This window comes from Myotis myotis, unplaced genomic scaffold, assembly GCF_014108235.1.
Source record: "Myotis myotis isolate mMyoMyo1 unplaced genomic scaffold, mMyoMyo1.p scaffold_m19_p_10, whole genome shotgun sequence".
Taxonomy (NCBI): Eukaryota; Metazoa; Chordata; class Mammalia; order Chiroptera; family Vespertilionidae; genus Myotis; species Myotis myotis.
In genome coordinates this window covers 36141345-36285523 of record NW_023416314.1, presented here as the reverse complement: position 1 = coordinate 36285523, position 144179 = coordinate 36141345, and the positions used below count along the sequence as shown (strand labels likewise).

Sequence of the window (144179 nt, the reverse complement as noted above, 5' to 3'; positions counted from 1 at the left end):
CAGCTAGAGCCATTGGTTGATTCTTATATGTGCCCTGACAGGGGATCAAACCCACAACCTTGGTGTATCAGGAAGACTTCTAAATAACTGAGCTACCCAGCCGAAAGGATTTTTGAAACATTTCATTTGATCCTGAAATTATTCCAATTTACTGAAGAAACTGAGGTTCACAGAAATTAAGTAATTTGTACTACAACCCACATATTACACAGTTCAACACTAAAACCCATATCTTTTAATTCTTTCTAATACACAACTCCTTCCAGAAAGACTCAATTCAAATCTTGTTGGTTGGACCAGTATTGTTTCATCAACTATTTCAAGTAGGTTAACCATCACCAAAGGCCTGAAAATGACAATCTTTGCCATGCACAGTAATGGCATTTCACCTGCAGAGACTTTTCATTTGCCAAGTATCCTGCATTGTGTAATATTAATAATTATTGTTAGGTCACCTTATGACAAGACATTATTATAGTTGGAAATACAGTGGCTGAGCCCACTGGTATAATCTTTCAGCCCATATTATTTCCCATTTTTTACTTAGCTGGTGTCTCATGGTTCAATTCTAAATAGAAAGATAACATGAAATATTAAACTGATTCTGATTTTTTTATCTTGTTATTAATATAAGCCAAATGTAGTTGCCAAGATACTTAAAAGGAATGGAGGGGCAAAATACAGTAACATCACAGAGGTCTATCCCTGCCTTTAAATTTGGTCAAAGTATATTCCAAAAACAATTTATCAGCAATCCCTTTCCCCAAATTCCCACATTTTCCCTCTGATAGATTACTATCATTTCCCAAGATATCCTAAAAGCAAATTACTAAGGCATTCTAACTCAAAATGACCAATTCCTTAGAAATTAAATGTAAATACAACCTAATTAAATTACTATATTGGAGGACTTAAGTTTTAAAGAAATTCTATAGGAAGCCTTTATATAAAGTCTTAATGTAACTAGTCACCCTCCTATTTTATATTATATAAAAAATTAGCCTTTTATGTGCCAGAGAGTAGAGATGATTTCGGTAAGAAAGAAGAAATATAAGCCTGCACCATAACTACTGTATTTATTTGGGTCCCTGGTAACATAACATCATTTTCTCTATAGGTAATATTTTAAAGAACTTCACACTTGGGCCCTTCCTAACAATGTAAATATATAGTTAACAGAAACTTCATTTCTATGGAGAATTGAAGATGAAAGAGAAACAGCTGTCTTGTACAATACCCAGTCCACTTTGGCCATCGAATACAGACCAAAAAAAAAAAAAAAAGATCTATATTTGGAAAACGTTTCTTCTCCAGCCAAGGTCCGTGCCCAGATAAAGGCAATGATCAGAGTACAACAAAAAAACCTTCTCTGAGGGAAGAAATGTGCCAGAAAGAAAAGGGAAAAAAAAAGGCACGGATCGGAAATAAATAGGGAGAGAGTGTGCGCGCTGTGTGCGGGCTAGAGGCAGCGGCGCAAACGCTGAGATGCTCCAGCGAAAAGACCCAGCAGCAGCAGCAGCAGCAGGAAGTTTCAATGGGGCCGGGCGGAGCATGCGCCCTGCGCCCGCGCGGTGGCCTTCGGTGGAAGCAGCACCACTTGCAAACACCAATAATAGACCAGCGGCACCGGAGAGAAACATGAGCAACAAGCACCTCTTCAACTGTTTCCCCTGCGTCGGAGCCCCTCCTCCAGCCTACATATTAACCACCCCACCCGGCAGATGGGAGGGCGACTTCTCCTTCCCCTAAGCCTGGCTGCCAAGATGAAGGGGGAAGGGACTGAAAAAGTGGGGAGATGCTTTTTCTATGGGGGGGGGGGGAGGGAGGGAGGGAGGGTGGTGTTGGGATGGAGAAGACGGAGAGAGAAAAACTATGGGGAGGAGAAATTAACCCTCTACCCTCCAAAGTGGAGGTGAGCCGACTTAGTCCCCCAAAGCGAGAATGGAGGAGGACCCCCCTCCCACGGGGGAGGAGCAAATCTGCCTACTGGCAGGAAGGAGTTTGGGGGGTTAAATGGGCCCTCGGGGGAGAAGCCAAGAGGGACGAGAGCCGACTCTCTCCGGGGAGTTCCCACTAGAGGGAGAGCTGAAGTGTCCGCCGGCCCCCGCCCACCCAGGTGGAGGGAAAGAAAGGGGGCGCCCCGAGAGGAGCCCAGCCTCTCCCGAGATGGTCAAGAGGAGGGTGGGAGGAGGGGAAGCGGAGCAAGGGAGAAGAGGAGGAGGAGAAAGCGCAAGGCTGGCCGGAACCTGCGCTCCCCTTCCCCCGCCACCGAGAGGGAGACGGGGTGGAGGGCCGGCCTCTGCCGCGGGGTAGCAGCCCCGGGGGCAGCCGCTCCGCACGGTGACCCCTCCCGCCCCACGCCCACACCTAGCCCGCGACTCCCCCGCCACCCGCTCGGCGCCCGGCCGAGTGGCTCCAGGGGGCCTCCGCCCCGCCTCCTCACAGCCCGAGACCCCCGGGGGCTGGGCCGAGAAGACCGGCCGGGCGGAGCTGCACCCCAGGGGGCAGATAGAGCCGCGGAGGCCCAGGGGTGGTGCGAAGAGCAGAAAGAAGAAGCGTGCCAGGGCCGCTTCCCGCCGGGCGTTCGGGCCCCTCGCTTACCTTCCCCGTTGCCGACGTCCCGCGGCGGCGCCTGCAGCACCCGCTCCAGCTCGGGGAACGGCAACTCGGGCAGATCGAGCAGCGGCCCGTAGCGCTCCAGGAAGGAGCACACCACGGCGAAGTTGGGGCACGAACCCGGGCAGCCCGGAGGAGCCAACGCCGCCGCCGCTGCCGCCGCCGCCGCCATTTTGAACTGGAGGATGGAGGAGGAGGGGATGGGGGGGTGGGGGGCGCTGGGGTGCTGAGGAATAGCAGGGTGGCTTCACAGACGACAGGAGGCGCTAGCTAGTGGACGCCCCGGCACAGCCGAGCGGCCCCGGCACGGCGCCGCGATCCCACAATACAGCAGCGGCCGGGAGCAGTCGAGAACCGCGTCCGACTGGGGAAAGAGAGACGCTCAGCGCCTTTCACTTTCCTCCCTCTTCCCGCCCCCGTCCCTCCATGTCCTTCGCTCCTCCCACTTAGAGCTCCACACAGCCTCGTGTGACAGGGGGAATGAAAACAAGGGAAGCCGGGCCGGTAGGCGGGCTGGAAGCTGAGGAGGCGGGACTTTCTGGGAACCGTAACCAATAGGCTTGAGGGGGCGGGGCTTCTGGTGGTGACGGGCGAAAGGCTCCTTCGGGGCGGGGCGGGGCGGGGCGGGGCTTGTGGAGGGAACACCTAGATCCGAGGGCCCGAAGTCAGTGAGGCGGGAGGAACTGCACGGAGCGGTTGGTGGTCGCAGCTCCCTGAAGAGCGGGCTTTGGGTGAGTGTGGCGGGGACTCCGAGAACTGGAAGAGGGCCACGAGATGGTGAGGGGAGTTCAGGAGAGTGAATGAGAGGAAAAAAAGAGAATAGGGGAGGAAGAAGCACGATTGTGGGAGAACGTGGGAAAGGGGTACGGTAGAGGGGTGCCCTTAACTAGGGTTGCGGTGGGACCTGTGTAAGGAGAAGTCTGCGGGAGTTTGCTGAGGGGGGTTGCTCTCCGCTGCGGTACAAGATTCGCGGCTTCGCTTTCGGAAAAACAGTGTCTGAGGGCCCGAGGAGACGAGGGCCTACGAAACAGGGCTCGGCGGACATCACCAGTCTGAAAAGTTGGGGTCCTGCCAGGAGATCAGGGTCTGAAAGGACCTACCTCTGCAGGAGGACCAAGGGGTGAGAGGACTGGGCTGTGCTGTGCTCGCCTGGGTGTGAAGAGGGGCTCTGAGGAGACTCTAGGGTCTGGCAGTGGTTCTCAACCTTCTGGCCCTTTAAATACAGTTCCTCATGTTGTGACCCAACCATAACATTATTTTCGTTGCTACTTCATAACTGTAATGTTGCTACTGTTATGAATCGTAATGTAAATATCTGATATGCAGGATGGTCTTAGGCGACCCCTGTGAAAGGGTCGTTCGACCGCCAAAGGGGTCGCGACCCACAGGTTGAGAACCGCTGGAGGGGACTGGTCCGTGGGGTGGGAGCAAAGGGTGGGCTAGGACTCCGTCGCTGAGCGGGCGGGCGTGGTAGGAGATTTGGTGGAAGAGCCAAAAGTTTGATAGAGGACAGGGTTCCACCTCGTTGGGGGCAGCAGTGAGCATTCTCCCACAAAGAATCTCAGAAAACCGTCAGTAATGCAAAATGGAATGTACAGCCTGAGATGCCCTGTGCATTGTGGTTTAGGAGCCTGAGCTTTGGATTCGGCCAGACTCGAATCCTAACAGAACCACTTGATACCATTGGGGACGATTCTTAATTTCTCTGAACCTCTGTAAAGTGGGGGTGATAACAGTGCCTACACCGTAGGGTCTACATAATTCACAGTAAATTGATTGGCACGATGCGCTGGCACATTGTAAGTACTTTTTTTAAAAAAAAGGAGTTCCTAAAATTTAGATTGAATCCAGCTATAATTTATACAGTTTACTACTTTGAGCCAAAATTTTCAATGTGCATTTAAAACTTACATAGTACCTACTTCCTAAAAAGAATTTGAAGCAAGATACAATATAACCATTAAAACAGGACAATTAATGATTAAGGATGATAAAGAAATTTATAGGCAGATAATTATGTTGAGAACAGAAAAATGCTTACCACAATTAAACGTTGCATTTTGTTCTGCATTTCTAGGTTTAAAAAAAGGGAAAACCGTAATGGTCGACATCATCCTCATTATCTAAAGAAAGAAAAAAAATTACTCATTTATCAAAAGAGAAAAAATTATAAGAGGAATTTATTACCTAGAATACTTATTTCTAATATTCAAACCCTTTCTAAAGGGAAAAAAATGTTCTTTTGAAACATATCAAATACTTTTGAAAATTCCAGTTTAAGAAATACTGATGTACATGGTTTCCTTTAGTTCTTTGAATATATTTATAATAGCTTCTTTGAAGTCTTTGCTAAATCAAACATTTGGGAACACGTTTCTTTTTTTAAAAAATATGTTTTTATTTTATTTCAGAAAGAGGAAGGGAGAGGGAGAGAGAGAGAGAAACATCAGTGATGAGAGAGAATCATCAATGGGCTGCCTCCTGCACAGTGGATCGATATCAAAACCCCAGCATGTGCCCTGACTGGGAATCGAACCAGAAACCTTTTGGTGCACGGGACGACGCCCAACCAATTGAGCCATACCGGGCGGAGCCACTGCATTTAAATAAATAAATAAACAAACAAACAAACAAGCAAATATATATATATATATATAATTATTGTTGACAGTATAACAGATGTCCTCTATCTCCCCTTTCCCCCCATGCTCACAGCCTTTTGTCCACTCTGGATATGTGGAGAGTTTATTCCCCTATGGCTGTGTCACCTCTGGGAAATTCCAATTAAATCCTTCCCTACTCTCCCAATCCATTGTTTGCCCCAAATATCAAGGAACCAGAGCCACCTGTTATCCATATTCACCTCCACTAAGATCGCTAGTTTAAATCATGGTGCTTAAAATCAAGTGAGCCTCCTCTGACTATAGCAGCAAATTTGTTGTTTTTCATGCTCTGCTCCAACCACATTGAACCTCTGTGCCAACAGAATCAATGTGGGGGCATGGGCGTGGTCCCAGGCAAGAACAACGAAATGCCTTAACTGTTCTTTACCTGAAATTCAGTGTTTGTCATAAGTAAACACTTCTCAGTTTATATATATGCATTTACTAGAGTACCAGGTGGTTATTTTTTATAGTTTTGTCCAGCTTTATATTTGCTTTTGGGGAAAGGATTGTCAATCTCCTTACTCCATCATGCTGAAGTAAATCTCCATCTTTTCATTTTATCTCCAAAAAAATACCCTGAGCATTCCTTCCTCAGTCTAAGAAGTAATTTTACTATCTAGTTTCCAAGGCTGGATGTTTCAGGATCCCGAGAATAACAATGTACTTATTAGACCTCTAAAGAAAATGTGACAACCACATAAATGAGAAAAATGCTTCCTAACTCATAGTGGGTTAGGGCTAGCTATATTTTGTATATATAATAAGGAAATTATTTGTCTTAAAAATCCAAATACTGGCATTGTTCAGAAAAATTTAAGTTTCTAATTATTATAAAGTTGGACTGCTGAAACTTGTTCACTGAAACATTTTGACTTGTATTATTAATGCTTTATGTCCCAACATTTATATTTTTAAAAATTCACACACAAATGAAAATGGAAAAACTGCCCATACCTTATTTCTGTCCCCTATTTTTCCACTTGCAATCATATACTTAGGTATCTTTTGACCCCATGGGGGGGGGGGGCGGGGGGGAAAAGCTAACATTCAGAACAACCAATAATAGGAAGAAGAGAAAAAAAAATTTTTAAAGAATGAAATGTTGCCAGGCTGGTGTGGCTCAACGGTTGAGCATTGACCCAGAAACCAAGAGGTCACTGGTTCAATTCCTGGTCCTGCCCGATTGTGGGCTTGATCCCCCAGTAGGGGGTGTGCAGGAGGCAGCTGATTGATGATGCTTCTCACTTATTCAAGTTTCTATCTCTTTATCCCTCTCCCTTCCTCTCTAAAAATATCAATGAAAACGTATTTTTTAAAAAGGGATAAAATGTTCCCCCATCATCGTGGATTCTTAAGCATGTTCTCCATGTATGCAACGTGCTAGCTGGATGTCTTTTGGCATAATTGTTACATGTTTGGACTAGATCGCACATAGGTTGTTGTCTTCAAAGAGGCTAACCACATAGGCCTCACTTGCCTCCTGCAAAGCACCAATAGCTGCATTCTGGAAACGCTGACCTGTTTTGAAGTCCTGAGCAATTTCTCGCAGCAGATGCTGGAAGGGAAGTTTGAGAATCAGAAGTTCAGTGGACTTCTGATAATTTCATGGAGTGCCACGGTACCAGGCATATAACGGTGAGGTTTCTTCACCCCTTCAGTAGAGGGCGCACTCTTTGTGAGCAACTTTGGTAGCCAAGTGCTTGACCACTCATCAATTTGTGAGCAGTCTGCTTTGTAGGAGCCATGGTGTAGAGCAGCGATTTTCAACCTTTTTCATCTCATGGCACACATAAACTAATTACTAGAGGTCTGCGGCACACTAAAAATATTATAATTTTTGGCGATGTGACAAAAAATATAAGTATAATGTTGGTTTAGTCACACCGGACGACTATTGTTGTGTTGGTTATTGTCATTTTTTTATTTGACAATCTAAGGGAAAAGAAGTCAGTGCCCCTAACTAAATAGTCAGGTATTGCATGTTTAAAAACTTCTTGTGACATACCAGTGTGCTGCGGCACACCAGTTGAAAATCGCTGGTATAGAGACCTCCTTACCTACCTCCCTTCTCCTTCTGCTAGAGCTCTATGAGCTAGAGGCAGTGTTAGCATTAGAGAGTGATAGTATTACTAGTATACTTAAATATATATTTTTATATAGTATACCTCCTGTATTTTGGAACGATTTCAACCTTCCTTTATAACTGATTTGGTACTTTCTTTTAAATTTCAGATTTCAGTTAATTTCCTTATGTCTTCCCCTGAAATTGCTTCCCTTTCATGGGGGCAAATGAAAGTACAAGGCTCTACTAAAATCTATAAGGACTGCAAAGTGTGGCCAGGGGGAAGTCGGGATTGGGATTGGAGAGAAACAGGAACTGAGGTAAGCTACTAGTATTTGGCTGACACTGCATAAGGCTAACACAGTGATTTCCACCGTCCTAAGCTACAATGACCAATTGAAGAGTAGCTCTCTCTCTTTCTCTATTCTCTCTCTCTCTCTCCTTGAGATATAATCAAAGTATGCAATTCAATGGAGTTTTTATTGTCATAAACTTATGCAGTAGTTAACCCCTACTAATTCTATCACCCCAAAAGGAACCCCCATAACCATTTGCAGTCACTGCCTATTCTTCCCCTCCCCCAACTCCTGGCAATTACTAACCTACTTTCTGTTGCTGTAGATGTGTCTATATTCATTCCAGATAAGCAGAATTATTCAATTCTCTTAGGACTGGAAATGCTGGGTCATATGGTAACTCTATGTTCAACCTTTTGAGGAACTGCCAGCCTGTTTTCCAAAGCAGCTGCACCACTTTACATTTTAGATTTCAGGAATATATGATGTTTTCAATTTTTCTAAATCTCTCTACACCAGCACTTACTATTGTTTGCTTTTTATTTTTTTATGCCCCTTCTAATGGGTGTGAAATGTTCTCTCTCTGTGGTTTGGATTTGCATTTCCCTTGTATTGCACTACCTCTGATATTCTCAGTGTGCAATGCCTAAGGTAGAATCTGTGTTCCATGAGTGGAGTCGGATGAAACAAGGGAGCCCTTACCTCTCAGGCACACTCACTTGGGACTCAGCCCCACAATAGACAGCTGGGGGCAGGACGTGAAACAATGGAGTCCTAGTCCTTCCTGGAAAAAACCTTTCCAGCTGGAAGATTAGAGGAGAAATATTCTTAGCTGCAGCAGTGGAGTGGAGTCCCTACCTCATTGATTTGGGAGTGGGGAGGCAGGCAGCAGTCCTTCTTTAAATACCATGATTTCTTACCTTTCCTATCAAATATTTATAGAAATCCTTTAATAGATGTTTCTTCGTTTGCTGTTTGCTCTCAGGATAATTTCCGAAGGCTTTGAAAGATTTTTGTTTCTGTTTTTGTTTTTTTGTTATTGTTGTTTGAATGATTTTTTTCTGAGTTGTTCCATGGGCAACTTAAACTCAACATATCCAAATGGACTTCATTTCCCTGTTCCTACCTTTCCACACAGGTATCTAGGTACTCTCTTGTGTTCCCTATCTCCATTAATGGTACTACTATCCACACAGTCAGTCAATTAAAAGGGAAACTGCAGAGACAATTTTTATTTCTCCATTTTTCTTCCCCACCACAGCTAACAAAGTACATTTGTTGATTCCACCTCAGCAAAGTCTCTCAAATTTACTTCCTCCTGCTGCCTCAGTTTTCTCTCCTGGACTATGGCATTGATCTCCCTAGCTGGTCATCCTGCCTCTTAGTCTGCCTTTTTCATGTCTCTCTTCTGTTATAATTTCTAAAAGATGAAGTTGCTGCCAGCACCTGTTTGGCTCAGTGGATAGAGCGTCGGCCTGCGGACTGAGGGGTCCCAGGTTCGATTCCGGCTAAGGGCATGTACCTGGGTTGCGGGCACATCCCCGGTAGGACATGTGCAGGAGGCAGCTGATCGATGTTTCTCTCTCATTGATGTTTCTAGCTCTCTACCCCTCTCCCTTCCTCTCTGTAAAAAAAAAAAATTAATAAAATGTATTTTTTTTAAAAAAAAGATGAAGTTGCTCATGTCTCTGCTCTGCTTAGAAAACTTCAACGGCTTTTCATAGACTTCAAAATTAAATAGGACAGTGTTCACTGCCATTTTTTTATGATACAGTTCCAAATTAGCCTTTTATTCCATCTCCTATATTTAATAACATGCATCTGAAGACCTAGCTATCCCACACCAAATACTTATTGCCTTCCAAACCTACCATTATCCTTCATTTTGTATCCTTTGTGCCTTTGCTAAAACCATTTCCCTTTCTTGGAATGACACACTCCCTTTTGAAATCTTAAAATCCTTCGATTCCTAGCATTCATATTATCTCCTCTAAGAAGCACTTTCTCATAACCCTGGTGAGAATGAGCAGCTTACTCCCTCCTCAGTATTTCTGTAATACTTGCTGCCTCTATTACAGCACTTAGCACAGATTGCCTGATTATGATGAGTGTATTTATGTGTTTCCTCACCAAGTCCCCAAGTTGCTAGTGTTCCTCACTAAGTGGAGAGCTTCCTAAGGGTAAGAACTATGCACTTAGCCCAGAGCCTATAAAATAGGAGCTCGATACATTTTTGCTGTTGAATTTTTCATTATAAATGTCATTAAACCAATTTTTAAAAAATCTTTTGTGACATTCCTTCTGAGGTAGGTTAATGTTGTATTTCTTTTCTTATTAGTTTAAAAGGGGAAGGGGTAGGTTTTATAGTGATTAAACCATGGAAATACCAAGAAAATGTATTGTCTTCAACCAGTGTCCTTGCAATGGTGATTACTATTACCTCCCAATTCTCTATCCATCATTTTTAAGCAGCTACTATACAACTGCTCAAATATAGCTTTTCTAGAGTCACACAAATAATATATTTTGGAATTAAGTTTTGAACTTAAACTCTAAAGCCCATACTTTTTAAGTGTAAAATTAAAAGAAAGCCAAACCAATTAGCACCCACTCCAGGAGAACTTTAAAGGACCTATGGAAACTTCATCCCAACTTTTAATTTTGAAAAATGTTAATCCTAAGACACAACTGTATGAATAATACAGTAAATACCCATATACCCTTTATTTAAGTCCTCAAGTTGTTAGCATTTTACCATATTTGTTTTTTCTCTCTAAACACATACACACACACACACACACTCACACACATTCACACCCTTCTCCCCCAATCATTTGAGAGTAAAGGGCAGATATCATATTTCAGCATTTCTCCCCTAAGGACATGACCATTCTCCTACATAGCTACAATACCATTATCATAAATAAGGATGTTATCATTGACACAATATTATCTAATACACAGTCTATCTTCAAATTTCCTCAAAGTTCCAAAAATATCCTTTATAGCTGTTGGTTTTGTGGTTTTATTTTTACACGTAATGCAGGTGCAGGCATAAAGTGACACACAATTCCCACAGAGTTGTACAGCCGACCAGACTAGAGGTTCTTGTGCTCGGACAGTGCTACCTACAGAGAGACAGATGAGTTGGTACTAACCCTCTCTGCTCTTGTGCTGGTTTGCTTTTTCTCTTGTGTGTGTGTGTGTGTGTGTGTGTGTGTGTGTGTGTGAGAGAGAGAGAGAGAGAGAGAGAGAGAGAGAGTGTTTTAATATATTTTATAGATTTTTTACAGAGAAGAAGAGATAGGGATAGAGAGCTAGAAACATTGATCAGCTGCCTCCTGCACACCTCCTCCTAGGGATGTGCCCACAACCAAGATACATGCCCCTGACCGGAATCGAACCCGGGACTGAAAAGTCCGCAGGCTGACACTCTACCCACTGAGCCAAACTGGTCAGGGCTTGCTTGCCGGGAGCCGGTCCATGCTTGCTGTTTCAAGGGACCCGGCATATATGGCATACTGTTCTTAATATGTTTGCTCACCTTCTTGGCACTATGTGTTTTAACCATAAAACCTCTTAACTAAGTGCCAGGTGGGTAATTAATCACTTTAACTAAGAACAATCATGCTTAAGCTACATAATCTTTACTCCCTGGAATGGAGATAAGAAACGCCCTAACCTTTGAAATAGAGATTGATAGGATTGGAATCAACTGGTATAAATACAGATGTAAGAAGACAGAACCGAGAGAGACAGAACCTAGGCACAGAACCTACACAGAACGTTCTCTAGAGACAGAAGAACTTCGCTGGAGAGAACATGGCAAAAGTTCCTGGACAGAAACTGGCCTCAGAACATGGCAAAAGTTCCTGGACTGACCCTGACTACAGAAATTGGCAAGAGAACCTGACTAGAACCTGGTGACTGAACCTGGCTGGAGAACCTGGACAGAACCTGGCTGGAGAATCTAGCGAGGGAACTTGGCTACAGAACCTGGCTGGAGAACCTGGCTGGCGAACCTAGCAAGACAACATGGACACAGAACCTGGCTGGAGATCCTAACCAGAACCTCTCTGGAGATCCAGACCAGAACTTGGCTGGAGATCCTGGCTGGAGATCCTGGCTAGGCTGCTAAACAACTGAACGCTGTCTCCGTGTCATTCCTTCCTCGCCGACTCCGTCCACACCTTTGGGGACCCCTGGACCTGCTGGGGTTGGACCCCGGCATCTGGCGCCCGAACAGGGACCCCTAGGTAAGCGCCCCGCACTCGGGACGGATAGGACTCCACCATAGGAAGAGGGTGGATAGTCTTTGTCGACTCCGTCCACACCTTTGGGAACCCCTGGAACAGGATTCCCCTAGGTAAGCCCTCCCCATTGAGAACCCCACACTCGGGACAGATAGGACTCCACCAGGGTACTGCAGACCCCCCTATAGAGGATAAGTAGGGTAAGAAGGTGGATAGTACAGAACTTAGATTGAGAAGATGTGCCATACTGAGTCCAAAGAAAGAAGACTCTGTATTGATCTTTAGATTAAGAAGATGTGCCATACTGAGTCTAAAGAAATAAGACTCTGTATTGATCTTTTAACACATATGCTTGCTAGCAGAGGAATTAAGGTTACTCCCAGTCAGACAGAACGTTTTATACAAGAAGTATGTCCATGCTTTTCTGAGGAAGGAAAGGTAAATGTAAAGGCATGGGAGGAGGTAGGCCCAAGGAGCCTTATCCTTAACCCCACTGCAGCCTTTCCACCCCGGGAAAGTGCAGGATTGGCAAGCTCTCCCTGGGGTGATAGATCAGGACTCAGGTAATAGCGGAAAGCGCCAATCCTACTTTTAAAATGGATACAAGAGAGCATTTCGGGGTTTTCTTTTTAATGCCCGCTTTTAAAAAATAAAAAAGGGGGAATTTGCCGGGAGCCGGTCCATGCTTGCTGTTTCAAGGGACCCGGCATATATGGCATACTGTTCTTAATATGTTTGCTCACCTTCTTGGCACTATGTGTCTGAGAAAGGTTGTTTCCCCAGGTAGGGATTTTCCCCTGAAGTTAGGGAGGGAATAAAACCTCTTAACTAAGTGCCAGGTGGGTAATTAATCACTTTAACTACGAACAATCATGCTTAAGCTACATAATCTTTACTCCCTGGAATGGAGATAAGAAACGCCCTAACCTTTGAAATAGAGATTGATAGGATTGGAATCAACTGGTATAAATACAGATGTAAGAAGACAGAACCGAGAGAGACAGAACCTAGGCACAGAACCTACACAGAACGTTCTCTAGAGACAGAAGAACTTCGCTGGAGAGAACATGGCAAAAGTTCCTGGACAGAAACTGGCCTCAGAACATGGCAAAAGTTCCTGGACTGACCCTGACTACAGAAATTGGCAAGAGAACCTGACTAGAACCTGGTGACTGAACCTGGCTGGAGAACCTGGACAGAACCTGGCTGGAGAACCTAGCAAGGGAACTTGGCTACAGAACCTGGCTGGAGAACCTGGAGAACCTGGCTGGAGAACCTAGCAAGACAACATGGACACAGAACCTGGCTGGAGATCCTAACCAGAACCTCTCTGGAGATCCAGACCAGAACTTGGCTGGAGATCCTGGCTAGGCTGCTGAACAACTGAACGCTGTCTCCGTGTCATTCCTTCCTCGCCGACTCCGTCCACACCTTTGGGGACCCCTGGACCTGCTGGGGTTGGACCCCGGCACTTGCTCTTGTTTTTATTCACCTTTCAACCTAGTTGATGTGGGCAGCCTATATTGAACTCTTCTGTGTTAAACCTCTCACTCTTTTTTCTTAATTTTGAAAAATATTGAACATATTTAACAAATTTTAAAAAAATAGGAAAGACACTTGTATACCATCAACCTATATTCACCAATTGTTAACATTCTGCTACATTTGCTTGTTTGTCTCTCTGTGGTACTTTCTCAATAATGACTTCTGTTGAATCATTTGAAAGTAAGTTGCATACATCGTGAAACTTGAACCCTAAATACTTTAGCATGTGTGTACTAAAACAAAGGTGTTCTGCTACACATAATCACAATATTACACTCAACATTGATATAACACTAAACAATGTAAGAAACTCAACATTGAAATATTATTAAATAACATCTACTCCTTGTCAAATTACAATTATTCCAATAAAATAAATGTCTTTTATAGCTGGCTTACTTTTCTAATCCAAGATATATTCATTTTGTTATGTTTCTTTAGTCTCTTCATTTAAAACCAGTTCGCCACATTTATTTCCTCTTTTATGGCACAGGTGGTTTTGAAGTGTCTGGAACAGTTGTTTTGTAGACTAGTTCACAATTTAGATTTATCTGATTTTTTTTCTATCACAATTAGATTCAAATTAATCTTTTTGGCAAGAATGTTCTTGTCATTGCCAAGACAGTCAATTATGTCTTCAGTGCATTATATCTGGAGGCACATAAAATCAGTTTGCTCAGTACCTGGTGAGGTTGTTTGATCACTTGGTTAAGTTGGTACCTACCAGATTTCTCTATTGTAAAGATACATTTTCCCATTTGTAATCAGTACATAATCTGTAGAGTAATATTTTGAAACTTTGTGATTATCTTATCCCCTAGCAATCTTTCATCTAATGATTTTAGCATCAACTATTGATCCTTGCCTGAATTTATTATTACATTAGTGATTGCAAAATGGTGATTTTTTTTAAAGGTTGGGGGTTTTTTGTTTTGTTTTGTTTTTTAAATATATATATTTTTTATTTCAGAGATAAAGGGAGAGGGAGAGAAAGATAAAAACATCAATGATGAGAGAGAATCATTGATCAACTGCCTCCTGCATGCCTCTGACTGGGGATCCAGCCCCCAACCCGGGTATGTACCCTTGACTAGAATTGAACCTGGGACCCTTTGGTTCACAGGCTGAGGCCATATCTATTGCGCTAAACTGGCTAGGGCGAAAATGGTGATTCAAAAAAAATATCTTTTTATTGATTTCAGAGAGGAAGAGAGAGGGAGAGATAGAAACATCAATAATGAGAGAGAATCATCAGTTGGCTGCCTCCTGCACACCCCATGCTGGGGATCAAACCCGCAACCCCGGCATGTGCCCTGACCAGGAATCAAACAGTGACCTCCTGGTTCACAGGTTGATGCTCAACCACTGATCCATGCTGGCCAAGCCAAAGTGGTGTTTTTTATAATTCTATCACTTCTACATTCATTAGCTGGATTCTTCTGTGAAGAAGAGGTTTTCTTCTACACTATCACCATTTTTATTGTCACTATGGGCTCATGTTTTCTTTTTTTAAATTTAGTATGTGCTATGTCTGAATGTTTGTGTCTCCCACCAAAATTCATATGTTAAAATCCTAATACTCAAAGATGATGGTATTAGGAGGTGGGACCTTTGGGAGGTGCTAGTCATGAAGGAGGAACCCTCATGAATGAAATTAGTGCATTAGAAAAGAGACTTCAGAAAGATCCCTTCCACCCTGTGAGAGCAGTGAGAGGGGGGTCAGCTATGAACCAGGAAAAGGGCCCTCACCAAACTCAGCTTGCTGGTACCTTGACCTTGGACTTCCAGCCTCTAGAGCAGCGATTCTCAACCTGTGGGTCGCGACCCCTTTGGTGGTCGAAAGACCCTTTCACAGGGGTTGCCTAAGACCATCCTGCATATCAGATATTTACATTACGATTCATAACAGTAGCAACATTACAGTTATGAAGCAACGAAAATAATTTTATGATTGGGTCACAACATGAGGAACTGTATTTAAAGGGCCAGAAGGTTGAGAACCACTGCTCTAGAGCATGAAAAATAAATGTCTGTTGTTTTATAAGCTACACAGTTTGTGGTATTTTGTTGTAGCAGCCCACAGAGAATAAGAACATGTTTTAATCTCTTACCATCTTCTATAATAATAAAAGCATAATATGCTAATTAGACTGGATGTCCTTCAGGATGAAGCCAGGGCTGCGAGGGAAGCCCGGGTCCCGGGTGCCAGAGGGAAGCCGGTGCCGGCAGCTGGGGAAAGGAAGGCCTACTCTTGCACGAATTTCGTGCATTAGGCCTTTAGTAATTAATATATTTTGAGGTTTAAGTTGTCCCAAATTTAACCAGTGTTCTTGTGACATGTTCCCATCAGTTTTTTTTTTTTACCACTGCGTTGCTTTCTGGCATAATAGATATCTTTTTCCTGGGTTCAGCCATTTCTTCAGGGATCCCTGGTTCCTTTTAGTGAGAAATGATATCTAGAAACCCAAGAGCTGGGTATTAGCTGGGCTCATTACTACTGAGATGTCACCACATCTAAGCCCATTCAGTATACAGAGCCAGAAAATGTGTGCTGTGTGTGTGTGTGTGTGTAATGAGTTCATAATTATACTTCTAGCTCAACCCAACAGCCCCAGATGTTTTCCTCTGTGTTGTTCCACCATCTTCTTGAGCATTTGAATGGTGGAACAAGTTGTAGCCAGGGCCAGAAGTCTAACTTAATGGAAGAAGAAAGAGAAGAAAAGCACTTGCTCAATGTTTCAAGGCTCAAACCTAGACATGGCATCATTTCTTCTGCTCATATGCCATTGAATTCTTATTGGTGATAGCATAGTCACATATTCCACACCTAGCTGCACGGGAGCACAGAAAATGAAAGCTAGCTGGGCAGTAGAAAGGGGGCAGATTGGATTTTGAAAGAACTAGCAGTCTGCCACTATGAGATGTGAGGGTAAGTCTGCTAATGGACTTTTGGAAATGATTTCCACTCTTCTAAACTAATAAAGAAACACATTACTAGACCACACATCTGTTTTTAATGTTTTATTGATTGATTGATTGATTGATGAGAGAGAGAGAGAGAGAGAGAAGCATTGATTTGTTGTTCTACTTATTTATATATTCATTGGTTGATTCTTTTGTATATGACCTGACTGGGGATCAAATGCACAACTTTGGTGTATCGTGATAACACTCTAACCACCTGAGCAACCTGGCCAGGCCTGTTTTTAATAATTGGATACTTTTAGTGTGTAAAATCTGTTTTCTTTGTAATCCTATACATTTTCTCTTAAGCTTTTAAAAACTTTGCTGAGAAGGGAGCCATAAGCTCCACCAGATTGATTGCCAGAGTGGCCTATGGCACAAGAACAGATGCCTGTGCAGAGGCAGGAAGATCAGTTTAGAGGCTGTAATTCCCCAAGCGATAAGGAGAATGTGACTTGGGCAGTGTCCACAGGGACAGATTCCAGAGATCCTTTAACCTTCACTCACAGAATCCGCTTTCATCAGCAACACAACCAGATGACAGCTTTGCTTCTAACATTTATGCTCACTTCATTTTGGCAGGAGGAACTGCTTCCTTGAAAGTGTGATTTAGGAATGTTTTCTTTTCAAATTTGATATAGAAGAGGGGGAAATGTCTAAGCCATATAGGATGCCACCTTATTGTTTAGCTGGCATGATGGGTATTAGCTGGACATTTCCCCACAATTAATAGCTTCCCCCCAAGAAAACACAATAAGCTTTTACAACCTTACAACACCCTCTGATGTAAAGCCTCTTTAAAAAGAGGAACAGAGTCAGAGCCTTAGTGGTTTGCCCCCAGGGACTGGAATTAGGAGAGCAGGAGCTGGAGGCAGGTTGAGGACTCCTCAGTAGCAGGCTTCTGCGCTAAGCTGTGAGTAATCGCCTGCCAACGCCTGGATCCACAGGCTGCTGCAGTGAGTGTTCATTGCTCTGCATGTGACACCCTGGGCCTGCAGTATAGCACACACAGCAGCCGAATTTGTCACTTGAGTTCCATTGATTGGCAGCTCTGATGGGCTGCTGCTGTCTCCAGTCTCTGAATCTCCGGATGATTATGGTTTTGAACTCTCTTGACCTTTCACCCCCTTCCCACTTACCATGTTTCCTTATACCAGAATGTGAGCTCTTAGAGTCAGGGCATCATGGTGCTTCTCAAAATATGTGCTGTCCTTTGTTAAATGAAGGAATCATTCAATCATAGAGGTGGATGCATTTACTTAAGGAAGGTGAAGCTTTCCAGTCCAAATTTGTAATTCTGTTAAGTATTTGCTTTGGTCATAGCTTCTGGAAAAAATGTTAGGCTCTCCATATCATCACTGTTTAGTGCACAGTGGTTCTAGGATTGATCAGAGAGCTGTGGGAAAAAGGCATTTAATCCAATCCTCTTACATTATTTAAGAACCGATTATTGTAATCAATAATATTATAATCGGAAACAATATCCCCTTTTTTGTTTTGCCTTTTAAAAATTTATGAACCTAAGTAACTTTAAAGAATAAGAATTCAATCTCTCCTAACTGGGAAAGCTGAAGGCAGAGATACTATTCAGAGACACCCGGGCACTAACTCTGCGGCCTCTCTCAAGGTGAGGGTGTGCCCTTGCTGCTGATCAGTTTGGTTCACTCTATGAAATGCAGGTGTTCTAACTTAGAACACTCTTTGATATTCCCTAAACATAAGCTCATACAGTCTGAGTGTAAATTCCGTAGGAAGGTGCTGAGGAGGTAAGTCAGAATAGGAGAGAGAGAGACTGGCTTTGCTATCAGCTCTGGAGCACTTGCTGACTGAGTGAAGAATGTCAGCACAGGTGCACACCCTCGGAGAATCAAGAGACATGGAGGGAGAAAGCCAGCAAAGACAGGCTGCCTCTGCTCCTGCTTTGGAGCCACCTGCCTTCTGTTAAGTTTGCTTCCTTGCCTAAATAAATCAGGAAGTATGTGGCTGAGGAGCTGTCTTCCTGCTTTATTTTCTATTTTATTTATTTACTTGTTAATTTCCTGTTTCTATTTTATTTATTTACTTGTTAATTTCCTGAATAATTTTAGACTTACAGAAAAGTTACAAGGATAGTACAAAGAATTCTCATTTTTACCCAGGTCCAAATGTTAACAGTTTTTCATATTTTCTTTTATCATCCTCTCCATTGATATATATTATTTTTTGAATGTTGCAGATATTATACTCCTTTACTCCTAAATGCCTGTATGTATTTCAACATTTACTATACAGATCTTATTAATATGTTGCCAATTAACCTAATACAGATGTCACATTTACTTGTCTTATTAATGGACTAATATAGGATTTTTTTCATTATTTAGAGACTATTAGTTTCTGTGGGATCATATAGTTTTTTCTTTACTTTTTAAAATCCTCACTCAAGGATATGTTATTATTGATTTTAGAGAGGGAGAGAAAGAGAGAAACATTGATGTGAGCGAGAAACATTGATTGGTTGCCTCCTGCATATGCCCTGATGCAACTTAGGTACGTCCCCTAAACTGGGAATCGAACCCGTCACCCTTTGGTTCATAGGCTGATGTTCTATCTTATTCTATCATAAGAATCTAGTGTGGGATTCTTATGAAATCCTTCCACAGTCCAAATTTTGGCATCATGTCCAAATGCTTTCTTCTCCCACCTCATCTCTTTCTATTCCTTCCCCTATCAGTTCCACTCCAGTCATACTCAACTATCTATAATTCACTAGGTTTTTCTTTCCTCTGAGCCTTTGTACATGCTATTACCTTAACTTGGAATGCCTTGTCCCCTGATTTCCTTTAACTTGGCTAATTCCTGGTTGTCTGTTAGGTCTCGGCTTAAATGTCACCTCCTCTGGGATGCCTTCCCTGACCACCTGCCCCAACTCCCCTATTAGTACATGCAGACCCCAGGAAAAGCTCCAAGACTGAAAATTTATCTCCATAAGTGGAGAGCAGACAGGGACTGGAGAAAAAGGCTGGCCACTCCAGTCTGGTAATTAATAGTTTATTAAGGGAAACTTACCTACAAGGCATGCAAAATGGATCCATGAGCCGCTTGGCAGGGCCAGAGAATTATATAGGATTTTGGGGAGAGCGGGGGCTGGGGGGTGAGTAGTCACAGGTGTGTGAATGCCACCAGGTATGTGAAATTACATGCTTGACCAGCTCAGGATAACAACCTGTTCCAGGAACCAGCACATAGCAGGAGGCAAGAAAGGGGTGCTGATTTATGTCAGAATGAGGATCAGTTACAATCATACAGTCTTTAAGGGGGTTGCAGAAAGCAGCTCCCATTCCGGCCTTGGTCCAGGTTTCAGGACAGACAGCGGTCCTGTCAGAGTCTCTCTCCCCACCCAGGGCTGATGGCAGTGCTCCTTCACCATGTTGTCACACCAGGAACTCACTTCCTGTCGCACTTGCAAAAAACTACTTTAATTTCTTCTTTGTCTGCTATATTTTGCACCAGACTTAGAGCTCCTTAAGGGCAGCAATTTATCATCTGTTATTCCCAGGGCCCAGAACAAAACATTTCTTCAATGAATGAATGGGTGAATGAATGAATCCCATAAGAATGCCAATTACAAAGAAAGATTAAAAGAGCAGGTAGCTGGCCCTAGCTGGTTTGGTTCAGTGGATAGAGCATCAGCCTATGGACTAAAGGGTTCCGGGTTTGATTTCGGTCAAGGGCACATGCTCAGGTTGTGGGCTAGGTCCCCAGTAGGGGGCGTGCAGGAGGCGGCCAGTCAATGATTCTCTCTCATCATTGATGTTTCGAACTCTCTCTCCTTCTCCCTTCCTCTCTGAAATCAATAACAATAGTTTTTAAAAAAGAAAAAAAAAAGAGCAGGTAACTGGTATACTTTTTCTTTTATCACCCAGCATTCTCCTGGTGTGCAGCCTGCAGATGTGGAGGAAGTTGTCAAGAAGGGTGTGCAGACCCTTGTGATTGGCCGAGGGATGAGTGAGGCCCTGAAGGTAGGTATTTGTGAATATAATGTCCTGAGGACAGCTGCTGATCTTTTGGACCTTTACATAGAGATATGTCCTTGTTAGGAGTTCATCTCTGTATAGCATGCACCCTCATATTGCTGATGAGCTAGTGGATGTCCCAGGATCAAATAATGGCTGTGTACTACTCATCAGGGGTGGACTCTCCTGTCTCTACCTAACCCTGGACTTGTATTGCTTCCAGTATTTCTCAGAAAGTCCTCAATCTTGGTATTTCTCAAGCTCTACAACTATTAACATTTGGTTCTTTCGATTTTTATAGAACTTTATATTTTACTAGAGGCCCGGTGCACAAAAATTTGTGCACTCGGGGGGGTCCCTCAGCCCGGCCTGTGCCCTCTCACAGTCTGGGACCCCTCGGGAGCTAACGACCTGCTGGCTTAGGCCTGCTCCCGGGTGGCAGAGGGCAGGTACAATCCCTAGGTGCAGCCCCTGGTCGGGCACAGAGCAGGGCCGATTGGGGAGTTGGGGCGCCACCCCCTGCCATGCACAGAGCAGGGCGGATAGGGAGGTTGCGATGCCACCCTCAGTCACGCTCAGGGTAGCACCGAGTGGGGGGTTGGGGCACCGCCCCCTGTCACACTCAAGGCAGGGTCGATGGGGAGGTTGCGGCGCCACCACCTGTCACGCAGAGAGCAGGGCCAATCGGGGTTGGGGCACTGTCCCCTGTCACGCACAGAGCAGGGCACATCAGGGGGGTTGGGGCTCCATACCCTGTCACGCACAGAGCAGGGCCCATCAGGGAGTTGGGGAGCTCCCCCCTGTCACGCACAGAGCAGGGCCCATCAGGGGGTTGAGGAGCTCCCCCCTGTCACTCACAGAGTAGGGCCGATGGGGGAGTTGGGGCACTGCCCCCTGTCACACACAGAGCAGGGTGGATCAGGGGGTTCGGGTGCCGCCCTCTATCACCCACGGAGCAGGGCCGATCAGGGGGTTGGGGCGCCGCCACTGTCACACTCAGGGCAGGGCAGATGGGGAGGTTATGACTCTACCCCATCACACACAGAGCAGGGCCCGTGGGGGGCGGGGGGGTTGGGGCTCCACCCCCTGTCACACACAGAGCTGCAGGGCGATCCGGGGGTTTGGGCGCTGCACCCGTCATGCTGATCCCGGTGCCTGGAGGCCTCGCGGCTCCGCTGATCCCGGTGCTGGGAGGCGTATTACCCTTTTACTATGTAGAATAGAGGCCTGGTGCATGGGTGGGGCTGGCTGGTTTGCCCTGAGGGTGTCCTGGATCAGGGTGGGGGTCCCCACTGGGGTGCCTGGCCAGGCTGGCTGAGGGGCTGAGGGATGTTTTCAGGCTGGGACTGAAGCTCCTAACCGCTCCGTTTTTTTGTTTTTTTTTGTTTTTATTCTGGGCCAGCTTTAGCTCTGAGGCCTCAGCTGCTGAAAACAGGTTTCTGGCCTTTGTTTACCGTCTGGTTTTTTTTTTGTTTTTTGGGGTTTTTTTTACCATCTGTATTTGATACAATGTTGCGGTCCGGCTGGCTGAAGCTCCGCTGAGTAAAGCAGGTTTCTGGGGGTTTTTTAGCTTCTTTATTCGCAACATAGTTGCTGAGAGTTGCAGCTGAGAGGCTGGCAAGTCAGGCGGGGAACGTTGGAATTCTCCGTCACTGAAGCAAGCAAGCCTCCCTGTTCACATCAGCTGCCTGGCTGCCGGCCGCCATCTTGGCTGGCAGTTAATTTGCATATCTCGGCCCTACTCTGTGAGTGACAGGGGGATTAGCCAATGGGAAGGGTAGCGGAGTGACACTAATTACCATGTTTCTCTTTTATTAGTGTAGATATGTATGTGTGTGTGTGTGTGTATATATATATAGAGAGAGAGAGAGAGAGAGAGAGAATTTTCAGTTTAACCTCGTTTTTTCCTTGTTAAAATAATTCCTATTTGTAAAGCTACTGTTATTATAAAATTGTTCATATAGAAAACATTCAGGACAAGCCAGAGTTGAGAATATCTAATAATAGCTTCCATTATTGAGAAACTTTTATATAAATTCATTTACAAATATTTATTTAGCACCTTCTATAGGTTAGAAACTATTCTATCTTGTCACACTGGGGACAAGATAAGACAAAACAAGGTTCATGACCCTCATGTGTCATAAAAGAGTATACAATTTCAGATCATAATAAATTCTATGAAGAAAATGTTGACTTCTGAGGGGCTCCTCTCAATGGGGTGGTCAAGAGGCTTTTTTGAGAAGACATTTTAATTGCAGTATGCATACACTAGTTAACCTCATCCTCACACCAACACTGTAATGTGTCATTACCCCATTTTACAGGGGAGGAAATTGGGGTTGAGAGGCTGTAAATAGCTGGCTTAAGATCTCTTGGTTGGTACATGGCAAAGTTAGAATTTAGGCTCAGGTTGGACTGACTAAAACATTTAACATTTACATGGTTTGGGGTCTGCACCATGCCAGACATTTACATACCTTCTCTAAATTAGTTCTCATACCAACCCTGGGAGCTAGGTATTATCATCCCTATTTCCATACAAAGAAACAAAGACTCAGAGAAGTTAATTCACTTACCCAGGGTCACACTGCTAGCAAGGACTTAAATCCAAGGCTAACTCCAAAATCAGTGCTTTTCCCATTTCATCTGAGATTTGTTTTCATCATCTGAGATTTATGCATACATATCATGATACTGCCGTCAACTTCTTAGAAAGCCTTTTTAACTCCCTGGGGCTCATGGCCAAATTTTTTGGACCAGTGACATTCTGGGTGATTGAGGAGTGACACTTGTCCCTGTCTAATTCTGTAGAGTATACTTGCTTCATGGCAGAAAGGAAACCCTGGGGACCTCCCCCCACCACTTACTTATTCATCTTTTTCCTTCCTCCCAGGTCCCCCCATCAACCCTGGAGTACCTTGAGAAACAAGGCATTGATGTACGAGTACTCCAGACAGAGAAGGCCGTAAAGGAGTACAATGCCTTGGCTGCCCAAGGTGTCAGGGTCGGAGGGGTCTTCCATTCCACCTGCTGATGAAGCCTTAAAACAAATCACTGTCCTGGCCAATATGGCTCAGTTGGTTGGAGCATCTGTGCACCAGAAGGTTGTGGGTTCGATCCCCAGTTGGGGTGAGTGTGGGAGGCAACTGATTTATTAATATCTCTCTCTCACATTGATGTTTCTCTCACACTCTCTCTTTCTCTCTTCCTTCTTCTCTAAAATAAAATTTAAAAATAAATAAAATAAATCACTAAGCAATAATGCCTGTGACTACCACTCTTACCCCTCTTTACACCAGCCTCCCCAAGCATTATTTTTAATCTTTTTTTATTGATTTCAGAGAGGGAGGGGAGGGAGTGGGAGAGGGAGAGAGAAACATCAGTGATGAGAGGGAATCATTGATTGGCTGTCTCCTGCATGCTTCACACTGGGGATTGAGCACGAAACCTGAGCATGTGTCCTTGACCGGAATCAAACCCAGGACCCTTCAATCCGTAGACCAATGTTCTATCCACTGAACTGGCCAGGGCTATTTTTATTTTTTATTTTTTTACATATATTTTTACCGATTTCAGAGAGGGAGAGGGAGAGAGAGATAGAAACATCAATGATGAGAGAGAATCATTGATCAGCTGCCTCCTGCACACCCCCTACTGGGGTTTGAGCCACAACCTGGGCACATGCTCTGACCGGGAATCAAACCATTACCTCCTGGTTCACAGATCAATGCTTAATCACTGAGCCAAGCCGGCTGGGCGTCAAGCATTTTTGAACAGCTGCTCATGCCAGGTCCTGAGGTAGGAAGGCTTTGGGATGCATGGTGACTACAGCAAGGTTCCTGTCCTTAGTGGGGGAGGGGGACACTGAAAGTCAGGAGAAGAGATGGACAGTTATCAAAGTTTAAAAAAATGGTATTAGGCCAGTTTGAGAAAATAAAGGCAAAAATAAAGAAAAAAACCTTTTCTTTGAAGGACAAGAAAAACTTCAGTGCATTAAAAATCACATTGCAATTGATGCCTTGGAATGTTTAGCCATCAGGCCAACCAGTATTTATCAAATATCTTTTTTTTTTCATTCATCAAAGGAAATATTTTATTCAAATTCCTAAAACAAATTTGAGGTGTTATGTTGGGTTTGAATTGAAGAAAAAGGCCCAGTTAAAAAATGGTTTTCATTTGACAGAAGCTGAAATAGGTGTATACATTCTAATCAAAGATCTGTCCCATGTGGCACTTTTCAGGTTTTTAAAAGTCTACCAGGCCAAACCCTTCGCCGCTTTTGCTTTGCTTTTCCCCTTTCCTTTTTCTCGTTTTGCCTTCAGCCTTTTTCTTTTTTTTTTTTTTTTTTTTTTTTTTTTTAATATATTTTATTGATTTTTTACAGAGAGGAAGGGAGAGAGATAGAGAGTCAGAAACATCGATGAGAGAGAAACATCCATCAGCTGCCTCCTGCACATCTCCCACTGGGGATGTGCCCGCAACCCAGGTACATGCCCTTGACCGGAATCGAACCTGGGACCCTTGAGTCCGCAGGCCGACGCTCTATCCACTGAGCCAAACCGGTTTCGGCTGCCTTCAGCCTTTTTCTTTGCCTCTGGTTCATCCATATGGGGTACTGTCCATGCTGGTCTAGACGACTCTTTTTGTTTCTCTTAATGCCAATCTCCATTTTCATGTCATCTTTGTCATCTTTGACCACACACTGGGTTTTCTCTTCAGAGTGTTTGGGGAACCACCACAGTTGCTACCTCATGGACATCTTTCATTAAAACATCAGCATCTACTTTAAGAATACGTTTAAGTCTGCTAAGCTCCTTGGGGGCATTCTTTTTTCTCTTTTCAGCGCGCATCTTCCTTTCCCACTTACTCCATAAGCTTTTAGCCATATTTTATCTCAGGTTCACCACTCACCTTTATCAAATATCTTATATGCCAGCACTGCTATAGACTCCTGAGAAGCATCATTAAAAGTCTTGTCTTCATGAAGCTTATATTCTAGAGGGGAAAATAAATAAATGAATAAATGCATAATGTAAGAAGACTCTGTTGAGAAGAAAATAAAGCAGGATAAGAAGATAAGGCATGATTGGGGCTAGTTCAGATATGTGGTCAAGGGAAGTCTCTTTGAGCCACTGGCAGAATCTTGAATTAATACAGAGAGCACTTCAGTAACAGTAAAAGGAGCTGTTCTGATGAAACCACACAACCAAGGGGTTCCTGCCTGTCAGTACTTGAGCCAATTAAGCAGAGACAGGGTTGAATCATATATGAGCATTTATTCCAATAATGCCAGCAGTATGGGAGAGAGGAGCAGGTCACTCACAAAAACCTACTCTGCACCCTTCTGCGCCCCCCTCTCCGCCCCATAAGCCAGCTGCTTATATTGGGTAGAACAAAGATTACATGGGGAAGAAGGCAAAAGGAATAAGAATGATTATAATGGTTACAGGTTACAGGCAATGCGGGAGGGACTCCATTGTTTAGGCAACAAGGTTGCTAATCTTTCCATGATAAAATGGGAATGGGCCAGATTCCAAATCCAAGGTTGACTCCTAGGTCCCTGGGGCGTACAACTCCCAGCCAGGTTAGAATGTGCTTCCTTGAGAATCAGAACTTTAAAGGCGGAGATTTTTAGGGGAGGTGCCAGGAAGACATCTTAATAGAATATTCAGGATTGTGGCCTCCACTGATGATAGGCCAGCACCAGGGCAGAGGTCATCATTCCATGCAGCTGATCCTGACGTGAGCTGTTGCTGGTTTTGTTGCTTATCTGGGCCTGGAGCTGAAATACAACTGAGGCCTAGATGTTATCTCTAGGGAAGGAAGGTCCGGGGGTCCAAACCTCAGGACCAGCAATATGCTAGGGGAGGAAAAGTTACCCTGGGGGTGAGGCTTTCCATCCTGGTGACCTGCACCTGGCTCATCATCCTTGCTCTGCTCACATCTGTCTAACTGCCCACCACTGTTCTAACTAAACCTAAAGCTCTTCAGACCGTTCTCCTTGGGTCTCCTTCTCCCTCAGTTTGAAATGATGGGGCTGGACTAGGTGACCTTTATAAAGCTTAGGATGGACTGATAGGACTAGAATGTTATGAGCATCACCTCATTTTTCATTTGTCCCCCCCAACCCCCCAAAGGGTTACAAGTGAGGGCTTTGGTGTCAAATAGATTTGACATTGAACTCTGGCTTTCTGCCATTCAGTGGTTGGGCACTTATTCAATCCTTAGAATTAGACTGTTTTCATCTGTTAGACGGGTAATATTAGTACCTGGAGTTAATGTCTTAAATGGATAATTCTTAGAAAGTCTTAGCACACTGCCTGGCATGCGGTAAGGACTCAATAAATTGAAGCCATTATTGTCATTATCTTTCTATTAATGGGGCTACTGTGTAAAGCCAGTTCATTTCATTTTATGGAGCCCAAAGGAACTATCAACTCTCTCTCATTTATTCAGTAATTCTCTTTCATGCCCATTTACTAAAGTCTCTTACTAATTTTCTTATGATCAGTTATTGCTGGGCCCTGGGGGTACTGGAATTAAGTTGGTTATAGTTCTTACCCTCAGGAGTTATGTGAAAGAGACAAACAGACAACAAAGATACAGTGTGTTAACATTATAATAGTTACAAGGGCCAGAGATGGCATACAGGATGGACTCACTTATCCTACCAGGATGGAAAGAAAATTAGGGAAGACTTCAAGCTGAGTCTTAAAGAGGGAGAAGATATTCTTTTATTTACCAAATAAATATTTGTCAAGTCTTCAACAAGACAATTACCAGACATGGCATTTTTCACAGCCATAACCAGAATTGCCCTACCACACTCCTGGTTAATTAGTTTCTCTCCATATGAACGAAATATGTGCTTACCTGAAAGTCCACCATTAAAGTTACCCTTTTCATTTAAGACACTGTGTCTGTAAGTCTATTGTAGTGCACATACCTGGGTAAGAGGAAACACTTAAGACACACTGCTGTGTCTTCACCTCTTCCTACCACACACCTCAGGAGGCTACAGGAGCGAAGTCCTCACACAACTAACACCCAGCCTGGAGGTCCGGGAGGTCCTACTCAGTCCCTTTTCTGCCCAAACCAGGCATCTGTCAGAGGACAGGCATTTTCTAGATCTCAGTTCCCTCAGCTCATAAAGCCAGGCACATAGACAGCTAGGATGTTTGATAAAATTCAGACTCATTTCCTACTGATGCAATCACATTTTTCTTTTCTTTTTTTGGTCAAATATAAGGTGAGAGCTCCAGTGCGTGCTGAATTAGGCGTGGGTGTAATCAGTGTCCTAAGTGAGTTGTCTCCACATTAAAGAGAACTTAATACAAATTCTTCTAAAGACACAGAAAATCTGGAAGTGAGGCTATTTAACCGTATATAAACCTGCTAATAGCTCCCACTGCTGAATCTGCTCTTCATGGTCAATGCTGGAAATGTGCCGAACCTGGAGAGGAGCTCTTTACTTAGTCCTTGTCTTCATTATTAAACACTTTCATTCAATCTGTAGGTTGCACAGCCCTCACTGCTCACATTTAATTTCTTCATGCTTGAGTGGTTTCTAAGAGGAATCTACCAAGTGCTAGGTGTGTATCTTTCTTCCCCATAATTCTGGTTTGCTGAAGTCAATCGTGTCAAAGCCAAATAGAAAATCCTTTCAGAAACTTGAATCTCAGGCCTGGCTTTTGCAGGTATGCCATCGTTAAGTTTGCTCTGGATTCTTACATTCATTCATTCTTTCCTTGCCTGGTATGTGCCAGGAGCTGTGCTGGGGATATAACATAGACATCCTTACTGTCCAGGTACTCACATACTAGTTGGAAGAAACAGACATATAAATACACAGCAATGATGCAGAAGTTGCAAACTGGCACAAATCTATCTGGAGAAGTGTTTTGTTTGTCGCAGAGTAATTTTAACATTTGCTTCAGTAACCAAGATTTTTTAAGTTAGGTTTTTACATGAAAATACAGACTTTGGCTTTTCTGGAAGATCTGATACCACCAGGCCCACACTTACAAACAACTGAGTGGTGCTGAATAGTAACTGCCCCTCAGATTCTTCAGTCTCTATTCCCTTCCGTTACACCTCTAGACTCATTTACCCCCACTTCCCTCCTTGGGGGCCTGTTATGAACATAAAATAAATATGACTGAAGAATGTACAGGTGGGAAAAATGAAGCAATCCACCAGGCCCACAGGAAACACAGAGGTTCTAGAATGAAGCTCAGCCCTGAAAAATGAGAGGAAAGGAGCCGCAGGAGACAGTCTGAAGAGCACAATCCAGGGCTCAGCAGGTCAAAGGTCTGAGAAGAGAGAAAGCATGGTGGGTGCTGGAAATAACTGCCAGTAATTACAGCTGGAGAAGTACGGAGAAATGTCGAGACCTAACCCTCACCCTCACCCTCACACTAACCCTAACCCTAACCACCCTAACCCTAACCACCCTAACCCTAACCCTAAAACCCTAACCCTAACCCTAAAACCCTAACACTAACCCTAACCCTAACCCTGCCCTGACCAGTATGGCTCAGTGGATAGAGCGTCGGCCTGCGGACTCAAGGGTCCCAGGTTCGATTCTGGTCAAGGGCATGTACCTTAGTTGCGGGCACATCTCCAGTAGGGGGTGTGCAGGAGGCAGCTGATCGATGTTTCTCTCTCATCAATGTTTCTAACTCTTTATCCACCCCACCCCCCGCCTCTCTGTAAAAAATCAATAAAATATATTAAAAAAAAACCCTAACCCGAACCCTAACCCTAAAACCCTAACCCTAACCCTAAAACCATAACCCTAACCCTAACCCTAACCCTAACCAGGTAACCCTAACCCTAACCCTAACCACAACTCTAACCACCCTAACCCTAACCACCCTAACCCTAACCCTAAAACCCTAACCCCAACCCTAAAACCCTAACCCTGAACCTAACTCCAACCCCAAAACCCTAACCCTAAACAACCCTACCCCTACCCCTACCCCTATCAACTCTACCCCTACCCCTACCAACCCTAACCCTAACCCTAAAACCCTAACCCCACCCCAACCCCAACCCTAACCCTAACCCTAACCCAGGGCTCAGCAGATCAAAGGTCTGAGGTGAGAGAAAGCATGGTGGGCGCTGGAAACAACTGCCGGTAATTACATCTAGAGAAGTACAGAGAAATGTCTGGACCTAACCCTGACCCTGACCCTAACCCTAACCCTAAAACCCTAACCCTAACCCTAAAACCCTAACCCTAAAACCCTAACCCTAACCCTAAAACCCTAACCCTAACCCTGGGAGGATGTGGCTGGAGAAGATAGAAGGGCCTGAAGATCCTTCAAAGATAGTTTAGACTTTATGCTGGGACCAGAAGTGATCCACTTAAAGGGTTTTAAGCAGAGGAATGGTGTGATGACGTCTGGGTTTTAGAAAGATTACTTTGACAGCTGTGTGAAGAATGGGCTGAAGGGGGTAAGATTTGTGACAAGATCATTAAAGCCAATGCTACCTTTTAGGAGAGATGCTGATGGCCTGCATCAGGATAGAAATAGTAAGTATAATGAGAAGGAGATTGAATCGATCTACATTTCCAGAATAGACTCTAAGGGACTTGACAACTATTTTTTCTAGGAGGGGTGAGGAAGGAGTCCAAAGGGACACACGGGTTTCTGGCTTTGACTGCCGGGTGCAGTGCAGACTGCTGGCAAAGACAGAATAGACTCCTGTGATGAAAACCAGAGTGGACCCAAATCAGGAGGCCTGGGTTTCGGCCTCGGCTTCAGCACTAACTCAGTCTCTCTGGGTTTGCACTTCATTGTAAAATGAAGGCACCACACCAGGGATCTTTATGCTCCCTTCCTGTCTTTGTGGTGTGCCATCTTTCACTTCAGTGAGAAAGTGTGAAACCAGATGCAGAAATATCAAGATTCTCATTTCATAGAACCTGAGAATTCAGGGTAAAAGGAATTTAAAAGGTTGAGCCCAACCTTTCATATATTTGAATTCCTTCGGAACAAACCTGTCAGGAGCTTGTTCAACCTCTGCTTGAACACATCAGCATGGAGAATTCCTTATCTCCTAGTGCAGCCCATTCAATATTTACAGTTTTAAAACATCCTGATACTAAGCCAAAATCTCCCCCTCAGAATAGCTCCATCTTTGGTGAAAAAAATACTATATTTTGGTTTTTTAAGACCTAAAATCAAGTCCTGGCTTTGCCGTTTAGGAGAAAGGCATTACCTCAAAGCCTCAGTTTCCCCACCTGTAAGAGGATTTTTATAAAAGGAGTACTATATCTGAAAAGAATCCAACATATTCTTTCCTTCAAAGGCTTTCTATAGCTATGGCATAAGGGGCTCCGTCAGCAGCCATGGGCCTTATGTTGCTGTCCATGCTCCAATCCACAATCCTCATTAGATGCCTGTGTCAGGGCCATGGTATTATTCAGCCTGGTGTCACGCTTCATTTTATCTCTAAGGCATGCACTCTCTTCAGGGCATCGATTGTTGTCACACAAGAGCCTGCTGATGGCACGTCCTTGAGATGTACAAAACAGGCGAGCACACTAGGAAGTCAGCTCCTTGGAGATGATCTTTCTCCCTCCAGACTGTCTATAATGATTATGACCTCCTGGAGCAAGACAGCCTGGGTTCAGAGTCCAGCTCTGTCCTTTACTAGCTGTGTAACCTCTGCAGTTATTTACTTCTCTGAACTTCAATTGCTTTAATCAAATGAAGAGAATAGTACCTGCTTCATAGGGTGGTTGTGAGGGTTAAATGAGTTAACTCATATACAGGCTTAAACCCTACCGGGCACACATTAAAGTGCATTAAACCAGCCCTGGCCGATGTGGCTCAGTTGATTGGAGCTTGTCCTGTGCACCGAAAGGTCATGGATTCCATTCCTGGTCAGGCCATATACCTAGATTGTGGGTTCGTTCCCCACTTGGGGTGCACACAGGAGGCAACTGATCGACGTTTTTCTCTCACATTGATGTTTCTCTTGTTCTCCCTTCCTCTCTCTAAAATCAATTAAAAAATTTTCAAATACATAAATAAAATAGTACATTAAACCAAAAGTCAATCATGCCTGAATTCAAATGCTAACTCTACTTCTGATCTTGCCATTATTTTAATTAGATTTCCAAGTACCAAATACGATCAAGACTGGTCACATATTCAGATTCTATCAAGCATTATTAACACACTGTTTGCGGGTAGTTTTTATTGCGCGGTAACAGGTGGTGCGGGCCATTTTTGCTAATTTTTTGCGCAAATGGCAACGTTCAGTAAAATTACGATAACTTTAGTTTTACATATTTTTTTCAATGAAACTTTTTGTGATTTACTATAAAATGTATACTGAATTATTTTTCTTAGAATCGCACTGAATGTGTGGTGAGGCAGAGAATTGTGTGAAGGGATGACTACGCAGTTGAATAGATTACCATTATACCTGGAAGTACATACATAATTCACCATTGTATGTGTTAGAGACCCAAATTTTGTCCTTTGGAATTCGTATATCTGCATGTTAGCATCCCTTTAGAGCAATAAAAAAGTATAAAAATAAACGTATTTATACGTTACCCGCATTCTACCGCTAGTCTATAAAAAACGTATTAACCCATGCTCTACTACCAGTCAACGTAAAACGTATAAAGAAGTTTCCCGCATACAATGTGTTAATTAATCCCATCTAGTAATCCTTAAGGTATCATTATCTGTATTTCACAGATTAGGAAACGGGAATCGAGGGCTGAGGATTTGAAGGCTCTTGTACTTCCCCTGTGGTGGTGCAGCTCAGGTCTTTGGAATCAAGTGGGATCTGAATGAATAAAGCTTTACTAGTTACTGTAGTTTTCCTACCAGTGACTTAACCTCTTAAGTGTCACCTGGCTGTTGTGAGGATTATATGACAGGTAAAGAACATGGTACAGGCCCTTACCCATTAACTTCTCTGGAGGACTTACTGTTCTTACACCCAACTGCACCTTTAACTCACATGCAATTCCAACACTGGAGTCATCAGAGATGTACTGGGAAGTGGCTTTATTTCTTACGCTGGATCCTGCTTTCCCATGATCCCATTTCTCTTCTAAAATACAGTCCTTTTATTTTATTTTGGGTCTAAGGATAATGGCAGACAAGATCAAGAATCCCCTTCAAGGATGGAAATGATTCATTGTTCAGCTGTTCATTCAGTCCTTGGCCCAGCTATTGCCTGAGTTATGGAAGGAGCCTCTCAGGCAGATAATGATGTTGAAGGCCATTCAGGAACTGTCTATGGTGAAAAAGTACAGCTGTGGAAGCTGCTCTGGAGTTGGCCCCGCAGACTATTGCTTTAAGAAAAAAGATTATGACTCATAACTGGTTCTTTGGAGGTGGCTAGAAAATTGGATCTTTGTTTCACACCCGAGGAATAGAAGCATATGGAGAAAATGTTGAACCTAAACCACACAAATTTCTTTAAGGTCCAGTTGGGTGGTTTCTCAACTTTATTATAGGGAGGGATGGGGGTGAGTAGGAAGGTTTTTGTTTTCTTAATGCAAAATAATTTATCTGTGTCTGATACCAGGTGAGACTCTAAGGGTCACTTGTTTCTCCTTATGCCAATACGCCATTTCCAGGTGAAGTCCTCCTGGCTCTGGCTCACTCTGATCCCGAAGAAGGGCCTTCAAGGCTATAAAGACTGCTTGTGACTCAGCGCCTTGTGGGCTTGGGCATTATGTAAACTTTTACAGGCTTGCTGAAGGGGATGGTGCCCTCAATGCTGGTTTCCGCCTGGGCCGATATCTCGCCCCCCTCCATCCAGGGGGATTTTGGAATGCGCGAATTGGAGTTGTAGGCCAACAGCAGCCTCACTTCCACCTGGCATGGTTCTGGAATAAAAGACACAAGAAATCTTCTATGACTGGGCATGGCTAGAACTAGGGTGAAATGTCATATAAAAGCAACATCAAAGATGGAAGCAGTAGGGTTTCAAGAACACTTCTTCATCTGTCCACATCCCTCCCTTCCCTCCACCAAACAAACACTTTCCCAGCCTACATCCTGTGAGGCTGACCCTCAGCCTGCTTCTTTGCCACCACCTTCTGCTCAGGCCTCTGTAGGCTCCCACCACAGCTGCTGAGGATCAGAGCAAGCTACAAAGCTTCCGTAGAGGGCTTCCAGCCTCCAGACAGAGGCCCACAAGGGCGCATGTGGCCGATTCTCATGCCCAGATAACCAAGCTCTTCCTGCGCAGCTGACCTCAGGCTGCAGGGCTGCGTGCACCCCACACTCCACTGTATCAGTAGAGAGGAGGCCTCTGTTAGGCAATGGTTCTGACAAAAACCATTCTCCCCATGAATAGGAACATGTTTTAGGGACCTAGAATCATTTCATTAAACCTTCTGTCCTTTATGATGTGACACTCCGATACTGAACTGGTGCATGCAGGTGGAAGGCCCCAGTGAAAGACCTCCCTCAAGTTGCTGACCATTTGGCTGAGGAGACAGAGACAGCTGCACAGAGCACAGTACATGCTCTAATAGGGTCTGTAAGAAGCGCTGGGCAGGGAGCCCAGGACTGCTCTGTGCTAAGCACATAACCTCAAGAATTCTCACCCTGCCACACCATGAAATAAACTGTCATAATCCCAAAAAAGTTCTAAGGCTCTGAGAGGTTCTAAGTGACTGCCCATACCCACACCTGGTCTGGGCAGTGACAGAATTTGGGCCCAGCTCAAACACTGAAGCAATTAATGTTTCTACTACCATGTGGCTTCAATAAAGAAGGGGGAGAGGATTTCACAAAAACGTAAGGGCAAGTTCAAAGGCTAGGAACAGCATGGGCTTGGGATGTCTTTCTTAATTTTGTATCTGGAGCAAAAAGTACAAGTGTTAGAGATGAGCCGAGGCTCAGAAGTTCATTTGGCAGGAATGACGGCTGGATGGATCTAAATGAACAGGGCAGAGGTCCCCGGACTTCTCAATGCCCCCCAAAACTCTTCCTAACTTCTCCCTGGAAATGAAAGCAGAGACTGAACTGCCATCTTCCAGGAAAGGCTTACAGGCAGCCAGAGCAACCTCGCCAAGCCCAGAGACTGAGCATCAGCACTGACCAGCGTTCATGTGGTGAGACACGCCCACATAATTATACCAGCCTTGAGTGTATCTGATGAAACCAGCATTACTCTCTGGTACCAGACCCAGTATCAGCTCCCCACTATGTTTTCCTCTTTTGTCCCCACTATGTTTTCCTCTGTTGCCAACCACTGACCAGAACCCAGCGTTGGCTCACAGCACTTTCAAGAGCCAAACCCTGATAAGGTCAGAGGACAAACTCCACCTGGTCATTATGCCTTCGCTTAAGACTAGGGTAAGAATGACAATTCAAGTCACTGCCATCAGAAGAGGGAAAGGAGAGAAAAGAAGAGGGAGGAGACTGGGAGAAAGAGACAAAAGATCATCTGTGACAAATCATGCCACCTACTTGTCATATTCTGGAAGAATCTCTCTCTTATGAGGTATCATTCTTACTCCCATCTTAGAGATAAGTAAGATAGAGAGGTAAAATAACTTGCTCAGGGTCACACAGCAAGGGAGAGGATTTGGAACCTGGTCTATGTGACTCAAAGCTTCTGACCTGGGAGCACCCTGCCTCCCAGAGGTCAGGCCACTTGTAGGGAGCTGTGAGGGACTGGGCGGAAGAGCTCCCTACCAACACCAGAGCCCATCTCCTGGATTAGAAGAAGGAGGCAGAGGTACATTCAGAATGTTTCACCTTAGTGTCCCAGGTCAGGAGCATGGAATAGTAGAAACAAATAAGGTATTTGGGAGTTAGGAAATCTGAGTGGGAGCTCAGTACCACCATGGACCAGCTAAGTGGGCCTCCATTTATACACCCATAAAATGAAGAATAGAATACTAATTACCCCCAGAAAGTTGTTCTAAGGACTCAATGAATTGTAAGTGCACATTTAAAATGCTATATTCAATTTTCATTATTTGTTGAGCACCTATTATGTTAGGTATTAGGGACATAGGATATAGAAGTATTGAGGATACAGATGTAAAAACAATTAAGTTCTCTGCTCTAGAGGAACCTACATTCTAATTGGAGAGAAAGGCAGTTAAAAAATGAGAAAACATCTAACATTAGTAAGTGCCACGAAGAGAATTATAAAAGATTTATAATAGTGATTGGGTAGCAAACTCTCAGAGAAAGTAAGTGATCCTAGATGAGTTATAATTCTTCAGGCTCAAGGTACCCGGATTGTAGTCCTGGTTCAGACAATGACTTGCTATATGACCAGGGGCAGGTAAGTAGGCCCCCCAGGACCTTTCAAGCTCCTTTGAGCTCGAGCATGTTGTGATATGCACCTCAAGCCATGGGCTTTCCATGACAAGGCTGTCCCACAGCCTTTTCCCCACATCTAGAATCTGTTCATCAGAAGGGATTAGAATAAGCAATTCTACTTTCCTGTGGGGCTAGAGGTTTGGCAACTAGTACAGAAACATTCCAGGCAGCAAGGTTATATGGAATGAGGGATGCTTAGGGAGGCAGGTCCTGGGTGAAAGCATTGCTGGATGCTCCCTCAGGACTAGTGCCAGGCCCAGGGTCACCAGTCCCCCAAGGGGGCTGCCCTGACATTCAACAGCATTTCTTCTTTGTTGAAAACTTTATAAAGTCACCTATAACTAACACTTATAACCTAATACCCCTGATAGAGGGAAACCATTAATAATGGCATTCAATAGTTACTGATGTATTTTATTTATTTATTTATTTATTTATTTATTTATTTATTTATTTATTTATTTATTTTACTGATGTATTTTAAAATACAGTGAAAGAAAATCCCAGAAAGCATCTAATTTCTAAAATAAACCAAACTTGGTGGCATTAAACACTTTCTCCAGTAATGGCCATGCTTCTGAACCATCTTGAATGATTTAGGAAATACCAGTGAAGTCAATTCTCCCCCCCCATTTTAGGTTCTGTTGACCAAGTCTCCTTTTCAAGTTTCCAAAGCAATGCTTGAAATGTAATGTCTTTGCACTTGTGTTCTCCCATTTTATTCTTACGAATTAAAAAACAAACAAACTATGCAAACTCCCTGTCTTTTCACAAGTTATTGAGGCTCTCTTCAGCTGTTGTAAGGGAGGGTAAAGCATGCCTACATCACATCATCTTATTTTGTGTTACCCCACAAACCAGCCGATGTAGGAGGGGAGGACAGGAACTGCTGTCATTTTACTTGTTTTGGGGGAATGAACTGAATTGTTCAGATATAAAAAGAGAATGAATTTAAATGTCTGGTAAGAAATACAAAACTGTTTAATTTCCAGACAAAGCAATCTCAGAACTAACTAGTAGACTGGGAATTACCATCTTCATTGGAAAGGTGAGGAAATATTCAGAAGGGAGAGTGGCTCGTCCAAGGTTATGCAGTAAGTTAGTGGTAGAGTTAGGACAGGAATATAAGTCTCCTGGCATCCAGCCCAGGGCTCTTTCCATGAGACACCATTCTACTGTAACCTGTATATCATCTGACAAAATCCTGTGCCTCTTGCAATCAAAGCAATGCAGCAAGTTAGTCTAGATGTACCCGGTTCAAGATGTTAAGCTCCCTAAGAAATCAAGTACAACTCTCAGCAGGCCTGATTCGACCATGTGAAAACTCAGATGCCTAAGGGTGGGTGTGATCCCCAGGAGCATATTTTCCTGCCCACGCTGGCCCACCGACTCCTCACCTGTCCAGGCAGTGTGGGAGAGATACACCTGAGTGATGAGCCGGTGCCGCCCTGGGCCAGGATTCCGGAAGTCTGCAGGCTTGGGGTGGATCATCTGAGCCTGGCCATCTGGATATAAGACCTACGAGGTAACAGAAATGAGAAAAAGAGGCAGAAAGAGCCATGAGCTTTTAAGAAAATTGCTGGTGACATCTGCTGTGAACCCCATAACAAGAGGAAAAGAGAGATGACAAGAGCCCTTACAAAAGACTGCTCCTTGAACAGAGGGCCACACTGCTGACATCTTTAGAGCCCCAGCCCCAGCACAAAGCAGTGTTTGGTAATGTGTCCTGAATCCATGGTGAACAAGTAAGAGGAATAAAGTGTCTCTCATAAGGTGTCTTAGATAGGGAAAATATTAATCCTAGTGATAGGAAAAGCCTTCCCAGGAGCCCACCAGGATGACTCTCTCCCTCCTGCCTCTGAGTCATTTTGTGGCCCAGCAGCCGTGACCATCCACCAAGCATTAAGAGTAATTTTGTAGCTGTATTCTCTTCACGAGATTACAAGTAGTTTGTCCCTTTCTACAGAGACAGTGCTAATGAAGGGACGGCTCTAATCACTGGCCAGTTTTTCAAATCTTACAAACTGCCAGCGTTCTTTCCTCAGCATCTGAGGGGGCCCCACAGCTGTCTGTGGAAAGGGCCTATTACACTGCACAGCGTACACAGGAACTAAATGAACAAATGAAGCTTATCCTGGAACCACATAGGACTGACACTACGTAAATATACTGACAGGCAAAGTAGGGAACTGCATGGGTCTTTCAGTTTGAAACTAGGAGGTGTGTCTCAGCTCCTGCCCCATAACCTCATTTCATATCTTCATAGATCTTAGCTCCCCTTTGTACCCTTCTTCTTAAAGCTTCTACTTACTACTATATCTCCCAGCCCCAAATCTATTACAGAAAAGAAATGCAGGTATCCCAGCTTCCTGATTCTTTGTATCTTTAAGGACAATACATGTGCTTAATTTTTTTTTGGAATTTTTGTAAGATTTTTATTTGCACCAAACTGAAAATTGTTGGGAAGCAATATCTCAAATGCTCCCTGGGTTTCATTTTTAAGGAGGGACAGGGAGGGCTGAAACAGTAATGAGCATGGAAAGAGAATGATAAAGGTAGCAGAATTTCACAGAGTTCTCAGCAAATCTGCCCGGGGTGAAAGGCCCTGACCATTCTGTGAAATGGCCACTGGAAGCCTTCATTCATTGCTCCCAAGGGCAGCTTATAAATCTGTGGCCCAAGTAGGTCAAGGGAAGAAAATGGCCACAATGAATTATATGCTGAATTTCAGAAAACCTAAAAAAATAAAAAAAATCACACCTCCTCTATCATAAGGTGTAATCTAGTAGGCCTGAACTGGGCTCACCGAAGTGTGATTGAATGACGTTCCTGCACATTCTGCTTTAAAGAGCTGATATACATGATTTTAAATGAGAATATAATCGTGACATAATCTCAGTGGTGTTCACTGCTACATCCCCAGCACCTAAGCTCTGTCCAGAACAGGAGCACTGTTCAGGCCCGATGGCTGGACCGGACAGCACTCTGCAATCAGCAGAGCCGCCTCATGACCAGGCAGTGTTTCCCATCTCCCCGACTGCAGAGTTTGGCCATGCGTGTAATGGAGCTGCTCTGGAAGGGGTTTTCCAGTGCAGATGACCCTTAATTGTCTTTCTACAATCTCATTCATGCTGAGTTGGTCAGTGAACATTTTTTCAGGAACAATGTGAAACCGTGTACGTTAGAATCACCTATGAGCTCAAAAACAAACAAAATCTGGTACCCATGGGACCTACTCTTATTATTCTGATTTAACCGGTGTAGACTGAGGCCTGTACACCAGCACTTCTTAATGGTTTCTGAATAACTCTAACGTGCAGCTAGGGGGCCCTGGTTGTGTAGCTCAGCGTCGCCCCGATACACCAAGGTTGAGGGTTCGACTGCCAGTCAGGGCACACACAAGAATCAACCAACAAATGCATTAATAAGGGGAACAACAAATCGATGTTTCGCTCTCTTCTTTCCAGTCTCTCTCTCAAATCAATAAATAAATGAAAAATAAAAATAATTTTAAAGTACAGCTAGGGTGAAAACCACTAGTGTGTGTGTGTGTTAGGGGATTCAAGGGGGGTATCCATAAAATAAAAAACCAACTGCAACATGACTTCACAGCCAGCTCAGAATTAGTTCTCTGAAGTTCTCATGATTTATAATAATTCCTGTGGGGACGCTAGAAGTTTTTTTCCTCTACTGACACCAGAAGCAAATATCATCTCCTGATTCATCCTTAGCTCTTCCCTGCCTGCTCCAGGCTGTTTTTCTGTCCTGATTACAGCTGCTGTGCTTGTATCCCTATTTTTCTTCATATCCCTCCTGTCCAGGATTCCTCCTTTTGCCCTTATCCTTTGCTCTTATTCATCCTTTCAGACCTTACATCTCCACAAAGCCTTTTTTCCTCAGCCTCCACCACACTCTCCAAATTAAGAGCCTCTCCAGAATATTTTCCAAAAAAATTTTTAAGTATATTGCAAATTTTTATACGTCAAAAATTGAATAACCCTGTAGGGGAGGAAAAGTAATTTTCTCTCTATACTTCTAGGTTCTTGGCTAGAACCATTTGTCTGTCTATCCTTGAAACTGAGCATCCTGAAGGCAGGAATACTGACATGATTACCTTTGCAACACTAACACTTAGCATGTACAATAGAGTAAACATTATGCATGGAAAGAAGGAAGAATGGATGGATGGATAAATGGGTACTGCTTTTATGGGGCTTAATTGCAGACTGTCTAAACTGATTAGTACCTATAATACATCTCTCATGTCTCTAATATATCTATCTCTAACTTGGAGAATACTCCCTACGACTGCTTTTTTCCCACCTACAAGTTTTGTTCGCCAAGCTGACCCACCCGACAGCTGAAAAGAACTTTGTTGTAGCTTGCCTGAAGCCCTGAAAAGATCAAGTCTTATCCTCACCTAGTAAGAATAGAAAAGGCCCTGTCATTTAGTGAATCCTTAGTGGGCACCAGGGGCTTTGTATGCATCATCTCATTTCAATGTCAGCTATTCCTGTCTGTTAGCTGTGGAAGCACTTAAGGTAACTTGCACCAGACCACACTCAAAAGTAAGTTGGGATTCAAGCCCAGGTCCTTTTCCAAAAAGACCGCTCTCTTCTTTCTCCCCAGTTTCCATCCTCAGGTAGAGATGAAAGTGGTGCTAAAGTTATTTTTTTTTTAATATATTTTTAGCCCTAGCTGGTTTGGCTCAGTCGATAGAGCATCTGAAGGGTCCCGAGCTCAATTCAGGTCAAGGGCACATGCCCGGGTTGCGGGTTTGATCCCGAATAGGGGGTGTGCAGGAGGTAGCCGATTGATGATTCTCTCTCATGGTTGATGTTTCTATCGCTCTCTCCCTATTGTGCTCAGAGGGGAAGGGAGAGGGAGAGAGAGATAGAAACATCAATGATGAGAGAGAATCATTGATTGGCTGCTTCCTGCAGGCCCCTCAGTGGGGATCAAGCCTAAAACTCAGACATGTGCCCTGACTGGGAATCAAACCTGTGACCTCCTGGCTCACAAGTCAACATTCAACCACTGAGCCACACAGGCCAGGCAAGGGGGCTGCTAAAGTTTAATTCTTTGTCACAAACTCAGTATAGAAGCTCTATGGGAACCAAACATTGACAGACCTGGACCTTCACAGTGCTCTGAGGATCCTGCACATGTTCCAGAGTTGCATCAACATCCAGGGCCACCACTAACCCAGATGTAAACCGCAAAGGGTTGTCTGACTCGCCTGCTGGCTCAATAATGGTGGCTGAGGCTTTGTGAATCTGTAAACAAGAAGAAAATATGATTCTAAAGTCAGGTCATCCCTGGTAACAAAAAAGATCCTTGCTTTTCTGTCTCCTTATCTAATGGGTGGGCATGTGGGAGCCAATCAGAAGAAAGGCCCTAGCCCCGTGGCTCCAAACATGAAAGCTCATCAAGGTGAGCACCTCTGACTGTCTGGCCAGACTGTGCCTGAAGGGCTATGACACAGACCCTGACCTGCTCTGGAAGCGGGAGGTGCAGGAAGGTACTCTGCCGCAGCATGGTCTGTAGAATTTTGACCACTTCTGCAGGTTTGGATGTTATGAGTCGGGGCATAAGGTCAAGAAGTTTATCCACAAAGCTGTCTTGCAAGTGGGGCAAATCAGCGATGAAACACCTGGAGGAACAAACAGAAGCAAATGACTATGCATTCATTTTGCCACAGGCTGAGCCCCAAATATCTGCCAAGCCCCAAAAGTAACGAACTGGAGGAGCTCATGGTTCCTGACTGAGACAGCCAGCTAATTATGCCCTCCTGACATGGTCCTCATAACAGCGTCATTTATGAATAACCCATTATATGCCAGGTATACTCCTAAGTATTTTATATTATCTTACTTAATTTTCCCAGCAATCCTGTGCACTGTTAGAATTATTTTTTGATGTTATAGATTTATTAATTAATTTAATAAATATGTCTTTAGGATTTATCAAATGCCAAGTACTATTCTAGACACTGGGGACATAACAGTGAGTGAAAGGGAAAAAAAGGACTATCTTAATGAGTTTATATTCAAGCGGTAGGAACACTCAGACTCAGAGGATATTTCACTGAGGCTTAAAAAAGGTAATTAACTTATTCCAAGCTTTGACCAATTCTACAGTACTTATGCCTTTTGGAAGGATTAGTAAAAAAAATAAAAAAAATAAAAATCACTGAGGAGTTGACATCAGTATAGGGACTCACAGACTAAATTAAGAAAAATTTACAGCTCTAAACAGATGAGGAACTTTAGCAATTTAGAAGTTGTCACCTTTCCAAAAAGCTCTTCAACCCAACTGTGCAAGAACAGACTACCTTAGACAACCTAAAACCAAGAGGCATGAACTTAGTTCAGATTTGAAGGTAGAATCTTGGAGAGCTGAGTTTGACTTCATTTGCTAGACAACAGCACCTATGGGTGAAGGGTGGTATTGCAACCCAGCCCTATAGGAAGCTATCATCACCCAAATGAAAAAGAATTGGAAAGTTCAATCATATAAACCTCAGGTTTGGTAAAGTTCATGGTGGTAGGGATAAGGGATGGCAGAATGAACCATCAGATTTAATGGAGTGCTTTCAAATCCTATAAATGCCTCCCTCCTGGTATTATATTGCCAGCACACCACAGGTTTGGTCACTAACTGGACTCCCAACTCATCTACTGCATCTGTTTTAACTGATTAGTATCATACAGAACTGAGAAAACTATTCTCCAAAATAAAAGTTATTTTTATTTTGGAATAAGTTTTTGTAGATTATAGAGAAATATGTAAGTGTAAACACTGATTTAAGAACAGACAAGTTGTGACTTTTCAACAAGAGTTTGTGAATTTTCCCACATAAACTTGTCTTTTTATGGTCCAGCTGAGTGCTGAATTCAAATGATTCTGGATGTTTTTATTATTCTAATATCGTATGTTTAGGTTTGAAGCTATGGTTAAAGAGGTTTATATACCACTAAAGAAAATACACTAATGAGAGTACACTGGCACAGATAATAGGTTGACTACATGGGCTAAACCAAGAATTCTGGCTTGTGATCACTCTTGTCATTCTATAAATGATATTCTCTGCATAACTAAGATTTAATTAACTAGAAGAGAGGGAATATACTTACCTCTGAAAAAAATCCACTTCCTGTAAAAACTTTTCACACATCCCAAATAGGAGGTCAACTCTGGATAAAAGAAAAAAAAAGTTATTTGCTTGTGAAATGTATGAACCGAGGAGTGGGGACCAAAGTCCAAGAATCCTGAGCCTACATGAAAGGAGAATGAGCATATTACACTATAAAAATTTACCTCTAGGAGAATACAGGACTGCTAATGGACCTAGGAGGAAATATATGCCAGGATCCCAAGACCCGACTAACACACTGCAGTGTCCATTAGGCTCAATGACGTTCAAAATCAAAGACTCTCAGAGGCCACCCTTGGCACCAGAATCACTAAGAATATAGCAAAGGAGTACAGCTTGCAGGCAGTGTAGTGTCATGGTCCTCCTCTGTGGGAGTCCTTGCAGCAGTACACTCAGCAGCCCACAGAGCTGTCAGGGAGCTGTGACTCTGAAGCTGCCAGGTTGAGTGCAAAATGAGATCTATATCAGGCAAGTGTGGAGACCATCCTGGCTTAGAAGCATCATGTTCCACAGGTGCTAACAACCCATACACTATGGAACCCATAGGCATTCCTTCCAGGGTCCCCACAAGGGATATGCTCCATTACAAGAATCGCTGTACTAAATGGAACCCAAAGCTATGGGATCTGCATCATTAGAGTTCCTTCTAGTCTACATGCAATTTTCTGAGAGATCATTTTTACCATAACATTGTTACCTAGGAATATAGTTGACACTACCAGGTTTCCAGGGAACAGACCTAGAAAGTTAACCAAAGGTCAAATTCTCGTGCAGTAGGAGAAAAGGTTTTGTTAGTCTTTCTACTAAATGTAAGTTCCATGATGTTTCCTGACATAAGCAGTTATTCAATAAATATTTGTTGAATGAATGAATGAATGAATGAGAAATGGCAAATGGAAACTTACTCTACAAGCAACATTTATTTAAATTGTTTCCTAAACAGGTAGCACTTGAAACCTTCTTAAATCTGATGAACTACCAGAGTGGAACTGAAATTGAAAGGTTAACCCACCAAAGACCTCCAGGTGTGAGGGCTAGATGGCAGAATTCTAGCTAAGCAGGGGCTTGAAAAGAAAACAATTTGGCCAAGCAGTGCCATTTTCTGGCTTAGTTCTAGAAAACCAGCTGGAAGAGCTTCCAAGCAATAAAATACAAAAAGGTTTGGAAATTTTCCCCAAAACAGACAGGTAGCTTCACCTACATGCTACATAAGGTAAGCATCACCCTAGCTGGTTTGGTTCAGTGAATAGACTTTTGGCCGGAGGACTGAAAGGTCCTGGGTTTGATTCAGGTCAAGGGCACATACCTCAGTTGCAGACTCAATCCCCAGCCCTGGTCAGGGTAGGTGCAGGAAGCAACCAATCGATGTGCCTCTTTCTCTGTCCCTATCTCTCCCTTCCACTCTCTCTAAAAAGTCAATGGAAAAATATCCTTGAGTGAGAATTAACAAAAATAAAACATTTATTTAAATTGTTTCCTAAACAGGTAGCACTTGAAACCTTCTTAAATCTGATGAACTACCAGAGTGGAACTGAAATTCACTTAGTGGTCTACCACTAAGAATATTGAAAAGAAACACATACCAAGACATATCCTGGTGAAAAATTCTGAACTCCTACTTTTTCCTTGATGTGAGAAAGGAAAGCAGTGGAAGAGTGAGGCCCATTCAGGGAAATCGAGCATTGATCTACAACTGTTGGGAAAGCCTACACCAATTATCAACTTAGACTAGTCTAGACTTTCATGTATAAGTATGCAAAGACAATGGAAAATTATTATATGTTATGAGGATGATTAGGAGCTGTAAAGGAGATCAAGCAGACCTCAACGAGATGAAAACACAGAAAGCTTTAAAAAAATTGACTAAGTAACCATCGTGAGATTTAAGAGATCTGAAGGTGTACTGCATTAATAAAGAGAAATTGCTACAAAAAAGGCAGAGAGAATAAAGCACACTTGCAAATAACCAGTACAGCAGTTCTCCTTATCCACATTTTTATTTTCTACAGTTTCAATTACCTGTGGTCAACAGTGGTCTGAAAATATTAAATGGAAAATTCCAAAAATAAATGATTCATAAATGTCAAAATGCACACCAGTCTGGGCAGCATGAAGAAGCCTCACACCATCTCACCAGGGGCATGAGTCATCCCTTTGTCAAGCAAACTCACACTGTATATGCTATGCACCCATTTGCCACTTAGTGGCCATCTCAGTTATCAGAGCAACTGCTAAGCATCGTATAGTGCTTGTGTTCAAGTAATTTTTATTTTGTTTAAGTGAACCCAAAGCATAAGAGCAGTGATGTTGCAATTCAAATATGTCAAAAAGAAGCTGTAGAGTGTTTCTTTTAAGCGAAAAGGAATGTATGTATAGAAGAAAACATAATGTATATAAGGTTCAATACTATCTACAGTTTCAGGCATCCACTGGGGGTCCTAGATCTTATCCCCTGCAGATAAGGGAGGACTACTGCAATAATGAAACCAACAATAAGAGAATACTAGAAGGAAAAATGATGAAAACTGAAATGGTAAATTAAAGAAGTATAGTGAGGAATTTACTCAGAATATAAAGTAGAAAAGCAAACAAAAAATATGGAAGAAAGATAAAATATAAGAAAATAGATCCAGAAGATACAACATCCAGTATGAGGCTGGATTGGATGGAAGAAGCAGTAATTAAAGAAATAATGGAGGGGGGTGGGGGGAAACCTGAGCTAAAAACAGAGTTGAGACTTCAAAGTCCCAATAAAGGTCAGTACGAATATTGAAAAGAAACACATACCGAGACATATCCTGGTGAAATTTCTGAATTCTAAAGAGAAAAAGAAAAGTTTACAGCTTAGAGACAGGAAAATTAAGCTGCCTACAAAGGAAAGAGAGCCAGACTCACATTAGACATCCTGGCTGGCACATTAAATACTAAAAGGCAACAAGCAATATTTAGAGTTCTGAAAGAATTCCATCCTATATAATAAAAGGGTAACATGCAAATTGACCCTAAAGGTAGAATGACTGGGAATGACCGGTCACTATGAAGTGCACTGACCACCAGGGGGCAGACGCTCAATGCAGGAACTGTCCCCTGGTGGTCAGTGTGCTCCCATAGGGGGAGCTCCGCTCAGCCACAAGCCAGGCTGACGGCTGCGAACACAGCGGCGGTGGCAGGAGCCTCTCCCGCCTCTTCCACAGTGCTAAGAATGTCTGACTGCAGCTTAGGCTCGTTCCCCGTGGGGAGCAGGCCTAAGCCATCAGTCAGACATCCCCTGAGGGCTCCTGGACTGAGAGAGGGTGCAGGCTGGGTTGAGGGACCCCCCGAATTTTCATGCACCAGGCCTCTAATTTATACTAGTATATAAGAGCAAAGAAAGGCAGTTTCAGACATGCAACATCTCACTGAGTATACTACTTACATACTTAATCTGAAAAACACTACTAGAAAATGTGTTCCAGTCAAATAAATAATGAATGAGAACAAGAAATTTAAAAAGTCAAATGTGGTACAAAAAGAACCGCGGAGGGAAAACTGGGGCAAATAATTTGGATAATGTATGTATAAAAATTAATGCATATTTTAAAAAAGGGTTCTTAAAAAAAAAGGGTTCTTAAAATAAGAGCTGTATTACTTTATCTACATAATAAAAGCCTAAGTGACCGACAGCGGAATGAGCAATCGCTATGATGTGCATTGACCACCAGGGGGCAGATGCTCAATGCAGGAGCTGCCCCCTGGTGGTCAGTGTGCTCCCACAGGGGGAGTGCCGCTCAGCCAGAACCCAGGCTCTTGACTGAAAAGTGCAGTAGCGGTGGTGGGAGCCTCTCCCACCTCCGCGGCAGTGCTAAGGGGCAGCAAGCAGGCAGGTGGAAGGAGTGCGGGGTCCTGGACTGTGAGAGGGATGTCCAACTGCCGGATTAGGCCCACTGCCCCGGGGTAGTAGGCCTAAGCCAGCAGGAAAACATCCCCCCAAAGGGTCCCAAACTGCAAGAGGGTGCAGGCTGGGCAGAGGGACCCCCCCACCATGCATGAATTTTGTGCAACAGGCCTCTAGTCCTATCTAATAAAGAAAGAATATGCTAATTGACCCTCACACCATCACAAAGATGGCGGCACCCACAGCCAATAAGGAGGGAATATGCTAATTGACTGCCCCGCCCTCAAAGATGGCGGCATCCACAGCCACAAGATGGCAGTGCCCAGTCCCCTCAGTACCCCAGCTACCCAGGGCAAGCCCGAGGTGCAGGCACACCTTGGATGGTGGCTGCCCAACTGACCAGGGCCGCCTGAGGCTCAGGTAACCAGGGCCAGCCAAGGCTTGCGCTGCCGGCAGTGGCAGCAGCAGAGGTGTGATGGGAGCATCGCCTTCCCCAATCGACGAGTCGCCTCCTGCCCCTGAAGGCTCCCAGACTGTGAGAGGGGGCAGGCCGGGGAAGGGACCCCACCCTCCATCCAGTGCATGAATTTTCATGCACTGGGCCTCTAGTCCTATCTAATAATAGACAAACATGGTAATTAACCGTACCTCCAACACACTTCCCATTGGCTAATCAGGGTGATATGCAAATTAACTGCCAACCAAGATGGCGGCCAGCAGCCAGGCAGCTGAAGCGAACAGGAGGCTTACTTGCTCCAGTGATGGAGGAAGCCAAGGTTCCCCGCCTGCTGCTGCTGGGCTCTGAGCTGCAACTCTAAGAAACAATGTTGCAATTATAGAAGCTAAACAATCCCCATGCTTTCAGCCAGCCGGCCGAGCTGGAGATGCAACAGTGTTTCAATTATAGAACCCAAACAAACAAGATACCTGCTTTCAGCAGCCAAGGTCTCAGAGCTGGAGCCGAACCTCAAAGCTAAAGTCGGCTCTCAGTTCCAGTGACAGTCATAGAAGGTAAATAAAACCCAGAATAAAAAAAAAAAAAGAAAAAAAGGAGAGGCTGGGAGCTTCAGTCACCCGCCAGCCTGAAAACGGCCCTCAGCCCCTCACCCAGACTGGCCAGGCACCCCAGTGGGGAACCCCACCCTGAAGGGGGGGGACCAGCTGCAAACAGCCATCATCCCCTCATCCAGGCTGGCCAGGCACTCCAGTGGGGACCCCCACCCTGAAGGGGCTGTGGCCAGGCTGCAAACAGCCATCATCCCCTCATCTAGGCTGGCCAGGCACCCAAGCGGAACCCCCATCCTGATCCAGGACACCCTTCAGGGCAAACCAGCTGGCCCCCACCCATGCACCAGGCCTCTATCCTATATAGTAAAAGGGTAATATGCCTCCCAGCACCGGGATCAGCGGAGCCGTAAGGCCTCCCGGCACTGGGATCAGTGGAGCCTCGAGGCCTCCTGGCACCGGGATCAGTGGAGCCTCCCAGCACCAGGTTCAGCGGAGTAGCGAGGCCTCACTACCCCTGTGTCAAGCAGAGCCGCGAGGCCTCCCAACATTGGGATCAGCGGAGCCGCAAGGCCTCCTGGCCCCTGGAGCAGCGTGACAGGGGGCAGCACCCAAACCCCCTGATCGCCCTGTGGCTCTGTGTGTGACAGGGGGCGGGGCCACAACTTCCCTATCAGCCCTGCTCTGTGCCTGATAGGGGGGAGCTCCCCAAACCCCTGATCGCCCTGCGGCTCTGTGTGTGACAGGGTGTGGCGCCCCAACCCCCTGATCGGCCCTGCTCCGTGGGTGATAGAGGGCGGCGCCCCAACCCCCTGATCCGCCCTGCGGCTCTGTGTGTGACAGGGTGCGGCGCCCCAACCCCCTGATCGGCCCTGCTCCGTGGGTGATAGAGGGCGGCGCCCCAACCCCATGATCCGCCCTGCTCTGTGTGTGACGGGGCAGTGCCCCAACTCCCCTATCGGCCCTGCTCTGTGTGTGACAGGGTACGAAGCCCCACCCCCCCTGATGGGCCCTGCTCTGTGCGTGACAGGGGGCAGCTCCCCAACCCCCTGACCCGCCATGCTCTGTGAGAGATGGGGTGGCGCCCCAACCTCCCCGTCGACCCTGCCTTGAGTGTGACAGGGGGCGGCGCCCCAACCTCCCAATTGGCTCTGTCCTGAGCGTGACTGGGGGTGGCATCGCAACCTCCCGATCCGCCCTGTTTTGTGCATGACAGGGGGCGGTACCCCAACTCCCCAATCGGCCCTGCTCTGAGCCTGACCAGGGGCTGCACCTAGGGATTGGGCCTGCCCTCTGCCACCTGGGAGCGGGCCTAAGACAGCAGGTCGTTATCTCCCGAGGGGTCCCAGACTGCGAGAGGGCACAGGTCGGGCTGAGGTACCTCCCCTCCCCCCAGAGTGCACAAATTTCTGTGCACTGGGCCTCTAGTCCTATATAATAAAAGAGAAACATGCAAATTAACCATCCCTCCGCTATGCTTAAGTCACGCCCACCAGCCACACCCACCATCCAATCAGGAGCAAGTATGCAAATTAACCCAACTAAGATGGCAGCGGCCACAGAATTGGAATGAGCAGGAGGCTTGGGTTGCCCCAAGTGATGGAGGAAGCCAAGCTTCCCGCCTGCCCTGGCCAGCCCTGGGCTACGCTCAAGGCTACAAAGTTTCGATTATAGAACATAAATAAATCCCAGAAAAAAAAATGGAGAAGCTGGGAGCTTGGGTTGCTGGGGCACGTGGCCAGCCTAAAAACGGCAATCAGCCCCTCACCCAGGCTGGCCAGGCACCCCAGCGGGACCCCCTGACCCTGAAGGGGCTATGGGCAGCCTGAAAACATCCCTCAGCCCCTCACCAAGGCTGGCCACACCCCCATGGGGTGAAGGTCCCTGCCTGGGGGCTTGGCCAGCCTGCAAACAGCCATCAGCCCCTCACCCAGGCTGGCCAGGCACCCCAGTGGGACCCCCACCCTGATCCGGGACACCCTTCAGGGCCAACCAGCCGGCCCCCACCCATGCACCAGGACTCTATCCTATATAATAAAAGGGTAATATGCAAATTGACCCTAACAACAGAACGACTGAGAATGACTGATCACTATGACACACACTGACCACCAGGGGGCAGACGCTCAATGCAGGAGCTGCCCCCTGGTGGTCAGTGCACTCCCACTGACCACTGAGGAACAGATGCTCAACTCAGGAGCTGCCAAGCTGCAGTGACTTGGCAGTGGCAGTTTTTGGGTGACACACCCTGAAACCAGAGAGGTGGGAACCCTATTCCTCGCAGGGCCACGTGATTCTACCTCTGGCTGTGGGCTATGCTATTGCCGGGGCACTGTCAGCCTGAATCTGGTTTACTGCACACTTGCATTTGCGTTCCACACCCTGTATGACAGCAACTTTGCAGAGTGCTCTCTCACACCCCGAAACCCCTCAGGGGATGTCAGAGAGCCGATTTTGGCCTGATTTTTGCAGGCCAGGCCGAGGGACCCCACCTTCCGGAGGGATCCCACTCACTCTGCAGACGCCCTTCGAGCCATGGCACCACCATAGGTGCGGCCAGCCAGGGAGGGACCATGGGAGGATGGCTCCAAGGTGTGTCCGGGCCATTTCTCCCAGTCCCACCCTGCCAGCCACCTTCTAATTAATTTCCTTTCAACATGCACGAATATGTGCACATGGTCACTAGTAAAAACATAATAAGCTGAAACCAAATTCCAAATTAAATAGTATGAGACAATTAAATAAAATCACATTAAAACTTTCATTCTGATCTAAGGTGATCTTGATAGAGATGATCATAAGTTCTATTTGTTTTATGCCAATAAGTATAAGTTCAATAGATTTATTAAAAATATAATAGTGAAAATAATATTTATACAACTAATATGAGCTTTTATCAAGTGTTTACTCTGAATGTGTAAGGAAATATTTATATATAAAATTCAATAATCCTTATAATAACCCTCTGAGAGAGGGGCAGATACTATTATTATCCCAGTCTAATTTACTAGAGGAACAAATTGAAGGACAGAAGGTTTATGTAATTTATCCAAGCTCACTACATTTGTAAGTGGTGGAGTCAATATCTGAACCCATTCAATAAGGTACCACAGCCCTCTTAACTACTATGTCCTGCCTTTCACTTGAATAGGTTATAGTTAGGGCACAGAATTTTTAAACCCCTGGGAGAAGAAAATAATTGATCCACCAAAAATTAAGAAAGAAAAATAGAAGCTGGAATGCATACAAATAAAAAATGTAAATACAGCATGAGTAAAGACCAAATATATTATAATCTTTATATAATGACACGGAAAGATGAAATATATTGTTGGATGAAAAGAAAAGGAGGCAGAACAGCAAAGTATCTTATAATTTGACTTATGTTAATACACATGCATTTATAGTCTACACATGTATCTGGCTAGAAAAAAGTCTGTTTACAGTTGTTCAAGAATAGGTGAATTAACACACAACTTTCACTTTATCTGCAATATTTCAATTTTTACAATAATCATATATCAACTGAAAAAATACATCTACTTTCTTTAAATAAGAAGTATAGATGGCATATAAGCACCTATCTTTTCTCAGATGTGACTGAGGAGTAGAGATTAAACATTTGTTAAATGACTATATAGATATCTCTAAGATTACATTACTACCTGGCACCATCACGATAAGTGAAGAAAGAAAATAATATTTGGGATGTTCTTTCTGACCTAGTATTTTTCAGTGCTTACTTAAACACCCATGTTTATTTCTCTGTACCACATGTAGGCTGAAACAAATGCTGTCCTGAGCATCAGATGTGTTTTCAATCTGGCAACAAGTTACAGAAATACCATACTGTATCAAATCTATGATGCCATCATTCTTAAGATGCATTTTTATTTTATGAAAAAACAAGAAACAAAAAACCTACTTTCAAACTATGGCAGAGCATCAAAATATTTGGTTTCAAAGAAGTTAAAACTTGTGCATTTTTTAATTGATGAAATATGGCAATTTCTCATTATCAGAAAGTCTAATAGCTACCATTAAATTGAGTTCTTACTACGTACCAAGTACCATACTAAGTGCTTTTCCATGTATTGTCCAATTCATTCATTTTTAAAAAATATATTTTTATTGATTTCAGAGATGAAGTGAGAGAAACAGAAACATCAATGATGAAAGAGAATCATTGGCTGCCTCTTGCACACCCGACACTGGGGATCGAACCAGCAACTCAGGCATGTGCCCTGACCTGGAATTAAACTGTGACCTCCTGGTTCATAGGTCAACGCTCAACCACTGAGCTATGCTGGCTGGGCTCCAATTCATTCTTCATAGAAACCCCATGAGACAGATGCTGTCATCATTTTCATTTTACAGACAAAGAAATGAGGCAATAGAGAGGTTTAAAAATCTGACTGTAATCAAACAACTAATAAGTGGAGAGGTCAGGAATTGAACAAGGTAATCTTTACTGCCTTGGAGAGAGTTTACTAGTCCCTTTAGAAGAGGAAAAAATGGTTCTTGGTACTAAATTTTAAAAGAAATCTATGAAGCCCAGGCCAGTTTGGCGCAGTGGGTAGAGTGTCAGCTTGCGGACTGAAGGGTCCTGGGTTCAATTCCTGTCAAGAGCATAAACTGAAGTTGCAGGCTTAATCCCCAGCCCCAGACGGTACATGCAGGAAGCAACCAATCGATTTGTCTGTGTCTCTCTCACATCGATGTTTCTCTCTCTCTGTCTCTCCCCATCCCTTTCACTCTCTCTAAAAATCAATGGAAAAATATCCTTGGGTGAAGATTAACAAAACAAACAAACAAAAAGAAATCTATCAAGGACAATACAAATGTTTCCAGATGAAGTTCTATATTGTGCTGTAGGCAATAAAGAGCCACTGGAAGGTTTTTCCAGGGACCTAATCTAATCCGAGAACAGATCTTGGGATATCTGAAAAAGAGTATATTAACATCCCTTAGCTAATCTTTCCTAAATATCATTTTACTTATTAACTTTGGTGAGATCTCTGAATGTCTTTGAAAGGATCGTACTACCCCTTTGGGCTAGCTGCACATCTTACCCTCGAGTAGTTCGTGCCGTTACTATAAGTTGCAAGGCTTTGGCCTGCAGCCTCATATGATGTATAATCACCACCTGCTTATTCTCCACACCACTGTACATGAACTCCATTTTGTAGGTCTCTTCCATGATCTATAAAGAAAAGGTAATTAATGATCAGTGAAAATATCAAGTCTTGCACTAGCTGGTTTGGCTCCGTGGACAGAGCATCAGCCTGCAGACTGAAGGGTTCCAGTTCGATTCAGATCAAGGGCATGTACCTTGTTTGCAAGCTCCTCCTTGGCTCAGGCCCTGGTAGGAGCTTGTGCAGGAGGCAACCAATCGATGTGTTTCTCTCACATGGATGTTTCTCTCTGTCTTTCCCTCTCTCTTCTACTCTCTCTAAAAATCAATGGAAAATTATCCTTGAGTGAGGATTAACACACACACACACACACACACACACTAATCAAGTCTTCCTTGAGAACAGCATCTCTGTCTTTCCCTCTCTCTTCTACTCTCTCTAAAAATCAATGGAAAATTATCCTTGAGTGAGGATTAACACACACACACACACACACACACACAAATCAAGTCTTCCTTGAGAACAGCATCTCTGTCTTTCCCTCTCTCTTCTACTCTCTCTAAAAATCAATGGAAAATTATCCTTGAGTGAGGATTAACACACACACACACACACACACACACACACACACACAAATCAAGTCTTCCTTGAGAACAGCATAGAATTGTAGGTGAAACTCTAAACTGAGGGTTTTTTTTAATGCCTATATTTTAATTCTGAACTAACATTTTTAAGTGCCTATGTTGAGATAAATTAACATAATTGGAGAGAAATTAATGTGTTGAGAGAACTGGATAGCATGTCTTGAAAAAGAGAAAATAAATTATTTTGTCAATTGAAAAACAAAAGGCTCTGTTCTGGTAATAAAATCATCTTAATTGATGATGTGATAATATGAAAGTTTAATCACAGATAAAATTATAAAGCACTACTTGTTACCCTAAACCCAAACTCACTGTGCTGTGGGGAAAAATGAATATATGCTGTATATAAAAACCAAATTCCCAAGAAAAGCCCTCAAGAATTTAGCATCAAGAACCATGAACCACCTGTCAGTCATCCAGACAAACTGTCCTACAGGCATGGAGTTTGGGATAAGTGCAGAAAACAACCTCTACGACCTCAGCTCAGGCCCAGTGCATCTTAAACTCTTGCTCCATTCTAGCCAAATCAGCTACTGCCACCCAAATGATGCTTCTTTCCCCTTTGAAGGCTTTGGGGTCAGAGAAATAACTCCAGGCTCGCCTATGACTAAAAGGAAGACAAGATGTTTAATTATATGGTACCTTAGTTACTCTATCTGTACATAGGGAAGAAATAGGACCAACATTAGAAAATGTAAAGGATTAAATGGGGCCTGGAAAGACCTTAACACAGTATCTGGTACACAGATTTGTAATTCCTTTCCCCTCTTTCTTCCAGACTCCTGCTCCCTGGTCCCCTCGTTCCCAATATGGTCCATTCTGGCACTCCTGTCATTAAGTTCTACTCCCCTACAATAAGTTTGAGAGGGAGCCCTAACCGGTTTGGCTCAGTGGATAGAGCGTCGGCCTGCGGACTGAAGGGTCCCAGGTTCGATTCCGGTCAAGGGCATGTACCTTGGTTGCGGGCACATCCCCAGTGGGTGGTGTGCAGGAGGCAGCTGATCGATGTTTCTCTCTCATCGATGTTTCTAACTCTCTATCCTTCTCCCTTCCTCTCTGTAAAAAAATCAATAAAATATATTTAAAAAAAAAAAAAAAAAAAAAAAAAAAAAAAAGTTTGAGAGGGAGTCTAGATCAGATGGGAAATTAAACAGAGTAGTGGAAAGAAAACAGACTCTGGGTGTCAGAGGGTCTGGGCTCAAGTCCCAGGCTATATTACCTATAGTTCTATGAATTTAACCTTGCTATAAAATGAGCTTAATACTTATTCCTGCCTAATGGAATTACCGTGAGGTTTAATTAAAATAAACTTGAAATTGTTTAGTGAATTGTAATGTAGCTTTCTAATTGGTCACAATCACTCAGTTATGTACAGTTCACTATCCAGAAGAGTTCACTAAATCCCAATACCTAATAATAAAGGGAAATTGCTCAAAGCTAGAAAGAAATAAACTCAAAGCAAATAAAATGAAATGCTACTTAATGAACTGAGGAAAAACATAAGAACCTTTTAACATTCAAGAGATGGTACAGGCTAAAAATATAAATAACCTGAAAATGAGTTCATCTTCATTTTTAGATAGAAGACTCATGATAGTTTTTATTGGATTTTAGTATATCTGAAATACTAACTTATGATATTTTAGAACACAAAAGAATCTTAGAAATATCTCACAGAATGGCCATATTTTACAGAGGAGAAAAAAACCAGGGGGGTTAAGTAACCTGGTCAATATCACCCAGAAAATCAGAGGCATACCTGGGTCTAGAACCCAGGTCCCTTGACTCTAAAACCAGTGCTGTGACCCCTAATTATGCTGCTTCTCCTATCACTAACTTCTGTCATTACAGGCTGAGACTGCAGAGACCACATCAGATCTGTGGAGCCAAGATGAAGTGTGAAAGCCTCTGGCTCTAACTTGAATGAGATAATTCCTGGACAGAGATCTATGGAGTAGAAGGTCTTAATTGCTTACCTGTTTTGCTGCTGCTGAGGCCAAATCGCTCTGCTTCAAATACAAAGGGGCGGCCACATTCCACAGCTTTTCCTGTAAGGCCTACACACAAACCAGGAGAGGAGAGAAGACAGAACACAGAGATCACAAAGACTGGCATATCATTTGAGACTGCCATGTTTATTTTGCTTTGAAAATCTATCATAATCAGGACTTCCTCTCAGTCTTGTTTTTCTTTTTTGTATTGATTTCTAGGGGGAAGGGAGAAGGGGAGAGAGAGATAGAAACATCAATGATGAAAGAGAATCATTGATCAGCTGCCTCTTGCCCCCTACTGGGGATCGACCCTGCAACCTGGGCATGTGCCCTGACTGGGAATCGAATCCTGACCTCCTGGTTCCTAGGTCGACATTCAACCACTGAGCAACACTGGCCAGGCATTCCTCTCAGTCTTATTCCTTTAAGCCAATCACAGCCCCACTTATGGACAGAGAGGAAACCAAAGGTTTGAGCTAACTGAATTCCTCCCTATTCAATCCAATTCCTAGCCCAAAGGCCATATGTCCTGGCCCAGTGCTTGCAAGCAGAGTATAGGAGCCATGAAGGTCTCACCAGAATGTCTAGGCAAGCCAGCTTCCAAGGCTCTGGGCCCTTCTTGTTCCCAGAGCCAATGTTCCCTGACTGCCTAAACCCTTCTTGTTCGACTGTGGTTCTTTTTTCTTTGCCCCACGCTCACTATTCTTTGAACAGCCCCATCACCTTACCGGCACAGCTTTCCTAGTTTACACCCTCTCTCAAGATTTCTATTCAAAACTAACATGTAAAGCCACAGATTTCACCTTCTATCTCTCTCCTCTTCTACCCAACCATATGGCCCACCTCTCACCTCTTGTCTAACCTCTGCTATAGTCTCTAATTTCCACAGTCCTTCTTAATTACAGACACAATCCAATGACATTACAAAAAACTTAGACTAACACTGTCTAATGGAAACACATAACAAACCATGTAGGTAATTTTACATTTTTTAGTAGTCACATTTTTAAAAGTAAAAAGAAATAGGTAAAATTAATTTTAAAAATATAGTTTAGTTAATGCAGTATATCCAAGATAACACCATTTCACTATGCCATCAATCTTTTAAAAATTACTGAGATAGCTTACATGCTTTTTTCACACAAAGTCTAAGAAATCCAGAGTGAATTTTGCACTTATAGCATGTCTCAATTTGAACAAGCAACATTTCAAGTGCTCGACAGTCACATGTACCTGGTGACCATCATATTAGATAGGTCTAGACCAGCCGTGGGCAAACTACGGCCTGCGGGCCGGATCCGGCCTGTTTGAAATGAATAAAACTAAAAACAAAAAAGACCGTACCCTTTTATGTAATGATGTTCACTTTGAATTTATATTAGTTCACACAAACACTCCATCCATGCGTTTGTTCCGGCCCTCCGGTCCAGTTTAAGAACCCATTGTGGCCCTCGAGTCAAAAAGTTTGCCCACCCCTGCACTAGACCCTAGGCCAAGAGCACTCACACTTATTGCTGGTTACCAGTCCTTACCTGGGTCGAGTTATTATTAGCCCTGTTTCACAGAAGCTTAGAAAAGCTATCAATTTTGCAAAGGGGCATAAGGAACATTTTTGGACAATGGAAATGTGCTATATATTGACTGTGGTAGTGGTTATGCAAGCATATATGATTGAAAGAATCTATCTTGCTCAACAAGGGCTGTTTAAATCCCAACCCACTCCAGTGTACACAACCACATTCATATATATATATATATATATATATATATACACACACACACACACACACACACAAACTTGCAAAACCCTAAGCTCACACATCTTACAATGGGAAATAAGAAACTTTCCATTTGTTCTGACTTTAAATAAATATCATTAATCTCTTTAAAGACTAACATTTGGAACTGAAGCCAAGATAAAGGCTTATCAGTAAGAAGGGCTCTCCTAAATCCTAAGTTTAAATTTACAGTAGAATTCTGCATTCTGCTGCAGAAGCTGAAAGCTACTGAACTCATTTAATTGGTTTCCAATTCTGCCAACTGAAACAGTTTCTTGAGTACAAATTTTGTGTGAATATATATAGTATATATACACGGATATATCATCTACCTTATATGAAATGCCAGCAAGTTGGCCTTTTTAAGAGCAATGAAATCAACCTCTGACTAATTTTACTTTGATGAAGTGAAATTATGAAAATAAAAGTTCATATAAGTTCTTTGCTAATCAAAGTATTAAAAAAAACAATGAAAATCCTTGGGATTCTAAAGAAAATGATTATGCACCTGATCTGCTCTAATTACATAATGATGAAAGAATGCTACCAAATTTTAAAAATTCAAATTTCTATTAGAGTTAACAATTATTTAATTAGAGCCAAATACAATTACACCACAGAATACATAATTCTCCATTACTGTGGCTGCAGAAGGCCATATATTTTTCCAATTATGGCCTCAAACTCTGCCAGATCTGTTAAAGTGTATTCTTAGCATCACACTCAAAAGTACAATGAGTCCAAACCAGCGGTTCTCAACCTGTGGTTCTTAACCTCTTTGGCGGTTGAATGACCCTTTCACAGGGGTCGCCTAAGACCATCCTGCATATCAGATATTTACATTACGATTCATAACAGTAGCAACATTACAGTTATGAAGTAGCAACGAAAATACTTTTATGGTTGGGTCACAACATGAGGAACTGTATTTAAAGGGCCAGAAGGTTGAGAACCACTGGTCCAAACCAACCTTGATGAGAAGAAGTTGACACCGAAGATAGGCAGCCGAGAAGTCAGCTACTCCTGCCAATTCAGACTGAAGTTCTCCAAGTCTTTGCAGATCCCTAGAGTAAACAAAACAAGCCAAACATAGGACAAGGATAGTAACAGCAACATAAAAGTCACGTCAAAGCATTTTACCATTTTACACCTAGTAAACTGGTCATAAATTTTAAAACAGCATCCAATGCTGGAGTGGTTATAATGAAGTAGTTCGCTCACACTGGATAGTAGATTAAGCTGATATAATTCTTTGGAAAGTGAAATTGTACTCTGTTATAAAAGTCACACATATAGTCAAATATTTTGATCGGTAGCTTTATGCTAAGAAGTAATTCTAAGAAAAGTCTTCAATAGAAATGAAATGCTCCATGCCTCATAATACTCATTGTGTGATTATAGTAAAAATCCAGTAACTAGTTAAATATTCAATGGTAGAGGAATTTTAAACATTACTATATTTCCAGTCAATGAAATAAATACTCTATAACCATTAAAATATAAAATGGTAATAAAATATATGATCTCAACCATGTAAAAGCTGGCGAAAAATAGAGCAAAGTGGTTTTCTGGATAGAGGTATTCAGGGGCTTTTTAGTGCCTACTCCCAACTAGGCTTTATTTTCCAAGTGTTTTATACGATGGACAAGTATTTTTTGTACCACCGGGGAAAAAAAATCTGCCTGTAGACAAGAAAAGAGAAAGTGACACACAGATAAAATAGTTGTATTGGGGGCTGAGATTACTAATTTAAAACTTTTAATTTTTAGAATAGATAATACATATATAGCTATAGAAGAATTATACTGGTAGAATATAGAATTCAAAAGATATTAAAGGAGATACACAATTAAATTAGCCACCTTCCTATACCTGTGCACTGCTAACAAGTACACCCTTTCAGAGGAACCACTGTTACCAATTTCTTTTGAGTTCTTCTAGTAATATCCTATACATTTACAAAAAGTATTGTTTTTCTTTTCTTCCTTCTTCTCTTTTGGGGAGGGGTATGTGCGTTGTGAGAAACAGGCCCCTTACAATCCATCTCAGCAAGAATTCAAAAAATGCTACTTTATTTTTTAATGGCATTATCAAAATTTCACACAGAAATAATAACTGTTAGAAATGAAGATTTGGGTCATGAAGGAAGTTAACTGTTTGAGGGCTGGCATAATATATTACGATTCATAGTAGCCTGTACATCGGACTAAGCCCCTCCCTATAATCTCAGGCAATTTTCTGATAGCTAATGCTGCCTCCTAAGACCTTAAGACCAGGGATAAGATGCTCTGGAAAGGGGTACCAAGTAAATTCTTCCAAAAGTAACTGAGGAAATTGGGATCTGTAGCTTATATATCATCGCTTGTGAGTTCTGGTGGCTTGAGCTGATCCTGGAGAGCCTGCTCATTGTGGGAATCCAGCACAATAAAAGTCAAGACACTGTACCAACTAATCATACTTGAAAAGTGCTATTTTAAAAGTGACCAACTGGTCTCTCCTTTTCCCATCTCTAATGTCTCTCTTACCAAAGACAGCCCTGAATCATTCTACTTTGGAACCATTTCTTCTCCATGAAGATTCTGCTTCCTGTTACAATTACAGAGAACACTGGCCAGCTGACTATGCATTAGCCAACTGCCGCCATTGTTAAGTTCTTCTACAACCCTTGTACTGTAGCAGCTGTTCTGAATTGCACAGAACAAGATGCAACCCAACTAGCTATGGGAAATCTGACCTACTGAACAAAGCAAAATGCTCTATGTCCCAGTGCTTCCTCTCTGGACCTCTTTATGCCCACAATCCTCAAGAACAAGTTTAGATATTGATCGAGAGACTAAGAACTCTATTGAAAATAGTTACAAAGAGCACCTCCTCTGTGCACTGTACTAGGAGTTTACTTATTTGAGCTCATGTAATCCTTACAATGTGAACTGCAATTTACCTCATTTCACTGAGAAGAAAAATGAAGGCCAGAGTTAAGTGGTTTGCCTGAGGTTGCAGAATTAGTAAGTGTCAAAAAACAGGCCATGAACTTGGGTCTAACTCTAAAAGTCTTTTTTTCAACCATATCATATTGCATTTCATTTATTTCTTGCCTATTAAAATATTTTAATATATTTATGAACTATATAAAATACAAATGAGACCATAACTGATTTAAAATCAGATAAATATTAAACCACATTTCCTGAGGTGTGATGTGGCAGGACAAAAGAGCCCCTTCAAGAAACACACACTTTAGTAATCCTTAGTCCACATGATGGCAATAAGTATCATTTAAAAATATTAGAAGAACACAAGTTAACAGATTGTGAAGAAAAAATTTTTTTTAAGTTTATACAGAGGGATAGGGTGGGGTCCAAGATGGCAGTCGAGAAGGTAGAAGCTATACTCACTTTCTCCCAGGACCAAACTGAAAGCACAAATAAAATATACAACACTCAACCTTAATAACCAATTGAAGACGAGCTGTAGAGAAGTCTTATAACCATGGTTTTAGAGAAGAAGCCACAATGAAACTGGCAGAAACGACAGACGTGAAAAGGGCAGGTCCCACTCCCATGGGCTGCAGCTGTGGTTCCAGAGGGATATCTCAGCTGCAAGGGGGTTTCTCTTGATAAGTGTGGGATCTTAAGCCCAAATAAGGCTCCCCAGCCCAGAGGCCAGAGCCTGGGAGAGGCACCATATAACATCTGGCTGTGAAAAGCAGTGGGTTTCTGTCTGCCAAGGAGAGAGGGGAGTCCACTAGAAACTCAAGCAACTTCTTAAAGGGCCAACGCACAGTATCTCCTTTGTAGCCACACTCCCTGGATTCCAGCAGAGGGATGGCGGGAGCAGACTAGAGTCATGAGAGACTGGGTTTTATTCAACATTGTTCTGGAAGTCCTAGCCACGGCAATCAGACAAGAAGAAGAAATGAAAGGCAAACAAATTTAAAAAGAAGTAAAATTATTTTCAGATGACATGATACTGTATATACAGAACCTAGAGTCCACCAAACACACACACACACACACACACACACACACACACACACACACAAACTACTAGAATAAATGAATTCAGTAAAGTAGCAGGATACAAAATAAACACCCAGAAATCAGTATCACTTCTATATACTAATAATGAACTATCAGAAAGGGAAGCTAAGAAAATAATCCCATTTACAATTACATAAAAACAAACAAACCTTGGAATAAACTTAACCAAGGATGTAAAAGACCTATACTTGGAAAATTATAAGACACTGAAGAAAGAAACTAGAGAAGAGACAAATATGTGGAACCATATACCATGTTCATGAATTAACATCATTAAAATGATCATATTACCCAAAGCAATCTAGAGATTCAACACAATTCCTATCCAAATAGAAACAAATATTCCAAAAATTTACATGGAACCATAAAAGACCCCAAACAGTCACAGCAATCTTGAGAAAGAAGACAATATTTGACAACGGAGGCATGAAAATACAATGGGGTAAAGACAGTTTATTCAATAATTAGTGTTGGGAAAACTGTACAGATATGTGAAAAAAATGAAACTAGATTACCTTTTTACACCATATACAAGAACAAACTCAATATGAATTAAATAATTAAATGTTAGACTCAAAACCACAAAAATCCTAGAAGAAAAGATAGGCAGTAAAATCTCTAACATTTCGTGTAGCACCATTTTTTCTGATATGTCTCCTTGGGGAAGAAAAAATAAACAAACGGACTACATCAAACTAAAAAAGTTTTGCACAGCATAGGAAGCCATCAACAAAATGAAAAGACCACCCACTGAATGGAAGAACATATTTGCCAATAATAGAAAACTTATACAACTCTTGTTTTTGTGTGTGTGTGTGGGGGGGGGGGGGGCGGAGTTTTTTGTGTGTGTATGTGTTTTTGTTTGTTTTGTTTTTGAGAAGAGGAAGGAAGAGAGTGAGAGAGAGAGAAACATCAATGAGAGAGAAACACAGACTGGCCACCTCCCACATGTCCCTCACCAGGGATTGAGCCCACAACCCGGGCATAAAAACAAACAATCCAATGAAAAAACAGGCAAAGGATCTGAATAAACACTTTTCCAAAGAGGACACACAGATGGCCAATAGACATATGAAAAGTGCTCATTGTCACTAATCATCAGAAAAATGCAAATTAAAAGCACAATGAGATACTACCTCATACCTGTCAGAATGGCTTTCATCAATAAATCCACAAACAACAAGTGTTAGTAAGAATGTAGAGAAAGGAAAACCCTCATGTACTATTGGTGGGAATGCAGTTTGGTGCAGCCACTGTGGAAAGCAGTATGGAGGGTCCTCAAAAAATTAAAAATAGAACTACCTTATGATCCAGTAATTCCATTTCTGGGGATTTATCTGAAGAAACCCAAAACAGTGATTCAAAAGAATATATGCACCTCTATGTTCATTGCATTATTTACAATACCCAAGATATGAAAGCAGCCCAAATGCCCATCAATAGGTAAGTGGATAAAAAAGCTGTGGTACATCTACACAATGGAATACTACTCAGCCATAAAAAGAAGGAAATCTTGCCTTTGCAACAGCATGGATGGACTCGGAGAGTATTACACTAAGTGAAATAAGCCAGTCAGAGAAAGTCAAGTACCATATGATTTCACTTATATGTGGCATCTAATGAACAAAATAATCAAACAACCAAAAACCCCGAAATAGAAACTGGTTCACAGCTGTCAGAAGCAGGGGGTGGAGGGAATGAGCTGGGTAATAAAGGTAAAGAAATTAAGAAAAAAACCCAACAACACACACCCTCATAGACGGACATCAACATGGTCATTACCAGAGGGAAAAGGGAGTGGGAGGCAGGAGAGGGTAAAGGGGGCGGGGGGGGGGGTAAATGGAATGGAAAGAGACACGACTTGGGATGGTGAACATAATACAATATACAGTTAGGTATTATAGAACTGTACACCTTAAACCTATATAGTTTTATTAATCAATGGAACCCCAATAAATTCAATAGAAAGGAAAAAACTTAAAAATGTTCACACAAACAGCAGAATTCATTCATTTTGAAATCACTGCTAAAAGATAGCAAAAAAGACTGGATGTGTAAATCAAATGTTTATGACTAAACATTCCTTTCAATCTCTAAATACCAAATTTACAATTAATGTCTCTTAGTAGTTTGGTGGAATAACAATGAATGTTAGAAAATACAAAATGAGTACAAAATGCTGATAATTTTTCAAAAGCTATCTTCATTCTTGCACTCAGATTACAAACTACAAACATTTCATTTTCACCTCTTTAATTACTGGACTAGTTTCCAGGCTACAAAACAGGCACTGTTTCTTGGAGACATGAAACAATGCACAGCAAAAGGAGGATTTTAAAAATTTCATCAAGAAATCCCATGGGCCCTAACCAGTTTGGCTCAGTGGATAGAGCGTCGGCCTGCAGACTCAAGGGTCCCAGGTTAGATTCCGGTCAAGGGCATGTACCTTGGTTGCGGGCACATCCCCAGTGGGGAGTGTGCAGGAAGTAGCTGATTGATATTTCTCTCATCGATGTTTCTAACTCTCTATCCCTCTCCCTTCCTCTCTGTAAAAAATCAATAATATATATATATTTTTAAAAATCCCATGGTTTTTGGGGTTGGTATTTCTTAAAAGTCTCCTAAGGAAAGAATGTATTTCTTTTCTTTTTATAAAAAATATTATTTTTGCCCTAGCCGGTTTGGCTCAGTGGATAGAGCGTTGGCCTGCAGACTCAAGGGTCCCAGGTTCGATTCCGGTCAAGGGCATGTACCTTGGTTGAGGGCACATCCCCAGTAGGGAGTGTGCAGGAGGCAGCTGATAGATGTTTCTCTCTCATCGATGTTTCTAGCTCTCTATCCCTCTCCCTTCCTCTCTTTAAAAAATCAATAGAATATATATTTTTAAAATAGAGTTAAAAAAAATATTATTTTTCATCCTAGCCAGATTGGCTGAGTGGATAGAGCATCGATCCGCAGACTGAAGGGTCCTGGGGTTCGATTCTGGTCAAGGGTAAGTACCTCTTTTGCAGGCCCTATTCCCGGTTGGGGTGTGTAGGAGACAACCAATAGATGTGTCTCACATTGGTGTTTCTCTCTCTCTGTCTCTCCCCTACCCTTCCACTCTAAAAATCAATGGAAAAATATCCTAGGGTGAAGATTAACAACAACAAAAAATTTGTTTATTATAGTTAACATACAATACGATATTAGTTTCAGTTGTACAACCCAGTGATCAGACATCATAGTGACCATCCTGATAAATCCCATACCCACCTGACACCATACATAGTTACCACAAAATTACTGACTATATTCCCCACACTGTACTTTACATCCCCATGACTATTCTGTAACAACCAACTTGTACTGCTAATCCCTTCACCATCTTCACTCATCCCCCAAACCTTTTCCCATCTGGCAACCATCAAAATGTTCTTTGTATCTATGAATCTGTTTCTGTTCTGCTTATTCATTTATTTTGTTTTTTAGATTCGATTATTGATAGATATGTATTTATTACCATTTCATTATTCATATTTTTATCTTTTTTTATTTACTCCTTAAAAAAGACCCTTTAACATTTATGTAATACTGGTTTGGTGGTCATGAACTCTTTTAGCTTTTTCTTGTCTTGGAAGCTCTTTATATGGCCTTTGATTCTAAATGATAGCTTTGTTGGGTAGAGTAATATTGGTTGTAGGTCATTGCTTTTCATCACTTTGAATATTTCTTGCCAATCCCTTCTGGCCTACAAAGTTTCTATTGAGAAATCAGCTGACAGTCTTATGGGAGCTCTCTTGTAGGTAACTAACTGATTTGAAAGAAGTACACAGGGAATAAGTAGGGTTACAGTTGTGAGTATGCAAAACACAGAGCTTATTCTTGTATTATTTTATATTGTATTATTTACTTGTATTACAACTGTAAACCTACTTTTGCCCATCCCTGTAAGTTCTTAAAAACTCTAGGGGTCATCTGAGTTATTCTCCACTTCATACAAGAATCTCCTTCACTGCTGCCTATCAGAGAAAATCAATTTTAGAGTCAAACAAATATAGATTTAAATCCTGGTTCTGCTACTTCCTAGCAAATTGCTTCACTTCCCCAAATTTCCATTTTTTCTCTGTGACCTGGGAACAACATCTACCTGCAATGTTTGTAAAACATTATAGGTCATCAATAAGTATGGCACCGCTTGCTTTCCTTTCTGAATCTGTCACCATCTGGCCATCCTCTCAGAATACACTCAGGTTAGAAACATAGTTCCCAGGACTGACCACAGCACTAGAACAGTGGTCTGACCAGCCAGACACCCAGCAGGACTACCACCTCATAAGACCCAGATCATGAGGATCACTCAAATCAAAGGGTGTTTACTGAGCACCTACTTATAGCCAACTGATATTAGCTTACTTTTGTGCATTTTGTACTTGCTTTAGTGCTAACAGGACTTAAAAAACCTATGTTTATTTAGATAGGGTTGAGTCAAGAAGTAGAGCTTATTTTCCTGAGCTCAGGGCCAACAACTTCAGATAGTGGCTCTAAATGTGACTAAAATATCATTTCAGAGTCGGCAGACTTTTTCTATAAAGAGTCAGAGAGTAAATATTCTAGGCTTTGCAGGCCATGCAATCTCTGCAGCAACTACTCAAATCTGACATTATAGCATGAAAGCAGCGTAGACAGTACCTAAAAGTGTGGTTGTGTTTCAATCAAACTTTATTTACAAAAGCAGATGGATATTGTTTTTGCTAAAGACTAATGGGTTTCAATTATTTTCAAACATTCAGGACATTCCAGTAAGATTAGCAGAGCCTGCTGGTTATTCCCCATATCCTCCCTTCCTCCTGCGTAACAGAGTCACTGAATGTTAACTAAGCACTGGGCACCCAGAATAAAGGCTGCACTTCCTAGCTCCTTGCAGCTAGATATGGCCATGTAAATCAAAATCCAGTCAATGGGATGCAAATAAAATTAAAACATGCAATTTTGGGGAAGTGGCTTTAAAAGGGATAAGGGTAGAAATAATGCTGTTCTCCTGTTTTTTCCTTTTTCCTGCAGGAATACAGAGGAGATAGAGTTGAAGCTTTAGGCCTAGGCCCCTGATGACCATCTCAACTCTGTCCTGTCTATGAGAAAGAATTAGCCTTTTCTCCTGTTTAAACCATTGTTATTTCGCATTTTCCACCACTTATCCATACTAATAATAGAGGAATATGCAAATTGTCCAGGACGCCATCACAGTAACGACAGATCAGCAGGCTGCACGCACAGCAGGCGCGGGTGGGTGGGGACTTGCAGTGTCGGGGGCGGGGCCACAGCAAGGGGGGGGGTCTTCTCGTGCCTGCGCCGGGGGAGGGGTTGATCAGGAGCCGCCGTGGCTGCTTCGAGGGCCGGAGAGAGAGGCAGGGCCTGATCAGGAGCCAGCACTGCAGCAAGGGCCAGAGAGAGAGGCAGGACCTGATCAGCAGCCCCCGCGGCTGCTGCGCTGTGGGCCCAGGTCAAGGCTCATGCAGGAGGCAACCAATCGATGTGTCCCTCTCATGTTATATTTTTCTTTGTCTTTCCCTCTCTCTTCCATGCTCTCTGAAAATTAATGGGAAAATATCCTCAGGGAGGATAAAAAAAAGAAAGAAAGAAATGTCATAGCCTATGAAAGATACATCTTGAAAATGCCTAAGGAAAGTTGTCATTTTTTTGTGGTGAAGGCACTGGAATCCATGTTGATGAAAACACCTTGGTGGCTGTGAGGGCCGAGGGCGGCAGCTGCGGTGGCTGGCAGTGGCAGTGGCAGCAGCAGTGGGATGATGGGGGTGGCGCCTTCCCCTGATCAGCCCAGTGGCCTCCGGCAGAGGGCGCCAGACTGCGGGTTAGACCTGCCCCACCCCCGCCCTGGGGAGCGGGCCCAAGCCGTCGGTAGGACATCACTTGAGGGCTCTCGGACTATGAAAGGGGGCAGGCTGGGCTGAGGGAAACCCCCCCACAGTGCACGAATTTTCGTGCATTGGGCCTCTAGTCCTAAATAATATACAAGGAACGGAACAGATAAAAACAGCTTCTTTGTAACTCTTTCTAGTCTTGTACTAATCATCAATCTGGTCATGTACAGAAAGAGTTTTTCTTTGTATATAACATGCTCAAACCCCAACCTAATCCAAATATAAACAGATCCTAAAATAATGTGTGAGCATTGGCCCATAGCAGCGGTTCTCAACCTGTGGGTCGCGACCCCTCTGGGGGTCAAACGACCCTTTCACATAGGTCGCCTAAGACCATTGGAAAACACATATATAATTCCATATTGTTTTTGTGATTAATCACTATGATTTAATTATGTTCAATTTGTAACAATGAAATTGGGGGTCACCACAACTGTATTAAAGGGTCGCAGCATTAGAAGGTTGAGAACCACTGGCCTATAGAGTCAGAAAAACTAGCCTGTAACCAACAATGAAAATCAAAACAGTCAAGCAGAGCAGAACAACAATGCTAACTGTCAAAGGAAAGGGACGATTACCTCACCTGATGGTGAACTCTAGCAGCTCCTGGGTTCCCTGAGGGTCCAGGTGCTGAAGACTGTACACCCTTTCAAGGCTCTGCTGCAGGAACTGATGGGAAGGATCCTCATGAGGCGTGATATTGGGGGAAACAGCTGATGACACAAGTTTTCTACCTGATAACTAAGCAAACATAGTCAGGTCATAAACTTTTTGAAACAAAATAACCAGAAAAAAAGTGAGCCAAATAAAGTAAAAGGAACAAAAAGCTAGGGGATTCTATAAAAAACCTTTCTCCCCTTCCCCAGCTTCAATGGGAGAAAGGGAAAGAGGAGAGGAAATGAAATAGCCACAAGCTGCAAGGAGAAAAAGAGAATGGTATATTATTATTTTCCATTACTAACTGAAATAAATGGGCTAACCATAGAAATAGGACTAAAAATTAATGTTCCCACATTTACTTACTTACTTATTTATTTATTTATTATTTATAATCACTCTCATTTTTATCAGAGCCAAATCAAGACCAAACTATTTTATTGCATTAAGTCCAACTTTAATTTGGCCTAATTAAAAATTTTTCTCTCTCATTTATTTATTGACTAGAGGTCCGATGCACGAAATTCATACAAGAGTAGGCCTTCCTTCTCCCAGCTGCCGGCACTGGCTTCCTCCAGCACCCAGGATCCAGGCTTCCCACGCAGCCCCGGCTTCATCTGGAAGGTCGTCCAGAAGGACGTCCGGTCTAATTAGCATATTACATTTTTATTACTATAGATTTCAGAGAGAAACATCGGTTTGTTGTTCCACTTATTTATGCTTCATTGGTTGATTCTTGTATGTGCCCTGACCATGACCTGCGACCTTGGTGTATCGGTCTGATGCTCTAACCAACTGAGCCTGATATAACATAATCAATAACCTAAGAACATTTAAAAAATGAATCGTTTTTAAAAGGTGAGAAGCAAAAGTACAAAACAATGGGATAGAGCTCATGAGAGAAAGAGCATGAATGAATCCTTTTTCAGAGAATATAGTCTGTTTTCTACTATTTAATAACCACAAAGGACCAAAAACAAGGACAAAAGATGTTTTTTTCAACATACCCTCAAGGCAGGAACAAGATGAGAAAGACTGTCCCGGAGGTAGGCATAGTGCCTGAAGGTATGATCCGAGAACAATGCTGGCATTGTTGGACAGCTTTTAGCAGCATTGAAGATAAGAACCAAAACTGCAATGTCTGATGGATGAGTGAGTTAAGTAAGCCTGGAGGTACAAAAGGTTGAGTTTGGCCAGAATCTAGTGTCCCCACTTCCTGCCCCCAAAATTCCCACTAAGTGACTACAATTTTCTAATACAGAAATGCAAATTCAAACAGAGACAGATTATCCTACTCCATATTATCCCAATTACCAAAAGTTTTAAAAAATAATGCCTGTGGGGAGGGCCTGGGGGGCAGAAGGGGCAAGAGAGGGCTGGAAGAGGTTAGTGGGGTAAAAAGAAGGACCTATGTAATACTTTCAACAATAAAGATTAAAAAAATAAACAAGCAAACAATAAAAAATAAGAAATTGACAAAAGAAGAGAAAAACTTCAAGATAGCAACCAAATAACCGAACGATCAGTCAACTGGTTATGACGCGCACTGACCACTAGGGGGGCAGATGCTCAATACAGGAGCTGCCCCCTGGTGGTCAGTGCGCTCCCACAACCGACTTTCCATGGCTGGCCAACCTCCCGCGGTCCCTCCCCCTGGCCGGCCAGCCCCGATCACAACCAAGCTGAGGGATCCCACCCATGCACAAATTCGTGCACCAGGTCAATAATAATAATAATAATAATAACAACAACAATAATAATAATGCCTGCTGCTGTTGAGAATACTAATAAGTGGAAACTTTTGGTACATTGGCTACTAAAGTATATAATGGCACAATACCTTTGGATAATAATTTGGTACTAGATAGTAAGTGTCTTACGAATGTTGAATAATTCCACATCTTAAATCTATTCTAAGTAAATAATAAGATAGCACAGAAACCTTTATAATAGCAAATAATCAGAAATAACTTAAATATCCCAAACCAGGAGAATAACTATACAACTTATACTTCATTTACTTGATGGAGTATTATACAATCATTAAAAATTATGCTTATAGAGAATTTATAATATTGTATCATAAGCATTTTGTCACACATGAAAAGGCAGACTCTAAAATGTAGAAGATATGACAGCTACCTATTATCAAATATTTGTTAATGAAATATATATGTATTAAAAAAAAAAAAACTAAAAGAAAAATCCCAACCCCAAGATTTTAAAAAAGGAAGAAAATACACCAAAATATTAACAGTTGATTACTTTGGATAGTAGAACTTTAGATGTTAACTACAAAGTTTCTTCTTTCTATTTTGGGGGATTTTCTTTCTATGCATATTAATTTTATAACAGAGAAAATTACAAATTTAAAATAAAAGATAAATATAACTTCCCATCTTCTGTATGTACCCTTATGGCAGATCCTGCTATCTGCCTATACAATATACACTCATCTCTTTTTCCTTACTAATAGAATATTGATTTTATTCCAAATATCCTATAACTTCCTACCTAGAACCTGAACCTGATGATTGGAACTCTAGTAATAATCACAGGCAACTGAAAATGGCACAACAGAAAGAAACAAGACCCTGGATCACCAGGAATAATGTGCAGCCACTATACCAACACCAGACTGCTTACCTCCAACTTCTTTTACATTAGAAACAAATAAAAATCATAATTTGTTTTAAGTTCCATTTGGGGGCGATCTCTGTTACAGCCAAACACATTTCCTAAATAACACAATCCTCCAACTACCCCCTAAGAAAAGTACTTTAACAGCTTTTAAAAATGTGTGTCGTGCCCTAACCGGTTTGGCTCAGTGGATGGAGCGTCGGCCTGTGGACTGAGAGGTCCCAGGTTTGATTCCGGTCAAGGGCATGTATCCTGATTGCCGGCACATCCCCAGTAGGGGTTGTGCAGGAGGCAGCTGATTGATGTTTCTCTCTCATCGATGTTTCTGGCTCTCTATCCCTCTCCCTTCCTCTCTGTAAAAAAAAAAAAAAAAAGTGTGCTGTTTTTTTAATATTTTTAAAATATATTTTTACTAGAGGCCTGGTGCACAGATTCATGCACTAGTCCCTCGGCCTAGCCTGCGGGGATCAGGCTGAAACCGGCTCTCCGACATCCCCTCAGGGGTCCCGGATTGCAAGAGGGCTCAAATCAAATCCCTAAACTTCACCAATGGTCTTGCATAGAGTGAAAAGAACCATGGGAGAGCATGAATGCACTAATGTAAATGTATTCCCATGACTGGAAAATAATCCAATTGCACAGCATGCTGTCCATGGCAATCATAAACCTATTGAACTTGTATCAGAGGCATAGTAGCTCAGCTGCATCCATTCATTCAGGCTGCATATCAAATTAAACACGCAATAAGACATAGGGCAGTGATGGCGAACCTATGACACGCATGTCAGAGGTGACAAGCGAACTCATTTTTTTGGTTGATCTTTCTTTGTTAAATGGCATTTAAATATATAAAATCAATATCAAAAATATAAGTCTTTGTTTTACTATGGTTGCAAATATCAAAAAATTTCTATATGTGAAATGGCACCAGAGTTAAGTTAGGGTTTTTCAAAATGCTGACATGCCAAGCTCAAAAGGTTCACCATCACTGACATAGGGGAAAGTCCATAGGCTTTAAACCAAAGGTAGCTGACTGCGAATCCCGGATTTAATGCTTGGAGAGTTACTTAGCCTCTCTGAGCTTCAGTTTTCTCATCTGTAAGCTGGGAATAATACCTCCTTCCTCGGTTGTTTGGAAGATCATTGATAAAATGTATAAAGCATTTACATGGTATGTGGAATATAGCAGGTGTTCGATAAATGGTGTAAAAAGTATTTGTATTAAATGGCAAAGGGCAATTACTGTGAAAACAAGAAAGCTGAGAATAACCTCCAGGCTAGGCTACCTCAGGATATACTCTTACCTAAAAGAAATGAAAAAATAAAAAATAAAACTCAGACCACCTAAGCTACACCACAGGAAAAGATGCTAGAATTCCCTGCCAAGTCAGTAGGGTCTGTCCTAAGCACAGAGGATACATGCTGGATCATCCATGTCTGGTTCAGCTGTGTCAAAAAATGGGTGGGTGCTCAGGAGCTCTGGAACCAAGGGAAGCACCAGGGTTGGATGTCGACTTCCCAGAAACTTCAGGCATCTGAAATAAACAAAATGAGAGCCCGCATTAGTAAGTTAATAAATGCTTTTCAAAGTACTAGGATTTCAAATCAGAAAGCCTGATTTAGAATTACAAGTTCTCAACCACCTAGTTTTGCTCCTTCTATGACTTCAGACAAGTCATTCAATTATTCTAAAACTCAGTTAATTTGTCTAAAAATTTGGTTATTATGAAGACAAAAGAGCTGATATAGCTGCTATTACCACTGGTTACTTAACAACCATTTCCCCCATCTTCCTGGCCAAGAGAACCCTGATTTTACTCAGGTATAAGGTAGATAGCAAAGTGCTCAGAGACGACAGGCCCAGCCCAAGGGCTCAACCACAATTGGTCTAATAAACCCATCATAGCAACCCCATCCATATTTTCCAGTGACTGATTTGCAAGTAACCAACTAATCCAGTACTAGTGAATGGAAGTCTGCTGGAGAGCTTCTTAGGTATCCTATATAATAAAAGCACAATATGCTGCGTCCAACCCTTCGTTCAACCGCTCGACCAGTTGCTATGACATGCACTGACCACCAGGGGCAGACGCTCCAACCGGCAGATTAGCTTGCTGCTGGGGTCCAGCTGATTGGGACTGGGCGAGACCAGCTAGACACACCCTGGAGCCTTCCCGGGGTCCCTCCCCGGCCCCAATCATGCACGAGTGGGGTCCCTCAGCCTGGCCTGTGCCCTCTCACAATCTGGGACCCCTCAGAGGAGGTCAGAGAGCCAGTTTCAGCCTGATCCCCAGAGTACAGCCCCAGGCACCCCACTGGTACACAAATCCAGGCACCAGGCCTCTGGTCTGTCATAAAGTAAGAAATCAATTGGCTATTAATTGGCTATCAGTTAACTATTATAACTACATTAAGGTCCTTAATAAACTATCATGAACTACAAGTGTGGACTAGTGGTTGAGTGTCAACTCATGAACCAAGAGGTCGCCGGTTCGATTCCCAGTCAGGGCACATGCCTGGGTTGCTGGCTCCCTCCCCAATGTGGGGCATGCAGGAGGCAGCTGATTGATGTTTCTATCTTTCTATCCCTCTCCCTTCTTCTCTAAAAATCAGTAAGAACATATTAAAAAAAAAGAACTACATGTGTGCTAGGAATTATGCATTTTTATTATTTTTTATTTGTTAAGTTCTGGTTTAAAAGGTGTGATGAATTGAAAATAAATATAAATCTTAATTTCTGTTCTCAATGAGTTTATGATCCAGCTGCGGCAAACATGACTAACACAAGGTAATGAACTATCAAATGAATGATAGTCTGCTTTCTACCTGTCAAAGGTAGAAGAAATTACTATGATAAGAGAAAGTATCACAAAGAAGATGGATTTCACCAGGGACTGGAGAATAGGCAGACTGGCAAAAGAAAGAAAACAAACACCATTAACAAATTTGTGGATATATGGGATATGGAAGGTATTGCATTTAAAACACTTGACATTGTTAGTAAACTTTTCCCTAGTCCTGTTTTTCCTTCTATGTGGAAACAACTCACTTCACTAATTTTCTGACCTCTCTCAGGGCTTTTACTCGCTATGCTAAGGGGACTTTGTAAAGGTTGTAGTTTGGCTTCCAGGTGCCACTCTTTTATTTTATCTCTTTCTATTCAGATCTCAGGTGGAGAATACAGGAGTTATTAATTGGGTCCCCTCAGAGACCCTTAAGTATCTGGGCCTCTAGAGAGTCTGACTTGTAATATGTTTTAAGATCTCATCCACCTCCCTATCTACACATGTCTTTCTTCTCTCCCTACCTGCTATTTTGAAGGCTAGGTTTCTGAGATGAATCCAATTTTGTTTTGTTTTTTGTTGTTGTTAATCTTCACCCGAGGATATTTTTCCATTGATTTTTAGGGAGAGTGGGAGAGAGAGGGAAAGACAGAAACATCGATGTGAGAGAAACACATCAACTGGTTGCCTCCTGCACAAGCCCGACCAGGAACCAGGCTAGGGAGGAGCCTGCAACCAAGGTACATGCCTTTGACCGGAATCGAACCCAGGAACCTTCAGTCCCCAGGCTGACACTCTATCCCCTGAGCCAAACTGGCTAGGGCTGAGATGAATCCGTTTTTAAATCCCCACAGCACCTAACACAGTGACTGGGTTATAACATGTGTTCAATAAGCATTTGTTATGAATACACTAAGGGTATATAAACACAACAAACATGTCCTTCAAAACTTTCATTTATGTACCCATCTTTAGCAGTGTCTTAAAAACATGCCACTGTGACTATTCCTTCACTCTTTTATCACATTCTTTTTTGATATTTTAAATAAACCACTGTAACCTTGACTTAACATTTCAGTTAAGAAATAAAGGCTGTGTGTTTTACCTTTTCTCAAGGCTGCAGCCACCCCTCTGTTTTCTTGAAGTGTGTAAATAAAGCCCTGTGTTTTCATTCTTTATCTACCCTTTTTTTAAAAAAATATATTTCTTTATTGATTTCAGAGAGGAAGGGAGGAGAGAGAGATGGAAACATCAATGATGAGAGAGAATCATTGATCGGCTGCCTCCTGCATGTCATGTCCCCCACTGGGGATCAAGCCCGCAACCAAGGCATGTGCCCTTGGCCGGAATCGAACCTGGGACCCCTCAGTCCGCAGGCTGACGCTCTATCCACTGAGCCAAGTCAGCTAGGGCTATCTACCCTATTTTATAGCTTAAAGAAGTTCCGGGGAGAAAGGGCTGCTTGGCACCAGCCATGAAGATCCACAGGTGTCCACAGTAAATCTACAAATTCTTGTTTGAAGAAAGTTCCAAAATGAGGAGAGGAAGCTTGAGAAGTGACATATTCCCAGTCCCTCAGCCCTTCTCCCTTTCCAATGATCCCCCTTCTCAGAGCTGCGCTCCCCATTCCCCTCCCCAATCTCTTTGTTACACTTTCCATCTCCATCTTTACAAAAGCCTCTGCCTGCATTGAGATTATTAAGATGGCTTTTTGAGGACTGGAAAAGTCCCCCATCTTCTCAAGATGCCGGCATTCAAATAAACATCTTTCCTTTTTCACCAGCACCTGTCTCAAGAGTTTGTCTTTCTTTGTGGCAGACAGAGGAACCTGGGTTTGCTTGCATCACCATTCATGAGGAAAGATGAAAAAAAAATCAAGTGATAATTAGGTCACTCCAAAATCTTTTGGAGCACTTTAAGGTGAAGGAGTTTTCTGTCTACAAATATCAATAAAGACAGTCTTGCCATAAATATTCTGGGTGAACCAAATAGCCACAAATCTTATTTTAAAGCAAGAAGAATAAACTGCTAAACACTATATAACAATCCCTTCCATCAAGCAGAATGAATTCCTTCTGTGTCCCCAAAAAAGTACAGATACTGACATAGGTATTTCTCCCTACCCCAACCCCACACACCAAATGATTGAGTGCTCCTTGAAGACAATCAATATATGTATATCAAACTGAGCTGAACTGGACTGAACAAACATGAAGAAACAGCAAAACAAATAACCAGATATCAAAAATATTACCTAGCTCTCACTGGTTTGGCTCAGTGGATAGAGTGTCAACCTTGCAGACTAAAGGGTTCCTGGGTTCAATTATGGTCAAGGGCATGTATCTCGGTTGCAGGTTCAATCCCTGGCCCTGATCAGGGCACGTGCGGGAGACAACCAGTCGATGTGTCTCACATCAATGTTTGTCTATCTCTCTCCTACTGCTTTCCATTTTCTCTAAAAAATCAATGGAAAAATATCCTTGGGTGAGGATTAAAAAAAAAGTGTTACCTAGAACAAGAACTCTCTGCTATTTTTTTTTAATATATATTTTTTATTGATTTCATAGAGGAAAGGAGAAGGGGAGAGAGAGATAGAAACATTAATGATGAAAGAGAATCATTGATCAGCTGCCTCCTGCACCCCCCCTACTGGGGACCGAGCCCCTACCCAGGCATGTGTCCTGACCAGGAATCAAACTGTGACCTCGTGGTTCATAGGTTGACACTCAACCACTGAGCCACACTCGCCAGGCTGGTTTTCCTTTTTTTTAAAAAAAATATATTTTTACTGATTTCAGAGAGGAAGGAAGAGGGAGAGATAGAAACATCCATGATGAGAGAGAATCATGGATCAGCTGCCTCCTGCAAGTCCCCCACTGGGGAAGAAGCCCACAACCCGGACATGTGCCCTTGACTGGAATCGAACCTGGGACCTTTCAGTTCACAGGCTGACACTCTATCCACAGAGCCAAACTGGCTAGGGCAGTATTTTCAATTTTTAATGTATCTTTTATTCTTGGAAGAATGAAAACATTCTCCCAAGTACCTGATTCGACCATTTTCGACTCTGAGTAATAAATTTTTCTGGAAATCAAGAAACTACACAGTTGGCATGATCTCATCACATAAGCTCATTTAAATATGTGGAGCACACACTTTTTGTTGTTGTTGGTAATCCTCACCCAAGGATATTTTTTCCATTGATTTTTAGAGAGCGTGGAAGGGAAGCACACTCATTTAATTTTTATATTAAATGTAAGCAAGTAGTTCTTCAAACAGCAATTCATGAACAGTGTTAACAGTTTGATTCTAGTCAATAAAGCTAGAGGTAATCAAGGGGAGAAATGACTAAGACTTTGAATCTGCAGACCAAGTGCTGGCCCTGCCTCTAATCTTTACAATGATAGTTGTGATCCTGTACAAAATCCAAACTGGACAAAGCAGTGATTAACACTACACAGGAGAAAAAGGAAATCTAATTAGCTCTGTACTTCGAACACTTATCACAGAGTTTGGCACATAGGAAGCACATAGCAGGCATATATTTGCTAGGTGGATGGATGGACAAATGAATAAATAATCTAAAATAAAATATTCCATTTAGGAATCAGACTCCCGAGAGTTTAGTTAAGTTGAATCAGGTTTGTAAATTTAAGGCAAAATGGATAGCCGTATCCTCAATCTATGATGATCCAATCTTATATAATAAAAGCCTAATATGCAAATTGTCCCCTCAACCAGGAGTTCAACCAGGAGTTCGACCAGGGGGCGAGGCTGGCTGGCCAACCACAGGAAGGGAGGCCCTGGCTGGCGGCGGCAGGCACTTAGGAGAAGGGAGGCCCAGGCAGCCAGGGGAAGTGAGGTCCTGGCCGACAGCCAATAGGGACTCTACCCGTGCACGCATTCACGGGGCCTCTAGTGAATAATATCAAGACTGTATATTTACGATGTTATTTGACTCAGTGAGCAAATGCACAAAAAATTCCTTACTTCCATATGGAATCCCTATCAGTAGGGTACTTGGTTAAATTTTTCAGCAGCTCCACCAGTGCAAGATGAATCCCTTCTTTGGTTGAAACATTAGCACAGCATAAGAGTTCATGAAGAGCCTCCCTAATATCTCTGGATGAATCCTTTGAAAAAAAAAGATAGTATTACTATTAGCAGTCACTATGAATTAGGTGTTATGGAGAAGTGTATAAGTTACAATGACAGTACAGGACAAAAAAGTCTCAATTTTCTGGGAGAGGCTGGTAGTTGAGAAGACAGAAGTGACATATGAACTGAGATTTGAAAAATTCATTCATTTGTTCATTCATTTGTTTATACATTCTACATTTACTGGGCACTTAGTAAACAGCCAAACATTTACCAAGCTCCTACTAAGTACCAAAAGCTGGAGATACAGCAGTAATTATAATCAAATCCCTGCTCTCAGAAGCTTCATCCTAATGCAAAGGCAATATACATAGGTCAGATAGTGTTAAGTATTACGAAGAAACTATAAAGCACGTTAAGGGAAAGAGTGCTGGGTTAGGTGGGGCATTTAACACCAGATAATCAAAGGGAACAGCACACATAAAGGCCATGAGGTGGAAATATGCTGAAAAATAGCAAGGAAACCAGTGTAGCTAGTGCAGAGTAAACAGAGAGAGCAGTACAAGATGACATCAGGGAAGCGGCCTCCTTCCTCCCCATTTCCTGCTCAACCTCACTAAAATGATTAAAAAAGGTCACCAACAGCTTGGTTGGTGTGACACAGTGGTTGAGCATTGACCTATGAATCCGGAGGTCACAGTTCGATACCTGGTCAGGGTACATGCCTGGGTTGTGGGCTTGACCCCCCAGTGTGGGGCGTGCAGGAGGCAGCCAATCGATGATTCTCTCTCATCACTGATGTTTCTATTTCTCATTCCCTCTCCCTTTCTCTCTGAAATCAGTATTTATGTAAGAAAAAAGAATTTAAAAGCTGGAAACATACTGATAAATATCACAGGGTGTTATAAAAATACAGAGAAGTGCTATTTAGCCCATGTCGGAGGCGGGGGGTTAGTCAGAGAAGGCTTTCCAGATATGCTGCCTAACGTAGATCCTGGGAATAAGCTCGTCTGCCAGGTGAAAAGTGGCTGTTTGTAGGCAGTGGGGGAAAATTTACAGTGAAGGCAAAATAGTGAAGAGAAGCATGATGATTAAATTTAAGGCAAAATGGATAGCCGTATCCTCAATCTATGATGATCCAATCTTATATAATAAAAGCCCGGAGTGACTACTGCATAAAGTTCAAGGTGAGAAATGATGGGGGAAAAAGCTGAAAGAAAAGGAGGAGCACATTATAGAGACTATCCATGGAGAACAATCTACATAATATAAATTTATCTTCTTAGGAAAAAAAACATGAAAAATTATAAATAAAGATAACTCGGGGAAAATTTTAATAGAAGTACTAAAAAATTGAGAGAATAATAGAGAATAGAGAACTTCAAAATCAAAGCATCCAGTCAGTCTGTTTATGTAGCAGAAATCTGTAACAAGTGCTAATGACTAAATATCAAATTATTATCCCTTTCACAATATCCGAAAAAAAAAAAAAAAAAAGAAAGCCAGAGGCCAAATTAAATTTACTAGTATCTTGAAAAACTTCAGTACTTACAAATAAAATCCAGACACTTTACAAAAATAATCCAAGAACCATGCCTGGGAGGCAAATCTGTGTTTATATCCTGGCATAGCCAAGCACTAGCTATGTGACATCAAACAAATTACCTTTTTTTTTCTGTAAAACTCCAGGGCTCAATAAACTGACCCCTAAGATCCCTTCCTGCTGTAATATCCTATGACTCACTAGAAGAATTAAATCAAAAGCTGAGAATAATTCTTCATTATTTAGTCCCTGCTTTATCTATAGCCGCTTCCTTCCTTTCCTCCATCTCTTCAACTCAATGCTGCAATTACAATGAATTCATTGACTATATCATACCCACTCCTACCTCTGGAGCTTTAGACATTACTCCTTCTGTTTGGTACTCTTGTACTCTTCCACCAGTGCTACTTCTTCCTTAGAAAATGCCTCATTAAGTTCTATTCCTCCTTCAAGTGTCCACTATATTCCTTCTTTCTTCCCTAGCTCCCCAACCTTACCTTAGACAATTCAGATTAGATACTCTCTGTATTCCCAGGGAGTCCTGTCCTTTCCTGATCACAGCAACACTAAGCTTTGTTCGAATTTCCTGTTTAACATCAGTCTCCTCCATCTTGGTGGAGTTGTGTGATGAGAAGGCAGAACTGTGCTACCTGTACTTTATCGTATCACCAAAACCCAGCAGAATGCCTGGTTAAAAATTAACAAGAAGTGGAGCCCCATAAGTACTGATGAAGAAATGAGTAACAAACTGTGACTGCTCACCTCTAATACACCCAGGATAGTGTCTAGCTGATCCTCTCGGAGGGTGATATTGTTGGAGATTTTTCTCATGGTATGTATGGACTGTAGACGTACTTCCTCAATTTCATCATTAAACATGTCAACCAGGAAATCAAGGCACTTCTCAGCAAAAGAGGACGAAGACTGGGCCAGCATGCAGAGAGCCTCCACCGCGGCAATGCGGACCTCTAGACAAAAGGAGACAAATACAACTGCGTATCAAACTAAAAGCCATGGGAAAAATCCAAGGATTCCTTCTCATCCAGTTCTGCCTTTTGCTTTCTACTCCTCTTTCCCTAAAAACACTGGGAGATCTCCATGCTCACAGGTTCAGCTTCCACCTTCACTTCAACCTAAAAGCATGAACGTTGGTGTCACAGGGACTAAGGTTTAGATCTCGACTGTCCAGACTTGTGATCGAGTCACACATCTGTCTCCATTAACTGAACTTCTTGAAAACTAAGTTTTTATTTATCTCAGTATTTCAACTACAGTAAAGTTTTGTGTGTTTTTTTAAAAAAAGGTAGCCAAAATAATATTTTATTAAAACATGTTAGATACCATTATTCTCATTTTAGAGATAAGATTCAACAAAGTGCATTAACTTGCCTCAAAGTCAGAGGAGAGATAAGACCAGTGTCCAGGTCTGTTGTTATATAGACTAGCATTGTATAGTGGTTAAAGGTAAATGCTCTGGAATGATAGGGATCACACAGTGAACTGTGAAGAATAATCCCTCCACAAACTTGGAGGTGAACTTTAGCACCTCAATTTTTTCACCTGTTCAATGGAGATAATACTCATTTCCTTACAGAGTAGTTAGGATGACTGAATGACATGATGTAAGTAAAGCAGATAACACACCTCCTGGCATATGTTAAAAGCTCAACATTAGCTATCGCAAGGTCTTGTAAGCACCTTGAAAATAGAGCCATGTCTTCTACTCTTGGAATGCTCAGAATATGTAACAGTGAGGTTACTGAATCTAGGAAGCCCTTCGTTCATTCACTAACAGTGTTTCCTGAACGTGAAGGACATGCCAGGCTCTGTGCTAAGTGCCGGGATACAGAGATGAGGAAGCTACAGACAATGCTCACTAGACTTTTATAGATGCTCATTTTGTTGCAGTGGTTCCCCCATGGCTCTGCAACACAATGTACAGTTTCAAAAATGAAAAGAAAACCACTCAAATTGTGGTTAAAACTCACAAATATAAGTTGTTTTTGTATAAGAAATGTTTCTAGACACTTTAAAAGCAGAGTTAATACACTGAAGGGAGATGACTCAGACTTTTCTTGGTAGTTATGAATTCCTACTTCTAATGAGAAGAAAAGAATTTGCTCCACTTCACAAAAAATGTAATTTAAATGTGAAATTGCTAATTACAAAGCAAGCCAGAAATGGACCTAAGTATGTTAATTGCTGGCTTTTCTTCCCAGGGCTTTATCTATTATACCACATTGATTCATGTGTAACTCTTGCAACTCTATCAGAGCAATCACACAGAAACTCCTATCAGCATGAGACCAGAGATGATAAAATTCCAAGCAAAAACTTGGAAACATAAAGTAAAAACTTGGTTTCTTACTTTGCATGTACTGCCTGGCTACAGGCAGGTAAATAACAATTTCTACTGAACTTTTTGGAGTGCTGAAAGTATATTACAGTCTCCTTAAGGATCCAGGGCAGAGAAAAGGAATTTGCTATGTTGGGGCATGGGGGGGAACTGTTTCACCCAGTCAGAGTGGCTCAGATGGTTAAGCATCCTCCCATGCACCAAAAGGTTGCTGGTTCGATACCATTGGGAATGTACCAAAGGCAACCGATCAATGTTTCTCTCTCACATCTCTCTCTCTCTCTCTCTCTCTCCCTCCCTCCCTCCTTCCGGGTATGTCCTCTGATGAGGATCTATATATAAAAAAAAAGGTATACTTTGTGAAGACTAAATGAGACATTGTGTGCATATCAATCAATACGATGACTTACACATAGCAGTCACTCAGTAAATGAGCACTGTTATTATGTAGTCACTAGAGGCTCGATGTATGAAATTTATGCACTGGGAGGGGGTGTCCCTCAGCCCAGCTTGCACCCTCTCGTAGTCTGGTACCCCTTGGGGAATGTCCGCCTGCTGGCTTAGGCCCGGTCCCCCCGGGGATTGGGCCTAAGCTGGCACTCAGACATCCCTCTCACAGTCAGGGGCTCTCACAGTCCAGAACCACTCGCTCCCTACAGCCCGCCTGCCGCAGAAGCAGGAGAGGCTCCAGCCACCGCCACTGCACTTGCCAGCCATGAGCCCAGCTTCTGGCTAAGCGGGGGGGGGGGGGGGGGGGTGCGCAACTCAACCAGATGCTGGGCTCGCTGCTCATTAGCACTGGTCCCACCCCCCACCCACTGGTGTGGGGAGGCAGAGGGGCCATGGGAGGTTGAAGTACCTCAGTGGCGCCACATCCCGCCTCTCCGGAGGCACTGGGACTATGCCGCCCCCCTCTCCCACTGCCTCTGTAAAAGGTGTGGTACTGGAACCGGGACCGAGCAGCCCCCTCTCCTGCTGCCTGCGGAAGAGGGGGTGCCTGGGATCACCATGGCTGGCCTGGCAACGCAGGCTCCCTGGCCCTGCCCCCGCCCCACCCCCTGGTCGTTCCGGAAGGTCGTTCCACAGTCCAGTCTAATTAGAACATTAGTTCTTTATTATACAGGATACTTACCATACATTTCATCTTCCAATCCATGAACAAAAGCTCCACAAGCTCCTGATTGGATCAAGTTCACAGCCCCCGTATCTACTTCTTCCTTGGGAGCATCATCTCCCCACTTTCTGCCGCTGGAAAACTCCCCTGAGCTATAAAGTTCCTTGGCACGCTCGTGTGCAGTGCGTTTCCTCTGTAGAGGACAACAACAATTACCACTTGCAGGAGGTTCAAGAAGGAACAATAAGATGCACCCTGAAAACACAGTAGGCAGGAAGTAAGACTGCTCTCTCAGAGTTACACTTGCAAAAAATAAAAATACTCAATAGACCAGAGCAGAGAAATGCAAATTCAACTTAAAGATCAAAGGCTCACAGGTCTATCACTGCTGATAGTAACCTTATTAAAGACAGTGAAAAAGTGTGTTGATCAGACAGGTGTTCATGTTTGCGATGACAACATAGGAAAGAGAGAACCAGAGAGCTAAACAATGGCAGTGTCCCTCCAAGCACCATGTCAGGTAGATAATACACTGGCCCTAGGAAAAAAACTTTTTCAGTCCCAGTAGAAGTCTCCATTTGACAACACTGTGTTCTATTTGAGCAATATTGTGGTCCCAAGCAACCTTCTAGTAAATTCATTTTCTGCACAGAATGCTTAATGGGGAATATACTGGTTACAAAAGTAAATATTCAGTCCACTTGAGGGTTATGACTCTTATAAATACTTTATAATTTGCCTCTTTTGAACATTCTTGGTGTGACTCCACATCCTCATGGCTGATCATCTTAAAGGCACTGATGAAATATAGCACTTGAGCCTACAGGGATGTGGGTCAGACCCAGTAGGAAAGTTTGTACCTTGTGATGTGTCTTAGAAACCTTTGGATCACCCATCCCTCACCATGCACCATGAGCATATCCTTCTTTATACTTCTCCCCCAGAATACAAAAAAACAATCACTTACCTCAAATGAAGGCAATGCCATTAAGGAAAGCCAAATGGCAATATTTCATGTCAACTCTTCAACCATTCCTTAGAATTTATCTTATGTTACCAAATAACTCAAAAGAAGAAAGGAGCTAATATGCAGAAGATAATATTCTGTATGTGGTTTATTAGGATGGAAAAACTAGAAGGATCTAAATGTATTATGATGAGCTTAAAAATGATGATACATTTACTTAAAAGAATATTATGCAATCAATAAAAATGCTAAGTATAAAGTTAGCAATATGAAAAAAAAATCATATGATACTGTGGCAAATGTAAAAAGTAGACTTATAAAACCACAAAACTATCTGCATACAATGTTTAAAACATGCATAAGAAAAAAGAGCTGGGGAGAACTACACCAAAGGGTTGCAGGCTCAAATCCTGGTCAAGGGCATGTTACTGGGCTGTAGGTTCAATCCCCATCCCTGGTTGGGGCACATGTGGAGCACAACTAATTGATGTGTCTCTCTCACATCCATGTCCTCCCTCCTCCCCAGCTTCAACTCTCTTTAAAAATCAATGGAAAAAATATCCTCGGGTAGAGTTAACAAAAAAATAAATAAATAAAGATATTGACAATAAATGAACATATCATATTCTCAGACTCATATTGGGTTCTGGCAAATATATCAAAGAACGGTCACAGTAAAAGCTTAAAGGCATTCCATAAGAGGCATTTTGTTACAGTTCAGAGAAAAAATTGATTCACTCTTCCATGGGAACTGCTACTGAAAAGCAGCCCTCAGATGTCACGATCTTAAAATATAAGACCAGACCTTTGCAATTTCTAAGAAAAGGAAAATTCATACTGGTTCTTCTCTGTAGAACACAACTTGTGCAAAGTATTTCATAATAATAATTTAACATTTAATGAAGTAACTTTTAATTTGGTTCAAGTTACTAAGATTTTAAAGTAAATGTAATCTAATCATCCTACTTTAATTTAACAAATGCATGGGCTGCAAAATTAAACCAATATCAGCTTGGCATATACTGTTACATTGATGTTAATTTCAGAAGCCCAGTTTAAACAACAGAGAATTCAAGTTACCCTTAGATCTGACATCAGTTTCTTGTCAAGTGTCTGCTCCAAGAAATGAGAACTGACTTGCTCCATAGAGCCCTGTAAAAAAAAAGAATCCAAAACAAACTGAACATCTTTTAAGATCTGAACATTATCTCAATAGTCAAAGTTTGCAGTCAATGTGTAAAGATAACATTATTCTTAACATTAAAGATGCCTATGGATTCTGAATCAGCAGGAAAATAACAAAAACATTAGCAGCAGCAGCTAGTTCCTAAATAGAGTTCATTGTGTCATGCACTAAGTGCTTTATACATACATTAATTAATTTAGTCCCCCTCCAAAATAAATACTATTATCAGTCCCATTTTTGTTTGTTTTAAAATTTTTTAATTGATTTTTAGAGAGAGAGGAAGGGAGAGGGAGACAGGGAGAGAAACATTGATGCAAGAATGAAACATTGATCGGCTGCCTCCTGCACACCCCACAATGGGGATCGAGCCAGCAAGCCTTTGGTGCACAAGACAATGCCCAAGCAACTGAGCCACACCAGCTAGAACCAAAACAAAGTTTTAAAATGTGAATTAAAAAGTAAAATCAGCTGAAACCGGTTTGGCTCAGTGGATAGAGCGTCGGCCTGCAGACTGAAAGGTCCCAGGTTCGATTCCGGTCAAGGGCATGTGCCTTCGTTGCGGGCACATTCCCAGAGGGAGATGTGCAGGAGACATCTCTCTCATCGATGTTTCTAACTCTCTATCTCTCTCCCTTCCTCTCTGTAAAAAATCAATAAAATGTATTTAAAAAAAAAAAAGTAAAATCAATAACAACTGGTTTAACCCTGTATTTTATTATGAACAAGCAATCTATACATATAAAAGCCAAGCAACCAGAACAACGGAACGACTGGAACAACCAGAATGACCGGTCACTATGACACACACTGCAGTGGCCAACTGGCCTGATCGGGGCCCCGATCAGCCCCTGCCCCTGCTGGCCTGTCCCCTATCGGTACCCCCACCCCAATCGGGGGTGGGGCTGGTTGGCCAACCTCCCGCCTCCCCTTCCCCCTACTAGCCCGGCCCTGATCGGCCCCCATTGGGGCGGGCCGGCCTGACCCCATCCGTGCACAAATTTGTGTACCAGGCCTCTAGTATAATTCATAAGCAATACTGAAGTCATCCAAATTCCTTATTATTCCATAAAAATGCTTCACACAGTTTTTAGCAATTACCTCATAAATACTGGTCATAAAAATAGGGCTACCACTGTATCTGAGTCTAGTATAGTCATGTCCAAAGTATTTAGCCAACAATTTTACCAAGACTGGCAGTGTTGGAGGCCCTCAAAAAGAAAGTGTCCAAAAAGAATCTCAGATTTTCTTGCTGTGATAGTCACAAAATTTTATAGATACGTGTGTGTGTGTGTGTGTGTGTGTGTGTATGTATATACTATAACAACCCCCACTATCACACATAGAATATGTTACAATTTTTAGTATCTCGTTTGAGCATCATGACAACTCAGTGAGGTAAATATGAGAGATATCAAACCCTCTTAACAGATGAGGAAACCAAAACTAAGGTCAAGTGACATCTCAAAGATAACACAGATATAAAATAAGGCTATTATTAGGTCAACACTCCTTTTATAAAACAGTTCCATCTCTGAAAAATTAACTTTTTTTTTTTAATAAATGTACTCTGAATCCCCAAAGGCAAAACAGAAGAGTACCAGGCTAAAAGTCAGGAGATAAATATCTGACTCCCATTCCACAACTTTCTATTTGGATTAGCTGAATTCATTTCTCAGAGCCTCAATTTTCTCACCTGGAAAATGGGAATAACAATATCTACCTTGCTGGGTTACTGTGAAGAATAAGTGAGATCATGTAAATGGCCTCACAGTATCTAGGTTATAAAAGGTGCTTAGTAAACAGAAGCAACTATTTTTATTATTACTTACTTTAATCCCTAGGCCTTGGCTATCTCATAAGCTAACAAATGTAAATAGAATTGTCTTTAAAATTCTTTCAAGCTCTAAAAGACTATACTTCTCCATTGGAAAGTGAGCTTTTTCTTTCTATTTTAAGAAACACTATAATTTCTAATAGTGGGTTACAACTATCCCTACCTGTAGTTTCTCAAAATGTTTGTATAAGTGTAACAGGCAACATGTTCACAAAGAAAGTGTAACTTGTAGCGCTGACGTGGCTCAGTGGTTAAGCGTCAACCTATGAACCAGAAGGATATGGCTTGATTCCCGATCAGGACACATGCCTGGGTTGTGGGCTCAATCCCCAATGTGGGGAGTGCTGGAGGCAGCCAATCAATGATTCTCTCACATCAGTGATGTTTCTATCGTTCTCTCCCTCTCCCTTTATCTTTGAAATCAATAAAAATATATTTAATAAATAAATAAATAGTGCAACTTACCAATAGCTTTGCAGCTTGAACTCGAACCACCCAGGATCCATCACTGACCATGTGACAAATTTTCCCAAAAGCATCATCAACTAAGCGAATTTCTTCATTAGAAGATGGGATTGGGACAATGCTAAATTAAAAGAAAGAAAAAACATAAAACATAAGTTCAAAGCTTCAGGTTCAATAAACTGGGAATGATAAACAGCACAAATCGAAATGATAATTGAATAATTAAAATCCTGGAATGATGAAATACATTTCATAGTAAACAAATGACTCTGAGAGTATAAGTCAACCCTTTTAGTTGTGCTGCAAATTTTCACTGTCTTGAATAAAAATGTTTAACTCATCAGAGGTACAAAGATTTATGAAGATACCAAAAACTAGCTACCACAGAGTACTTTAAATCTCTGTTTATTCCATATTTGCATTGCTGTGAATATAGTAAATCTCAGAATAAATAAGTATAAAACATACTTGTATATCTGGTCCTAAAAGGAGAGGCAAATTCCAATCAGTCTTTTTTTTTTTTTTTTTTTTACTATATCTGTCTCTCCACCTCCCAGAATCACTGTGAGAATGATTTGATTACTGCAAAAATGTTTTCAACCAGGAAAACACTACATAAGGGATCATTATCCTCAAACTACCTAGTATCTTTATCTGGTATTTGTATTTACTAAAATGGGCCCCAAACAATTTTAAAGATTTAAAAAGGGTAGGGTAGAGGTAGGGAGGAAGCTGCAAAGCACTCAAGAAAGACAGTCCCATCCCTTCATTTAACTTTCATTTACAAAAGAGGAGGTTGGGACCCAGAGAGTTGGAGTATCTTTCCAAAGATACACTGAAAGGATGGCAGAGCTAAAGAATCAGGACCAGATATCCTGATTTCCCCTATTTCACACTGCCTTCAAAAAATCTAACCAACGTTTTTTTTTTTCTTCTGGAGGTGGGCTTTTTACACAGTGGGAGGAGAGAAAAATGGCTTAGCAATGAATGAAAGCTGGCTGACACCCACACTGACCTTTCAGGATAGAGCTGACTGACAACCCAGATAAGCTGGACTGCAGCACTGCGCACTTGTTCATAGTCATCAGACAGCAATTTACAGGCCTGCAAACAAGGATTCCAAAAGTCTATTAGTTTTGTATCCCCCCAAGGTGATGTTTAAACTATTTTCACAATGAAGACAGGGTGGCTGGATAAGGATGCTAATCATAAAACCTATGGGTGGTTTTAGCTATTTGAGCCTTTGCCCACAAAGAATTCTTGGCTTCTGTCAGCTGCTCTGTGTTCTGATTGAGCCCTCCCATCTCAAGTCTCGAAGCAGAACCACAGCCTGATAGCACAAACGCCATCTAAAAGAGCACAATTCCAGTAAAGCCTTCTGGGAGCCCCCACTGCTGCTCTCACAGGCTCAAACACCAGAGATGGTTTTTTGCCTATCTGTGAAATCAAGGCACAAATTTCTGATAGACAATCATTCTGAAATAATTGCACAATTTTAATGCTAAGCCGCCAAAAGAGGCCAGATTTTTCTGTTTTAACTTTGGTCTGAAATGGCATATCTCTGCTCCACCCACAGTCATAGCAACACCCTTGACTTCAACAACATCCAGAACTACTCCATGTCTGAGTTTTAAAATCCTAAATTCCATGCTCTGACCAGAACTTGCTACTCCATCAGCTCTTCCATTTCCATGCCTTAACCCATTACACCTACTCTTCAATCCCACTTAACCTACTAAGAGGGTTAACTTGAAACGCAGGCAGATAGGGTAGGGGTCCAGGGGAAAACAAAGGCAGGAGGAACATAGGCAGGCAGACACAGCAGTTTGAGCAGTCTAATCACAGAAACCAACCAAGCAGAAATAATAAAATGTTTCTGGACTCAAAGCGGGAGGCAGGGGAAAACAAGGGAGGGCCTGCAGCAACAAGGTGTAGAAACGCATAGAAACAGAGAAAGTTCAGCATTAGAACAGAGAAAGAACATATAGAAACAGGGAAAGTTCAGATCCATTGCTGGGCAAGAACAATTGAGGGAATCAAACAGATGACAACATGGATAGATATAGAAGCAAGCTTGCAGCAAATATACACCCCTGGACTACAAAGCTTTACCGGGCAGCCCATCCCCTCCCCATGGGGGGATTCTGAATCTACTTGCAATAAATTTTCCACACTTTTGCTTAAATCTCCTGGTCCACACAGCTCACTCTTCAGCATCGTGAGACACAACCCTGGGAAAAACCCTTGGCTCACCGTTCCGGTCATCACTACCTATCCATTTAACCAGGGTTTCTCAATCTCGCACTATTGACATTTTAGACTGGATAATTCTTTGTGAGGGGTTGTCCTGTGCATTGTAAGATGTTTAGCAGCATCCCTGGGTTCTACTCACTAGATGGTTGTAGCACCACCCCTTCTCCAATCCCCAGGAGTTGCAATAGTCAAAAATACCTCTTGCCCTAGTTGGTTTCGCTCTGTGGATAGAGCAACGGCCTGCAGACTAAAGGGTCACAGGTTCAATTCCAGCCAAGGGCGCATGCCTAGGTTGTGGGCTCAATTCCCCGCCCCCCCCAAGTAGGGGGTGTGCAGGAAGCAGCCAATCAGTGATTCTCTCTCATCATTGACGTTTCTCTCTCTCTCTCCCTCCCTTCCTTTCTGAAATCAATAAAAATAAAAAAATAAAAACCTCTTACCCTAGCTGACCCTTCACCAAAATTTGACACTGTTGACTGTGAGAACCCCCCTCCTGCCTTTTCTGGAATATGTTTCTCCTCTTCTTCCATAAGGCTGCTTCTGAGCTCCATTCTAGGGCTGCTTTCTTCTGTCTACCTCTTAAATGTTGGACTTTGCTCATAGCTCCATCCTTGATCTCTTTCAGTCTTCTTACTCACCGAGTATCCTCATGCCCCCTAGATACTGATGGCTCCACATACCCACCTCCAGCTCTGATCTCTCCTGAACTCCAGACCTTCACAACTATTTATGGCCTGAAATTCTCCTCATGGTTGTAACATCAAACCTTCAAACTCAATATAACCAAAACAATTCATTAGATACCTAATTCAATCTTATATCTCAAATACTCCACCATTACTCCATCCTCACGCCATTGTGGCCCTCCCTCATCATTGCTTGCTTAGTATTAAAAAGAAACAACAGGCCCAAACTGGAGTCACTTGTGCTAAGCCCACCAAGACTTAATACCTACCAGTGATGGCGAACCTATGACATGGGTGTCAGAGGTGACACGTGAACTCATTTTTTTGGTTGATTTTTCTTTGTTAAATGGCATTTAAATATATAAAATAAATATCAAAAATATAAGTCTTTGTTTTACTATGGTTGCAAATATCAAAAAATTTCTATATGTGACACGGCACCAGAGTTAAGTTAGGGTTTTTCAAAATGCTGACACGCCGAGCTCAAAAAGTTCGCCATCACTGACCTAACCTAACTACAGTTTCAGCTTCTCCCAAGAATGGAATTTTAAACCAATTAGTCTGGAGTTTCCTGGTCAGCACTAATGAGGTAATCTGCCTGATAAGACCCCCCTAAAGCAGTGGTTCTCAACCTTCTGGCCCTTTAAATACAGTTCCTATGTTGTGACCCAACCATAAAATTATTTTCGTTGCTACTTCATAACTGTAATGTTGCTACTGTTATGAATCGTAATGTAAATATCTGATATGCAGGATGGTCTTAGGCGACCCCTGTGAAAGGAAGCTGCAAAGCACTCAAGAAAGACAGTCCCATCCCTTCATTTAACTTTCATTTACAAAAGAGGAGGTTGGGACCCAGAGAGTTGGAGTATCTTTCCAAAGATACACAGAAAGGATGGCAGAGCTAAAGAATCAGGACCAGATATCCTGATTTCCAAAGGTGTTGCGACCCACAGGTTGAGAACCGCTGCCCTAAGGGAAAGTAACCTTCCCCTAAGGCAGCGGTTCTCAACCTTCCTAATGCCGCAACCCTTTAATACAGTTCCTCATGTTGTGGTGACCCCCAATTTCATTGTTACAAATTGAACATAATTAAAGCATAGTGATTAATCACAAAAACAATATGTAATTATATATGTGTTTTCTGATGGTCTTAGGCAACCCCTGTGAAAGGGTCGTTCGACCCCCAAAGGGGCCTCGACCCACAGGTTGAGGACGGCTGCCCTAAGGGAAAGTAACCTTGCCCAAAATAATCCACTTTTTAAATTTCCTTGACCCATCTTTCTGCCTACGAAAACCTCCCACTTTGTACAACTCCTCAAAACATCCTTCTATTTACTATATGGGATGTTGCCCAATTCATGAATTACTAGTATTCAATGGCTCCAATTAGATCTTTAAATATACCTGGCTGAATTTGTTTTTTAACACTACTTAACTGATACAGTCTCATGCCACTAAATAGATCAATCATCTAGTTGACCTTTTTTTCCTCTGAGTCCTTACTCGCCAAGTTTCCTTTAATTATTTGGCTTCCCAATATTTTTCTAATAGGGAGAGAAGGGGCCAGTCGGGTCAAAACAACCATTCTGAACTCATTCTACTTCATTTTTTTCAAAGAATAAACTTGGTATGCTCATCAGTCATAGGGGCTTGGCTATAATCATCTTCCTCTGAAAGACAAACCCACTTTGATAGAGTAACAAAATCTGGTCTCTGAGCATGGATTTAGATTGCCTGTCTCTAGATTCCTGCAATTATTCTACAAGAGAAATACCACTTTGTAAGGCCTTTTGGCGAGGCAATCAGCTTCTCCTAGAGATACTATAAATTCACTGTGCCTCTCCTTACCAGTACTACAATAAGCATTTGATAACTTTTCATATGATCCTGGGTCTTGGTCATCCTCCAGTTTGTCAAGTGTGGTTCCCAGAACTGACTTCAGGTTTAGCCCTAGCAACCAGAGATCAGCAAGAATAGCACTGTCCTTACTCTGAATACTACACTCCTCTTTGTATACTCTGATATTTATTAATGTGCTACCTAAATCCTCCTAAAAGTGCTTTTCATATACACTAGAGCTATTCAATTACATATCCCCATTTTCTTCGTAGAATCTATGTTTTGAATACAACCTCACATTCACCCCAATTAACATTACTTCTATTAGCTAGCTGAAGCTCTGTTTTCAAATCCTGACAACCAATATGCCACCCTCCCAGTTTCATACTTCCCCTTCCTTGCAGATAGTCATTTAAAGTACCTGATTATAAATTGTTTGGTGTAATTTCAGTCCTCTTTCATGAAGCTGCAACTATAAAATAAAGATATAGTTTAAGTATTTGGGGGAAAAAAATCCCTTTTTCCAATGTCTCCCCACAATCTCAAATACATTCCTGCATTATATCAGATTAACATGGTTTCCATTAGCCAAAATCAGTGCTATCTATATAAATAAGAAACCTGGTCAAAGACTTTTTAGTAGACATAATCAAACACTTAATAAATCTAACCCATGGACTCTTCCAAAGGGATATTAGAAAAACATGAAACAATTATAAGAAGGCTGAGGAAGACATAATTAGCACCATTTCCTCCTAAAAAGCAATCCCCTCACACTGGTAAATTTCTCCTATATTTCTGAAACATGGAAGGTACAACCTAAGCCTACTGGAAGACAATATGCAGAGGGGGTGGTGCTGCCATGTTTCAGAAATACAAGTGAACGCTACCAGAAAAGCCCAAAGAAAAGCACACCTGTTATATAGAAATGTGTGCCTTTGAGCCCTGCGATGCCACCAACACCTTCCTGAAAAGTATGGATAAGGAGTATCCTGGGGGGATTCCAAATGTATCCAAGGCAGCATTGCCCATGTACAAATGAAAACAGACAAACAAACAAATAAAACTGTCCCAATTTAGTTCCCGTGATCATGTTTACCATAGCTTTTATAGCTGCTGTTCTGACACGCGGGTCTTGGTCACTAAAGTAATCCCCTATAATCTTCTGAACATCTCTGATAGCTAGGCCTTCTGCATCCTTTGTGCCACTTTTCTCCAAAGAGCCGAGATTGCCAAGTAATTGCAGGCACTTATTTCTTACACCATGGGAAGTATCTGTCAGGTGCTATAAAAACAAAAGAGAGGGAAAAAAAGGACATGATTAAGTTATCTTTAAAACAAACCAAACAAACAAAAAACAGAAACAAAAGCATTCTATCAGCTTTAGGAATGACTTGGAACACTATACTCTCACCATAACCTGTATATTATCATGTTACTTGAGTATGGTCCTCCAACAAGAATCATAAGTCCTTAGAAAATAAAAAATAAGACTCCCTTTTGTTCATTACAGTAGTCCAATCATACTGCCTTGTAAAGGTAGGAGTGAGTACTTTAAAAATGTCCTCTAGCCCTGACCAGTTTGGCTCAGTGGCTAGAGCGTCGGCCTGTGGACTGAAGAGTCCCAGGTTCAATTCCGGTCAAGGGCATGTACCTTGGTTGCGGGCACATCCCCAGTGGGGGGTGTGCAGGAGGCAGCTGATGGATGTATCTCTCTCATGGATGTTTCTGGCTCTCTGTCCCTCTCCCTTCCTCTCTGTGAAAAATCAATAAAATATATTTTTTTAAAAATAAAAATGTCCGCTAGCCCACCAGTGTGGCTCAGTGGTTGAGCATTGACCTTTGAACCAGGTCAAAGTTCGATTCCTGGTGGGAGTACATGCCCGGATTGCAGGCTCAGTCCCTAGTAGGGGACAGGCAGGAGGCAGCCAATAATCCTCTCTCATCATTGATATTTCTATCCCTCTTTCCCTCTCCCTTCTGTCTCTGAAATCAATAAAAACATATTTTAAAAAAGATTATCAGTAAGAGGTACATACAGAAGTATTTATAATTGAAATAACATGAATGACAAGGATTTACTTTTTTGTTGTTGTTAATACTTACCCCAGGATATTTTTCCATTAATTTTTTTTTTTTTTTTTTAAGAGAGAGTGAAAGGGAGGGGGAGAGACAGAGAGAGAAACATTGATGTGAGAGAAACACATTAATTGGCTGCCTCCCGCACACGCCCCAACCAGGGCTGGGAATTGAGCCAGCAATCGAGGTACATGTCCTTTACCTAAATCAAAACTGGGACTCTTCAGTCCAAAAGCTGATGCTCTATCCATTGAGCAAACTGCTTAGGGCTTTTTATTTATTTACTGCACATTGAAAGGAAATTAGAAAAAATATTTTAATATCGCTATCACCCTTTCTCTATAATAGAAGTGTCAACCAAATTCATGACTGACAATGACAGATTGAAACACAGGTGTGTGATTGGTGCCAGCGAGAGCTTTATTAGTATACTAGAGGCCCGGTGCACAAAAATTTGTGCACTTGGGTGGGGGGACATTCCCTCAGCCCGGCCTGTGCCCTCTCGCAGTCTGGGACCCCTCGGGGGATGACCACCTGCTGGCTTAGGCCTGCTCCCCGGGGGATTGGGCCTAAGATGGCAATCAGACATCCCTCTGGCAGCCCGGCAGCCCTCGGGGGATGTCCACTTGCCAGCAGGGAGCAGACCTAAGCTGCAGTCAGACATCCTTAGCGCTGCTGAGGAGGCACGAGAGGCTCCCACCACCACCGCTGTACTGGCAGCCTCAGTCTGGCTTGTGGCTGAGCAGAACTCCCCCATGTGGGAGCGCACTGACCACCAGAGGGCAGCGCCTGCATTGAGCATCTGCCCCCTGGTGGTCAGTGTGTGTCATAGTGACCAGTCATGCCCAGTCTCTCTGCTATTAGAGTCAGTTTGCATATTACCCTTTTACTATACAGGATAAAGGCCTAGTGCATGGGTGGGAGCCGGCTGGTTTGCCCTGAAGGGTGTCCCGGATCAGGGTGGGGGTCCCACTTAGGTGCCTGGCCAGCCTGGGTAAGGGGCTGATGGCTGTTTACAGCTGGTCACACCCCCTTTAGGGTGGGGGTCCCCACTGGGGTGCCTAGCCGTGTGGGTGAGGGGCTGAGGGCCGTTTTCAGGCTGGCCAGCGACTGAAGCTCCCAGCCTCTCCTTTTTTTCTTTATTCTGGGATTTATTTACCTTCTATAATTAAAACTTTGTTGCCATCCTGCTCAGTCCAGCTCTGAGGCCACGGCCTGCTGAAAGCAGGTATCTGGGGTTTGTTTAGCTTCTATAATTGAAACTTTCTTGCTTTTGGAGCTCAGAGCCGGGCTGCGGCAGGCGGGGAACCTTGGCTTCCTCCATCACTGGAGCAAGCAAGCCTCCTGCTCGCTTCAGCTGCGTGACTGCCGGCCGCCATCTTGGTTGGTGGTTAATATGCATATCACCCTGATTAGCCCATGGGAAGCGTAGCGAAGGTACAGTCAATTACCCTTTTTGTCTTTTATTAGATAGGCTGTATCGCGCATGCATGAGTCAACATTTTTAAACTAGAGGCCCAGTGCACGAAGTGGGGTCCCTCAGCCTGGCCTGCACCCTCTCGCAATCCGGGACCCCTCAGGAGATGTTAGAGAGCTGGTTTCCGCCTGATCCTTGCAGGCCAGGCCGAGGGACCCCACCGGTGCATGTTCCTTGCACCAGGCCTCTAGTATGCATATAAGATCTTTGGTTACTCTCTTCCCGCCCTCCCTGATCCTCCCCTCTGAGATTCATCAGTCTGTTCCATGTTTCCATGCCTGTGTGTTGAGCACCTGCCCCCTGGTGGTCAGTGTGCATCATAGCTACCAGCCAGTTGGCCAATCGCTTAGGCTTTTGTATATACAGATTGACAGTGCACGTCATATGTACCAGCCAGCTGGTCAGTTGGTGAGATGTACAGTCGGTCACTTAGCCTTTTATACACACACACACACACACACACACACACACACACACACACATACATTTCCCCGCCCCCCCCCCAAGGGATTTACTTTGTTTTTATTTTTTTAAATAATTTTCTTTTTCTAAATATATTTTTACTGATTTCAGAGAGTCAATCGGAGTCCAAAACTCCGATTTTGGGTAAGGACAGGCTTACTGATTGAGAAGGCATAGCTCAAGAAGATGCGGGAGGAGGAACTGGATGAAAGAAGGTGAAGAGATTAGCAAAAGAACATACAGTATAGTCCAGGGGTGGGCAAACTTTTTGACTCAAGGGCCACAATGCGTTCTTAAACTGGACCGGAGGGCCGGAACAAAAGCATGGATGGAGTGTTTGTGTGAACTAATATAAATTCAAAGTAAACATCATTACATAAAAGGGTACGGTCTTTTTTTTTTTTTAGTTTTATTCATTTCAAATGGGCTGGATCCAGCCCGCGGGCCGTAGTTTGCCCACGGCTGGTATAGTCCATGAACACAGACAACAGTGTGGTCATGGCCAGAGGGGGTAGCAGTGAGGCTGGGTGGAGGTGGATAAAGGGGGGAAAATAGTGGACATCTGTAATATTGTCAACAATAAAAAACAAATAAATAAAAATAGGGATAATTTTACTTCTTCCTTTCCAATATGGATGCCTTTCATTTCTTTTTCTTGCCCAACTTCCCTGGCTATTAGGGCCTCTAGTATAATGTTGAACAGAAGTGGAGGGAGACACAAGGATATAGTTGTTTTACTCCTAATCTTAGATGGGGAAAGTATCCAGTCTTTCACTATTACTATGATTGCTAGCTGTCATTTTTTCACAGACATCCTTTATCAACTTGGGGAAATTCCATTCTATTCCCTGATATCCTTAGGGTTTTAATACAGAAATTGGATTGAATTTTGTCAAATACTTTTTCTGCATCTATTGAAACAATCATGTGTTTTTTTGTACTTTATTTATTTACTTATTTAATTCATTCATTCATTTTTTTTTTAAATCCTCACCCGAGGATATTTTTCCATTGATTTTTTTAAAATACATTTTTATTGATTTTTTTACAGACAGGAAGGGAGAAGGATAGAGAGTTAGAAACACTGATGAGAGAGAAACTGATCGGTTGCCTTCTGCATGCCCCCTACTGGGGATCATGCCTGCAACCAAGGTACATGCCCTTCACTGGAATCAAACCTGGGATCTTTCAGTCCATGGGCTGACACTATATCTACTGAGCCAAACCAGTTAGGACTCCATTGACTTTTTTTTTAGGGAGAGTGAAAGAGAGAGGGAAAGACAGAAACATCCATGTGAGAGAAACGCATTGATTGCTTGTATACTGTACGAGCCCCGACCAGTGTCCAGGCCGGAGAGGAGCCTGCAATCAAGTATGTGCCCTTGTTCGGAATCGAATCTGGGATCCTTTGGTCCACAGGCCAACCCTCTATCCACTGAGGCAGACCAGCTAGGGCTTTTGTACTTTATTTTTTATGGTGCACTACATTAGTTTATTTTCAGATGTTGAACCAACCTTACATTCCTGGGATAAATCCTATTTGGTCATGGGGGTATAATTCTATTAACATTGCTGGGTTTGATTATGCTAGTATTTTGTTTAAGGATCTTTGCATTCATATTCATAAGATACATTGATCTACAGTTTGCATTTCTTGTAATGTTTTTGTCTGATTTTGGTATTGGGGTTATACTAGCCTCATAGAATAAGTTGGGAAGTATCCCCTCCTCTTCTATTTTTTTTTTTAAAGATTGTGAAGATTGGTATTAATTCTTACTGAAATGTTTGTTTTGAACATTTGGGCCTGAGCTTTTCTTTGTAGGTAGGTTTTTATTTTGTTTTTTCATTTCTTTTTTTTTTCTTTTTTTTCTTTTTTTAATATATTTTATTGATTTTTTACAGAGAGGAAGGGAGAGGGATAGAGAGTTAGAAACATTGATGAGAGAGAAACATCAATAAGCTGCCTCCTGCACACTCCCCATTGGGGACATGCCCACAACCAAGGCACATGCCCTTGACCGGATCAAACCCGGGACCCTTGAGTCCGCAGGCCAACGCTCCATCCACTGAGCCAAACCAGTCAGGGCTTGTTTTTTCATTTCTAATGAAAAATTCAATTTCTTGTCATGGATCTATTCAGATTGTCTACTTCTTCTTGAGTTAGTTTTGGTAATTTGTGTCTTCGTAGAAATTTGTTCATTTCATCTAAGTTATCTAACTTATAGGCATACACTTGTTCACAGTATTCTTTTGTAATCTTTCTTATTTCTGTCAGGTTGGTAGTAATGTTCTCTCTTTCATTTCTGATTCTAATGATTTAAGTCTTCTGGGTTTTTTTTGTGTGTGTGTGTGGTTTTTTTTTGGCCTGGTCAATATAGCTAAAGGTTTGTCAATTTTGTTGATCTTTTCAAAGAACAAGCTTTTTGTTTCATTTATTTCTTTATTGTTTCCCTATTCTCTATTTCATTAATTTCTGCTCTAAACTTTCTTAGTTCCTATCTTCTGCATGCTTTAGATATAGTGAGCTCTTCTTTTTCCAGTGTCTTTAAGGTGGAAGTTTAGATTAAAGATTTGAGATCTTTTTTTTTCAGTATAGGCACTTATAGCTATAAATTTCCCTCTAAATATGCCTTAGCTACATTGATAAGTACTGGTATGTCATGTCTTATTTTCATACATCTAGAAATATTTTTTAATTTCCTTTTTGATTTATTCTTTGACCCACTGGTTATATAGGAGTATGTTGTTTCAATTTCCACATGTTTGTGAGTTTCCCAAATTTCTGTTACTGATTTCTAATTTCATTCCATTGTGGTTAGAGAATATACTTTGTATTATTACTATCAAAAGAGTGCATGTTATTATATACGAATAATATCACAAGGCACACAAAAATCACTGTCAAAATGGCATTAGAAATAGTAACTGTGGCTATGAATCTTAGATAGTCTTTATTTTTTAATCTTTTTTAAAGATATGTTTTTACTGATTTCAGAGAGAGGAAGAGAGAGATAGAAACATCAATGATCAGCTGCCTCCTGCACACACCCTACCAGGAATCGAGCCTGAAACCTGGGCATGTACCCTAACCAGGAATCGAACCATGACCTCCTTGTTCCTAGGTCCACACTCAACCACTGAGCCACACAGGTTGGGCAGATAGTCTTAATTTAGTTGAGTCTGCAAAAGCTTATGACAGATCTGCTATTTCCAGATTTTTTTTACCCTACTATGAGCTTCTACAACGCAAAGAGCACATATGAGAAAGTGGCAAGAAACATAAAAAGTTCTCTCAAGAAAGGAAATACAAATGGAAAACAAGTATGAAGCCTCACAAATAATATTTTTAAAAGGAAATTTAAAAAAAATAAAACACCATTTTCCTCCAAACAAATCAACAAGTTTATATTTAGTTTTTAAATATTAATATCCAATGCTAGAATAATACAGTGAAATTAGGCTCCACCCAACCATGCATTCATTGGTTGTTTCTTGTATGTGCCTTGACCAGGAATCAAACCTGCAAACTTGGAGTATCGAGATGATATTCTAACAAACTCTAAATGCTTTTAACTAGTAATTCTATTTATGAACCATTTATGTTTAGGAAACAACTCTAAATACAGAAAATATTTTAGACTAATAATATTTATTTCAGTATTTTTTATAATTTTAAAAATTGTTACAATATAAACTTCCAATAATAGGAGAAAGTTAGGTAAAGTGTAGTTTAATTATTTAACAAAATATCATGTATCCATTAACATTTACAATATAAGGAAAATACTTCTGCTTTAATGTTAGTGAAAGAGCAAAAGCAATATATGGTTACAGCTATGTGTTTAAAATAATAGCAAACAGTTTGGCTCAGCTTCGGCCTGCAGACTGAAAGATCCCGGGATCGAGTCCTGTCAAGGACACATGCCGGGGTTTGGGGCTTGATCCCCAGGAGAGGGCGTGCAGGAGGCAGCTGATCAATGAGACCAATGATGTTTCTCTCTCATCAATGTTTCTATCTCTCTATCCCTCTCCCTTCATCTCTCTCTAAAAATCAATAAAAATATTAAAAAAATGAAACACACGTGCAATTAAATAGTTAAAAATTAAATAGTTAAAAAATAAAGTTTAAAAAAAATAGCAAACTGCCATAACCGGTTTGGCTCAGTGGATAGAGCGTCGGCCTGCGGACTGACAGGTCCCAGGTTCGATTCCGGTCAAGGGCATGTACCTGGGTTGCGGGCACTTCCCCAGTAGGGGATGTGCAGGAGGCAGCTGATCGATGTTTCTAACTCTCTATCTCTCTCCCTTCCTCTCTATAAAAAATCAATAAAATATATTTAAAAAATAAAAATAAAAATAAAAAAATAAAAAAATAGCAAACTATTTGCATGCAGGAGAATATCAGAAAGCAATACATCAAAAGACTAATAATGGTCACCTTTGGGTAGTGAATTATGAGTATAGTTTTTTCTTCATACTTTTCATTATCTTTCCAAAGTTTCTATGAATATAAATTTTTACAATATAAACTTTATTAAAATCAAATTTAAGAAATTTCCACTTCAAGTGTAACAATCCACTTAGTACAACTCTTTTCTCACAAGCATGACCTCATAAATACAACTAACTAAATAAATATATAAATATATACATATGTAGAGATATACTTACTCTCAAACATACAATCCCTAGTTTTTTCCACTTAGGCTCTTAATATTATGCTTGTCAAAGTGTTTTGTGTTTGTTGTTTATTAAGAAAACTAAAGCACTCTTTTTTTTTTTTTAATATATTTAAAAACAGGAAGGGAGAGGGATAGAGAGTTAGAAACATCAATGAGAGAGAAACATCGATCAGCTGCCTCCTGCACACCCACTACTGGGGATTGCCCGCAACCAAGGTACATGCCCTTGACCAGAATCGAACCTGGGACCCTTGAGTCCACAGGCTGACGCTCTATCCACTGAGCCAAACCGGTTAGGGCTGAAGCACTCTTTCCTGGGACTCAGAAATAGTGTTCTAATTCTATGAATATAATACTCTTCTACAATTCTAACATATTTGTCTTCTTATAACTTCAAAATCAATTTATCACAAAGATTAAAAGTAAAACCAATTCTACAAGTTTAGGAGCTGCTGTTATGTACAAAAGGCAGCTAATTAAAAGCTCTACATTAAATCAAAAGGCACAAACTAATGTATTTACTTTATAATCAGAAAAAATAAACTTAAAAAAGAAAAACCTTTCCCCAACAGTTGTTTGGGTCTAGTTGTTCTGTTCACTGAGGCAACAAGGCACAATAAAAAGAACATGGGCTTTGGAACCAGCAAAACCAGAATCCATAGCCTGGTTCTGCAACTTCCTAGGTATGAAAACTTGGGCAAGTTAAACTCCCTACACCTCAATCCCCACCTTTATAAAAGTGGTAACAGTACTTTGCCTAAAGGACTGTGAGGAAAAAATGAAAAACTGGATATAAGGTACCATAATAAGGAGAGCACTTTTATTTGGCACAGTATACATGATAGCTACTATAATTATTTTCTTTTCTTTGGGGAAAAAGAGGAAGTTCATTTTCTAACAAGTTATTCAACTTTATTCCTAATCCAACATCAAGAAAAAAACAACATGAGATAGCTCCTAAAACCATTAGGAGTCCTTGACAATTCTCAGCTACAAATTTACATTGTAGAACTTATAGCTCTTACCAACAGATAATGCAAAACTGTTCAAGAAAGAAGCAACCCTATATCTAATCATTATACTCTTACCTTGCAGGCTACATCAACTAATCTCATCTGGATAGCTTGATTCTCTGAGAGTTTAGTGCCAATTGCAAGCAAAGTGTCCAACAGTTGAGCTAGGACTTGATGAGACTCTAGAAAGAAAGATAAGTTGTGTTGTAAAATTTCAAAAAGAGATCACTAAAGAAATTAAGTTTACTTGGGTAAAGAATGTAGATTTTTTTGGCAGCTAATTTCTACTATTTGATCTTTGATTCCCCTCAACTTAAAGCTAAGTTCCTAAAGGTATCATATCTAAATATTTGAATCCTCCACAGGTTGGCCAAAGTGCCCCCAAAATGTTTAGTACTTGACTAATTCAAGGGCTTTTCACTGCCATCAAGATACAGTCCAAATTCCTTAGCAGGGCATACATACATACATACATACATACATACATACATACATACCCTACAATGTCTAGCCCTCCCTGTCTTTTTCCAATTAGATTCATGTCCCCCTATCTTTGCTCAGGCCAACGTCTTCACCTAGAATGACTTCGTCCACACTCGACTCCATTCTCAGCCCCACTCCTGAGGGAGTACCTACTATTCTTGAAGTGTCACCTCCTGTATGAAGCTTTTCCTCTTCCCCAAGAATGGACCATTTTCTCCTCCATGCTTCCACTGCACAATCTACATCAGCTATAACTCTTTACTATACTTACTTACTTTTACATCCGATTAAATCGGGAAAGTAAAAGAACCTTGAGAGCAAAGATAGTATTTTATCCACCTCTGTATTATCAAATTCTACCATAACTCATTAAATGTTCAATGAATGTTTAATAAATGGGCAAAAATCCAAATCCAAATAAATCAATACCAATCATCTTAGCCAGATTTTCTTCTTTGTTCCAAAATATGGTTCTTCTAATGCTCGTAGTATACAAGTGGATTTAGGTGGCATTCAAATAACCATGTAGATATTTTAATGTGCATAATAAAAACTGCAGTTACTATCTATTGATGTCACGTGTCACTATTTTCATTTTAACATTTCTAATATAACAGCCCCTTTAATTTTATTTAACTAAAAAAATTGTCCACTTAAGAAAAACACTAAGTAAACCATAGTATTGATGTGAAGCAAATATATAAGAAATGGTGCACATGATATATAAATGACTAAAGCTCCAAAAATACTGTTAAATCACCTCTTAGTAAGACTTCTAGTCTTTCTCTCACATCAATGTCTCTCTCTAAAATCAATAAAAACATGTCCTCAGGTGCTCTGGCCAGTTTGGTTCAGTGGTTAAGAGTGTTGGCCTGTGGACTGGAGGGTCTCATGTTCAATTCCCGGTCAAGGGCACTGATCAAGGGCACATACCTCTGTTGCAGGTTCCCCAGCCCAGGTCGTGTGCATGGCAATCGATATGTCTCTCCCTCCCCCCTCCTTCCTCCCTCCTACTTTCTCTGGAAATCAATGGAAAAATATCCTCAGGTGAGGATTAAAAAAGAAAGTCTTTGGTAGAAATTCAATACAATTACAATTTTGGTATAAAGGTGTTTCTAACAAAATTTTTTAGAAGTTCTCAACTTCAGCCAATAAGCCACATATGTAAGCTATTTGTTGACATTAAACAGCTATACAATAAATAAGTTTAGATTGTCTCTGAATTCATTGGCCCTTTATTTCTCTCATAATCTTTTAAGTTTATAGACTAAATGTTGTCCAATATTTAAATAGTCACATTTGTTTATATATGTATACCCAAAATAAAACTATTCTCTAAAACCACAACTAATTCAAACAAATTACAATTTTTCCAGAAATACCAAAAGATTTTTCTTTTCTTTTTTTGTATATATATATATATATATATATATATATATATATATATATATATTTAATCCTCACCCAAGGATATGTTCATTAATTTGAGAGAGAAGAACAGAGAGAGAAAGAGAGAGAGAAACATCAATCAGTTGCCTCCCATACACACTGGACCAGGGATTGAACCTGAAACCTAGGTATATGCCCTGATGGGGAATCAAACCTGCAACATTTTTGCTGTGCAGGACAACACTCCAACCAACTGAGCCACCCAGCCAGGGCTGCCATGAGATATATTTAAAAAATATTTTTTTTAAATTGATTTTTAGAGAGGAGGGGAGAGGGAGAGGGAGAGAGAGAGAGAGACAGAGAAACATCTATCAGTTGCCTCCCACACATGCCCCAACCAGAGATTGAACCCAAAACCTGGGTTATGTGCCCTGACTAGGAATTGAACCCTCCACCTTTTGGTGTATCAGACAATGCTCCAACCAACTGAGCCACATCAGGCAGGGCCAAAGAACTTTTCTTTTCATTTAATTTTCAACTAGAGGCCCAGTGCACAAAATTCATGCGGCGGGGGGGGGGGGGGGGGGGGTGTCCCTCAGCCCAGTCTGCACCCTCTTGCAATCAGGACCACTGGCTCCTAACTGCTCGCCTGCCTGATTGCCCCTAACCACTTGCCTGCCTGCCTGGTCACCCCTAACTGTTCCCCTGCCTGCCTGATCACCCCTAACCACCTCTGCCTGCCTCCCTGATTGCCCCTAACCCAGGGGTGGGCAAACTTTTTGACTTGAGGGCCACAATGGGTTCTTGAACTGGACCAGAGGGCCGGAACAAAAGCATGGATGGAGTGTTTGTGTGAACTAATATAAATTCAAAGTAAACATCATTACATAAAAGGGTACGGTCTTTTTTTTTTTTTTTTAGTTTTATTCATTTCAAACGGGCCAGATCCGGCCCACGGGCCATAGTTTGCCCACGGCTGCCCTAACCACTCTGCCTGCCTGCCTGTCTGCCTGATCACCCCTAACTGCTTGCCCCTAACCACTTGCCTGACTGCTCCCCTGCCTGCTTGATCTCCCCTAACCATTCTGCCTGCCTGATCGCCCCTAACCACTCTGCCTGCCTGATCGCCCCTAACCACTCTGCCTGCCTACCTGATCGTCCCTAACTGCCTCTGCCTTGGCCCCCGCCACCACAGCTTCGTCCAGAATGACACCCGGAAGGTTGTTCAGCTGTCTGGTCTAATTAGCATATTATGCTTTTATTATTATAGATAGTAAGGTAACTGAGGCACTAACTCTATAATATAATCTTGTACATTCAAAAAAAACCCACAGGAAAAAAAAAAAAAAAAAACCCCACAGAAAAATAATAAAAAAACATTAAAAAGGTGAAGTCTTTTCCCATTTCACCTAAACACAGAAATAATGTTATTGGACATCAACAAGCAACAAACAAAAAAAGTAACAACAATATGTGAGACCTAAGAGATGAGGAGAGAACTCAGAGACCACATATGACCAGGACAACACCTCTCATGGTTTCTGAGTTAATGTGCACAGTCACCTAAACATCATCTCTGTCCCATACAACTTAATCTTTAAAAAGTTAGTTAACTTCTCTGAACGTCAGTTTTCCCACCTATAAAATGACAATGACATCTATCTTCTATCATATGCAAAATACTTGAAGCATATGGCACTAGGTACAGGCCCATAAATGATAGTTATTGAGAGACAAAAACTACATTTTAACTCTAATGTAAATATATGTACACAGTTTTATTGAATCATCCTCAAATTCCTTTTTAATACCAACACAACAATATTCTGTTTTAAATTCTATACAAAAGGAACTAAAGATTTCTGCTCTAAGTGTACAGCTTTTAAATTGCAACTTACTTTCATTTTGCAGGATGTTAATGGCATCATCCATAATACAGTCCGGAGAAAATCCTGCAGTCTTTGACAATAACCCCAACAATGAAGCAATTTTCAGTCTCACAGACGGATCATTCTCCTGGAACAAAAGAAGCTATTGTTACCTTGATGCCCTCCTTTCAGCTAACCAAAAACAGAACATGAGAAACTAACATTTCAAAACAGAGTCAATAATCCAAGTATTCAAAGGCTTTAACTTTATATATTTCAGAGGAGAGAGCTTTCTTAATCAGTATGTTACACCCAAATACGGCAAAACGAATGGGAACTTTTTTACGCCTTTCTCATGTCATTAACTTCTAACTAGAAATGTGCTTTTGAGATTAAAAGTACCTTTTCTCTCCTGTGCAGTTGCACAAGAGTTGCACCAACCTGTACTACCAACACTGCCAGCACTGGCCACCCAACCATGCTGTCAGCACCTTGCTCTTGGAGCCCCTGGATTGGGTGCTGCAGCCACTAATGCTATTACCAGAAAAAGAAATTTTAATCTACTTGGGTTTTTTTTTGTGTTTTTTTTTTTTTTTTTTATTACCATTAGAAGTTTGGGGCAGGTAAATCTAATTAACTGGGTCTAGGTCTTGTGCCTGAACTGTAGGTACAAGCAAGACTGAGAAATGAGTGGTCTGGCCCTTTTAGTTTTAATATTGGGAGGTGGTCTCTAATTTGCACAAAGAATCTTTTGGTGAGAAATTTCCCTCAAAGACAAAAAGAACCATGTTCATTTGTTCATTCCCTGTTCTCAAGTACGAAGCACCCTACCTTCCTAAGAAGATAACTGAGCGCAACAAGGAGGCCTCAGTGGGGGAAGGAGCAATAGTTATAAAGTCAGAAGACATAGAATCCTGGCACACCACTTACTATATATATATTTTAGAAGTCTGGTGCACCGGTGGGGTCCCTTAGCCTGGCCTGCAGGGATCAGGCTGAAACCGGCTCTCCAACATCCCCCAAGGGGTCCCAGATTGTGAGAGGGTACAGGCCAGGCCGAGGGACCCCATCAGTGCAGGATCTGGGCCAGGGAGGGGCCGCGGGAGGGCTCCAGGGCATGTCCTGCTCATCTCATCCAGTCCTGATCGGGGCCAATCAGGGCCCGGGAGGGACAGTGGGAGGTCTCCAGGGAGTGTCCAACCCGTCTTGCCCAGTCCTGATCAGCTGGACCCCAGAAGCACCGGTCAGAGCTTCTGCCCCCTGGTGGTCAGTGCGTGTCACAGCAATGGTTGAATGATCAAATGGTCAGACACTTAGCATATTAGGCTTTTATTATATAGGAAAGTCTTGGGAAAGTCAATTTTAAATACCAGTCCAGCATTAATATGATGATTGAAATAGAAGGCACAAAACTAGACAGAAACAGATTAAGAATGGCAGCATAGCCAATGTGGTTCAGTGGCTGAGCATCAATCCGTGAACCAGGAGGTTACATTTTCATTCCTGGTGAGGCCACATGCCTAGGTTTCCCGCTTGATCCCCAGTAGGAGATCAAGGAGGCAGGAGGCAGCCGATAGATGATTCTCTGTTATCATTGACGTTTCTATCTTTCTCTCCCTCTCCCTTCTTTGCTCTAAAGTCAATAAAACATTTTTTTTTCCTGGTTTGCTCCCGGATTTCAGCACCAAACAAAAACAAACACAAAAAAAACCCTTTTTTTTTTCTTAAAAAGTGTATTACAAAGATCCAGCAAAAGACAATGGCAAGACTCTCACTTCTGGTAAGGGCAGACTAGACAACTCAGACCAATATTCCTGCTGAGAAAACTAGAAAAATACTATGAATGCCAAAAAAGAAAAAAGTGTTGACCTAGCCAATTTGACTCAATGGATAGGGCATCAACCCTCATACTAAAAGGTCCCGGGTTCAATTCCAGTCAAGAGCATGTAACTTGTTTGCAGGCTCGACCTCTGGCCCTGGTCAGGGTGTATGCGTGTGGGAGGCACCCAATCAATGTGTCTATCTCACATCAAAGTTTCTCTCCCCCTCTCCCCCTCCCTTCCACTCTCTCTAAAAACCAGTTGAAAAATATCCTCAGGTGAGGATTAACAGAAAAAAAAAAGAAAGAAAAAAGTGTGTGAAAAAGAAAGAAAAAAGTTTTCAAGTATTAGAAAACTAAAAGATAAATGAAGAGCCCTAGCTGGTTTTGCTCAGTGGATAGAGCATTGGCCTGTGAACTGAAAGGTCCCAGGTTTGATTCTGGTCAAGGGCACATGCCTGGATTTTGGGCTCAATCCCCAGTGGGGGATTTGCAGGAGGCAGCCGATCAATGATTCTCCTCATCATGGATGTTTCTATCTCTCTCTCCCTCTTCCTTCCTCTCTGAAATCAATAAAAATAGATTTTTTAAAAAAGAAAGAAAAAAGTGTAGATCCTATGAATTCTCATCATAAGGAGAAATTTTTTCTTCTTTTCTTTTTATTGTATCTACTAGAGGCCCAGTGCACAAATTCGTGTATGGGTGGGGTCCAGCTGGCCCGCCCCAATCAGGGCCAATTGGGGCCGAGCCAGCTGGGGGTAGGGGATGTGGGAGGTTGGCTGCCAGCCCCACCCCCAATTGGGGTCTGATCAGAGCCAGGCCGGCAGGAGGAGGGAGGGGCTACAGGAGGTTGGCCAGCTGACCCTGCCCCCATCGGGTGGGGGGGCCAATCAGGGGTGGGGCCAGTTGGGGGTTGGGGCCGCGGGAGGTTGGCTGGCCAGCCCGACCCCCGATCGGGCCGGTTGGCCAGCCGCAGTGCGCATCATAGTGATCAGTCGTTCTGGTCGCTTGGCTTTTATATATATAGTCTAGAGGCCCAATGCACAAAATTCGTGCAAGAGTAGCCCTTCATTCCCCCGGCTGTTGGCACCCTCTTCCCTCTGGCACCTGGGACCCGGGCTTCCCTCCGGCTGCTGGCTGGCACCCAGGACCTGGGCTTTCCTCCAGCCGCTGGCAGGCAACCAGGACTTGGGCTTCCCTCGCAGCCCCGGCTTCATCCGGAAGGTCGTCCAGAAGGACATCCATTCTAATTAGCATACTACGCTTTTATTATTATATGAGATATGAGATATGAGATAATGGATGTTACCTAAACCTACTGTGGTAATCATATATGTAAATCAAACCATCGTTCTTATGCCTAAACTTTTACAGTGATGTATATCAACTATTTCTCAATAAAACTGGAAAAAATAAACCAAAAAAATAAATGAAGTAAGTAAAAATAATAAAGTATCCTAGAGAGAAAAGTGGAGAATAAAAGTATACAATTACACTTACATGTAAGTCAGGAAGGTGGATAAAGGGAGCTAAAGTGCTTGCATCGTCCAAAGAAGGTAAAAGTATCAAATTTAATATTTACTCTTGAAAGTCTAGAATTCATATTGCAATATCTAGGTTAAATAGTAAAAAAAGTATAAAAGGATGTATAACTCCTAAGCTAATAAAGAGAGATGGAGTAGAGAATTTAATATAGAGTCAACCCAAAGTATGGCAAGGAACGAAAGGAAAAAAAGAACACTGGGCAAATAAGGCAAACAAACATTTAATAAAAGATAGGTTTAAACTCACTTATATCAATAACTACATTAAATGTAATTAAGTACTCCAATTAAAAAATAAAAACTGTCAGATTATATATATTTTTAAAAACTAACTACATGTTGTTTACATGTCTTATATCTAAAACAAAGGGCTATCAAAAGTATGAATATAAAAGGCAGAACTAGGGATATCATGCAAACTTTAATCATGAGATTGCTGGTATCGTTATAGTAACATTACACAAAGCCATTATTCGCTCATATGATTGCCTGTAAAAAACAAATCCAAAATAATCTACACATAACTTATTTAAATTGCTACATGAACTTTAGCAAGGTTGTTAGATATAAAATTATTAAACAAAAATGCAGCCATAGCTGGTTTGGCTCTGTGGATAGAACGTTGGCCTGCAGACTGAAGGTTCTCGGGTTCGATTCCGCTCAAGGGCACATGCCTGGGTTGCAGGCTCGATCCCTAGTAGGAGATGTGCAGGAGGCAGCCAATCAATGATTCTCTCTCATCACTGATGTTTCTATCTCTCTATCCGTCTCCCTTCCTCTCTGAAATCAATAAAAAATAAAAATAAACTAAAAATAAATCCATTGCATTCCTGAATATCAGCTATATACTCTTAGAAAATAAAAAAATTTGATTATTTACAATAACATTAAACAAGAAATATATAGGATAACTAACAGAAAAATGTATAAAACCCCTATGCAAAAAAAACTATCAAAGAGTATGCCATTTCATGGGATAAGGTAGACTGGAGAATGGGGGAAGATACTGAATTTAGTTTTGAATAGACATAAAATGCCAATTCTTTTCTTTTTTTCAAGTTTTAAAATAATCACTTTAATATTCTGTCGTTTTAAACTAACAACCAAAGCTATGATAGATTGGCATGTGACAATTAGCCAGTGTTATTCCACACAAACAAGTTTGAGGGTTTAGTTAGCCTGTGCAGCTTTTCTGTTGGGGTTTTGTAAATAATGAAAATAGGTGCCAGGCCCCATAATTATGGATCCATAAGGGCCTGGAGACCCTGGGTTGTAAATCAAAGGCCTATTAGAGAACAAACAGCAGAGACAAGAAGCTACAACAGCTAGAACCTACTCATACTGAGAAACCAACCATCACTCACTCATACATAGTTGGTATTTGTCATGTTTATTCATCATCTGGTTATGCTCAGTGGATTGCACATCTCGGGGAACCTCTCAGAGCCTGGGACAAAGGGCTGTGGTCATGGACCTTGCAGGAGGCTTCACTGGAGTTGGGAGGCTGAGGACTTTCCCTAGCCCCTTCTGCTGATAGGCAAGGAGGAGAGGCTGTAAGCATCACCATTTCTTGATTCAGTTAGGGCTTTCTTTCCTGAACTTCATGACCTCAACAGTACCAGGCTCCGACCTGAGCCGCCAGGTCCGGCCGAGATATCTCCATCTTTCTACAAGCTCGGTCCTCTCCGGAGAGCCCCACATCGGACAGATGCCAATAGCAGCCAGCGAGCCGCTCCTCATGCCATCCCCGGCACCCGGACCCCAGCGTCTGGCCCGGCGACGCCCTCACAAAGAACGCTGCCCCAAGCCTCGCCAATTCTTTTGATTTGAAAATAACATCACAGAATCAAATAATTGTCTTTCAGAGACAATGGCCTAGTGAAATAACCTAATCTTGCAGTAAGAGAGGATAGGAGAAGAGCTATATAGCCTTTTCAATGGTCTGGAATGGAGTCACAGACCTCCCAAACACAAGGGAGCTGCAGAGAAAGCAGTAGCAGTAAGCCTAGCAGTTAAGAGGGAGGCAAAAAGGAAAGAATGGGAATAAAAAGAATACAAGAGTATCTAACCTAGTGACATTCTTTATCCAGTTGGATACTTTACTCAAGTTCTTCTACTCTCAAATAATCCCCTAGAATCCGCTTCTGCTGAAATACATAAATCACCTCCTTCACACTTACACTTAAAACAAACTACCTCCAGGGAAGCCCTCCCTAAAACTGCTCTTCTCACCATTAAAGCTGTCCTGGTTGAAGCTTTCATCGCCTTGCTTCAGACTTATCAGTATCCTAATTGGTCACCCTTACTCCTGTCTTGCCCTCATCCAATTCCTCCATCCTCCAAACTATGCCCAGAGTGACATGTCTAAAACAAAACACACAAGGTAGAACACAAGACCATTCAGGATCATACCCCTTTCAATCTTTCTAGTCTTATCTCTTAAAGAGTTCTCAACCTAAAATCTATACCAGCCAAACTACTTGCATGCCTTCTAATGAGGTAGGCCAGTGGTCGGCAAACTCATTAGTCAACGGAGCCAAATATCAACAGTTCAACGATTGAAATTTCTTTTGAGAGCCAAATTTTTTTTAATATATTTTTTATTGATTAAGATATTACATATGTGTCCTTAGCCCCACGTTACCCCCTACCCCCCCAACCCCCCGGCTCATGCCCTCAGCCCCCCGTTGTCCGTGTCCATTGGTTAGGCCTATATGCTTGCATATAAGTCCTTTGGTTGATCTTCCCCCTTACCTCCACCCTCCCCTACCTTCCCTCCAAGGCCCGACACTCCAATCAATGCCTCTCCATCTCTGGATCAGTCCTTGTTCATCAGTTTATGTTGTTCATTATATTCCACAAATGAGTGAGGTTATGTGGTATTTATCCTTCTCTGACTGGCTTATTTCACTTAGCATAATGCTCTCCAGTTCCATCCATGCTGTGGCAAATGGTAAGAGTTCCTTTTTCTTCTTCTTCTTCTTAAAGAATACCTTTCAGCATTTCATATAATGCTGGTTTGGTGGTGATGAACTCCTTTAGCTTTTCCTTATCTGTGAAGCTCTTTATCTGACCTTCAATTCTGAATGATAGCTTTGCTGGATAAAGTAATCTTGGTTGCAGGTTCTTGCTATTCATCACTTTGAATATTTCTTGCCACTCTCTTCTGGCCTGCATGGTTTCTGTTGAGAAATCAGCTGAGAGTCGTATGGGTACCCCCTTGTAGGTAACTGACTTTTTCTCTCTTGCTGCTTTTAAGATTCTCTCTTTGTCTTTTGCTCTTGGCATTTTAATTATGATGTGTCTTGGTGTGGTCCTCTTTGGATTCCTTTTGTTTGGGGTTCTCTGTGCTTCCTGGACTTGTAAGTCTATTTCTTTCACCAGGTGGGGGAAGTTTTCTGTCATGATTTCTTCAAATAGGTTTTCAATATCTTGCCCTCTCTCTTCTTCTGGCACCCCTATAATTCTGATGTTGGTACGCTTGAAGTTGTCCCAGAGGCTCCTTACACTATCTTCATATTTTTGGATTCTTTTTTTTTTTTGCTTCTTCGGTTGGGTATTTTTTGTTTCTTTGTATTTCAAATCTTTGACTTGATTCTTGGGATCCTCTTGTCTGCTGTTGGATCTCTGTATATTATTCTTTATTTCAGTCAGTGTATGCTTAATTTCTAGTTGGTCTTTTTTCATATCCTCCAGGGTCTCACTAAATTTATCGGCGGTTTCCATAAAATTCTTGAAAAAACTTATAAACGTGGTTTTGAACTCTATATCCACTCATTTGCTTTCCTCCATTTCTGTCATTTGTGACCTGTTTCTTTGTCTCTGCATTTTTTATGCTTCCCTGTGTTGGTAGAGTGGTTTTGTGTGCTAGGTGTCCTATAGGGCCCAGTGGCTCAGCCTCCCCAGTTACCTGGGGTGGACACTCTTGGTGCACCCCCTTGTGGGCTTTGTGCACAGTCTTGTTGTAGTTATGCCTTGATTGTTGTAGGTATCACTGGGAGGAATTGACCTCCAGGCCAATTGGCAGTGAGAATCAGCTGTGTCTGCAGTGGGAGAACTTCTGTGCTGAAGACACCCTTCTGGGGCAAGACTTGCTTCAGTGGGGCTTTGGTGCTCACTGAGTCTGCCCCCTGAGTGTGTCCCTTATGGATCTGAGGAGTTGTAATCTGGATGGTCCCACTCTGACCACTGGGTACACTGGCTCTTGGATCTAAGGAGGTGCTAATTTAGTCTCTGCCTGAGGTTACGCAGCAGGAGCTACGAAAAGATCTGTAGATTCCCCTTCCTTTTTTGGAGTTTGGAGGTGCCCAGATGAGGCCTAGCTGTGAAGCAATGCAAGCTGCTGTGGGGCCTTGGGCCTTCTCTTGGAAGTTCTGGGTCTGTCTGGCCCAGCTGTAATTTGTTAGGTAATTTTCAGGTTGCAAAGGGCCAGGGCATTCATATGCAAAAGCCTCTGCCGCAGCCTGGGTGGGGGGGGGTCTCAAGGAATCAACAGGGCGGAGCAAGCAGCTATGGCAGATCCTCAGCCCTGCCCTAAGGAGCCCGCGCGTCTCAGTGTCCCAATAATCAGTAATCGCTGCAAGCACCTCTGAGAGAAAGCCACCCTGGAGTTCCGAGTTCTGCCCACTGCCAGACAGTCCAGTTTCTCCCCCTATGAGTCCTGGGTCCCCAGAGACTTCCTGGAACTGGAGCTCAGAGCAGTCGGAAGCTTGTGACTCCCTCCCGATTCAAAAAGACAGCCGCGTCCTCAGGTACCAGCCTCTTACCGCGCGGGTGCGCTCGAGCCTCCGTACCTTTGCGCTTTACTTCCGCAGCTCCTGACTCTCAGTGTGCTTTTCTCTTTCCTTCTAGTTGTAGAATTTCCACTCAGCCAGCCTTCCTGTAGTTCTGGATGATGTCCGTTTTGTCTTTTTGTTGTATTTTTGAAGTTGTTGTAGGAGGCAGCAATTTCGGTGTTTACTTATGCCGCCATCTTGGTTTCTCCCCGAGAGCCAAAGTTTTTAAACTTAAACTATATAGGTAGGTACATTGTTATTAACTTAATTAGGGTACTCCTAAGGCTTAGGAAGAGCCACACTCAAGGGGCCAAAGAGCCGCATGTGGCTCGCGAGTCACAGTTTGCCGACCACTGACATAGGCTATTCCACATCTCCATGTCTTTACTCACAACTGCCCCTTCCCTCTAAAATGCCTTTCCTCCTGTTTCCCAATTGGCCAAAAATCTGTTTTTTTAAGACTCACTGCAAGCATCACTACTACTACTACATAATGCCTTTCCAGGCTCATGCTCCCAAGTAGAAATGATTACCTTCTTCTTTGAGGTCATATCATAACCTATCCCAGATTTCAGAGCACCTATAACACTATATTGTTATTATCCATTTATTGTTTTACCTACCCAACTAAACTCAGATCAGGGATCACCTATTCATCTCTGTATCAGCAATACGAAGCACAAGGCCAAGAACAGAGTTAATATCCAGAACATTTTAAGTGAAAGAAAAAAAATGAACAAGTAAGTAACTTTAGCCCTTACTATCTATATGCTACATATATTATTTGGCTTACCAATTATACTTCTAGCCCCTAAGGAACAAGGAGCATGTCTCATAGTTTTACATCCTCCACAGCAACTAGCACAGTACTGTAAGTAAAGAACTCCTCACCATTCAGATATTGTTGCCCAGCCACAGAAAGACTTGAAGAAGAAAAGCAGAACCCAAAGTAATTTAACTACTAAAATACGAGATACCACATTTCTGGACAAAAAGAAGGTAAAAACTGTTATGGTCATCAATCTAGAACTGGACCCATTTGGCATCCCTCTCTTATTTCTTTTGTGGCTAGAATCAGCTAGACCAGCGGTCGCCAATCTTTCAGACCTCATGGACCACCATTTGGCGACCACTGAGCTAGACTAATGTAAGCAGCATGACCTCGTTAAAGAGTGTGGGGTCAAACATCAGAACACCTGAACTAATGTTTTTTATACATGATAATGGTATTATGATTGTTTTAAAAGAGTCTTTATTGTTCAGATATACACTGAAATTTATGAATAAAATGATAAAGATACCAAGGATTTGTTTTCACAAGAATCTGGTGGAGAGAGTGAAAGTGGACAGTGAAGATGAGGAGTGGTGGGAATGAAACAAGTTTGGCCATGAAATGATAATGGTTAAAGCTGGATGAGTACATAGGAATTAAACTGTTCTGTGTGTGGTGAGTGTGTGTGTGTGTGTTCACGCGCACGCACGCGCGCGTGCATGTGCATGTGTATATTTGAAAAGTTCCATTACAAAAAGTTAGGGTGAAAGGGGGAACGGGGAGAACCAACCCACACTCAAATCCAGACCCTCCATTTACTTATCTGGGTGACCTTGGATATTAAACTTGCTCTAAGCCTAGTTCCTTATCTGGAATACAGAGATAATAATAGTGTTGTCATCAAGATTAAATAAAATATTACATGCGGAAAGAGCTTTATAAACTCCAAGAAGCTATATAAATGCTAACTGCTCTTAGAAGTATTAGTACAAATGATTATTGGTAATAGAGTTATATTATTATATAGTAATACTAATAGGTAGATATAGTGCTTTAAAATGGGGGGATAACTAAAAGTAGATCAGATCACTAAGAAACTAAAAAATTCTTTTAAAAATATATTTTTGGAGAAGACAGAACCTACACAGAACCTAGAGACAGAAGAACTTCGCTGGAGAGAACATGGCAAAAGATCCTGGACAGAAACTGGCAACAGAACCTAGAGACAGAACCTAGCGAGAGAACATGGCAAAAGATCCTGGACTGAACCTGACTATAGAACATGGCAAGAGAACCTGACTAGCACCTGGTGACTGAACCTGGCTGGAGAACCTGGACAGAACCTGGCTGGAGATCCAGACCAGAACTTTGCTGGAGATCCAGACCAGAACTTGGCTGGAGATCCTGGCTAGAGATCCTGGCTAGGCTGCTGATCAACTGAACGCTGTCTCTGTGTCATTCCTTCTTCGCCGACTCCGTCCACACCTTTGGGGACCCCTGGACCTGCTGGGGTTGGACCCCAGCACCCAATAAATTTAATAAAATTTATAAAAAACAAATATTTGTCAAACCAATGAAAAATCTAAAATCTTTCAGCTTCTGAAGATGCTGGAGATGATGGGCTAGCATTTATACATAAATGGTCAGTGTGTGTGTGAGGTTCTCATTACTAAGGTGAATTTTATGTGTAGGACAACCTTGCTAAAACTACAATTATTACCATTTCTCCCCCTGGCAAAAAAAAAGTATTTTATGTCTGGTGGTAAATGGAGAACCATAAAGAGAAGGGGATACATGGTCAAAGATAATAGAAGGGGAAAGAAAAATGAACTCAGGGTAATACTGTTCATGTAAACTGAATCTGTAAACATCATTGAAATAAACTTTATGGTAATTAAAAAATATATATATATATTTTTGATTTCAGAGCGGAAGGGAAAGGAAGAGAGAGACAGAAACATCAGTAGTGAGAGAATTATTGATCAGCTGCTTCCTGCATGCCCCCCACTGGAAATCGAGCCCAAAACCCAGGCATGTGCCCTTGACCGGAATTGAACCCGGGACCCTTCAGTCTGCAGTAGCAGACCAACGCTCTATCCGCTGAGCCAAACCAGGTAGGGCAAGGCTAAAGACTTCTTGAGAGCAGAATTCTGATTTCATTCATGTAAAACATGAGGGAAACATTTATTAAGCCCCTGCAATGTTCCTCTACCTTACTAGGCACTGGGACAGTAATTAATAAATTTGTAGTCCCTGAATTTAGAGGCTCAAAGTCTGAAGGAGATAGACACACATGACATACAATGCAATACCAAGAACTAATTAAATATGCTAATAGGATACAGTCCAGTGCCCAGAACAATGCCTGGTATATAATAAGCATTTTTTAAAATTGAGTAAAAAGTGTCAAAAAGCATTCATTCAACAAATATTTATTTCACCACACATTTTAGCAAATCGGATCCAGCAGTACATCAGAAAGATCATACACCATGACCAAGTAGGATTTATCCCAGGGATGCAAGGATGGTACAATATCCGCAAATCAATAAACGTGATACATCACATAAACAAATTGAAAGAAAAAAACCACATGGTCATATCAATTGATGCAGAAAAAGCATTTGACAAAATTCAACACCCATTTTTGATAAAAGCTCTCAGCAAGGTGGGAGTAGAAGGATCATACCTCAACATAATAAAAGCCATATATGACAGGCCCACAGCCAACATCATACTCAATGGACAAAAACTAACACCATTCCCCCTAAGAACAGGAACAAGACAGGGATGCCCCCTCTCACCACTCCTCTTCAACATAGTACTGGAAGTGTTAGCCATTGCAATTCGGCAAGAAGAAGAAATAAAAGGCATCCAAATTGGAAAAGAGGAAGTAAAACTGTCCTTATTTGCAGACGACATGATATTATACATACAAAACCCTAGAGACTCCATCAAAAAGCTACTGGACTTAATACATGAATTTGGCAATGTAGCAGGATACAAAATTAACCCCAAGAAATCCGAGGCATTTCTATACACCAATAGTGAACTTTCAGAAAGAGAGATTATAAAAACAATCCCGTTTACCATCGCACCAAAAAAATTAAGCTACCTAGGAATAAACTTAACTAAAGAGGTAAAAGACCTCTACTCAGAAAACTACAGGACGTTGAAAAATGATATAGAGGAAGACATAAACAGATGGAAGAACATACCGTGTTCATGGATTGGTAGAATCAACATCATTAAAATGTCCATACTACCCAAAGCAATCTATAAATTCAATGCACTTCCCATTAAAATACCAATGGCATACTTCAGAGATCTAGAACGAACTCTCCAAAAATTCATCTGGAATAAAAAAAGACCCCGAATAGCTGCAGCAATCCTGAAAAAGACCAAAGTAGGTGGGATCTCAATACCAGATATCAAGATGTATTACAAAGCCACTGTTCTCAAAACTGCCTGGTACTGGCACAAGAATAGGCATATAGATCAATGGAATAGAATAGAGAGCCCAGAAATCAGCCCGAACCAATATGCTCAATTAATATTTGACAAAGGAGGCAAGAACATACAATGGAGCCAAGATAGTCTCTTCAATAAATGGTGTTGGGAAAATTGGACAGATATATGCAAGAAAATGAAACTAGACCACCAACTTACACCATACACAAAAATAAACTCAAAATGGATAAAGGACTTAAATGTACGACAGGAAACCATAAAAATTCTAGAAGAATCCAAAGGCAACAAAATCTCAGACATATGCCGAAGCAATTTCTTCACTGATACAGCTCCTAGGGCACTTGAAACGAAAGAGAAAATGAACAAATGGGACTACATCAAAATAAAAAGCTTCTGCACAGCAAAAGAAACCATCAACAAAACAACGAGAAAACCCACTGTGTGGGAAAACATATTTGCCAATGTCATATCTGATAAGGGCCTAATCTCCAAAATTTATAGGGAACTCATACAACTTAACAAAAGGAAGATAAACAATCCAGTCAAAAAATGGGCAAAGGACCTAAATAGACACCTTTCAAAAGAGGACATTCAGAAAGCCAAGAGACATATGAAAACATGCTCAAAGTCACTAATCATCCGAGAGATGCAAATCAAAACAACAATGAGGTACCATCTCACACCTGTCAGACTGGCTATCATCAACAAATCAACAAACGACAAGTGCTGGAGAGGATGTGGAGAAAAAGGAACACTTGTGCACTGCTGGTGGGAATGCAGACTGGTGCAGCCACTATGGAAGACAGTATGGAGTTTCCTTAAAAAACTGAAAATGGAACTCCCATTTGACCCTGTGATCCCACTTCTAGGAATATATCCCAAGAAACCAGAAACACCAATCAGAAAGGATATATGCACCCCTATGTTCATAGCAGCACAATTCACCATAGCTAAGTTCTGGAAACAGCCTAAGTGCCCATCAGTAGATGAATGGATTAGAAAACTGTGGTACATCTACACGATGGAATACTATGCTGCTCTAAAAAGGAAGGAACTCTTACCATTTGCAATGGCATGGATGGAACTGGAGAGCATTATGCTAAGTGAAATAAGCCAGTCAATGAAGGAAAAATACCACATGATCTCACTCATTCATGGATAATAGAGACCATTATAAACTTTTGAACAATAATAGATACAGAGGCAGAGCTGCCTCAAACAGATTGTCAAACTGCAGCAGGAAGGCCGGGGAGGGTTGCGGGGCAGGAGGTAGGGGGGTAAGAGATCAACTAAAGGACTTGTATGCATGCATATAAGCATAACCAGTGGACATAAGACATTGGGGGATAGGGGAGGCTAGGGGACTGTCTAGGGCGGGGGGATAAAATGGACACATATGTAATACCCTTTGTAATACTTTAAGCAATAAAAATTAAAATAAATAAATAAATTAAAAAAAAAAAAAAAAAAAAAAAAACAAAGCCGAAACCGGTTTGGCTCAGTGGATAGAGCGTCGGCCTGTGGACTGAAGGGTCCCGGGTTCGATTCCGGTCAAGGGCATGTACCTGGGTTGCGGGCACATCCCCATTAGGAGATGTGCAGGAGGCGGCTGATCGATGTTTCTCTCTCATCGATGTTTCTAACTCTCTATTTCTCTTCCTTCCTCTCTGTAAAAACTCAATAAAATATATTAAAAAAAAAAAAAAAAACAAAAATGTTGCTAAAGAACAGCTTACATTCAAGTATGGGGAAATAGACAAGGTAAAAATAAATGAAAAAATCATCCTATATAATAAAACCCTAATATGCAAATCAACCAAACAGCAGAACGACCAGTCGCTATGACACGCACTGACCCCCCGGGAGCAGACCCCCCCGGAAGCAGACACTCAACACAGGAGCTGCCCCTGGTGGTCAGTGCACTCCCACAGGGGGAGCACCGCTCAGTCAGAAGCTGGGCTCACAGCTGGCGAGCACAGTGGCATTGGCGGGAGCCTCTCCCACCTCTGTGGCAGCTCTAAGGACCGGGCCTCTAGTATAGTATATTAAAATATGATAAGTGCTATGGAGAAAACAAAATCAAGGAAGGAAGCTAAGAAGTGCAGGATGGATAGGCAGTTTTAATTTTAAATAAAGGGATAAAGGAACAATGAAAAAGTAGCATCTGAGCATAAAGACTTGAATGAAGTGTGGGAAGCAGCGAACATGTAAGGGAAGTGTTCCTGGTAGAAGAAAACGTAAGTGTAAGACTCTGAGGAAAGAATATGCTTGGCAAGGAAAATGACAGACCAGATTAGAGGGCAGTGGCAGGGACTGGGACAGGGGTTCTGAGCTGAGGGAACAGCATGTGAAAAGACACTGATTTCTGAAAACACATAAGGTCTTTGGATAACTGCAAGTATTTTGATCGAGCTAGAATGTCATATACGTAAAGAAAAGGACCTTTCTATGTCAGACATGAAAGATTTAAATAAAAATAGTTTATGGAAAGAAAAGAGACTGAAGGGAAAAAGATAAGAAGCTTTTGCAAGGTAGGACTTCAACACATTATATGTATCCTGGCAGATGCAAAATGAAACACAAATCATCTACAAAGTATTCTTAAAACTTTCAAAAATATGCTTACCCTGAATCTAACAAATAGATCTAATTTTTAGTTCACAGTAAATACAGGGGGTAGAAGAGCAAGTTAACCTCCAAAGAAGGAAACAAATTCAGAAAACAAGACATTTTACAAACAACAGGTCAACAAAATAAAAAAATTCTTCTAGATTTAAAAAAGAGCAAATGCCATATACAGACATTGTTTACATTTTGATTTGAGTGAATCTATATATATATATATATATATATATGAAAGGCTAATATGCAAAGTGCCCCCTTGGGAGTTCAACCGGGAGACCAGGAGTTTGACCACTTGCTATGACGTGCGCTGACCACCAGGGGACAGTGTGGAGCAAAGGAAGGCCCCAGCTGGCAGCCGGCAGCCAGGGAAGGGAGACCCCAGCAGGCAGTCAGAAGGCCCCAATTGGCCCTGATCGCAGGCCAGGCCTAGAGACCTTACCCGTGCACGAGCCTCTAGTCAACTATAAAAAGATATTTTGGGAACTAAAGAAATATCAATATGGGCCAAATTACATGAAAAATTATTTAATTCTACTTGATGTGATTAGGTGATTATGGTTGTTTTTTTATAGTCCCTTTTTAAGAAATATTAACTGAATTATTTAAGCAAAAATATAATGATATTTTAAAAACTTCAGGAAAACAAACAGAGGGAGCAAACTTGGCAAAATATGTATGTTTAATCTCAGAGATGAATATTTGGCGCAGCATGTGAGTAGACTGGACGAGAGCACTGGAGGCAGGCATATCAGTATTTACCCAATGACCACCCAGGGTGCTGAGTTCTATGGTAGAGGAAGGGGAAGTCTGGAGAAGCCAGCAGAAACCCCAATCTCAACCAGGAGCTCTAAATATTGTAAACTTCTGAGGACAGGATTTATGTCTTTTTTTTTTATCTGTATCCACAGTGCTTAGTACATGAAAGACAGTAAAAGACTGCTGAATGAATGCCTTCTTGTTTATTTTGTAACATTATCCCATTCTGCAGAGATGATACAACCCTTATACATCTCCCATCAGTCCACAAGACCATCTCACCTTATAATAATGTTCCAAGAGAATCCTGACTACTCCTTCCACACTTTCTGCCTCGACAGGCTTCCTGGCAAACTGAAGTAGGTACTGCAAAGCATCTGCTGGAGAGGTAGCCTTACATAGATCTATGTGGAGTGCTGCAGATTTACTTGGTTTTGTTAGTCGGAGTTTCTTAGTAGTAATTTCCTCCTGTTGCTGCAAAGAGGTAAGAAAGTTAAGACATGAAAACACAAAATCTACAATTTTACTTCACCTCATTTGAAGGAAATAATTTTCCCTTATCCTATATAATAAAAGGCTAATATGCAAATCGACCAAACAGAGGAACCACCGGTTGCTATGATGTGCAATGACCACCAGGGGGCAGACTCTCAATGCAGGAACTGCCCCCTGGTGGTCAGTGCACTCCCACACGGGGAGCACTGTTCAGCCAGAAGCTGGGCTCACAGCTGGAGAGCATAGCAGCGGTGGCGGAAGTCTCTCCCGCCTCAGCGGCAGGGCTAAGGACCCCTCAGGGGATGTCTGCCTGCTGGGGAGCGGGCCTAAGCCAGCAGGTGGACATCCCCCAAGTGGTCCTGGACTGCGAGAGGGCACAGGCTGAGCTGAGGGGACCCCTCTCCCCACCAGTGCACGACTGTCATGCACCAGGCCTCTAGTACCAAATAATGTACTCAGGTAATAGACCTAGCCTGAGGACAAAGCAGTGCTACAAACTGGAAAAAGAACACTGGATTGGAGACAGACTATGAGTCCTAATTTTGCTTTTCACTAGTTCCTATAACTCTGGACAGGTCATTTAATTTTTCCAAGTCTCCGTTTCTTTCTCTGTAAAGTAGGTCCACTAACATTTTGTTCTGCCTACCATGGCATGATGAAAGATCAGGGGCTTTGAAGTCAGAGGAATTTAGATTCAATAACCACTTATCCATTTCCATCCCATTCCACACAAATTCAGTCTTCAGTGTTATCTGGGCTGCAGTTAGGCCAAAAGTTGGGAAATATTTTTTCCCTAGAGAGTATATAAAGGGAGGACAAACCAATATCTAATATTGATCAACCATCAATAACATTTTAGTGAGCCAGGCTCTATGGTCTTTTCAGGGGCTACAGAGATGAACTAAACATTATCTCTGCTCTCAAAGAGCTCAGACTGGTGGGAAGATATGCACATTGGTAATTATAGTAGCACTGAGTGATAGGTGCAAATGGGTGAACATAGCAGAGTACCATAGAAGCAGAGGAGAAAGAGACTACATTCTTGCTAAGGTTTCAAGTGGGTTTTAGAGCAAAAATATAAGTGCACTGGGTGGAGAAGAAAAAGGGAAGAATGATAACCACTCTATGTAAAAGAGATAATAGGTACAAAAGTTTGGATAAGAACAAACACATGGCATGCTGGAGGAGAGGTGAGCAGTCTTGATAAATGAGAACAGAATGTTGGAAAAAAAGTGACACTGCACAATATGAATGTACTTGATACCATTAAACCTGGTAAAAATGGTAAATTTTATGTTATGTATACTTTACCACAATTTTTTAAAAAGTGGGCAAGGGAAACAGAGCAAGAAAATTCCAGAAAGCAAGCCACAGAAGAGGAAGCTCTGTAAAGTTAGAAAAGCTTTCTGTAATCTTGACTCAAATTAGAAAACTGTGGTACATCTACACGATGGAATACTATGCTGCTGTAAAAAAGAAGGAACTCTTACCATTTGCAATGGCATGGATGGAACTGGAGAGCATTATGCTAAGTGAAATAAGCCAGTCAATGAAGGAAAAATACCACATGATCTCACTCATTCATGGATAATAGAGACCATTATAAACTTTTGAACAGTAATAGATACAGAGGCAGAGCTGCCTCAAACAGATTGTCAAACTGCAGCGGGAAGGCCGGGGAGTGTTGGGGGGCAGGAGGGAGGGGGGTAAGAGATCAACCGAAGGACTTGTATGCATGCATATATACATAACCAATGGACATGGGACGCTGGGGGGTGGGGGAGGCCAGGGGATAGTCAAGGGCGGGGGAAAAAAAAAGACACATATGTAATACCCTTTATAATACTTTAAGCAATTAAAAAAAAATAAAATAAAATAAAAAAGTTTAGGAAAACTAATTTCACATAAAATGGAGCGAAAAAGATATCAAGGCTAAATCTCAAGGTTATTTTAAGAAAAAAAAAAAACAGGAATAAGGAGTAAACTAATTTGCCTCCAGCCAATGGGAATATGCTACAAAGATGAGTCCACAAAACAAAAAGGAAAGAAGGAATACTGTCAAGTCATGAAGGGCTAGGGAGTTTTTATGGAAAGGAGGAGCTGAAGAAGACTTGATTTGTCAGTGCAACGATCTCTCTGTGGTGTAAATCCCATATATGCTGTTCTCTCTCCCTCTAGCCTGTGAGGTCCTAAAGGACAGGGACCCTAACGTGCATCGGACATGGTAGCTCAACAACTTTTACTATAGCTGATGCATAGTAGCCACTCGTTCCCTCAACACTCTTGTTGAGGGAATGAATGAAGTGTTTAAGGATCAGTTTCCTGCGGGGTGGTCTGTCTTGCTGCTCTACAAGTAGACAGATCTGTGATCTGTGGCTCCAAGGATGCTATTTATCCACCGGCATCCACTGGGGGCTTGTCACCAAGACAGACTATTGCCTCACTTCCCCCGCCGGACTATGAGTAGAATCTACATTTTAATGAGATCCCCCTGGTGATGTGAAGCGTGACACAGGGGATGACTTGGTCTCAACCTCTACTTCAGCGTCTTCTGCGAGGAGACACGTGGAGAATCCCCGGCTTCTTGGACAGAGGCTGGGCCGGCAGTCCTTAAACCAGTCCAGAGGAGGAAGGCACTGCCCTCCCTCCCGGGTGAGCTGCCCCATCGGCGGAGAGTCCCAGCCTTCTGGGGCCTGTGACCCCAGCCGGCTGTGACTGGGCCTTGAGGATTCCTATAGATTTCTCTTCCAGCCCCCAAGAGCTTTGCATACAGCCAATTCGCCCAGGGCGCATTTTTGCGGGGGGGTTTTTTGTAACGGAGTTGGGACGGGGGACTCCACTACTAATTGCTTCTGTGCCCTGGTACCCCTTGAGAAGCTGCAAAGTCCACATCTGTGAAACGAGGATGCTAATGGAACCTGAACAGAATAAGATAACGAAAAAGACGTTCTCATAAATTGTAAAAGCGGTTTTTGTCTCTAGCTAATAATTGTTTTTTTAAGTACCAGACTGCACATATGAGTTCATCATCGTGACAACGGAAGCGGCAAGCGAACACGCCCACTAAAGTGTAGTCGCAAAGAGCCTATCAAAGTAGTCGGCGCTGAACTCAAGTTCGTGGCGCCAGTACTGCAAAGGTGCTTGGGGCGTGGGTGACCTTCCCCCTACCTACGACCGGTCAGGGGACCTTTCCTTCTGGAGCTTACCTGAACCACCTTAGTGAACTCCTCATACACCCGCTTCTTAAGGTGCGCCGCCATCGCCGCCCGCGGACCCTGTCAGCTTCCGTACTTGACGAGGGAGGCGCGGGGGAGGAATCCGGAAAACCTGCCGGGGCCAGAGGAACCCTCCACTATCCCACAAGGCAGTGGGATCCCAGGAAAGAGAGGCTGCTTCCGGTTGCTCGATTGCCCCGCCCCGTACGTCGGGATTGGCCGCCTACGCCAGGTGCGCCGGGGGAACGGAAACCAGAGCGTAGCGCGGAGGGGGCGGAGCCTATGGAGATGGGCGAACCAATGGGAGCTTTTGGGGGCTTGTTGGCGGGGGCGGAGCTGAGCGAAGGGAGGAAGGAAGCGCGAGGTAAAGGGCAAAGGCGGGATGAGTTAGAGCTGGAAGCCAAACCCCCTAGCTGAGCTGCATAGCGATGTTGACTTCCAAGATAACGGAAAGAGGCCCAGCTGACGTTCCCATCATTTGCTGTTCACAGTGTTTGCTGCTTCTGTATTCCCCGAGCTCTCCCTTTGGACGGTGTGTGTGGCACCTCTCCCCTGGCCTGGGGTGCTTTTTCCTGCTTCTTCACACCGGTTGTTCAAAAGCTACCTATCCTTTAAGGCAGTGGTTCTCAACCTTCCTAATGCCACGACCCTTTAATACAGTTCCTCATGTTGTGGTGACCCCCCAACCATAAAATTATTTTCGTTGCTACTTCATAACTGTAATTTTGCTATTGTTATGAATCGTCATGTAAATATCTGATATGCAGGATGTATTTTCATTGTTACAAATTGAACATAATTAAAGCATAGTGATTAATCACAAAAACAATATGTAATTATATATGTGTTTCCCGATGATCTTAGGCGACCCCTGTGAAAGGGTCATTTGACCCCCCCAAAGGGGTCGCGACCCACAGGTTGAGAACCGCTGCCTTAGAGTTACTTAATAAAAAGTAGCCTCAACTACAAATGGGGTGGTAACACCTGACAAATGTAATGACAATGGAATGAGATGGTGCAAAAACAGTTTACAGACTGTGCAATGTAATTCACGTGTCAGTATTAGTAAATCCAAGCCCAATTTTACATCCGACCTGAAACATCAGCTGTTCACCGTTTTGTCTTTCAAAAGAGTTAGTGTGGGATGCTCAGAAAAAGCAACAGGCCCAAAACTAATACAAAATAATATTGAATGTGAATTGTAATTGAAAAAGAAAAGAAAAACAGCAGGCTGTAGTCGGTACAGAAGACCTAAAAATCCATTAAAAGGTGGTCTTTACTTACCCTCAAGGTCCTACAGTCTAACTGGGAAGGGAGACACCCAGCTGATAATTAGTGGGCAAAGTGTGATGGATAACAAAGGAATGTGGTCCAAACAGACCTAACTTCTTCAGGATGTCTCGGGAAAGTTTTACAGCGGGAAGGAGTTTAAATCTGGCTTTAAAATACAGGTATATCTTGGAGATATTGCAGATTTGGTTCCAGGCCTCTACAATAAAGCGAACATTGCAATAAAGCACGTCACATGAAGTTTTGGTTTCCCAGTGCATATAAAAGTTACGTTTATACTTTACTGTAGTCTAAGTGTGCAGTAGCATTATGTCTTAGAAAAGCTACTGTCTGAATTTAAAAATACTTTATTGCTTTAAAAATGCCATCTGAGTCTTCAGGCAAGTAGTTATCTTTTTGCTGGTGGAGGGTTTTCAATTTGTAAGAAACACAATAAAGTGAATGATGATAAAACAAGATATGCCTATGGTAAATTTTCCAGAAAGAATGGCATCCCAGGCCACAGAAACCACTGCATTTACAAATATATTCAGTTAAATGAAAAGCACTTAGCAAAACAGTATCTTTAATAAATGTTAGCAGCCCTGGCTGGTGTGACTCAACTTGTTGGGTGTCATCCTGTGCACCAAAAAGTTGCCAGTTTGATTCTGGGTCAGGGCACATACCCGGGTTGCAGGCTTGATCCCTGCAGGAGGCAGTCAATGGATGTTTCACTCTCACATCAATGTATCTCTCTCCCTCCCTCCTCTGTCTCTATAAAGTCAATCAAAACATACTTTTAAAAGTAGTTATGTCGGGGAGTAGGGGAGGCCAGGGGAATAAAAAATAAATAAATAAATAAAAATTTTAAAAAAATAGTTATGTCATCTTAATTGTATTATGGATTTGGAAGTTGGAGGGAGATATTGGAATTGCCTTTGTTTAATAAACTAGTTTGGTGTATTGCTTAGGAAGAGAGTCTGATCTTAAGGGATGCAGGCTAAAGGCAAAGCAATAAAAAAAAGTAACTGGAACATGGGCTGCTTCTGGCAGGGCTGGTGGAAACTTGACATGCCTCTAAAGCCTGTTTGGAAATGGCACACTCACTTCCACACATACTCCATTAACCAGATTAAGTCGTAAGGCCTAGCAGGAAGTCAGTAGGGCAGGGAAGATTACTCCCATCTACTGAGAAGCATATCAAGAACAGGGAGGGAAGCCCGGCTAGGATGGCTTAGTGGTTGAGCATCGACCTATGAACCAGGAGGTCACGGTTCAATTCCCAGTTAGGGCACATGCCCAGGTTGTAGGCTCAATCCCCAGTGCAGGAGGCAGCCGATCAGTCATTCTCTCTCTCCCTTCCCCTTCCTCTCTCGGAAATCAATGAAAAAAAGTATTTTTTTAAAAAAAAACAACAGGGAGAGAAGAATAGAAAACAAATACAAGCTACTACTGAAAAGCCCCTAGAGATGTGGGTGACTGACACACTTTTAAGAATAGATATGTCCAATATTCAGCTTGAAGTTATTTGCATTTGCGGTGTAAACTCTCTCCCCTTTATTTGTCTGTATTTCCCACAGTCTGCTATGTGCACAAATAGTTCATGGGAGTGGAATTTGTAACAATTACAAAAAATATCTGAGTCCTGGCCCGGTAGCTTAGTATGCCAAGGTTGTGGGTTTGATCCCTGGTCAAGGCATATACAAAAATTAACCAATGAATGCATAAATAAGTAGAACAACAAATTGATGTTTTTCTTTCTCAAGTCAATAAATAAAAAAAATTAAAAAGACAAAAAAAGATCTGAGTGTTAAATCTGGGTGAGCATTGTGCAGAACAGCAACAACAGGTTTAAGGCATCTAGATTAGAAGATCCCTATGCTGAATGAATCTGGCAGGAGCAGAGAACCAGAGCTGACCAGGAGACAAACCCTCGGGGAATGTGCAGAAATCTTGGGGAGGACATTGACCCTTCCATAATTCATGAACTTGAGAGTACAAGCAATTCTACTTACATCTTAAGAAGCAGGGAGTCTCTTTGGAATCTAATCTCATTACTACTGATCAAAGGGTATGAACTCTTTTTCAGGCACTTGATAAAGAATGTTGAATTGCTTCACGATAAAAAGTTCAAATAGACATTCAGGATTTTTCCACTTTAAATTGTCAGCTATATTAAATACCCAAAAAAAGGGAAAACATTAAACAAGTTTTGAAAATAAGAAAAAATATACAAGCAGACACAGTTACTAAATTGTAATGCTTATTGAAAATGACTGTTTGTGGGGTTTTTTTTTGCCCTAACTGGTTTGGCTCAGTGGATAGACAGTCATCCTGCAGACTCAAGGGTCCCAGGTTCGATTCCAGTCAAGGGCATGTACCTTGGTTGCGGGCACATCCCCAGTAGAGAGTGTGCAGGAGGCAGCTGATTGATGTTTCTTAACTCTCTATCCCTCTCCCTTCCTCTCTGTAAAAAACCAATAAAATATTTTTTTTTAAAGAAAATGACTATGCTTTTTAAAAAAAATTTTTTTTATTGATTTCAGAGAGGAAAGGAGATGGAGAGAGAAATAGAAACATCAATGATTAGAGAGAATCATCAATCGGCTGCCTCCTGCACACCACATACTGGGGATCAAGCCGGAAACCCAGGCATATGCCCTAACCGGGAATCGAACAGTGACCTGGTTCATAGGTCGATGCTCAACCACAGAGCCACGTCGGCTGGGCAATGACTTTGTTCTGAGCAATTTTATGTTAAATTTGAAACACCCTGACTCAGTATTAATTTTTTAAACCTTTACAGGTGACCTTCAGTCCTGAGGAATCCAGGATGGCTGGTCACCCTTCTAAGCAAGGAAGAGGGCCATCCATCCCAGACCTGGACTTGGAGAAGGATGAATATCTACATGTGTCCTCCTTAGAGTTATGGTTTACATCGACAAGCAGAACCTGAAAGAGTCTTTGTGTAAGTGGTTTATTGCTGATGTGCTCTCAGGAAGGGCAGTGAGGGAAGCAGGATAGAGCAGAGGAAAAATGCTAAGCAAAAATGTGGTATTAGATGAAGATTGACTTCAGTTGGATCCCACAAGGAGCTCTGGAACAGGAACTGTACCAGAGTTGGTTCCTCCTTGAGGTAAGGGAGAACCTCACAAATAAGGGCAATTTTCTTCTAGAGCAGGTCTCAATTAGAATCAGAACCACCTGGAGGACTTGTTAAAGCAGACTGCTGGGCCAACCCTGAGATTCTGATTCAGTAGGCTGAAGTGGAGGACAGAGAATTTGTATTTCTAAAAAGTTCCAAAGGTTGCTGATGCTGCAGGGACCATGCTTTGAGAACCACAGTTCTAGAGATAGGACAGGGGTGAGGCTTTAGCAACCAATACAGCATCTGGGAAAGAAGAGCTAAGTGGCATCTACTACAGGTACTAACTTGGCATCTTCCTCATCATGAAGGCACACACCTGGGCCAGAGGATTGGCCCAAAGGCTGAAGCTGGGTAAATCATGTGTTTAGGTCAGACTATCTAGATCAGTGGTTCTCAACCTTGGCTGCACATTAGAATCACCTGGGAATCTTTTTAAAATCCTGATTTCCGGGCCTCATCCTCCGGAAATTCTGTTTCTTTGTTACTCATGTTGTGGCCCCACCCTATAACAAAGAAACAGAATTTCCTGAGGGTGAGGCCCGGAAATCAGGATTTTAAAGATTCCCAGGTGATTCTAATGTACAGCCAAGGTTGAGAACCACTGATCTAGATTCATATCCTGTTATATTCCTGTTGATACCCCGCATCTCCAGCCAAAACATTTTTGAAACATTCCAACTCAGCCTTGCTATCCGACTTCAAGGGAAGGATCTGGCAGGTATGTGAGGCTTTAAAGAGAGAGCAGCTGCACTTCACTAGGCAAGTACAGTGGAGTCAGTTGCAATGAGTGGAATGTCTTCAAGGGGGACATAAATATTTGGGAGCAAGCTTTGCAGACCACCTTGGAAGTTGTTTATTTTTGAAATTAAAGATGATTTTTTAAGCAACTTTTAATTTCATAAGCCCCACCAGAGCCCATAATAAACAGCCCCCTCCCCCTGAGAATCACCACCAGGTGAATCGGAACGTATAGAAGTATTCGTGGGCATTTGCCTTAGGCTGAAATGTCTTCTTGGAGCAGTAGTCATAGGCTACCTGGTACCCCTGAGCCTCAATGTCCATCTGTACGGAGTCCAAGAGGTCCCTGATGACCGGGGCCGCCTTCCAAGGCCCAAATTTGACGACCAACCTCTTGGTCGCCTCTAGGACCCGCAGGGATTCCTCGCAGTGTGCCGCATCCCCTTCCGTGTGCACCGCACACACCAGCACGTTGGAGTAACGCGCAGCCATAGCCTCAGCACGCGCCAGGCGCACCATGAGCTCCAGGTTCTCGTTGTAACTTGGCACCCGCAACAAGAACTGCTTCCGAGCCACCTGCTCACCAAAGATCTGCGGCGTGTCCTCCAGCAGCTTGACTAAAGGCGTGATTTCGAAGAACTGAGCCTCACGGTACACCTCGGGGATGTGCTGCTTGGGCATCTGCCCGCTGCGCAGGTAGTCCAGGATGGCTCCGAAATAGGTGCCGGGGCGATCGATGAAGAATCGGCCCTCCTCGTCCTTACTGGTGGAGGCCTTGGCTAAGGTGCAGACCATACCTGCCAGCTTTGAACCCGGAATTTTTCTCAGGGTGCCCACAGTAGTGGTGAAGAGCTCGCCCCCCACGTTCAGCTTCACCACGGTGGATGTCTGGGGGTACAAGAGGCAGTGAATCATTAGCGCCACCTCTAGGAAGCTCACGACTGTATTTTCATACAAAGAATAACCCCGTAGAGAGAATTTAGGAAAGCCATGCTTGGCTTCAGCTATGGGAAGGCACATCTGAACAGAAGGGGGTTATACTTATGCTGTAAAGCTCCACAGAATGGGCATTTTAAAGAAGACAAAGATTGCAGTTCGATATAAGACTCTCCATGCAAGCGTTTTAACTTTCTCATTTGGGTCACAGAATGTTAGCATAGGAGGCTGCAGTGGAAACAAGTCCCAGCCACACTACTTCCAAAGTCTGTGGTCTTTGGCCAGGCTTTCTCCTTCCTTGGTTCTTAGTGTCCTCGTTTATAAAATGGGAATGTGGAGCTGTTGTGAAGTCAGGAGTTCCCGATGTGGGATGTGTAGGTCTAAGATATATATATATTTTTAAAAAAAGAAGAAAAAGGCGGTGGGGTGGGGGGCACAAACCATTTTCAACTTTTCAGAAAGGCTAAGAAACCATATATGCATGCATTCGGTGTGGGGAGCCGATACAGGGTTAAGCCTTGGACTGACCTGTTGGCAAAGTCACAAACAAGTCCCAGCTTAGAGGGCACAGTCCTCTTAGCATAATTAGGCTTGACCTTATAGCGCTCCCTAGATCTTACCTGGGAAGCTAATGGGCTGAGGGAAGTGCAACAAGAACAAAAACAAGTGAAACTCACAAGAACAGTGTAAACAAGTGAAACTCAAAAGAACAGTGTGACTTTGGTAACCACTACCTTGTTTACCTCTGACTATAAAATAAAGGCTCAGTTTGCCTCCGGATCTTTTCTCTGTGGCCTCAGCCAGGCACAGGAAGATCCATGGAGACTAAAGAGAGCTAGAGAGTTCTGAATGCTGTCTCCATGTAAAATATTCTTCACCGACTCCGTCCACACCTTTGGGAACCGCTGGACCCTGGCAATTCAGGAAGCATTTCTTGAGTACTGTGTGCCCACATGCCATGCTGGGAGTTGGGGATAAAAATTCTTATTTCATATAGATCAGAAGTTCTGATTAGCAGTTGGCATGACTTTGATTAACAAACAATTTGATAATGGGGTTTTTTTTGTTTTGTTTTTGTTTTTCAAAATACGGGCCCAAGGGGATTAAATAACAGAAATATCATGCCCTTACTGGTTTGGCTCAGTGGATAGAGTGTCGGCCTGGGGACTGTAAGGTCCCAGGTTCGATTCCAGTCAAGGGCATGTACCTTGGTTGCAGGCACATCCCCAGTGGGGGGTGTACAGGAAGCAGCTGATCGATGTTTTTAACTCTCTATCCCTCTCCCTTCCTCTCTATAAAAAAATCAATAAAATATATTTTTAAAAAAAGAGAAATATCCTGGGTAGTGAATAGGCCAGTAACATCAGATACAATGAGCATAAAGCTGTAAGGTTGGTACAAATTTAAGTTAGGTTTACCTGCTCAGCAGAATATGTAGAGGCCTCTTCTCTATGTAAGACCTTGGGCTGAGCACTACAGATGTAGGCGAGACACACACAGTGCCTGCCTGGATGCCCATAGCCCAATGCAGAGAGAGATGTGGAAACAAACTGGCAGGCTGCATTCGGGGAATACTAAGTGCTGCTACACAGGCCTAGCAGAAGACTGTATAGAATTATTATATGTGAGGTGATGCATCAATTGTTATCCTTACAAACTAGCTTCTGGAATAACTTTTGTTACCTAAAATTCACTAAAAAAATAAAAACTAAAATCACTCACTCATTTAATAAAATATGTATGTGCCTACTTTGTGCCAGATACCTGGGGTATAGGGAGGAACAAGCAGAAAGCAGTCCCATTCCTCAGAGTCTAGTAACTGTGCAAAGCACTTTGCATACAAGCTCTAACTCAATTCTCATAGCTATCCTATGAAGACTGTATTAAATCCCCATTTTACAGGTAAAGAAACTAAGGCTTAAGGAGATGAAGTAAGTTGCTTAAGACCAACCATATATTATGTGATGATGTCAGCATTTGAACTCAGGTCCGATTTACTCTGAAGCTTGTGCTCTTAGTTATTGTATAAATTAGTTTTCAAATGCCTCCAGCCTTCTTTTCCTTAATGACCCGTTCATTTTTTAAAAATGTAGAGATGACCTATTCCATTCAAGCCTCCTCCTAAGCAGATGAATACCGCATAGTCCCTGCCCTCAAGGAGCTCACAGGGGAGAGAGGGAAACAGATGACTTAGTGTGTAGGAAAGAAGACTCAAAGGTAGGCAGAGTCGGCTTTTTTGTGGATGTGTGTTGCAGATTGTCAGGGAAGGTTGCCTAAGGGGTGTGATGGCTGCTGCTGCAGAGAAGATCTGTGCAGTGTTTGAAGGCCGAGTTACCAACCTGAGAACGCTAACCACTGGTCATTACAGGACCAGAGCTCAGGAATGTCCTTCCATCTGATTTAGGTGTGGCCTCATTCTCAACTTGTCTGTGAGCTTTAGCTCTAAGATTAAAATACTGGGATTAAGACAGCCAAACTGCTGGGGGAGATTTGAGTTGCCATGACAACAGATCCTACCAGGGGACAGTCTGCTGGCTGGAGGGGAGAAGGGAAAAGAGAGGATGCCCTCTGTGACTCCCTTTCTCCCACACACCTCACGGTCCCTTGGCAAGGTTCTTTGGTGAACCCCGAGGTTCCGCTGGGCAGTTGATTGTTGAATACAAAGTTGCAGACTTTAACCCTTGAATGGATCAATGTGTTCTCATCACTCCTGCACCACTGAAAGCTCACCGGTGCTCTTAATGTCCCCACATTACAGGCGAGCGAAGAAGGGTGACACAGCTAGGAAGTGATGAAGTTGGAGCTGGACTAATCCATGTCAGTCTGACTACAGTATACATGGATGCCCTATCTCGACCCCTCCCAACACCCAGTTCCACTGCTGCCAACAATTAGCTATGTGCCTGGGGCAGCTCACTTCCTTCTCGGGGCCTGAACTTGTTGTCTGTGAAATAGAGAGGCAAAACGGATGAAGAGAACTGTAAGTCTCTCCAGCTCTGAGTCTAATGAATCCACTCACTTCAAATGTCATTTCTGAAGCTCATTTCCAGATGCTTCACAAAATTGCTAGCTTCCTGTCCTGACACCCTCAGCCCCCATTTCTTTATTTATCAAAGAAAACCTTGGCCCTGTTCCCAAGCTTCTTAATTCTGTCCCTCTTCCCCTCCTTTTTAACGAACACTTCCAGGCTCTTTGGAAATCCCAGACCTCCAACCTCATCCATAAGCACTACAGTATGTGTATCTAGCAGATAAGGACTGCTTTTCCACCCTTCTTCTGGGCCCTCTGCCCTTCCTTGTGGCACCTCTTCCCCCACCTTTTCTAAAAGTCATCCTGCCAAAGCATTCCCGAGTGGGAAAGCCTGTCCCAGGCCCCGTGTGCATGGGCAGGGGTCATGTGGTCTTTAGGAGCCCCTGAGGGGGGCTAGGCCAGTACCGGCCATGGGGACACAGGGATGAATGGAACATGCCCAGCTCTCACTCAGTTCCAGTCAAAAGGGTCCTTACACATCTGCAACCCCCCCCCCCCCTACACACACACACACCAAACATCATACATTTTCTTAGGTCACCCTTATTGGAGCCAGTGGAGGGACATCTCCATTCTCATGTACCCCAAACCCCTCAAGATCTCTCCCCAATCCACAACCCTAACCTTTTCTATTGTTTCCTATCTCAGTTGTCTGAGCCCAAAACTCCGGCAGTAATTTTACACTCTGCTTCTATTCTCAACCCCTCCCCCCCCCCCCCCCCCGCACTCCCACCCCAAACACACAAATAATCAGTGACCAAATCCTGGTGATTCTAAATGTTTGGTCAGTTCCATGGCACCCTGACCCCCTCAAATGCCCTCCCCCAACCCAGTCTCTACTCTGAAAACAAAGTAGTTTTTCTTAAGTGCAAATCTGATCTGTCTCCTCCTGCATTAAACATTTCAGTGACCCTACATTCCCTTCCAGATAAACTCTAGACTCCTTAACAAGGTCTACGAGGCCCTTTGCAGGGCTGGCAATAGGCCACGGGAACTGCTTGCTACTTCCCCACCCCCACCCAACCAGAGCAAGCTGGGCCCCCTTGCCAGCAGGATTCACTCCTTCCCCACACTCCCTTCACTCAGTCCACTCATCCTTCAAGTTAATTCCTCCAGGAATCTTTCTAGAAGGGTTGCCTTCTTGTGATCCCAGAGGGCCCTTGTACTTCCGCAGTCTGGTAATTACCTATTTTGTAATTCCCTTTATCATCTGTATCCCCATTAGACTGTGAGGTTCCTAATGGAAGACAATCCCTGATTCTTCTTTATAGCACCAGTACCTACTCCAGGGCTCCTCATACCGGGATGCTCTATAAATGTCTGTTGAATTGAAGGGAGCTTACCCGAGCAGGGATTTATAGGAGCAGCTGGTATTCTGATAAAGGCCAGTTTTGCCCTACCTGGCATCATGCACATGCTGGCTCCATCCCCTGTCCGGTAATTCATTCAGACATTTACTGAGCACCTAGGGCAGCCCTGCCACTGAGCAGGTGACTTTGTCAACAGCCAACAACAATGACGTTAACATCACCAGATGGGAAAGAGCCAGTCTCCCCACCCCTGGATCTGCTTTCCCTTCCCATAAATCTTCAGATGGCACTTTGCCCAGGAGAGATTGCAATGCTCTGCTCCTAGAGCGCCTGGGCCTTTTCCAGATCCTCCCCAAACTCTCCTTACCCACGCCCTGGGAGTGGGCAGATGGACTAAGGATCCAGCCAGAGGCAGGAGAGGGTGGAGGTCTGGGGAGGAGGGGGAGTGGGGGTGGTGGTGAGGGAATGAAACACTGTCAGCCTGAGGTTGGGTCTGCTTCTCCCACGAGCAGGAGGGATGGGGGCAGGGGAAAGGAGGAGACAGCCAAGAGCGGTGGAGTAGGACCAGCCAGGGGACAGAGAGGACACACAAAAAGCAGGTAAAACAAAGAGAAGAGAAGGAGACAAAGCAAAGCAGCCAAGCAGGAAAGAGGGCAAAGAGGAGTGCCTGCACTGAGCCAGAATGGGAAGGAGATCGCGGTGTGGGGGGAGAGGCGGGGAGAGAAAAGCGGGAGGAGCAGTCAGGAGAAGAGCGCGCCCAGCCAGAGGTGGAGATGGCGCTCCAGAAGCCTGGGGAGCGCAGACGGAGCGGGGGGTCTGGACTGCGGACCCCAGAAGGAGTGAAAGAAGGGACAGGCACACCTCAGGCTGAGCACTCACGTTTGGCTGGTCCCCGAGAGGCACGCAGGGGGCCAGCAGGGAGCGGGACGTCGAGGTCAGGCTCATTATCCCGGCTTTGCAAGCAGCTGGCAATGCGCAGCCCGGCCGCCGCTCCTGCAACCGGCCCAGCCCGCCACCTGCGAGGTACCTGTAGCTGGCGGAAATGCACCTGCTCCCCGCCCTGGGGTGGGGGAGGCTGGCCCCAGGGTGTGGTTAAAACCCCGGGTTGGCCTGGACTCGGGCCTGGCTTGCGGTGAGACCTTAGGTTTGTCATTGCCCGGTCTCTCACCGAGGTGTTACCCGACAGCCAAATGGGAGAGGCAGAGGGAACTGACATTGAAAGCAGGAGACCTTCAACTCACTACAGTTCTAGGGACCACCAACACCCATTTTACAGATGGGAAGGGTGAGGCTCCCAGGAGATAGGGTGGCCAGTGTCCACCTGAGATCAGCTGCTAAAAGTGCAAAGCATGACCTTGGAAGGGAAGAACTAAGATACCTGTTGAGTGGGTTATTTTGCTTGTTAAAACGGTGACAATTACTAAAGGAAACCGCAACTAAAATGGAGTCCCTTCCGCCTGTAGGGGGAGCTCTCAAGCTTTACTACTCATGATCAATTACTCCCAAACAGGGAGAAATGGATACCTTGCGTCTCCAGCTGGAAGATGTTTTCTAGTTTATTAGCCCAGTAAGAGAAAGGGAGGTTTTCTCCTTGCCTGGCAATAGCTCGGCCAATGAGAATCTGTCACAACTTAGCCAATGAAAAGCCACTACGTCTTGAACTACCAGTTCCCTCCAATGGACTCCTTGTAACACCCTCCTCACTGCCCCCTTTCCTCTATAAAAGTATGCACTCAAAGGCGAAAGCTGTGGGAACTTCCCTGTCTCATTCTGGGCAGGAAACAATCTTCCCTGAAAATGTCTGGCTATAGGCTAAGTTCAAATAGGTCTGGGGGCAAAATATCCACTTTTTGTCATGGTCAAAACCAGCAACAAGCCCTGGCTGGTTTGGCTCAGTGGATAGAGCGTCGGCCTGCAGACTGAGAGACCCTGAGTAAGATTACGGTCTGGGGCGCATGCCTGGGTTGTGGGCTGGGTCCCCATTGCGGGGAGAGGGTGAGAGGGTGCGTGCTGAAGGCAGCCGATTGGGGATTCTCTTTCCTCATTGATGTTCCTGGCACTCTCTCCCTCTCCCTTTCTCTCTGAAATCAATAAAAGTATATATTTTTTTAAAATTTTACATTTAAAATGGACCTGGGTTGGTAGTGCCCTCAGATGCCTGACAAAGAAAATAAAAACCCTTCCTATAGGCAAGGGCAGAGACTCCGCGCGAGTCCAACAAACTCAAGCTCACAATCTAAAGTCACAAACCACAAAAGGACACAAAGTACCATGAGCAAGAGTCAACAGATCCACACCACCTCAGATACTGAGATTACTGGATATAGAATATGTGTTTAATGTGCTTAAATAAACACAAGTGTGTATTTAAAACATGAGCAAGAAGATATGATAAAAAATCACCAAGCAGACTGGAAAAAAAGCCAGATAGAAATTCTAGATATGAAAAATAAAATAACTGAAATGAAAAGTTACTGAAACTTAGTAGGAGTTGAGAACATGCAATCAAGGGAGCAATGTTGTACTATTTTTTATAATTTTGGCAAATATTGCTAATAATATGCCAGATGTGGTAAGGATGCAGGAAAACGGCTCCTCAAACTTAGTTGAGTGGAATGTGAACTGCTGTGATTTTTTTTTTTTTGAAAGTAATATGGCAATGTCTACTAAAATAAAACCTACCACAGACATCATTTGGCCCAATATTTTTATTTTTGAGAATCTAATAGAAATAAAAGCACTACCCTCAAAGGATATATGAGCACATATGTTTATTACTGCTCTGTTTGTGGTGGCAGAATTGGAGACAAAGGGGTACGGTTGAATGAACCAGGATTTGTTTGTGCCTTGGAATACTATGCAACCATTTAAAAGAATGAAGTATATCTTATATTTATTCATTCAGCCATGATTTATTAAGCAATTAAAAATAAATACTGGCCCTAACCAGTTTGGCTCAATGAATAGAGCATCAGCCCATGGACTGAAGGGTCCCGGGTTTGATGCCAGTCAAGGGCATGTACCTTGGTTGCAGGCTCAATCCCCAGTAGGGGTTATGCAGGAGGCAGCTGATCGATGTTTCTCTCTCATCGATGTTTCTGACTCTCTATCCCTTTCCTTTCCTTTCTGTAAAAATCAATAGAATATATTTTTAAAACATTTTTAAATAAATGAATAAATATTGGAGCTCTCTGAATTCTGGCCTAGTTTGCGGTGACATGGGACCCATTATGGTGCCTCCCTCGGGAAAACGGTGAAGAAAATTGAGTCAGCCAGCATGCAAGTACACTTGCTCCTTCTGTGGCAAAACTAAGATGAAGAGATGAACTGTGGGATCTGGTGCTGTGGTTCCTGCATGAAAACAGTAGCCCGTGGTGCCTGGACGTACAGCACCACTTCTGCCGTCACAATGAAGTCAGCCATCAGAAGACTGAAGTAATTGAAAGACCAGTAAAAGCTCCACAATTTGAAGCATTGCTAGCCTATAATAAAGGGGTAAATTTATGTAACAATAAATAAATAAATAAATAAATAAATAAATAAATAAATGTCAGTGTATACAGTGGGAATCCATTTGTGTAAAAACACAAACATAACAAACCTCTTCTATAAATTTCGATATATTTATGTGAACAAATAATCAGAAAGGTGTAGAATGATACACACTGGGTGATACCACTGGTTATTGAGTAGGGTCTGTGTTGAAATGGAGAGGGACAATTATTTATTTTTTTCATAATATATCTTTGTATTATGTCGCTAGTTTCAGTGAACATGAAAAACTATAAAAGAGGAAAAGAAAAGGCAGCACCATAAGACAAGCACAAGTTATTCCTGGAGGAAGTCAGCATTTTAGTTTGGGGAACCTGGGAAGGCTTCGTGGAAGAGGTGGCATGGAAGAGGTGGTAAGCTGGGTATTGAAGGAAGGAGAGGTTCGTTGAGAGAGGCTTGTAGGGGATTCTTCCCAGCACAGGGGTCAGCTGTGCCAAGTGAAGGAGGAAAATGGAAGGGAAATAATTATGTGCTGAGCACAGATCCTTCTATTAATCCTTCCAAACAGATTTACTCGACAAATGAGGAAACTGAGGCGCAAAGAAGTTAAGTGAATGGCTTAAAGGCCACACAGCTGGTAACTGGCAGAACCAAGCTCAGACTCCATCTCTTTTTCACTCCAAAATTCTCATTCTGTGGCTATGGATAATTGCTTTGTATCTGGGTGCTATGGTCTGAACATTTGTGTCCCTCTGAAATTCATATTTTAAAACCTAATGCCCATTGTGATAGTCTTAGAAGGTGGGGCCTTTGGGAGGTCATGAGGGTGCAGCCCTCATGAATATGATTAGTGCCCTCATAAAAGAGACCCCAGAGAGTTCCCTAGCTCCTTCCTTCCGCCATATGAAGGCACAGCAAGAAGATGGTCATCTATGAACCAAGGAGTGGGCTCTCACCAGACACCAAATTTACCAGCGTCATCATCTTGGACTCCCAGCTTCCAGATTTGTGAAAAAAGAAATGTTTGTTGTTTAGACACCATCGAGTTTATGGGATTTTTGTTACAGCAGCCCAAAGGGACAAAAACGCTGGGCAAAGTATGTACCTTGAACATTATGACTCTGCAAATGGGACCGAGTGATGGGGAGGAGCTGTGATGTCCTCAAGGCAGGCTCCGCTGCCTACTGTGTCTGGGTTGGGGAGCCTCCCACAGGCTCTGCACAGCCCACCTGTCCATTTCCCCTTACTTACAGTCCCACTCTTCCCAGGGTGCTGATCAGCTGCATGGGTCAGGATGATTCCACAGGGAGGCTGAGTTCTGAAGCGAGGAGGGCCAGACACTCAGAGGGACAGTGGGCACTTCTGACTGTACCAAGCAGCCTGGGCTTTTAGTTCTATTTTCTGTTTCTCCTCCAGCCCCGGCTGCCCTGAAACACGACCTGCACTCCCATGCCTTTCTGCCTTTGCTTATGCTGTTCCTTCAGCCAGAGTGCCTTTCCCTGCCAGCTCATTCTCTGTGGAAAACTCCTACATAGCTTTCAAGGACCAACTCAAATGATCCTCCTCTTCCTTTGATAACCATTAGGACAATTATTTGACCCTCACCATTCAAAATAAGAATTAGCACCTCCACTTTATGTATGAGGACCCCCTTCAGCACCGGGAAAGGAGAGACCAGGGTTCTAGTTCTGGTTCTGCCGTTCGTGTATCACCTTTGGCAAGTCTCTTCCCCTCTCTGGGCCTCAGTTCCCCACTCATACCCTGGTGGGGATTGGGATATTGTCTGAGATGCTCTCTGCAATCCTGTCTTGCTTGATGCTCCGGCAACAAAAGAATTCAGACAGCTCTTTGGTGTTGCCTATGACTGGATCTTGTTTCCCTTTGGCCTGATTCCAAGAGCAAGCACTGTTTTCCTCTGCCCTCCTCCCAAACACCCCACTCTTTGTTCTTCTTCCTAAGACAAAACCAAGAGCCCCTCTCCTCTCCAGGCAGCTGGGCTTTGGGCCAGCAAGCCAAGTGGCAGCTGGGACTCAGATGAAAGGGCCCTCTGAGGGCTGCCTGTGGCTGAGTGCCCAGCCCAGCTCAACCCAGGCCTGGCAGCCCCGAGCCCAGCTGTCCCATGAGGCCTCCTGCCACCACTCCCACACAAGGCTCCTATTGTGAATTATACTTCAAGGGAGACCTCTGCCAACCCACAAGGACCCTCTTTCCTTCTCTCTGCTCCAGGCCTGCTTTAAAAATACCCAGGTCTTTAGAGAATGGCCCAGGGCTGGACCAGAGTGGCCTGACTTGGGGGCCCACATTTTGGAGAGCTTTGTTCCATTTACTCTTCAGAACAACATTGGTAGCAGATAGTGCTATTCTTCTTTAGAGAGGAGAGACACAGATATCTGAGGGCCTCCTATGTGCCAGTCATGGCACCAGGCACTGGGAAAAGAGTAGTGAATCGGGGGACAAGAACTGACCTCCTGAAACTCATGATCAGTGCAGACACAGACTAATTGAATAGCCACGCAAAGAAATACCTGGTTACACAGCGTGCTCAGTGCTCCGAGAGGATAGAGCAAGGACTGAGAGCATACAGAAAATGGTGGGCTCACTAGTGAGGAGCAAGGGCAGTGAAGCCTTCTCAGGGTTGAGGTATGAAGAGGAGTGCACGGGGCCCTGAGGTAGGAGGAAGGTGCTGAGTTATAGGAGGAACTGAACGAAGGAGGCCTGTGACAGGAGAGTACGTGGGATGTCTCTTGATCATCTTTAGCTGCGGCAGCCTCTGGATGAAAAGGCCACATTATAAACACCAAAGAACACGAGTGCCTCCATGAGTCAACGTCGTAATCAATCTACGCGTGCTCCTTCCTCCGGGAAGCCCCCTACTCCCCCCAGGAATTCCTTATTTAGAAGCAAGTCTCTAACTCTGGGAGCCTCACATTCTTTACCTCAAAAATGGGAGTTGTAATGCCCCTACCGCAAACATGTCAAATTTGCAGCCTGTGGGCTGCATGCGGCCCACAATGAATATTCTTGCAATATGTAAGGAACGTTTTAATAAAGATTTCATAACTTAATTTTTATAATATTCTGGTACACATAATCCTATATAATAAGGAGGTAATATGCAAATTGACCCTCACGCCCTCACAAGATAGCTGCCTACCACTAGGCAGGCAGGGGGGGTTAGTGAAGGACGACCAAATGACTGAACAGCAGGCTGTGTGGGGCAACCAGGCCAGCAGGGGGGGCAGTTGAGGGTGACCAGGCTGGTGGGGGCAGTAAGAGGCGACCAGGCCTGGAGGAGGGGCAGTTAGGGGCAACCAAGCTGGTGGGGAAGGGGGGTGCAATTAGGAACAACCAGGCTGGCAGGGAGAGGGCAGTTGGGGGTGACCAGGCAGGCAGGCAGGTGAGCCATTAGGAGCCAGTGGTTCGGGATCGGGCCTAAACCGGCAGTCGGACATCCCCCAAGGGTCCCGGATTGGAGAGGGTGCAGGCTGGGCTGTGAGGGGACCCCTCCAACTCCTGTGCATGAATTTCATGTACTGGGCCTATAGTTATTAATAACAAACTACAACATTCGATAATGACTGATTACTATAATTGCATTCATTTCCCTTACACGCCTTACGTGCAGGCACACCATTTCTCTCCACTAATACCAGCAGCGAATATTTTAGCAGCTGATTGTCACGTCATTAGTCTTGAACTGACTTGTTTGGTGTGTGCAACAGGAAATATTTAGCTTTTGAAGAACAAGAAAAATGGGTTTATTTACATTATGCTTATTAATTTGTGCAGTAATTCAGTGTCTGGTAAGTTAATGTTCAAGGAAAAATATTAATTTTATTAACATGTTCTATTATTTTATGTTAACGATTACTCATTTGTTTCTGCCTTTTGTATTCAGCATGTCTCTATAGAAATAAATCTACGTTTCTATGGAAAATTGAAGCTTTTGTTTTTTTGTGGCCCACAGAAACTTACACCTTGTTTATGTGACCCATGTGAGTCTTTGAGTTTGACAGGCTTGCCCTACGGAGTTTCCAGGAGGAATCTGGGAAGCCATGTAGAGTCAGTGCCAGGCACGGGGCTGGCGCAGGTGCCCATTCCTGGAGACCCTTACAGGGAGGATGCATGGCTGGGTTTCCCTTTGAATTCTTCCTCCTAAATTGCCCCAGGCCCAGCAAGCTCCTCTGGGGGGGGGGGGGGAGAGGCCCCCAGGGCTTCTGGGTAAAGGTTAGAAGTTGCTTAGCTTTGCCTTGGTTGCAGAGGGGTGTTTCTTTTTTACAGACAGTGGATGGAGGCCAGGTGTGCCCAGACTTCGTCAGCTCATGGGTCTTACAACCCCAAGGATGCCCAGAGTGGAGAATGGTAATAAAAGATAACCTTTGTTTCATAGGCATCTCATTTATCTTCATTGCAACTCTATAAGGAAGATTAAAGGAAGATTGAAATCATCCCTATTTTCCAAGTGAAGAAATGGAAGCTATTTTTCTAAGCCATGATTCAAATCCAAGCAATCTGGCTCCAGAGCCTGCTGTGTTGACCACTCGCTGCACTGCCAGGCCAGAGCACAAAGCCAGCACTGCTCACCTCCTGCCCCTATCTCTTTTTCACCTCTTCTAGTCCTACTACTAGCATACGGTCAGACCTGGGGCCTCAGTTTCCTCGTCTGCAAAATGGGGAGGAGATAGCTGGGGCTGGACAGTGGTTAAAGATTCCTTCTAACATCATCAGTCATGGTTCCTTCTAGTGAAAGTGATGTCAGGATGAGCCATTGAAAGCCATGAAGTTCCCTAGCCAGTTTGGCTCAGTAGATTGAGCATCGGCCCGAGGCCTGAAGGGTCCCCGGTTCGATTCTGGTCAAGGGCATGTACCTCAATTGCTGGCTCAATCCCCGGCCCTGGTCGGGGCACGTGCAGGAGGCAACTCATCAGTGTGTCTCACATTTATGTTTCTTCCTGTCTGTCTCTCCCTCTCCCTTCCACTCTTTCTAAACATCAATGCAAAATATATTCGGGTGAGGATTAACAACAATAAATAAATAAATAAATAAATAAATAAATAAATAAAGCAAAATAAAACCATGAAGCTCCGTCCACTCTCTAGGGGTGTTTCTTATTTCTTTCTTTCTTTTTTTTTTAAAAGAAGTCATATGCTTATTAAGGTGATCACTTTGTAAGTTTATGCAAATGTCTAATCACTATATTGTATACCAACTGTAATTAAACTTTTTTTTAAAAGTGAGGGGAAAAAAAGAAGTCATGTGGAGGACAGATTGTCTGACCTGAGTTCAAGTCCTGGCCTTGACAATCGCATGGTCTTGTGCAAAGCCCTTCTTCTCACTGGGCCTGTTTTGCTACCTGTCAAATGGGGGCACTGGGATAGGTAATACAGTCCCCTCAGTGCAGAGATGGGAATGGGTGGCTGTCACCTGAGTTTATCAGCCATGAGCACCGAGTGGACAGCACCTACTGTCCCTCCTTTGTAAAGAATCACAGGTTTCCTCTGGGGACAGCCACCTCCTTTACTCTCTGCTACCGCCATCTTGCCACTACATGTAGCTTGAGGGTAAAGTTGCCATATGAAGGAAAATAGAATTGAGGGAAGATGAGAAACTGGCACCTGGCCATCATTTGAGCG

General features: G+C 42.7%; 4 protein-coding genes across 8 annotated transcripts in view; 1 reads left to right on the top strand and 3 right to left on the bottom strand.

Annotated features, from left to right (window-relative positions):
* Positions 1-3042, bottom strand: part of RSF1 (remodeling and spacing factor 1) — a 129370-nt gene extending 126328 nt beyond the window's left edge. Inside the window, exon 1 of one of the 4 annotated variants that reach the window (XM_036324880.1) lies at positions 2602-3042. In XM_036324880.1, the coding sequence (XP_036180773.1) occupies positions 2602-2788 (187 nt within the window). In that variant the 5' untranslated portion in view covers positions 2789-3042. The remainder of the gene's footprint in view (positions 1-2601) is intronic. The other 3 variants (XM_036324867.1, XM_036324866.1, XM_036324868.1) reach the window with 3 other exon arrangements.
* A 202-nt stretch (positions 3043-3244) lies between these two features.
* Positions 3245-23595, top strand: AAMDC (adipogenesis associated Mth938 domain containing). The gene is made up of 4 exons (XM_036324865.1): positions 3245-3347; positions 7515-7664; positions 20308-20403; positions 23294-23595. The coding sequence occupies exons 2-4, from the start codon at positions 7533-7535 to the stop codon at positions 23432-23434; spliced, it is 369 nt and encodes a 122-aa protein (XP_036180758.1). The 5' UTR covers positions 3245-3347; positions 7515-7532; the 3' UTR covers positions 23435-23595.
* An 8828-nt stretch (positions 23596-32423) lies between these two features.
* INTS4 (integrator complex subunit 4) lies at positions 32424-124790 on the bottom strand. Of its 2 annotated transcripts, XM_036324863.1 has the most exons (24): positions 124614-124790; positions 121195-121386; positions 105181-105298; positions 101486-101592; positions 92797-92982; positions 92119-92169; positions 87932-88020; positions 86917-87037; positions 84512-84583; positions 82483-82657; positions 79757-79962; positions 77344-77486; positions 71990-72105; positions 68938-69071; positions 67857-68014; positions 58283-58376; positions 55520-55600; positions 52837-52967; positions 45673-45702; positions 42866-42925; positions 41223-41382; positions 40862-41005; positions 37127-37247; positions 32424-33268 (listed from the first exon to the last, which is right to left on the bottom strand). In XM_036324863.1, exons 1-24 carry the CDS (start codon positions 124665-124667, stop codon positions 33090-33092), a joined length of 2922 nt encoding a protein of 973 aa, XP_036180756.1. In that variant the 5' UTR covers positions 124668-124790; the 3' UTR covers positions 32424-33089. The 2 variants fall into 2 exon arrangements, with proteins under 2 accessions (XP_036180756.1, XP_036180757.1); XM_036324864.1 differs by lacking the exon at positions 45673-45702.
* A 5121-nt stretch (positions 124791-129911) lies between these two features.
* KCTD14 (potassium channel tetramerization domain containing 14) lies at positions 129912-136396 on the bottom strand. The gene is made up of 2 exons (XM_036321582.1): positions 135933-136396; positions 129912-130665 (listed from the first exon to the last, which is right to left on the bottom strand). The coding sequence occupies exons 1-2, from the start codon at positions 135996-135998 to the stop codon at positions 129985-129987; spliced, it is 747 nt and encodes a 248-aa protein (XP_036177475.1). The 5' UTR covers positions 135999-136396; the 3' UTR covers positions 129912-129984.
* Positions 136397-144179: the final 7783 nt, after the last annotated feature.

Coding starts and splice junctions, on each gene's coding strand:
- AAMDC (XM_036324865.1), top strand. CDS start 7,533: ATGTCTTCCCCTGAAATTGCTTCCCTTTCATGGGGGCAAATGAAAGTA. Junction 7,665..20,307: donor GGAGAGAAACAGGAACTGAG/GTAAGCTACTAG, acceptor TTTATCACCCAG/CATTCTCCTGGTGTGCAGCC. Junction 20,404..23,293: donor GGATGAGTGAGGCCCTGAAG/GTAGGTATTTGT, acceptor CCTTCCTCCCAG/GTCCCCCCATCAACCCTGGA.
- INTS4 (XM_036324863.1), bottom strand. CDS start 124,667: ATGGCGGCGCACCTTAAGAAGCGGGTGTATGAGGAGTTCACTAAGGTG. Junction 121,387..124,613: donor AGTTCACTAAGGTGGTTCAG/GTAAGCTCCAGA, acceptor ACCTCTTTGCAG/CAACAGGAGGAAATTACTAC. Junction 33,269..37,126: donor CTCCCACACTGCCTGGACAG/GTGAGGAGTCGG, acceptor CTTTTATTCCAG/AACCATGCCAGGTGGAAGTG.
- KCTD14 (XM_036321582.1), bottom strand. CDS start 135,998: ATGAGCCTGACCTCGACGTCCCGCTCCCTGCTGGCCCCCTGCGTGCCT. Junction 130,666..135,932: donor CTCTCGGGGACCAGCCAAAC/GTGAGTGCTCAG, acceptor TTGTACCCCCAG/ACATCCACCGTGGTGAAGCT.